Consider the following 143740-nt stretch of genomic DNA (forward strand, 5'->3'; position numbering starts at 1 on the left):
GGGGGGTGAGCTAGCAACCCAAGAGGGGGGGTGAATTGGGTTTCTAAAAATTTTAAGCCCAACAGATAACTTATGAAGAACAAAATAATGGCTTTAAATCAATATTAATTACTAAAGCAGTATTGCAAGGATATAATAAAGAAATAAGATAAAGCGATAAAGCACACCACAAACACAAGGATTTATAGTGGTTCGGTGCTAACCTTGCACCTACATCCACTCCCCAAGATCCCACTGGGAATTTCAATCCACTATCCTTTGTATTCAACCCGTATACAAAACGTCGGAAACTCCGACACTAGCTATCCCAAGCTAGAATACAAGACGTCGGAAACTCCGACACTAGCTATCCCAAGCTAGAACACTTGTTTCCCGGGTACAAGCAAACTCAAAACACTCCGATTTCAGGTTCGGATCAACCTTTCCTTGTTTTGGAAATCCTCCAAAAACAAGAGCAAAAACTCACAAAGAGTAAGAATATTTAGAGCACAGATTAATACAATAACAGCTCCTTAAATGAGCAAATATAACAATAAAAGCTTTACTCAAATGAAGAACCCCTTTTTCAGATTTTCTCAAGATGAATGAACGGTTGAACGCTTGAGAAGAGGTTGATTGTTGATTGAAGATCTCTTGAAAGCTTTGAACGATCTCTAGATCAAGGTTGAAAGATAGGCGTGAAGAATTCCTCCTTGAAAGATCTTGCTTTTCTCTTTCACAATCTCTCTGGTATATTGTGGATCCTTCTCTTTTTCTCTATGGATATTTCGTTGATCTCAGGCTTTTTCTTGCAAATTTCGGATCCTCTCTTCTGTTCTTCTCTTTTTCCTCTTTTTCTTCACATTTGATTTCACGTTTGATCCGCTATTTAATCTACAATTTCTTTCATCATTTAAAGCATTTTGTAGCATTAGAAGCAAGAGAAAACAATTTAGGCAGATAAAGAGCCGTTAGAGGATTTTTAGGAAGCATAAATGGCAATTAAAACGGGCAAAAAAATAGCCGTTGCTGACATTTCCCGTCGCAGGGGTCGACTCATGAGTCGACTCATGCTTCAGGGGTCGACTTATGAGTCGACCTCTGTTGCAAAAACCAGAGAATGCTTTTCTGAAATTTCTTGGCTCAAATTAGCAGGGGTCGACTCATGAGTCGACTCATGCCTTGTGGGTCGACTCATGAGTCGACTCACAGGTCGTGCCAAGCCAGAAAACTAGCGTGCCAAGGAGAATTTTTGCGTGCCAATCAGCTCATAGTGCCATGAGTTGACTCATGAGTCGACTCATGCACTTCAAACCTTCATAACTTCAAAAATATAAGTCCAAACACAATAAAATTTTCACCAATAGATTTCAAATCATTTGTTCTACCAAATGGTACTATCAAATTAGGATTTTAGTGAAATTACGATTTTGCCCTTGAAGAGCATAAGGACTTTTTCATTTTAAAATATTGTATCCCTTCAATCTGCTTTGTAATCATCAAAATCAATCTAGGAGCAACAATCTCCCCCTTTCTGATGATGACAAAACATATGAACAAAAATATTTATGTTAATGCATTAATTTCAAAAGAATCCGTTATAGGTGTATATGCTTGAAAAGAGTATGATTCTTTTGGCATGTAATATAAATGCAAAAATAGTTTGTCCATTTTCTTAAAGATTTGAAAAGGGTATTAGATCATTTTGAGTTCAAGATATATCAGAGCAAGAGAAGATAAATAACTTTTTCTATGTATCAGAGCAAAAATAATTTTTACAATGATATCAGAAAAGATTTTATAATGTATCAGAGCAAGAAAATTTTATAATGTATCAAAGAAAATTTCATACAGTATCAGAGCAAATGTTATAATATATTAGAGAAACCTTCACACTGTATCGGATCAAATGTTATCATGTATCAGATCAAGTTGAAAGAAATTGTAGGATGTATCAGAGTAAAACAAATTTCTTATTGATGTATCAAGGTGAGTAAAATTTCAAAAGCAAGTTTGAATATCAGAGCTTATATATAAAAAAATACTTATTTGCATTGTACTCATGATTTTGCTTTTGATGGATAACTTTTTGTTAAAGTTCTGTCTGATACCAAATTTTGATACCAAAAATTTCTCAAGTTTTGTTTAATCTTTCAATCCTTGTTTTTGTCTAATTTCTCCAATATTTGTTTAATTTCTTCAATATTTGTTTTAATTTCTCCAATATTTGTTTTTGTTTAATTTCTCCCCCTTTTTCTCATAATTTAGGATTTTGCTTTTTGTCTAATTTCAATTTTTGTTTAATTTTAATTTCTCCCCCTTTTTGACATCATCAAACATAGTTAACTCTTCCTTTCTTTTTCTGAAATATTCTTTAATTTCCTCCTCTTTAGAGTTTTTCACAAATGTTTGCTCCCCCTTAATATAGCAATTATCAATAGCAAATAACAATAAGGAGAAGATAATATTTCAACAGATGTATCGGAGATTGAAATATAACCAAAATATAATCATTACAAAGAGGTAGAAATATAGGTAAAAGATGATTCCATTAATATCATAATTGTTTCAATACATAAAATTCAACCAGCTAAATGTCAATACATGGCCCCAAGGTATAGATCCTAGAATAAGATACTAACTCCTAAGATCTAGATAAGTCAATGATCAGAGTCATCAGATATAGGGTGAGGAGATGATGGATCAGAAGTGCGTCCTCTACCCCGTCTGCCTCTGGCACGAGCAGGAGAACGAGATGAACTGGGAGGTTGAGAACGCTGAGATGCTAGGGACTGAACAGAAAGGGTGAGTCTGATAGAATCAAGTACGTTCAGTGCTCTGAAAACAGATTGAAGTAGAGCAGTGACTGGGTGGTAGCATGCTCACTCGATCCTCTGATCTCTTCCTCAGTAGCTCATATCCACCTTCTAATGCTCCTCTGAGCCTTCCAGCCTCTGCAGTGAGGTCTGTGACCTCAATAGTAGACTCCTGTGGCTGGGGATGGGCCAATGCAAGAACTTGCCCCTGCAAGTCAAGAACTCTGCCAGTAAGTCTCCAGACTGTATCCTCAAGCTGCTGTATTCTGACGGACTGATCTAAAATCATCTGAAATACAGTGGAGATGTGGGGAGTAATGGTCTGATCAGAAAAAGTAGCTCCAGGTGCAAAAGAAGTACTACTCCACTGGCTAGACAGCAAAGAAGCCACACGCTGTGAAATATGCTCGATCTGATCGTCAGCCAGTCTGAACTCTGATGGAGGTGCTCTGCTCTCTGGCTGATACACTGGTGTGGGCATCCTAGTAAACTCAGATGGGCCAGCCTCAGTATCAGGAATGAACTGGGTATCTGGTGAAGCTGCCCTAAAGTCATGTACAGGAGAAGATGGACCTTCTTCTTCTACTCTGCCTTCAGTTCTGTCTTCAGCTCTTTCCTCAGCTCTCTCCTCAGCTCTCTCTTCAGAGCCCTTGATCCAACCACCAACAGTCTTTGTAATTCCCATTCGGTGCAGGCTGTGTTGGTTGAAGGTGTCCACATGTGAGAGCTTGGTAGGTGTCTCCCCTCACAGCTAACTCCAAACCTCCTAAATACTCTAGTAAGGGCCATACCATAAGGCAAGTGTGCCTTGGATCTGTTCAAAGTTTCTCTCATGGCCTCTATCATAAGTGCAGGGAGGTTTAGGGGGGTCTGAGTGATGATATGAAACATGACACATACATCTCTGCCAGATAGTAAGTCATGTCTACCACTCCTAGGAAAGAAGAGTTTCGTTACAATCTGATGCAGGACCCTCATCTCAATGGATAATAGCTTTGCTTCCAATTTGTTTAAACTTCCTGAAAAAGTTTCTCCTAAGATAATTCTGATCCCTTCTTCTTTAATTGGGAGTTTCATATATGAGTATCCTTCACTAGGCAACTGAAGTATTTCTCCCAATATCCTAGAATCCAAACAGATGTCAATCCCCTTTACAGTTGAAGTCACAGACCCGTTTCCATAATTTAGGTTCTGGTAGAACTCTCTGACTAGATCAACATAGGTGACTTCCTTAAGAGAGCAATAAAGTTCCCATCCTTGATTTTTGATCTTAGTAGCAAAAGTAAAGCCTTCTTTCTCAAAGAACCGAAAATCTATATTTTTTCCAGTTTCTACTTTTCTATCAGAAAGAGGATTTACACTGGGCTTATTGAGGATTGAGAGGGACCTTGAGCAGGTACTGAAACTGGATTGGGAACAGTAGAAGACTGAGCATGCTTTTTCTTTCGGACAATTTCCTCAGGCTCTCGGATTGATTTTCTTCTTTGGGGAAGTTTCATTTTTGGAGCCATATCCAATAAGGTAGCAGACAAGAAGACTTGAATTGAGAGGAGGAGGGATCTCAAGAGAGTAAAGAGAATTTTAGTGGAGAAAAGAAGTGGATTTTGGAAGTTCGGTGAAGTGCTAGGGCACGTTCCAACGCGCCAAGCAAAGCGAGAAAGCACAGAAAATCCTTTTGAAGGAGGCGATTTTTGGTGGAGAGTAGGAGGGAGAATTGCCTCAGAATTGATCCTTGGATTTGGAGCAAGAAGAGTTGGTAAGAACGGCTTTCGATGAGAAGATGAGTCGTCTCACAAACAGGGTTCCCGTTTAAAAACAATGAGCCCGTGGGAAGTTTGTGGGATTTACAAGTTTGCCATTGAGTCGACTCATGGGGGTCGACTCATGAAGTTCAAAAATTCAGGAAAAATACAAATAAATTCCAGAAAAATTCGAAATTTTGGAAGAAGGAATTTTGCTCAATGATAAGTTTTTAGAGTGATAAATCTGAGCTTTTGGGACCAGGATAGATGTTGAAAATTGAGCTCTAATCAATTCTTTGGAAATTGAGAAATTTTAGGCAAATGGATCTAGAATTCCTAGATTTCTTCTAATTTCACAGAATCTATCCTCACTAAGGGCCTTTGTAAAGATATCAGCTAATTGATTTTCAGTGCTAACATATTCAAGAATTATATTTTTATTTTGAACATGTTCTCTTATAAAATGATGTCTTATTTCAATATGTTTGGATCTTGAGTGTTGTATTGGATTTTTAGATAGATTTATGGCACTTGTATTATCACATTTTATTGGAGTTTCAATAAGTTTGATTCCAAAATCTTCGAGTTGTTGCTTAATCCACAAGATTTGAGCACAACAACTTCCGGCTGCAATGTATTCGGCCTCAGCCGTAGACAGTGCCACCGAATTTTGTTTCTTGCTAAACCATGAGATTAGGTTAACTCCAAGAAATTGGCAAGTTCCACTTGTGCTTTTTCTATCTAATTTACATCCAGCAAAATCAGCATCAGAATATCCTAATAAATTAATTTGTGAGTCCTTAGAGTACCATAACCCTATAGTTTGTGTACCATTTAAGTATCTAAGGATTCTTTTAACAGCATTCAAATGAGATTCCTTAGGATTAGATTGATATCTTGCACATAAGCAAATACTAAACATGATATCAGGCCTACTTGCAGTTAGATATAATAATGAGCCAATCATACCTCTGTAGTATTTTAAGTCTACGCTTTTACCTTCATCATTCTTGTTAAGCTTACTTGAGGGACTCATTGGTGTGCCAATAGGTTTGCAGTTCTCCATTCCAAATCTTTTGAGTAGTTCCTTGGTGTACTTGCTTTGGGTGATGGAGATTCCCTCTTTTGATTGTTTGATTTGGAGTCCGAGAAAGAAAGTGAGTTCTCCCATCATGCTCATCTCGAACTCTCCCTGCATAAGCTTAGCAAAGTCTTGACAAAGGGATTCATTAGTAGATCCAAAAATTATGTCATCAATATAAATTTGTATAATTAGCATATCATTTTGGTTTCTTCTAATAAATAGGGTTGTGTCTACATTGCCTCTTGAGAAACCATTATTTAGTAGAAATTTGCTTAGCCTTTCATACCATGCTCTAGGTGCTTGTTTTAGACCATATAAAGCTTTATTTAATCTAAAGACATGATTGGGAAAAGCATGATTTTCAAATCCAGGGGGTTGTTCTACATATACTTCTTCAGAAATATATCCATTTAAAAATGCACTTTTAACATCCATTTGAAATAGTTTGAATTTCATAAAGCAAGCATAAGCAAGTAGAAGTCTAATGGCTTCTAATCTAGCAACAGGTGCAAAGGTTTCATCAAAATCAATTCCTTCTTCTTGATTATATCCCTTAGCAACCAGTCTTGCTTTATTTCTAATTACATTTCCATTCTCATCTAACTTATTTCTAAAGACCCATTTTGTACCAATTATTGAATAATCTTTAGGTCTTGTTACTAAGGTCCAAACATTATTTCTTTCAAATTGATTAAGTTCTTCTTGCATAGCATTAATCTAGTTATGATCATTTTCAGCTTCTTCAAAAGTTTTAGGTTCAAGTTGAGATACAAATGCACAATGATTAAGTACATCTCTAAGTGAAGAACGTATTTTTACCCCATGCATGGATCACCAATTATTAACTCCTTAGGGTAGTTGTGAACATACCTCCATTCCTTGGGTAAGTCATTTGTACCTTGAGGTTGTTCTTGAATTTCTTCACCTCTTTCATTTTGTTCGTCTTCTTGATCCTTGTCTTTTGGAGTTGCTGATTCTTTCAGAGTGATTTCCTTCATATCTTCTATTAGTAGATCTGCATCATCAACACCCTCATTCTTCCTTGAAGGAAAATCGTTAGATTCATCAAAGACAACATGTATGGACTCCTCAACTACTAAAGTTCTTTTGTTGAAAACTCTAAATGCTTTACTAGTGGAGGAGTAACCTAAAAAGATTGCTTCATCTGATTTTGCATCAAATTTACCAAGTTTTTCTTTGCCATTATTTAATACAAAACATCGACAACCAAAAACATGAAAATAGGCAATATTTGGTTTTCTTCCTTTCCAAAGTTCATAGGTGGTTTTCTTTAAAAATTGTCTAATTAAAGCATGATTTAAAATGTAACATGCTGTGTTAATAGCTTCTGCTCAAAAATATTTTGGAAGATTGCTTTCACAAAGCATGGTACGGGCCATTTCTTCTAAGGTTCTGTTTTTCCTTTCAACTACCCCATTTTGTTGGGGTGTCCTAGGAGCAGAGAAGTTATGGCCAATTCCATTTTCATCACAAAAATTTTCAAATTCATGATTTTCAAATTCTGTTCCATGATCACTTCTAATATTTTGAATTGAAAACCCTTTTTCATTAGTGACTTTTCGATGAAATTTCGTGAAAATTTGAAAAGTTTCATTTTTGTGAACTAAAAAGAAAACCCAAGTAAAACGAGAGTAATCATCAATTATTACAAATCCATATCGTTTTCCTCCTAGACTAGTGGTTCTAGTTGGTCCAAATAAATCCATATGTAAGAGCTCTAAAGGTCTAGAAGTTGAAATAGTGTTTTTGGATTTAAATGATACTCTAGTTTGTTTGCCTAATTGGCATGCATCACAAATTCTATCCTTTTCAAAATTCAATTTTGGCAAACCGAGAACTAAATCCTTTTTAATCAATTTTGAAAGAGAATGCATGCTAATATGTGCAAGTCTACGATGCCACAGCCAACTAGTCTCATTTATTTTAGCACTTAAGGAAACTAGGCATTGCATGTCTAATTTAGTTAAATCATTCAAGTCTACCATATAAACATTGCCATGCCTATGTCCTATAAATTTAATGCCATCGTTAATAGGACTTGTCACAATGCAAACAGATGATTCAAAACTTACTTTATACCCTTTATCACAGAATTGACTAATGCTAAGTAAGTTATGCTTTAAACCTTTAACTAGTAAAACATTCTCAATGTATTTGGAGGGAGTGATACCAATGTTACCTATCCTGATGATCTTTCCTTTGCCATTATCTCCAAAGGTGACCATCCCTCCATCCTTAGCATCAAGCGTGATGAATTATGATTCATCACCAGTCATGTGTCTCGAGCATCCGCTGTCAAGATACCATTTCCTGTTTCCTTCTTGGGATGCTAGACACACCTGCAAGCACAGATCAAGTTTCTGTCTTAGGTACCCAAGCTTTCTTGGGTCCTTTCAGGTTAGTCAGAATGGTTCCTTTTGGAACCCATATTTTCTTTGTGTTTGCATATTTGTTAATAAGACATGTGTATGATTTATGTCCTATTCTTCCACATTTAAAACAAGTAATATTTGTAGACTTTTTGCTTGAATAATTTGCATAAATATCCTTCAGAAATTTTTGTTTCTTCAGGGGTTTATAACCAAGTCCAGCCTTATCATATATAGCTTTCTGATTATCAAGGATCATATTTAGCTTGTTTGAACTTAAGGTGAACTTATCTACTATAGATTTCAGCCTGTTAATTTCATCCTTAAAGTTTTGATTTTCTTGAATCAATGTGAATTTTTCAATTGAAAGAATTTCAGCTTGTTTCACTAAGGACTGATTTTCCAATTTCAGCTCTTTGTTTTTCTTCCCTAGTTTTTTTAATTCATCAATTGAATCATAGAATGCTTCATGTAATTCTTCAAAAGTGAATTCACTAGTGGATTCAGAAGTTACCTCATTTTCGTGTGCCATCAGGCACAGGTTGGCTTGTTCTGTTGAGGTTTCCTCGTCGGAGCTTGAGTCATCACTCGCACTCCAGGTCGCCATCATTGCCTTCTTTTTGAATTTCTTTGGACCTTTCTTCAATTGAGGACAATCGGATCTGAAATGTCCTGGCTTCTTGCACTCGTAGCATATAGGGGTTTGATCTTTCTCCTTTTCTATGCTTTGATCCCCTTTTGTGAATTTCTTTCTCATCCCCTGTTTCTTTTTCTTAGAAACTTCTTGAATTTTCGGGTGATGAGAGCCATCTCCTCATCCTGATCTTCATCTTCAGAGTCATCTGTTTCATAATCAGGTGAAGTTGTAGATTTGAGGGCAATGGTTCTTTTCTTTTTGACTTCATCCTCTTGATGTTGCTTCATGCTAAGTTCATGAGTCATCAAGGATCCAAGAAGCTCTTCTAGAGGTAGAGTGTTCAAGTCCTTTGCTTCTTGGATGGCAGTCACCTTGGCTTCCCAAGTTCTTGGCAGTGACTTGAGAATCTTCCTTACAAGTTCACTGTTAGTATAAGATTTGCCAAGACTCTTTAAACCATTGATTATATCAGTAAAAGAGTAAACATAGCAGTTATGGACTCATCATGCTCTATTTTGAACAATTCATATTTATGTACAAGCATGTTTATTTTAGACTCTTTTACTTGATTTGTTCCCTCATGGGTGACTTCTAACCTATTCCATATTTCTTTAGCAGATGCACAAGTAGAAATGCGATTAAATTCACTAGCATCTAGTGTACAATAAAGAACATTCATGGCTTTGGCATTTAATTGTGCCAATTTCTTATCAACCTCATCCCATTCTTTCTCGGATTTGGTTGACTCCTCACCATCTATAATCTTGGTGGGTGTGTGAGGACCATTCACTATGATACTCCATATATCATAGTCGAGTGCTTGTATGAAAATCTTCATCCGAGTTTTCCAATAGGTATAATTAGACCCATTGAAAAGTAGAGGTCGGTTTGTTGATTGCCCCTCGGCTAGAGAAGTTCCAACATGGGTTGCCATAGATCTTTGGCTCTTTGATTGTTAGATCAAAGAAGGGCTAGAGCACCGGCTCTGATACCACTTGTTGCCCAGCTATGCAACCCAAGAGGGGGGGGTGAATTGGGTTTCTAAAAATTTTAAGCCCAACAGATAACTTATGAAGAACAAAACAATGGCTTTAAATCAATATTAATTACCTAAAGCAGTATTGCAAGGATATAATAAAGAAATAAGATAAAGCGATAAAGCACACCACAAACACAAGGATTTATAGTGGTTCGGTGCTAACCTTGCACCTACATCCACTCCCCAAGATCCCACTTGGGAATTTCAATCCACTATCCTTTGTATTCAACCCGAATACAAAACGTCGGAAACTCCGACACTAGCTATCCCAAGCTAGAATACAAGACATCGGAAACTCCGACACTAGCTATCCCAAGCTAGAACACTTGTTTCCTGGGTACAAGCAAACCCAAAACACTCCGATTTCAGGTTCGGATCAACCTTTCCTTGTTTTGAAAATCCTCCAAAAACAAGAGCAAAAACTCACAAAGAGTAAGAATATTTAGAGCACAGATTAATACAATAACAGCTCCTTAAATGAGCAAATATAACAATAAAGCTTTACTCAAATGAAGAACCCCTTTTTCAGATTTTCTCAAGGTGAATGAACGGTTGAACGCTTGAGAAGAGGTTGATTGTTGATTGAAGATCTCTTGAAAGCTTTGAACGATCTCTAGATCAAGGTTGAAATGATAGGCGTGAAGAATTCTCTCCTTGAAAGATCTTGCTTTTCTCTTTCACAATCTCTCTGGTATATTGTGGATCCTCTCTCTTTTTCTCTATGGATATTTCGTTGATCTCAGGCTTTTTCTTGCAAATTTTGGATCCTCTCTTCTGTTCTTCTCTTTTTCCTCTTTTTTTCTTCACATTTGATTTCACGTTTGATCCGCTATTTAATCTGCAATTTCTTTCATCATTTAAAGCATTTTGTAGCATTAGAAGCAAGAGAAAACAATTTAGGCAGATAAAGAGCCGTTAGAGGATTTTTAGGAAGCATAAATGGCAATTAAAACGGGTAAAAAAATAGTCGTTGCTGACATTTCCCGTCGCAGGGGTCGACTCATGAGTCGACTCATGCTTCAGGGGTCGACTCATGAGTCGACCTCTGTTGCAAAAACCAGAGAATGCTTTTCTGAATTTTTTGGCTCAAATTAGCAGGGGTCGACTCATGAGTCGACTCATGCCTTGTGGGTCGACTCATGAGTCGACTCACAGGTCGTGCCAAGCCAGAAAACTAGCGTGCCAAGGAGAATTTTTGCGTGCCAATCAGCTCACAGTGCCATGAGTTGACTCATGAGTCGACTCATGCACTTCAAACCTTCATAACTTCAAAAATATAAGTCCAAACATAATGAAATTTTCACCAATAGATTTCAAATCATTTGTTCTACCAAATGGTACTATCAAATCAGGATTTTAATAAAATTACAATTTTGCCCTTGAAGAGCATAAGGACTTTTTCATTTTAAAATATTGTATCCCTTCAATCTGCTTTGTAATCATCAAAATCAATCTAGGAGCAATAGGGGGTGCGATAGGCTGATAGCGACGTTTGTAACTGTCTGGCCGTGGGCCGTTCGGGGCTAGAAGGAGCTTGTTATGAAGAGTAGTGGAGTGGAATCGTAGCCATCACCGCAACCTGCCACATGGAGTCTGTTGCGGGGAGTGGAGCGATGTCCATTATCGTGACTTGCCAGAGAGTGGAGGAGCCGCGCGGTATCCGTCGTAGGAAGTGGAGCAGAGTCGTGGCCATTATTGTGGTCTGCTACGGAATGATGGAGCCACGCAGAATCCATCGCAGGAAGTGGAGCAGAGTCGTGGCTGTTACTATGGCCTGTCAGGGAGTGATGGAGCCACACGGAATCTATTGCAGGAAGTGGAGTAGAGTCGTGGCCGTTACTATAGCCTGCCAGGGGGTCCAGGCCTGTCGGTCGAAGTTCGATTGGAGTCTAATCTCCGTAAAAGCCCGGATGGGGATCATTTGTCGAGGAATCTCGGTCGAGGCCTATCTGCAATAGAAATCCGAAAGGAATTCATCCATAATGGAAGCTCAGGTGAAGGCTTACGATGGGAATCCGACACGGACCGCTCGTGGTAGAAATTTGAAGTAGATCATTTGCAGTGAAAACTCAGAGTGGGTCGCTTGCAGTAGAAGCTCGATGTCCGGCCCTCGTAAGAATTCGGGGTGAGGTCTACCTGCAACAGGAGTTCATGATGGAAGTCCGACTCCCGTAGGAGCTCGGACGAAGTCTTCCTGCAGCCGAAGTCGGGGATGAAGTTCGGCTCCCATAGGAGTCCGGACGAAGTCTACCTACAGCCAGAGTCAGGGACGAAGTTCGGCTCCCGTAGGAGTCCGGATGAAGTCTACCTGCAATTGAAGTCGGGGACGAAGTCCGACTCCCGTAGGAGTCCTACCTGCAATTGAAGTCGGGGATGAAGTATGGCTCTCGTAGGAGTCCGGACGAAGTCTTCCTGCAGCCAGAGTCGGGGACGAAGTCCGGCTCCCATAGGAATCTGGATGAAGTCTACCTGTAATTGAAGTCGGGGATGAAGTTCGGCTCCCGTAGGAGTCCGGGCGAAGTCTTCCTGCAGCTGGAGTCAGGGACGAAGTCCAACTCCCGTAGGAGTCCGGATGAAGTCTATCTGCAATTGAAGTCGGGGATGAAGTCCGGCTCCCATAGGAGTCCGGGCGAAGTCTTCCTGCAGCCGGAGTTGGGGACGAAGTCCAGCTCCCGTAGGAGTCCGGATGAAGTCTACCTGCAATTGAAGTCGGGGACGAAGTCCGGCTCCCGTAGGAGTCTGGGCGAAATCTTCCTGCAGCCGGAGTCGAGGACGAAGTCCGACTCCCGTAGGAGTCCGGATGAAGTCTACCTACAATTGAAGTTGGGGATGAAATCCGGCTCCCGTAGGAGTCCGGACAAAGTCTTCTAGGTAGAAACTCGGGTGGGGTCCGTCCATCGTGTAGAACCCGGTCGACGCTGGTGGGGGTTTATCCGTCTACAGAACTTGAGAATGTTGCGGAGGCTCGGCCGCTGGAGAGGTTCGAAAAGATGTCGCCGAGGGTCGAACGTCGGTAGAACCCCTGGAGGGTCACTCCTGACACAAACTTCGATGGGGGGGGATTTTATACCCAACAGATAGTGTATCAGATATCTACTTATGGCACTGTAGGCTAGGTCATATAAACAAGAATAAGATAAATAGGTTGACTCAAGAGAGAATCTTCGAAGTCAGTGATTGTGAATCACTTCCAACCTGTGAGTCCTGTCTTCTTGGTAAAATGACCAAGTCACCTTTTACTGAAAAAGGTGAGAGAGCTACTGAGCTCTTGGGCCTAGTACATACTGATGTATGCAGGTCCATGAGCACAAGTGCTAGAGGTGGATATTTCTACTTCATCACTTTCATGAATGATCTATCCAGATATGGATATGTCTATCTGATGAAACATAAGTCGGATTCATTTGAAATGTTCAAACGATTCTGAAGTGAAGTAGAAAAATAAATTGGGAAGAGTATTAAAACTCTTCGATCTTACCGAGAAGAGAAATACCTTTCTGGTGAGTTTCTCACATATCTAGGAGAGAATGAGATTCTCTCCCAATGGACTCCTCCAAGAACACCACAGCATAATGGTGTGTCTAAAAGGAGAAATCAAACTCTATTAGACATGATCTGATCCATGATGGGTTTTGCCAGCTTGCCGATATCCTTTTGGGGATATGCACTCGAATCGGCCTGTTATCTGTTAAATAGGGTTCCAAGCAAGTATGTAATTAAGACTCCATATAAGATATGGACAGGGCGGAAGCCAGCACTTTTACACCCTAGGGTCTGGGGTTGTCCGACCTATGTCAAACGGTTAGTTACAGATAAACTTGGATCTAGGTCTGACAAATACACATTCATAGGGTACCCCAAAGAGATCAAAGGATATTTTTTCTACCATGCTGATGAACAAAAGGTGTTCGTCAGTCTGAAGGCAACTTTTTTACAAAAGGAGTTCCTTGGTGAAAGAACCATTGCCTCTAAGGTTGAACTTCATGAAGTTCAATAGGTAGAAAGACCGACACCAATAGCTGAACCTGAGTCGGATTTGATTAGATCAGATCTGGAGCTCAATGTACTTGCATCATTAAGGCGATCCGATAGAGTACCGCGTCAGTCAGATAAATACTATGGTTTCTTGATCTGAGACGGTGATCCCATTGAACTCGATGAGAATGATGAGGATCCGATCACCTATATGGATACAATGCAGAAACCTGATTTTGAGAAATTGCTTGAAGCCATGAAATCTGAAATGGAGTCCATGAAGGTCAACGATGTATGGACATTGGTTGACCCACCTGAAGGGGTTAAACTCATTGGGTGTCAATGGGTCTTTAAAAAAAAGAGGGGCACAGACGGACAGGTAAAGATCGATAAAGCCCATCTGGTTATCAAGGGATATCGTCAATATTATGGTATTGACTATAACGAGACGTTCTCCCCTGTGGTAATGCTCAAATTCATTTGGATAATGCTTGCAATAGCTATCCATCTGGATTATGAGATCTAACAGATGGATGTAAAGACAGCTTTCCTGAATGGAGAGCTGACCGAAGAGGTGTATATAATACAACCTGAGGGGTTTACGTCCACAGATGAGTCCAAGGTGTGCAAGCTTCAAAGATCCATTTATGGATTGAAGCAAGCTTCTCAGAGTTGGAACATGTGTTTTGATAAGGTGATCAGAACGTATGGCTTCATTAAGAATGGAGAAGAGCCCTGCATCTATAAATGGACAAATGGTCCAGTTGTGGTATTCCTTGTCTTGTATGTGGATGATATTCTCTTAATCGAGAATGACATCTCCACACTACAGAGAATAAAAGTTTGGTTGTCATCGCAGTTCTCCATGAAGGATTTGGGGGAAGCATCCTACATCCTAGGGATGAAGATCTATAGGGATAGATCTAAAAGAATGCTTGAGGTATCCCAGTCCACGTACATAAATACTGTGCTGAAGAGGTTCAGCATGAAGAATTCCAAATAGAGCTATCTACTGATAGGCCATAGAATTTCTCTCTCTAAGAAGGATTGTCCGGCAACTACTGAAGAGAGAGAATGTACGAGTAGAGTCCCATATGCTTCGACCGTGGGATCTATCATGTACGCATGATATGTACAAGGTCAGATATGGCATACTCACTAGGAGTAGTGAGTAGATAACAATCTGATCCTGGAGAAAACCACTGAAAAGTGGTTAACGCCATCCTTAAATATTTGAAAAATATTAAGGACCAATGGTTGGTTTATGGCGAGTTAGATCTGAAACTTGTGGGACTCACAGACTCCAGCTTTCAATCTGACCATGATGATAGCAGAAGCGTGTTCTGTTATATCTTTACTCTGAATGGTGGAGCCATCTGCTGGAAGAATTTCAAGCAGCATACTGTGACAGACTCTGTTTGTGAAACAGAGTACATCGCAGCATCAGAGGCCACGAAGGAAGCTGTGTGGCTGAGAAAATTCATCATCGAGCTTAGAGTAGCATCCTCCCTCGATGGTCCGATCCTGCTCTAATGCAACAGCACTGGTGCCATTGCTCAGGCAAAGGAACCCAAAGCACACCAGCAGATGAAGCACATTTTGCGCTGCTTCCACCTAATCCGTGAGATCGTGGATCGAGATGGCATCGACCTTCAGAAGATCGATGAAAAGGAGAACCTGACCGACCCCTTCACTAAAGCCCTAGCGATAAAAAAGTTCGACAACCACAAGTCGAAGATGGGTATTAGATACTGTGCCTAGTGGCTTTAGGACAAGTAGGAGTTGTTGGAAAATATGTCCCAAAAGTCAATCGTTAGCCTGTTGACGGTTGAGCAACCTTGTATTGTAATTGATTTGTTAATAAATAAAGTATATTTTTTGATATTTTCATCATAAGTTTTCATCTTCTAATGAACTCCGTTGTTGTGATGAAGTCCTTAGGACTATTTAAGTTCGATAAAGAGAGGATTTATCGATTAGTTCTTAAAACTGTTCACGATCAAATGATAGGCTGTTAATAAGGACGACTGCTTCTATCGAGCATAGGTCACTGTAGGCCATATGGGTTGGTTGTCCTCTTAACCAAGGAGTGTGGAAACACTGGTATGGCATACAGATGAAATGTAAGGGTACATCATCATTGAATGTGACCAACTCCAGAGTATTTTGCTATCAAGAATGTCTCTGATGGGATATAGGTATAAGTGTCTCTTAGACCTGAGATCGTCTCAGTGACTTGCTGTAGGAACCTTATCTAGGGTTTCAGGGTTAGATCTTGAAACTTTTTCAAGATCATACAGCGGAAGACTAAAATAAATCAAAATTTATTTTTTAAAATCAGAAAATCTCTAGATCTAAGATCCTATTACATTATTATTACATAGTATTAAATCAAAAATTAAAATATATAAATATAGCATGAACTACATGTTGATCATATCACATGTTTCTATACTACATCTAATGTATGTATTAAACAATAGATCAGATCTATTACCTTGCAAGTTAGACGGTCTAACCTTGCTGATCCAGGCTTGAGAATGATGTTATAAGCCGCACATGCGTCCGACCTCTAGGAGTCATCCACACGAGCCCACGAATCTCGATCAGAAGTCCTGCTTCAGAAAATCAGCACAGTATGCTAGTACTGTGCTGATCCTTCTTTGATGGTTGATCAGGTGCCTCCTTCTTCTTGATTTGGACTCTTCCAAAGATGGAAAGTAGAAAGAGGAGTTTCAAATCTGAGACGCTCTCAAGAAACTCAAGATGGAGGGAGGAAAGATATGAAAATAAAAATCCTAGAAGAAGACCCTCTTCTTCTTCACGTTTTTATCTCTAGACACCCAAACTTACGTCTTTTATATCTCCATGACCCAAAGGTATTTCTCTCTTATTTTTGGATGGCACAAAGGTCTCTCCAATCTCTGACTTCTCCTAAAATTTTATGAAGAAACTCATCTTATATAGAGAGATATGATAGAGTCCTTGTCTAGGTCAAACACCTAGTCAAGGCTTATCCAAACATGGCAAGTTAAGGGACGCCCAACTCTTGAGCACCTCCTTCATATTTTTGGGCATGGATCACCAAAAAAAGGTGCACAATGTATACCCTAAAAGTCATAAAAATTCCAAAAAAAATTTGGATAAATTCGGTGCAAAATTGAAAGAGTTTTGGATTTCTAAAACTCTATCTCATAGAATTCGAAATCCAAACTTATTCCTTTTAGATTTGATCCAAACCACCTTCCATGTAAGAAAGAAGAGAGGAGACCTTTTGTGAATGTGGGAGAGATCTGGGAGAGGGCTTTTGTCACACAAAATAAGTGGAGATTGGCGTTGAATAAGAGAGAGGGCGTGGAGAAGGCTTATGTGGCGCAAGGTGGAATCCTAGTCTTACTAGGATTCTGTCTTATGACTTGTTCTAATTTGGTTTTCCAAACCAAATCAAATCAAAATTAGATCAACCCAATTAAAATAGGTCTTAACCCAATTAAGAACCTAATTTAATCAGATTAAATTAGATTTAAATCTGATTTAATTTTCTAATCAAATTAGAAATTAGATTGACCCAAGTCCTAGTTGAACTAGGACTAGTTTTTTCTTGCACTTGGCTTATCCAATAAACCAATTGGACTTGATCCAATCAAGCCCAAACTAAATCTAATTAAATTATATTTAATTAGACTTAATCTCAGCCCATTGGCTTAATGAAATTAAGCCAATCAGCAATCGAATTGCTAATAGATCCTCCTGCAACACTTGCACTGGGTTAAATGTCAATCGTATTGATCATTTAACCCTAGAACGATTCTTAATCATTGATCAACCATCTGATCGGATCATGAACTCTAATGTGTGTGACCTTATAGGTTCGAACCTAAGCCGATAGCATAGGAATAAATTCCTATACCAATCGAAGTGACCATCTAGCAATGGTACCCGACGACCGGATAGGTCGAATGTGTAGAACAACATCCTTAGAACCCATGTGGATATAGTTTTCATATAATTCATCCCCTTGACCAAAATGATCATAGGACAACCCAAAGTTTAACTGTCAACTCTGATCAGGTTGTCCACATTGTATTTCAAAATATCAAATCCATCTAATGGATTATCCTGGCCAAGGTTTTGCTAAATTGAAATACAGCGACTCATTCTTCTCCAACTCTTGGAGTGGTCAATCCCATCTCGATCACACTCTGACTTCGCAAGTACTTGACTGTGCCCAGAAGCCTTCCGTCCCTGAATTGAAAATTCAGTTAGTCCAGTACCAAAGCACAGTGAGTTGCTTGCAAGTCACTGAGGCGATCTCAAGTCTAAAGGATACTTATACCTATATCCCATCAGAGACATTCTCGACAGCAGAATGCTCTGGAGTTGGTCACGTTCAATGATGATGTACCCTTACATCTCACCTGTATGCCATACCAGTGTCTCCACACTCTTTGGTTAAGAGGACAACCAACCCATATGGCCTACAGCGACCTATGCTCGATAGAAGCTGTCGTCCTTATTAACAGCTTATCATTTGATCGTGAACAATTTTAAAGACTAATCGATAAATCCTCTCTTTATCGAACTTAAATAGTCCTAAGGACTTCATCATAACAACGGAGTTCATTAGAAGATGAAAGCTTATGATGAAGATGCCAAATATATTTTATTTATTAACAAATCAATTACAATACTTGGTTGCTCAACCGTCAACAGCTTGACGATTAGCTTTTTGGGACACATTTCCCAATAACTCCCACTTGTCCTAAAGCCACTCGGCACAGTATCTAATACCCATCTTCGATTTGTGGTTGTCGAACTCCTTTATTGCCAGGGCTTTAGTGAAGGGGTCGGCCAGGTTCTCCTTTTCGTCGATCTTCTGAAGGTCGACGTCACCTCGATCCATGATCTCTCGGACCAGGTGGAAGCGGTGCAAGATGTGCTTCATCCGCTGATGTGCTTTGGGTTCCTTCACCTGAGCTATGGCACCAGTGCTGTCGCAGTAGAGCAGGATTGGACCATCGAGGGAGGGTGCTACTCCGAGCTCAGTGATGGATTTTCTCAGCCACACAGCTTCATTCGCGGCATCTGATGCTGCGATATACTCCGCTTCACAAACAGAGTCTGCCACAGTATGCTGCTTGGAACTCTTCCAGCAGATGGCTCCACCATTCAGAGTAAAGATATAACCCGACACACTTCTGCTGTCATCATGGTCAGATTGGAAGCTGGAGTCTGTGAACCCCACAAGTTTCAGATCTGACTCGCCATACACCAACCATTGATCCTTAGTATTTCTCAAATACTTAAGGATGGCTTTAACCACTTTCCAGTAGTTTTCTTCAGGATCAGATTGGTATCTACTCACTACTCCTAGTGAGTATGCCACATCTGGTCTTGTACATGTCATGGCGTACATGATAGATCCCACGGCTGAAGCATATGGGACTCTACTCATACGCTCTCTCTCTTCAGGAGTTGTCGGACAATCCTTCTTAGAGAGAGAAATTCCATGGCCTATCGGTAGATAGCCCTTCTTAGAATTCTCCATGCTGAACCTCTTCAGCACAGTGTCTATGTACATGGACTGGGATAACCCAAGCATCTTTTTAGATCTATCCCTATAGATCTTCATCCCTAGGATGTAGGATGCTTCACCCAAGTCCTTCATGGAGAACTATGATGACAACCAAACTTTTATTCCCTGTAGTGCGGGGATGTCATTCCTGATTAAGAGAATGTCATCCACGTACAAGATAAGGAATACCACAACTGGACTATTTGCCCATTTATAGATGCAGGGCTCTTCTCCATTCTTAATGAAGCCATACGTTTTGATCACCTTATCAAAATGCCATCGGGTGTGCCAAAGGCATCCTCCAACACTTGAAGCATGTCCTTTGGCTGAGCTGTCTCGAATCTGTGACTGAACTCGTCGCTCATGGCAGCCAGCATGATACAACGCACCATAGTCTGATCACTGAGCCACTTCTAGTAAGTGTCTCTGACTGTTCCACGTGCATTGACAACTGGCTCCTCAGGTGCAGGATCCATTATCACATATTGGATCCGTTCATGCTCCAGGACTATCTTCAACTTTCGGTACCAGCTACCGAAGTTGGGTCCCACTAACTTATCATTGTCTAACAATGATCGGAGCGATAGGGAAGTGGCCATATTTACACAAAGGAGAACCATAACCTAATTAGTAATTGATTCATTAAATCTAAAGATTTGGACTTTAATCAAAAGGTTTCTTCCACTATTTTATTCGAATTGGTAGCCTCTACCTCCAACTCGAGGAATTACCCTAATTTCTTAGCGGGTACTAGAATCCACTTAGACTGCACACAAGCCCAACTTTGGTTGGTCAACCCATGTACATCTAAGGGTAGGTTCATAACCAATTGTTTCTCTAAACAATTTCTAGTAATTTTAATTTTGCCCCAGAAACCTAATCAGTAGGCTTTGGCCTCCACTGTAAGGATCCAGTTAGGTCCAACCATTAACATGATCATACATGGTGTATCTAACCAACGAATGATTAAGCCCAACTTTAGTTGGCTCACCTAACCACCATTAGAGAGATACTTTCAAGTCGTCATATGATGAGTGATAATTCCATTAGTTAACAAGCACCAGGCCTTTGGGTCTGCAATGATTATTGAGTTAATGGACTCATTATCAAACACCTTAATGGGAGGCTATGATTCAGTTATCTCCATAACTTTATCATTTTAAGGACCTAATAATTTTAGAGGATTTAAATAATATAGAGGATGAAGTCAGATGAACCAGCTTATCATGATCCTCCCACTGGCTTCATCAAGTCAGCTTAAGGGAGACCAGGGCTGGTCTAGGAGCACCTAAATCAGTCACACTGATTTACCTAGCTGACATGGGTCAGCTCGAATAGTCAAGTGATCCGATCAAAACATAATTACACTAAGAGGCCAGGTAAGTTCGATCAGTGGGAGGGTCTGCCAAAGCTTGCCTTAGACACCATCAGAAATGGCCAGGTAAGCGGGCTCCCAATTAAAAACCACCGGTTTGGTTTACCTTAGACACCAACTGGTTTAATTAGTTTTGATTAGATCAACCTAACAGTTCGTACTAGACCGCTTAACCAAGAATCAAGTCCATTTGGTTCTCGTTAAAGATATGGACTTGACCAACTACAACTATTGTAATTGATCTAGAGAATCCTTGACCTAATCTAAGACAACAATTGATTAGATTTAGTCAATTCTCTAATTAAGTCCATCTTTAATCTAACCATAGGTCTAACCCAATTAATGGACCTAATTTCCACTAACCCATTAACCCAATGTGTTATGATTTGTGTCTTAGGTTCTTCAATTCACAATCCTAGAACCTAATCAAACAACTTCTTGATTCTTAATTAAGTTTTGGGCTGAGGGTTGGGTTTGGCTTTTCAAAAAATAATTTTCATATCTGTAAAATAATTTTACAATATGATTTTACCAACCATATTGCATGTTTGATTCATAATCAAGATGCAAGTGAAATAAACATGAAACTACTTTAGATCTAATCTAAACAGGTTCATGTAATTGAAACAATTTCAACTTTAAACAATTTCTTTGCACAAAAATTATTAACAAAGAGATTTTATTTTAGATTTAAATATCTTTTAAATCTAATAAATTATAAATTTAATCTAGATCATATCTAACAAATTTATGATTAAAGATAGATCTACACAAACTAGGACAACCTTTGCACTATAAGGGGTAAACCTTACAGCAGGACAACCTTGCAGTTTGTGATTGATCTAAAATTTTAATTTTAGATTTAATAATCAGATTATAAATTAGATCTAATCTAAAAAATAATCTAAGCATGTATAAATAATCATGTAATAAAGAACCTAGGCTCTGATACCAATTGTAGAAACCTTATCTAGGGTTTCAGGGTTAGATCTTGAAACTTTTTCAAGATCATACAGCGGAAGACTAAAATAAATCAAAATTTATTTTTTAAAATTAGAAAATCCTTAGATCTAAGATCCTATTACATGATTATTCATAGCATTAAATTAGAAATTAAAATATATAAATATAGCATGAACTACATGTTGATCATATCAACATGTTTCTATACTACATCTAATGTATGTATTAAACAATAGATCAGATCTATTACCTTGCAAGTTAGATGTTCTAACCTTACTGATCTGGGCTTGAGAATGATGTTGCAAGCCGCACACACATCCAGCCTCTGGGAGTCGTCCACACGAGCCCACGAATCTCGATCAGAAGTCCTGCTTCAGGAAATCAGCACAGTATGCTAGTACTGCGCTGATCCTTCTTTGATGGTTGATCAGGTGCCTCTTTCTTCTTGATTTGAACTCTTCCAAAGATGAAAGTAGAAGGAGGAGTTTCAGATCTGAAATGCTCTCAGAAAACTCAAGATGGAGGGAGGAAAGATATGAAAACAAAAATCCTAGAAGAAGACCCTCTTCTTCTTCACGTTTTTCTTTCTAGACACCCAAACTTGCATCTTTTATATCTCCATGACCCAAAGGTATTTCTCTCTAATTTTTGGGTGGCATAAATTTTTCTCAAATCTATGACTTCTCCTAAAATTTCACAAAGAAACTCATCTTATATAGAGAGATATGATAGAGTCCTTGTCTAGGTCAAACACCTAGTCAAGGCTTATCCAAACATGGCAAGTTAAGGGATGCCCAACTCTTGAGCACCTCCTTCATATTTTCATGCATGGATCATCAGAAAAGGGTGCACAATATATACCCTAAAAGCCATAAAAATTCCAAAAAAAATTTGGATAAATTCGATGCAAAATTGAAAGAGTTTTGGATTTCTAAAACTCTATCTCATAGAATTCAATATCCAAACTTATTCCTTTTAGATTTGATCCAAACCACCTTCCATGTAAGAAAGAAGAGAGGAGACCTTTTGTGAACGTGGGAGAGATCTGGGAGAGGGCTTTTGTCACACAAAATAAGTGGAGATTGGCGTTGAATAAGAGAGAGGGCGTGGAGAAGGCTTATGTGGCGCAAGGTGGAATCCTAGTCTTACTAGGATTCTGTCTTATGACTTGTTCTAATTTGGTTTCCCAAACCAAATCAAATTAAAATTAGATCAATCCAATTAAAATAGGTCTTAACCCAATTAAGAATCTAATTTAATCAGATTAAATTAGATTTAAATCTGATTTAATTTTTTAATCAAATTAGAAATTAGATTGACCCAAGTCCTAGTTGAACTAGGACTAGTTTTTTCTTGCACTTGGCTTATCCAATAAACTAATTAGACTTGATCCAATCAAGTCCAAACTAAATCTAATTAAATTATATTTAATTAGACTTAATCTCACCCATTGGTTTAATCAAATTAAGCCAATCAGCAATCGAATTGCTAATAGATCCTCCTGCAACACTTGCACTGGGTTAAATGTCAATCGTATTGATCATTTAACCCTAGAACGATTCTTAATCGTTGATCAACCATCTGATCGGATCATAAACTCTAATGTGTGTGACCTCATAGGTCCGAACCTAAGCCGGTAGCATGGAACAAATTCTTATACCAATCGAAGTGACCATCTAGCAATGGTACCTGACGACCGGATAGGTCGAATGTGTAGAACAACATCCTTAGAACCCATGCGGATATAGTTTTCATATAATTCATCCTCTTGACCAAAATGATCATAGGACACCCCAGAGTTTAACTGTCAACTCTGATCAGGTTGTCCACATTGTATTTCAAAATATCAAATCCATCTGATGGATTATCCTGGCCAAGGTTTTGCTAAATTGAAATACAGCGACTCATTCTTCTCCAACTCTTGGAGTGGTCAATCCCATCTCGATCACACTCTGACTTCGCAAGTACTTGACTGTGCCCAGAAGCCTTCCATCCCTGAATTGAAAATTCAGTTAGTCCAGTACCAAAGCACAGTGAGTTGCTTGCAAGTCACTGAGGCGATCTCAAGTCTAAGGGACACTTATACCTATATCCCATCAGAGACATTCTTGACCGCAGAATGCTCTAGAGTTGGTCACGTTCAATGATGATGTACCCTTATATCTCACTTGTATGCCATACCAGTGTCTCCACACTCTTTGGTTAAGAGGACAACCAACCCATATGGCCTACAGCGACCTATGCTCGATAGAAGCTGTCGTCCTTATTAACAGCTTATCATTTGGTCATGAACAATTTTAAAGACTAATCGATAAATCCTCTCTTTATCGAACTTAAATAGTCCCAAGGACTTCATCATAACAACGGAGTTCATTAGAAGATGAAAGCTTATGATGAAGATGCCAAATATATTTTATTTATTAACAAATCAATTACAATACTTGATTGCTCAACCGTCAACAGCTTGACGATTGGCTTTTTGGGACACATTTCCCAACACTTGCAAGTAACTCACTGTGCTTTGATACTGGACTAATTGAATTTTTAATTCAATGATGAAAGGTTTCTAGGTATAGTCAAGTACTTGCAAAGTCAGAGTGTAATCAAGATGGGATTGACCACTCCAAGAGTTGGAGAAGAATGAGTCGCTGTATTTCAATTTAGCAAAACCTTGGCCAGGATAATCCATTAGATGGATTTGATATTTTGAAATACAATGTGGACAACCTGATCAAAGTTGACAGTTGAACTCTGAGATGTTCTATAAGTATTTTGGTCAAGAGGATGAATTATATGGAAAAACTATATCCGCATGGGTTCTAAGGATGTTGTTCTACACATTCGATCTATCTGACCGTCGGGTACTATTGTTAGATGGTCACTTTGATTGGTACAAAAATTTATTCTTATGCTACCGACTTAAGTTCAGACCTATGAGATCACACACATTAGAGTTCACATTCCGATCGGATGGTTGATCAACGATTAAGAATCATTCTAGGGTTAAACGATCAATACGATTGACATTTAACCTAGTGCAAGTGTTGCAGGAGGATCGATTAGCAATTAGATTGCTAATTGGTTTAATTTGATTAAATTAATGGATTGAGATTTAGTATAATTAAATATAATTTAATTAGATTTGGTTTGGACTTGATTGGATTAAGTCCAATTGATTTATTGGATAAGCCAAGTGCAAGGAAAAACTAGTCCTAGTTCAATTAGGACTTAGGTCAACCTAATTTCTAATTCGATTAAAAAATTAAATTAAATTTATATCTAATTTAATCTGATTAAATTAAATTTTTAATTGGGTTAAAATCTATTTTAATTGGATTGATTTGATTTTGATTTGATTTGGTTTGAGAAACCAAATTTGAACAAGTCATAGATTGAACCCTAGTAAGACTAGGATTCCACCTTGCACCACCTTAGCCCCCCACGCCCACTCTCTCTTATTTTGTGCGACAAAATCTTCTCTCCCAAGCCTTCACACACATCCAAATCTTTCCACTCTTTTTCTCTTACATGGAATGTAGTTGTAGACCAAGTCAAAGTAGGAATTAGTTTGGATTTTAAATTCTATGAGATAGAATTTTAGGAAACCAAAACTCTTTCCTTATGGCACTGATTTTATCCAAAACTTTTTTAAGATTTTTATGGGTTTTATGGCACATATTGTGCATCCTTTTCTGGTGGTCTATGGTGGAAAAAGAAGGAGGGGGCACCCAAGAGTTGGGCACCCCTTATCTTGCCCTGTTTGAATTTTTCTTGACTAGGTATTTGACCTAGACAAGGATTCTTCATATCTCTTTATTTAAGATAAATTTCTTCTTGAATTTTTTATGGATTATAAAGCATTGAGAGACCTTTGGGGCATGTGAAAATTAGGGATAAATAGTGTTGGGGTGTGGAGATATAATAGACACAAAATTAAGTGTCTGGGTTAGAGCAAAGAGAAGAAGAAGAGGGTCTTCTTCTAGGGTTGCTGAGTTCATCTCTTTTCTTCCTCCATCTGTGAGTTTTCTTAGAGTATCTCAAATTTAAAACTCTTTCTCCTATTTTTCATCTTTGAAAGAGTCCAAATCAAAAAGAAGGAGGCATTTGATCGACCATCGAAGAAGGATCAACACAGTAGTAGCATACTGTGCTGATTTTCTGGACCAGGACTTCTGATCGTGATTCATGGGCTCGTGTGGATGACTCCTAGAGAACGGACATGTGTGCGGCTTGCAACATCATCCTCAAGTCTGGATCAGCAAAGTTAGAACGTCTAACTTGCAAGATAATAGATCTGATCTATTATATTTTACATACATTAGATGTAGTATAGAAACATGTTGATATGATCAACATGTAGTTCTTGCTCTTTATATTTTAATTTTTGATTTAGTGTCATATAATAATCATATAATAAAATTTTAGATCTAGAGATTTTCTAATTTTATAAGATAAATTTTGATTTATTTTAGTCTTCCGCTGCCTGATCTTGAAAAAATTTCAAGATCTAACCCTGAAACCCTAGATCTGGTTCCTTCTGCTTCATCATTCTATAATGACTGAGAAAGGGTAGGTAGGATTTTGGTAGTAAATTGAGGATAGCATCCTTGCCTAACTATTTATGCAAAGAAAAACTAAGTTTGCTAAGGCGTTTAATCTGCTCAATCATGTATAATATATGATCAGTGACTGAAGCCCCCTCTCGCATACGGGCATTGAACACTGCGCAGAAGATTTTATGTCTCTCTGCATCCTCAGGGGCGTTGAAGAACTCATTCAATATTTGAATCATCTCCTCAAGCTGTGCATCCTCGAACTTATGACTAAGTTCATTGTTCATAGCTGCCCTCATCATGCAACGCACAATCGTACAATCATTGAGCCACTTCATGTAAGTGTCTCTCATAACACGAGGAGCATTGACTGTAGGTTCTTCAGGTGCCTATTTCATAAGGATATACAAAATCTTCTTATGCTCCAACACGATCTTCAACTTTCGATACTAGCTATCAAAGTTGGATCTGGTGAGCTTATCACTGTCAAACAGCGAACGAAGGGATAGTATATTGGCCATAACTAAAAGAAGAAAATATTAGCCTATTAGTATATGAATTATTTTTTAATCCTGAAGATATGGATTTTAGTCTAAAAGTCCTCCTACTATTTTTTGCAAATTGATAGCCTCTACCTCCAACTCAAGGAATTACATTAATTCCTTAGTGGGTACTAGAATCCACACGGACTGCATTCAGACCCAAGTGTGGCTTGGCCAATCCTAATGCATCCATGGGTAGGTTCATAACCAATTATTTCTCCAAACAACTTCTAGCATTGGGTTTTACCCCAGACATCCCTTCAGTAGGCGTGTGGTACCTCCATTGAAAATCCTGGTTATGTCCAACCATTAACATGACATATCAAGTGCATCCAACAAACGGATATCCAGGCTCGAGTATGGCTCGATCAACTTGAGCATTGATCTGAAAGTACATCATAATGGTCATATGATGAATGACAATTTCAATACGTAATAGACACCAGACGTGTGGTGCCTCCAATGCCTATTTGGAATATTAGACTCATTATCACACATCTTAATGGGAGGGAATGATCAAGTTATCTCATAACTTTATTACTTTATGGACCTAATAATTTAGAAGATTCGATTTTATTGATCTGAGAATAAGAGAAGAAGTCGACCTGCAAACTGCAAATCCTTCCATTGACTTTACAAGTCATGTAAAGGATTAAATACAAGCTAGTCTAAAGACACCTAAATCAGTCACACTGATTCACCTTAGTGGTATGGGTCTACACGAATCGACAAGTGACCTAATCAAAATATAATCTACCATGTTGGCCAGATAAATGAGATCAGTAGGAGGGATATGCCCTTAACTCACCGTAAACGCATCTAGGTGAATAGCTCTCAATTAAAAATCACTTGATCAAATCTGTCAAACTTACCTTAGACACTAACTGATTAATTTATTTTGATTTAGCATACTAAAAAATTCAAGCTCAACCACGGAGCCATGATCATGGTCTATTTATTAGGATCAAACACATGGACTTGATCAAACTTCAACTATTGAGATTGATTTAAAGAAATACTGATCTAATCTAATTCAACACTTGATTAGATTTAATTAATTTCTCTATTTGGTCCATATGTGTTCCTAACCCTAAGTCCAACCCATTAAAAGGACCTGATTCATGCTAACCCTTTGCTCATCATATTATGTGGTGTCTTAATAATCTTCAATTCTCAATTCTAAATCATTCAAACTTAATTCAAAATTAAGTGTGTGAAATATGTGTTTCAATTTATAGAACTATTCTACAAGAGTTTCAAGTGAAGCATACCATATGTTTCAACATATAAAAATAAATTATCATAATATGTTTAATAATTAAACATACATAGGTATGATCTAAACTTCATTCATACATCTCATGTATCATGATAACTTTTAGATCAATACCAATTACATCATATGTAATATGTAATTCAGATCTAAAATAACTTTATATCTGAATTTTATCGTATTATAATGAATCATAAATCATTTTAGATCTAATCTAAATATATTTATGATCAAAATAATACATAAAAATCTATTCATTTTTTTTATTCATAAAACTAGATTACAATGATACCCCTACACATCATAAGAGAACCCATCGAATAGGCAAAAGAGAGATTGATCTCTTCAATCTCTTATGATCGGATGGTCTGATGATCTCATCAATCCGAGTACTAGACTACTAAGATCTGAAATCTAATTTTATATATAATTACATGAATATATAATTATTGATAAAATTATTTTATATCATGAACATATTCTTGATCTCATCAATTACGTTCTTCATCTAATCCAATTAGATTTGATGTATCATATACATCATATCAAATCTAAAACTTATCTTATACTGATTATAAAATATTAATTTTAAATTTAATATTAAATAAAAAATAATTAAATATAAATATGAATGTATAAAGAATTAATTTCTGGTAAAATCTGTTTTCGTGCAGTGTTGAATTATGATAGGATTCAAATCTAAATATCTATCGAAATGGATCCAATTTAAATCTAAAATAATTCTTACTTTATAAAAAAATAAAAAAATTAAAATTTTATTAAAATATATTTAAAATAAATTTTTAATTCATATTATTTTTCATTAAAAATTCAGCAATAGCAAAATTCTGTTATAACAGATTTATAACAACCTCAATCAACCATTGATTAGGCACCTCTAATCCAATCTATATCAGATTAAAAATTTTATATAAATAGATTTAAATAAGATTTAATATCATACAAAAAATTTTAATTATATCTCATGTAAATAATTATAAAAAATTCTATTTTGCATACATATATTTCAGGTCTACTCTGATACCAGTTGATGGGAAGGGAACAATTTCCCTCCAGAATGCCCAGGTTGCATCTAAATTTTTTTAAAATATTTTACTTATTTAATAATTAAATTTTTATCTGAATCATAGTAGAATTAGGGATTAAATCTCAAATTATCTAATATAAATTTTTACGGAGGCCTGGATATGCAGACCCTCTACTTCGCATGTACGTCAAATACCGCAGGAAAGTAGGATGAACTTCAATCCAATTGATTTTGTAACTCAATCAATCAAGGAATGAGATGTGATGGTGTGACATCTCACACCAGTAGGTGGAATGCCCAAGAAAATCCACGCCCAAGGAGAGGAGGCGGCAACAATGGGAGAGATATAGAAGATGAAGGACCTCTCTCTTCACATGCTTGTCTCTCTATCTTTTTCTTTTCTCTCAATTTGATTTGTTTGCTATTCTATTCTCTTCTTTTATCCATAGGTAGAAATCCTCTCTATTTATAGATGATTCTCATAATCCAATGAGAGGAGAACTCTTTATTCAAATCTGATTTGAATTGGTCCAATACTCATGAAAGAAGGACTCCTACATGAGATATAATTGCCATCACTTATGACATCCACTTTGCACCCACTCCCACACCCACTTGGGATGCCCTAAATAAGTATCAAACTAATTTTTGAACATACTTCATAAGTGGGTATTTTCAATACAAGTAGGATACTCATATCTCATCCAAAATAGGTCCAATTCAAATCTGATTCGAAGCCGGTTCGAAATAATTTCGAAAGGCTATCAATCCTAAACTCTTTAGCACTTTTGTACCAAATCTAACTTAAATTTTGGATCTATTTAGGTCTAATTAATTCAGATCTAATCTAAAATTAATTAGTACTTAAATTCAATCTTTCATATGTTCCATAGATCATAGATAGAAACTGTTCATCTTCGGGATTGAACCTGAACCTCATGTATAGTACTAGCTCGACATAGTCAACTCTTCAATCTTGTTTGATCCATAACTCAATTCTCAATCAAGTTAACTTATAAGTTCAATCAAATTAAGTACTTCTAAATTGGACATATAAACATAGGTCAATTCCTTCCTATTTTGTCTGACTTGTGTGCGTAACTTCGTAGGTCCAAACACTAAGCCGATAGCACAGGAACCAATTCCTGTACTAATCAAGATACCATCTAGCATTGATTCTCGATGTTCAGATAGGTTGAATTATCGCAAAAGAATATTTTAGAATTCATACGCATTGTTACTGTATAATTCATCCTTTTGACCCTGGATGCTCTAGGATGGTCTCAGGTTAACTGTCAATCGAGATTGCTTCATCCACATTTTATTTCAATCTTTCAAATCCATCTCATGGATTATCCTGACCAAGGTTTTACTAAATTAAAATACAGTGATACATCAACTCCAATAATTCGAAGGGGTCAATCTCATCTTGATCTACACACAGACTTCGCAAGTACTTGACTGTACCCAGTAGCCTTCCGTCACTGCATTAAAAATCCAAGTAGTTCGGCACCAAAGCACAGTGAGTTGCTTGCAAGTCACTATGGTGATCTCAGATCTGAAAAATATTTATACCCATATATTTTGTGAGCAGTTTTTGACAGCAGAATGCTCAGCAGGTGAGTGACTGTTCAATGATGATGTACCCTTACATCTCACCTGTATGTCATACCAGTATTACCACACTCCTTGATTTAGAGGATAACCAATCCATATAGCATTCAATGACCTTCACTCGATAAACGTCATCGTCCCATAATGACATATCATTTGGTCACGAACTTGTTTAAGAACTATACGATAAATCCTCTCTTTATCGTACACTAGCATAGTTCTAGGGACTTCATTACAGTACAAGAGTTCAAGAAAGATATCACTTTGTGATGAAAAATATCAAAATAACTATTATTCAATAATCAATAATTCATAAACAAGGATGAACTCAATCGTCACACGATTGATTTTAGGACACAATTCCCAACACATCCCATACGCCCCACCCTTTGGGACATCCCAAGCCCTTCCACGCCCAAGGCTTTGGGTGTTTTCTTTCTTGCTGATTTCCAGCATTTGGTAGCAGCACATAGTAAGGGAGAAATGCTAGAGAAGAGGAGAAAAAAAAGATCAGAAAAAGAAATCAAGTATTGATCGCAATCTAGGCTTCGTTCGGATTCAGCAGGCTAAAATTTTTTAGAGAAAAAAAATTTAATTTCTAGAGGGCTGTTTCAAGCTGATCTTGAGTAGATACCCATAGAGGTCAGATATTTGTGCAGCTAAAAGAGAATCTCTACTCTTTCAGATCTAGATTCGAAGAAAAGAATTATGAAACAGATATGTGAATTGATCATAATCTGAATTTCAGTATATGTCAATTTCAGCACATGAACTAGATCCTTATGATTTTATATTTTTATACATGCATGATTTAGATTAAAAGTATTTTAATCTTATATTCTACTGTGGTGTTTAGAAAATAAACTTTTAAAATATACATGCATGCCTCGAACCTCGAATTCCAACAATGGTATCAGAGCCATGGGTTTCATATTGTTGAAATTATCATACATATTTTGAAAAAGATTTCAAATTTTGATTTTTTCTTAATATATGAGATGTATGGATAAATTTTAAAATCTAAAATTTAATTTTGAATTTGATTTAGAATATATATTTGATATGTGAAAACATACATAGATCTAAATTTTGATCTAGAAAGAGTTCTAGTTCATGTTTATATGATACATAGATGCATGCATGAAATCTGAAATTTTATGTGATTTGAATTTTGATTCATATATGAGATATATGATTACATATTTAGATCATAAATTTATTTTTAATATGATCCATGATTAGTATATGAGATATATGATATCATGTAGTAGATCTAAATTTTATTTAGATCTGAATATTACATGCATATATGTGATATATGTTTGTATGTTGAATCTGAAAATTATTTTTATGATTTAAAATTTATTTTCATGTAAAAAATTTAGATCTGAAATTTGATTTTAGAATCTAAAATTTATATTTGTGCATAAGGATTTTGGTTATGAAAAAATTATTAATTAGGTCATGTAATAGGATTGTATCTAAGATTTTTTATTTAAGTCATATGGGTCTAATTTGATTAAGTAATTGATCGAACCAAGTCAAAAATTAATTAGGATTAGATCAATTAAGTTAAATGATCATACAATTATTGTTGATCAAATCGTTTGAGTCCCATATTTAAAATCGATTAATCTAAGAACCTAATTTGACTCGATGGTTTGAGCTTGATTTGCTAGAGTTAACCTATTTGGACCAATTGACCTATTGGTGTCTCAGGCAAGTTAATGAGACATGGTTATTTAAGTAGTTTCGTTCGCTTACTTGACCAATTTATTGGTGTCTAAGGAAAGCAATGGGGGGACCCCCACTGATCTCCACTTATCTGGTCAATTTGAGAGATTGGATCTTAAATTGGGTTGCTTAGTGGTCTAGTTTAGCCTATGCCAATTAGATCAATTATATGATGACTGATTAGATGAGATCTAAATCTAAACTTCTCCATAAATATTAAGTCCATAAGTCTTCCACCGTTGTAGATGTGCAGGTATATTACCGACGTTGATTGTTCTCGACTGGTCACAGTGGTTTAGTTGCATCGAGAACACACAACCACTCTATTAGCAAAGAGTTGCTCCAAGATAAAGATAGGGTTGGACCCAATAACTATTAGGTGAGGAATTCAATGACGGCTTTGCACCTGCTTGTGAATGGTGGGTCGGGCTTAACTAAGAAATATGGACAATAACTATTAGGTGAGCCCACATAACTTAGAGATCAAGTCGCTGCAATATGCTTAGAGAAGTATCTGGATAAAGAGTTGCCTACGCATCGGTATGCATGTTACCAATAACTGTTAGATGAGGTGCATGTCATCGGTGGGACCACACCACCTACTAGGAATTCTTTGTTGCGTTAGGATTTTTATTTCCTTCTCAGAGAGTGGAGGGATCCAATAAATTAGTGAGAGTCATTGTTTGTATCTTAAAGTCTCTAGAAGCAAATATAACCATTAAGTACAAATGTCTAACTTGAATCTCTACTCTCGCAGTTAAACAATGTCAGCCTCAAACCCTCTAGCCCGCATCCTTGAAACCAATTGTTTGATCGGTACCAATTACAAAGATTGGTTCAAAAATCTCAGGATTATCCTGACCTCAAAAAATTAGGTCATGTACTTGACCAGAAACCCATAGTGCTACCAAACCATCCTACTGCTGAGCAAAGGATTGCTTTTGAGAAGTGGACGAATGAAAACAGTCGGATTAAATGCTATATACTGGCTTCTATGTCAAATGAGTTGCAAAGCTAGCATGAGTATATACCTACTGTCAGGGCTATGATCACTCACCTGCAAGAGTTGTATGGTGAGCAGAGCTGTACAGCGTGCTTCGAGATGTCCAAAAGACTCTTCAATTTGAAGATATGTGAAGGACAGTCAGTCTATAAGCACTGTATGATAGTGATCAAGGATATTGAGGAGCTTGGGATGCTCGGGCTAGAAATACAAAAGGAATTGTAGATGGATCTGATTCTTTAATCTCTTACAAGTTCATATAGTCAATTTATTATAAATTTTTATATGAACAAGCTCGATTGCATTATACCCGAACTGATCAACATGTTGTCACTATGGAGGAAACTTTGAAGAGTTCAAGAGGCACTGTTCTCACTATGGAGTGGACTTCTTCCAAGAGAAAGTCTACTGGGAAGAAGAAGGCAAAATCCTCTAAGAAGCAGAAAAAGGAGAATAGGCTAAAGAAAGAAGTTCCTAGCAAGGTCGAAGCAAAGAAAAAATATTTTCTCTGTCATACTGAAGGCCACTGGAGGAGGAACTATCCAAAATACCTGAAGAGCCTAAAGACCAAAAAGGATGATAAACTTTTTGAAAGTATGCTCGTAATTGAATCTAACCTTATGATTTCTTCTACTTCTAGTTGGATATTAGACTCTGGCTTGAGTGCTTATATATATACCTCAATGCAAGGTCTGATAGAAAGTAGGAGGTTGAAGAAAGGTGACATGATTCTTTAGGTCAGCAATAGAGTAAAGGTTGCTGTAGAGACTGTTGGCACTTATCCTCTTCGATTACCATCTGATGTTAGATTAGATTTAAAGGATTGTTATTATGTTCCTGTAGCTAGTCGAAATTTAATTTTCGTGTCAGTGCTAGCACAGAAAGGTTTTGAAATTAGTCTCAATACAAATTTTTATTCTATTTATTTATGAAATAAATTGATTATATGAGGTCTTTTAATTGACAGTCTTTATCACTTGCGTGTTGATGCGAACGTAAACTTAAACGAGCAAATAGTGAGTGTCATAAGCCAAAAAAGATCCAGAGATAAAATTAATCAGAAGTACTTGTAGCACCATAGACTAGACCATATTGAAAAGCACAAGATAAACAAACTAAAAAAAGATAGGATCCTTGGCTCTCTTAACGTAGAGTCATGTCTAGCTTACAAATCCTGTCTTCGAGAAAAAATGGTCAAGTTACTCCTTGTAGGACATGGAGAGAGTGCCACTGAGTTACTTGTCCTGGTACACTCTGATGTGTGTAGGTCATTTGATGTGTAGGCTAGAGATGGTTATGCCTACTTCATTATCTTTACCGATGATCTGTCTAGGTACAGATATGTGTATCTGATGAAACACAAGTTTGAGATCTTTGAAAGGTTCAAAAAATTCAAACATAAGATAGAAAAACAAACAAGCAAACTCATTAAGATTTTTCGATCTAATTGAGAAGGTGAATATCTTAGTCAAAAATTTTTATGATATCTTAAGGACAACGGCATAGTCTCTCAATGGAAGTCTCCTGAAATATCTCAGCTCAACGAGATGTCTAAAAGGAGAAACAAGATCCTATTAGATATGGTTAGATTCATGATGAGCTTCACTGATCTACCCTTATATCTTTGGGGATATATCTTATTAACTGTAATTCACCTATTGAATAGGATTTCATCAAAGTCCATTCCTACCACACCGTATAAGATATAGTTCAGTAAGAAGTCGAGTCTAGGTTATCTTAAAACTTAGAGATGTCCGGCCTATGTCAAGAGACAGATGATGGATAAATTAGAGAATAGATCCATTATAGCTCACTTTATAGGGTATCTTAAAGAATCGATGGGATATTACTACTTTTCACAAGACCACAATATGATTATGAGTCGAAATATCATATTCCTAAAAAAATAGTTTATCTAGGATGGTGGCAGTGGGAGGTGAGTTAAGCTCGAAGAGAAGGTCTCTGAAGAGCCAAGAGTTATAGATCCTCAGGAACCCGTTATCCATGAGCTAGTAATAGATGTTCCTCAACCACCTCATAGATCTAGTAGGATCTCCCGACCTCTTGAGAGATACATGGGTATGCTTACAGAGAAAGTAAAGAAAATATTTCTTATGGGAGATAAGGGTCATGGTGATGATCCTAATACTTTTGACGAGGTGATGTCTGACATTGATTCTGAGAAATGGTTAGATGCTATGAAGTCAGAAATTGACTCGATACATTCGAACCAAGTTTGGACCTTAGTGGATCCACCAAGAATATTGTACCCATTAGGTGTAAATAGATGTACAAAAGGAAGATAGATGTCGATAATAAGATAGAGACCTATAAAGCTAGGCTTGTGGCTAAAGGTTATAGTCAGCGCGAGGGCATTAACTATCAGAAAATTTTTTCATCCACAGTCATGCTGAAATCCATCCGCACTCTACTTGCTGTTGCAGCTTACTATGATTATAAAATCTAGTAGATGGATATGAAAACTGCTTTTCTGAATGGATATCTTGAGGAAGATATCTATATAGTGCAGCCTATGGGTTTCACGTCTGGTGAGAGTGATCACAGAGTCTGCAAGCTGTAAAGGTCCATATACAGATTAAAGCAAGCTTCTCAAAGTTGGAACTATCATTTTGATGAGGCAATCAAATCGTTTGATTTCATCAAAAATGAAGAGAAACCATGTGTATATAAAAAGATCAGTGAGAGCACGATAATATTCCTCGTATTGTATGTGGATGATATTTTTTTTATTGAAAATAATATTTTCATGCTGACCATGGTCAAAAGATGGTTGTCCAAGAAATTTTCTATGAAAAATCTAGGAGAAGCATCCTATATTTTCAGAATAAAGGTCTGTAGGGATAGATTTAAACGGATGCTAGGCTATCACAAAAGCTATACATAAAGAAGGTGCTGAAGAGGTTCAGCATGAAAAACTCCAAAAGAGGATATTTACTTCTTAGGCATAGTATTAATCTTTTCAAGATGATATATCCGACTACATTTGAGGAAGTGTAGCGCATAAGAAGGATCCCTTATGCCTCAATAATAGGGAGCCTCATATACGCCATGCTATGTACTCGACTTGATATTACCCTTGCTGTGAGTGTCATGAGCAGGTATCAGTCGAATTCAGGTGAGGAGCACTAGATAGCTGTAAAAAAAATTTTTAAGTACTTAAGAAGGACTAAAGATTTGTTCTTGATCTTTGGAGGGGATTTTAAGTTGCGAGTCGAGAGGTACACTGATTCAAACTTCATGTCTGATCCTGATGATGAAAAATCTACATCAGGATTTGTATTCGTTTGCAATAGTGGCATAGTTAGTTGGAAGAGTTTTAAGCAATCCATCATAGTAAATTCGACCACGGAAGCTGAGTATGTCACTGCTTCGGATATTGCAAAGGAAGGCTTCTGGTTCAAGAAGTTTATTGCAGAATTTGAGGTTATGACATCGGATACCATACCGCTGTACTGCGATAACAATGGAGCTATAGTACTTACTAAGGAGCCAAGATCTCATCAGAAATCGAAGCACATCGAGCGACAATATCACATCATATGTGACTACTTTGAAAAGAAATATATCGAGGTGCGAAGAGTAGACTCCACGGATAATGTGGCAAATCCGTTGACTAAGCAGTTGAGCCAACCGAAAATGAAAGTCCATCTTGAAAGATGGGACTTAGATTTGTGGCCAATTGACTTTAGTCTAAGTGAGAGATTGTTAGATGTATGTCCTAGAAGCCAATATGGTTGACACATTGTAATAATCCTAGAACACAATTGTGTACTTAATATATTGATTTGATCAATGAAAGGATAAATTTATTTTTTATTCAAGTATGATATGTCCTTGAATTATCCATGAAATTAGGTTGATACATATTCCTAAGGTGTTGAGAATTAGAGATATGTATTTAATTCTTAAATGCTCCTAGTCATAGGATCATCATAAAAATGGTGATCGATCCGGATAGACTGGCACAAAGATTGCTTCCTTCGAGATAGATGAGTCTCTGGTCTACAGTGTAGGAACATTAGACGATAAGTACGGATAGTTATTAGAGAATAACTAGTACTGAGCATGACCATATAAGAGATCACTTGGATTCTTACTCGATTGTCAGTGATCATCTCAATGTTGTAGTTATGTGAATGGTCTTTTGATCTAAGATTGTACTACTGTTTGTAGTAAGGCTACTGGAGTTTGATTGATACATAAACATAGATCTTAATGAGCCATTATAGTGGATGTTGGTGATAGTTGATCTACTATAGGAGTAGGATGCATATTAAGATGGGATCTATCAATCTTAGTAGAAAGGAGTAGTCCTATGGAATTTGAGAAGCTAAGTTCAAGAATCTATATTCACAGTAGTGTGATTGATAGAAAAGAGTTTCTATAGAAGTCACAACTAAACTTGAGCTAATCGAATATATCATATGACTGATAATGAGGTTTGATGATTTATCCATGACTTGCCATCTAGTTGGGACTCACAATAAAGAGACTGAATCACACGTTAACTACACCTAGAGGTTCATTTCAATTCTACTGAATTGTCACTACATACTGCTAGATATTACTGGTGGATTGTGAGAGCTCACTAGGGTTGTTCTAGATTGACAATCTTTGATGAGTTAGAGTGAAATTATTCCGATCCATTGAAAAGAGTTTCAATGATATTTTGATAGAGATCATTGTATATCTTACTACTAGATAGAATTGAATCTATGGGGTCACACAACAAAGAGATTAGATCTGAAATTAGCAATTGAGCTTATGAAGTGTCAATTGGGTTTAGAGAAACCTGATTGGGTTCAAAGCAACCTTGCTAGCACATGGTTGGATTCAGTTTCTCTTTCCGTTTGGATTTCTTATTTGATAAGATAATTCAAACTTAATTACCTGCTAATAACCTAAATGAATTAGATTCATGAGACTTCAATTATTGAATGTCTAAAGTTTTGGATTATATGAATTAAGGGTGCAAGTCCTTTATTAATTTCCTTGATAGTTTATCTTGGGCACCACCTTGATTTGATCAAGTTGGGTGTGTCCTATGATTAGAGGGCCTTTTGATCTTATATGGGGCATCTTTTGGGTATATTTTGGGATATGAAATAATGGGTGAAAGGGTCCCAATTTTTGGCGCCTAAAGGGTCTCCTAAAGTAAGTTGGATAACTTAAGTTATTAGGAAACCTAATACAAGTAGGACTTGTATTATGAGATTGAATAGGATTCAACCCTCATGCCTATTTAAAGGAACCTCTCCTAAGATCCCTAGAGCATCTAACCAGCACCCTACATGCCACAAAGGAGACTCCCACGCCCTCTCTTCCTCTCCCTTTCTGTTCTCCCCTTGGGCATCCCACATGCCCTATCCTTTGGGATGTCCCAAGCCCTTCCACGCCCAAGGCTTTGGGTGTTTTCTTTCTTGCTGGTTTTCAATATCTGGTAGCAGCATATAGTAAGGGAGAAACGCTAGAGAAGAGAAGAAGAAGAAGATCAAGAAAAGAGATCAAGTATTGATCATGATCTAGGCTTCATTCAGATTCAGCGGGCTGAATTTTCTTAGAGAAGAAAATTCAATTTCTAGATGACTGTTCCAGACTGATCCTGAGTAGATACCCATAGAGGTCGGATACTTATGCAGCTAGAAAAGAATATTTTCTCTTTCAGATCCAGATTTGAAGAAAAAGATTGCGAAATAGGTATGTGAATTGATCACAATCTGAATTTCAGCATATGTCAATTTCAGCACATGAACTAGATCCTTGTAATTTTATATTTTATACATGCATGATTCAGATTAAAAGTATTTTAATCTTGTATTCCACTGTGGTGTTTAAAAAATAAACTTTTGAAACAAACATGCATGCCCCAAACCTTGAATTCCAACAATAACATCGCATCTCAAAGTAATTTCAGCTTTTTGCACCTGATCTAGATGGTCGGGTGAATTCTCCTCCTTTTGATCAGGTAGTGATCTATATAGAGGACCTTCGGACTGGTCTTCACTTTTTGATTCTAGAGTTTGTTCAAAATTTTTTTGATTATTATAGGATTTGTCCTGCCCATCTGGCCCCACTCCATTCGACTCATTATCAGCCTTGTCTTGTTGCATCATATAATTCTGGCCAATCTTCGACTGTCTCTCTTTCGTGCTTTCTTCATCCTTCACCCATATCTTAAGGCTAAGGGGTGGTGGTTCTTTGGCTCGAGATAGGGTCTGTCTTTCATTACCCATATCTTAAGGCTAAGGGGTGGTGCTTTCTTCATCCTTCACCCATATCTTAGGTGCTGTCACTATCTCGAGTGCCGTCTACACCTAAATGGATGGTGGCAGCAGTCGGTCAATCATTCGCCCAAAAATGCGGAAAGGCACCAGTCGAGGATACTCCAGAAGATTTTATGGAGCACTGTGATATTCGGGTACCTAGTGGGGAGTTGGCCCTACAGAACCCAAAGCTGGCTAAGTGGCTTCTAAAGGCTGTACTTGTCCCGATAGATTAGGAGAATAGGAGGAATCGGATCGTGTCTGATATGTTCTCATCATTTTACCCAACAATCCTCAGTGTAAGTCGGTACTCCATTTTTCATTTGTCTTTCTTCTACTTGCTTTTTCTAACTGTTCTCTTCTTCTTTTCTACTGGTGTATGATATGTCAGCATTAGAAAGAAGATATCAGAGGATCACAGATCTCCATCAGACATGGGTCGAGAAAGTTATAGCCACAAACACCGACAGAGCTACTGCCATAGAGCATCTTCAAGCAGCAACTGAGCGAGAAAGAAGTATCAGGAAGAAATTTTCTACATGAAGGCCAAGTTGGAGTCGGCTCGAGCCGAGTTGGAGTCAATTCAATAGTCCATCATATCCCAAGAGGCCCAGATCTAGAAGAAGAAAAGCACAATCAGTCGACTCCAGGGGGAATGCGATGACTATTTTCACGAGTTGGAGGGTGAACGCAAGAGGCATCGAACCATCGAAGCACGGTTGGCACTGACCGATGCTGAGTCGATTACCACAAAAGAAGCGATGAAGACTGCTCAAGAGGCTTTTAGTCGAGCTATTGAGGTGTACAAGCAGTCTAAAGATTTCAAACAAGTTGTCCTCGAGGGCAGTGATGAGGCCTACTGGGTCAGATACGGGGATTACATTTAGACCTGAGCAGCATCATCACCTTATGTGTTCGAACTCAAGGATATATCTAGAAATTGGAAGAGTTGGATGATGAACGAGTGTAGGGGAAGCCTAAGCCTTGCCCGAAAGGCCTCCTCATATAAACCAAGCCGACTAGGGGGAGGGTCGCAAATCCGACCACTTTGTCCAAAAAATTCTAACTTGTATTTGGAAGAAATCCCGAACTAAGCTTGAAGCAAGCTCAAATTGTTCAGGTCCATTACCGACGGGTATTGTTCGGGCATGAAGGGCTTCTTAGCCTCAGGCCTGACATCTGGCTCCTCGGGGTTATTCTCCAATAAAGGATCAGAGGACCAGCCCCCTGCTGTGTTTGCCGATCCACCTATCCTCAGCCTAGAAACTAAATAAAGAATCAATGGAGGAGAGAAAACAAAGGAAAAAGTAAGAGTGGAAGGACCAACAAGCGAAACTGATAGGATGGAAGCAAGAAGCATCAGGGATAGGCTCGAAAGATCAACCTGTTCAACTGGAGATTGGTTTGCTGGGAACCTGGAGGGACAGTCGAGGATCACTAATAAAGCCTTGGTCTTTGTCGAAGAAGCACCGCTATCATAGAAGAGAAGAAAGCAATGAAAAGAGGAAGAATTGAGGAAGAAAGAGGTGCCTCTATTTATAAATGCTTGGGTAAATTACAAAAACCCTCCTAAGATTTTCATTTGTTACACTTGCATCCATTAGTTTGCAAAATCTACACTTACACCCCTCTCTTATAATAGGGTTACTCAAATCATTTCAAAACTATAAAATGACGATATTACCATCCATTAATTTTTAGTGAAAAGAAGCCAGTCAATGTCCACAATGGTTGCAGAGTTGATCTCTCTTCTCCCATGGCTATAGAACTGCCTCTCCTTCCTTTTCTTCTCCTTCACCACTATCTTCTTTCTATTCTCTATGCTATTTCTATTGCTGAGATTCTGGCTGTGGTGCAACTGCCATGTCTGCAAGGCCTTCCTGAGCTCGTTGTGGACCATGGAGTTCATGAACCTCTGCAACTGGTACACCCACCTCCCCCATCGATCATCTATTAGGACCATCCATATCCATGTCCTTGGCAACGTGGTCACTGCCAACCCCGACAACGTAGAGCACATGCTCAAGACCTAGTTTGACAACTTTTCCAAGGGGAAGCCCTTCTCGTCCCTCCTCGGCAACCTCCTCGGCCGTGGCATCTTCAATGTCGACGGCGACTCCTGACAGTTCCAGCATAAAATGGCTGGCTTCAAGCTTGCAAGCATGTTCGTCCGCTCACACACCTTCCACATTGTCATCGCCAAGATCCACCACCTCATCCCCCTCCTCGCCTCCCTCTCCGATGGCATCATCGATCTCCAAGATGTGCTCTGATGCTTTGCCTTTGACAACATATGCAAGATCTCTTGCGGGCTTTACCCGAGCTTTCTGGAGGTGTCGCTGCCCATGTCGGAGTTCATAGCGGCCTTCGACATGCTATCAAGGTTGTTTGCCTAGTGGGGAACAATGGTGGCACCGGTGGTGTGGAAGCTGAGGTGGCTTCTGAATATGGGCTTGGAGAGGGAGCTGAAGTGGGCCATTCGATTAGTAAATGTACTAAATGACATGGCGTGTCATAAACTTCACCAGCAGATTATGAAGCCTGATAACTACTTAGTTTCCTGCCAACATATCACAAAGTATGGACAAGTGATTCTTCTTCACCATGGGGCTTGGCATGAGCCCTTGCCCGAAGAATCAGACTTGCCAAGGGCCCAACAACACCAAGTTCGTCGTGACCATCAACAACATATCCTTCATGATGCCGACCATAGCTCTTCTCCAGGTCCACTTCTTTGGGCAGCCGAAGGGTGTTTACTCCTTGCACTTCCCATCTAGTCTACTAGGACCCCTCCCAACAACATAGTGGTGAGCAATGGAACCAAGTTAATGGTGCTTCCTTTCAATGCCATTATGGAGCTGGTGATGCAGGACACCAGCATTCTAGGGGTGGAGAGCCACCACCTCCATGGCTTCAACTTTTTTGTCATGGGGCAAGGCTCTAGCAAAGGATCCAGCCAAGTTCAACCTGGTGAACCCATTGGAGAGGAACATGGTTGGGGTGCTGGCTAGTGGGTCGGCCGCCATCTGATTTCGTGTTGATAACCTTGGTGAGTAGACAAGTGCATGTAGAAATGCCTGCTAGTGCTAGGCCATGCCATATTCTTACCTCGATCGATGCTTTGCTTTAAGTATGAATATTGAGTTGGGTTTGTGGGCCATACAAGTGTGTGGTTCATAAATTGCCACCTAGAGGTCCACACGAGTTAGGGTTTGAAGATGGCATGGTTGATCTCAGATGGAAGCCTCCACAACCAGAAACTACCTCGTCCACCATCTAATCTTCCCAAATGTTGAAAGGTCGGAAGGGAGCTGGGATCTGCCTCCAGTCGATGGGACCTTCATGAGGAAGGGGGATGGAGGAGAGGAGGCCAAATTTTAGGGAGATGGAGGAGAGGATGTCAGATTTTAGAGGAGGGTTTCCCACTTTCTTTTGTTATTATATATTGTTGAGGCTATTAAGGTTATTTCAAAAAAATTTAATGATGTGGCATTTGAGTCCGAGTTAAGCTTAACGGGCAGTCTAATGGCATGGGTTAAAACTGTAAGCTTAAAATAAATGTGAAGAATGTCGGTATAGATTTTGCAAATTACTGGATGTAACTGTAATTTCGACCTAATCTCGGGGATTTTTTGTAATTTACCCTAAATGCTTCAGATGGCCCTGATCCTGCATCAATTTGTCCAGGATTGTTAGATTGCCACCACATGACATCACAGAATAGGCCAAACTTATATCTCCAGACAGCACTTTATGCGCATGTCTCAAAGGATGCGTGTGATGCTTCAAGTCTGACATGCCCCATTAACAGGCGTCGCCTGATGGCTTTTTGCTTGCTGTGCCGATCCTTGACGTGATGTTTCATCTGGATCAAGAGACCAACATGCTTTGATCACTCGAAGGAATAAAATCTATGACATGTGTCCTCAACAAATATGATCTAATGTAGTTCCTTAGCCCGACCTAATTTTGGCTCAAACCTAGGAGTAGGAGGGCATATGTTATGGATAGAAAATCTTCTCTGCTTGAGTCGCGGGCCTGAGCGGACCTTAACCGATGCCGACTCTTGTTTTGCCTGATGACCCTTGCTTCAGCCAACTACTATTTCCATCAATTTGAGGTTGCTCGATCGGCTTTGATTCGTATATTTAGAAGGATTGACCAAGAGCTCCCACGTGTCTTTTCAAATCATACGATCATTTGGAACAATTAGCCACAAAGTAGATAAAGCAATGGTAATCGTCAAATCCTAAGAGATCAGATCAAAAATCTTAGAGTAGTGTGCTCAAAGTGGTCGGGATAGCCTCAAACGACTCTTCCCTCTCATGGCTCTCATCTCTGCTTATAAATAGAGGTAACAATCTTTTCATGCTCTCATCTCTTATAAATAGAGGTAACCAATACTCTTCCCTCTCATGGCTCTCATCTCTGCTTATAAATAGAGGTAACCAATAGACCCCAAGGTATACTCCCTTTCTCGTATGCTTCTTTTTATCTGTTTTGAAATTTTAATTTGAGCATTGAAAATTTTTGTAGGAGTTGACTCTGATGATTTTTTTTTTTTTTTTTCAGATCTTATCATTATTTTGCAGCCATAGCCTCAAGCCAGAAAATTATAGTAACTCAAGTTCAAGTCAGGTGGGTCTATTTTTTATTCCAAATAGGACCAGATGACATATAGCCCAATCAGGTGACTGAGGTTGAAAGACATCGACCCGATTCATGATTTAAATCTGATCCAATTTACAATTGGTTGCATTCCTTGTTTCGCATGTACCGCAGAAACAGACGGGACAACCTCGGTCATCGACAAAAGCCCCGCAGTCCCGCTGGAGTCTCCCATGGGAGGCAACGTCAATCGAAGAAAGGAACCCCCCATGGCTTCGGTGGCGCCTTCGGAACCCTTGGTGAAGGTAGCCGAGCTCCCCGGCCGTGGGCGGGCTCTCGTCACCGCGCGCCCCATCAAGCCCGGCGACGTCCTCCTCTCCGACTCCTCCCTCCTCCTTTATCCCGCCACCCTCCCTTCCTCCGCCGCCTTCCCCTTCTGCTCCCACTGCTTCCGCTCCCTCCGCTCCACCGCCACCTCCTCCACCGCCTTCGCCGGAGGCGGCCCCCTTCCGTGCCCATCCTGCGCCTCGCTCTCGCTCTTCTGCTCCCCCCGCTGCCTCTCCCTCGCCATGACTTCCTCCCACCCTTCCTGGCTCTGCCACTCCCTCCTCCGCCTCCCCTCCCTCCCCGCCGACCTCCACGCCCCCGCTCTCTTCCTCCTCGCCGCCTACAATCTCGCTGCCTTCTCCCCGTCCGACTTTCTTCGGCTTCTCTCCCTCGAGGGCGCCCTCCCCGCCGCCCCCGAGGCCGCCGCCCTCCATTCCTTCGTCGCCTCCCTCCTTCCCCAGCCCTTCCCCTCAGGCTTCTCGCCGGAGCTCACCGCCGCGCTCCTCACAAAGGATAAAAGGAACGCCTTTGGCCTGATGGAGCCGTTCCGGGAGGAGGACGCCGGCGATAGGAGAGTGAGGGCTTATGGGATCTACCCTAATGCCTCCTTCTTCAACCATGACTGCCTTCCGAATGCTTGCAGATTCGATTATGTCGATGGGGATGGGGATCGGAACACTGACATTGTGGTGAGAGCTATCCATGACATCCCAGAAGGGAGGGAGGTGTGCTTGAGTTATTTCCCTGTTAATTGGAGCTACGCTGAGAGGCAGAGGAGGCTGGTGGAGGACTATGGGTTCCAGTGCGAGTGCGATAGGTGTCAGGTGGAGAAGAATTGGAAGGGTGATGAGGAGGTGGAGAGCATGGAGGAGGAGGAGGAGGAGGAGGAGGAGGGAGGTGAAGGGATGGAGACTTTGGAGGAAGAGAATAATGAGGGAGGAGATGGAGATGGGGATTTTCCTCATGCCTATTTCTTTGTGAGGTATCTGTGTGATAGGGAGAACTGTGGAGGGACATTGGCCCCTCTGCCACCATCACCTCATGGTACACTGTCGAATGTAATGGAGTGCAATGTCTGTGGCCAGTTGAGGGCAGAAGACAGCATTGATGAACATGTTGCTGAAGATGGTGATGGCATTATGAACGATGAATGAACTTGATTGCCAGTTTTTGCAGGTATTACTTCTCTCTTTCCTTCTGTATGTAAGTGCCTTGACCCAGTCTTTGATTATTTCTCACTTTTCCACTTATTAGAATCAATTTTAATATTAATCTCCAAATGCATACTATATATGAGGGGAGTTTTTTTACCCTTTATACTGTTAATTAACTTTTCATGGAATTACTTTAAATGTACCTAGTACAATTTTATGAAACGATTTTGTGACCTTATTCCTATATTTCAAATTATTGTCAATTAGAAAATGATCGTAATAAATTGACAACTACAGATTTCTTTATGAATAAGATGATGAGGTAATGAGAAGTGGTGAAAAAAGGCAAGAAGTAAGAAAAAAATAAAAATAGTGATATAGTTGCAAGTTTGGTCCTGTCACAAAAGAAAAGTGTCACAAGTGTTTTGAGAGATCTGAAAGTCAGAAAAACTCTATATTCTTATGCAAGATTCTTTGGGATGAAAACTGAAGTAAACTTTTTTTGCCCATGAATGCATCATTCATGGCTGCCCCACTTTTATATTTGTTAATCATGGTTACCTTTAGTAGGAGGCCCTCCTAATTCCAGTAGATGATCAACCCTTAAATGCATCCCTATCTAGCATCTGTATCATGCTTCTAGCTTATATTTCAGTCATATAGTTTGTTGGGCTCAAGGGTGTATCAGACAGCTTGGATATGTGTCCTCCACTGATATGGCATTAACCTAGAACATAATTTAACATGAATTGTTGTAGCTGGGATAGACTATAATCTATGGAGATCTTGTTTGAAATCTTGGAAAAATTATTATGTATTATCTGTTGGGTTCCGGTCATGCAGTGGAATATGAATTTCAAAATTTTTTAACATGCATAAGAAAAAGTTTTAACTCTTAAAACTAGCTGACTGGAATATAAATCCTAGAATCACCTTGCAGACCTCAATCAAACCAAAACAACATACAATGGGTTAGAAGATATTCTTCCTGAAGACGGTGGTTAGGTAACAAGATGGTCTCCACAAGATTCCAAAGTAAAAGCCCTCCAACGATGATCCACATAGGACTGATCAGGGTCCTTCCCAACTGAAATAGTACTACAGCCTTTCTTCACAAGAACACTGGCTTTCTTTTTTGAGAACCATTTGCACTACCACCTATACGCGTTCGAAACCTCCACTAGGACCACTTTAAGAACTCTTCTCAAGAAATCTCACCACCCAAATCTGATTTGAAAATCCAACACTTAGAAAAACCAAACCAAGACAAGCAACCATTGCTTTCCTCTTCTCTCTTGCCTTCCTTGCTATTTTTTTCTCTCTATTTTTCTTATCTTTTTCTCTGAATTTTTTGTCTTTTCCCTTATTATTCCATGCCTAATCACCAGAGAATTCATTCTTATCCCATGAGGTGTGTCCCATTTAAATAGGAAAGAAGAGACGCTACCAAGGGACGCCAACACTTGGTGTCTCCTTGGTTTCACTGGTGATTTAATTCATTTAAGGGAGTTGGTTAGGAGTTTAATGGGCAGAACGATTCCTCTTCTGTGCACAAGCCCATAAGTGACATCAGATGCCGCATCCCTTAATGAATTAGCGTGGAATAATGCTTAGGAATCAAGATAAGGCAAGGAGGTTAACTTAACGAAGAAGGACTCTTCCTTCTTCCTTAATGCAAAAACCAAGTGGGGCGGCATTTATTTTGGTGTGGAAACCAGGTGGCGTGGAGGAGTCCTTTCTCACTTGAAACTCTTTCAAGATAAGGTAGAAAACCAATTAAATTCAGACCTAATTCGATTAGGTCAAAGGCAATAGGTTAAGTCTAGCTCAAACACTTTGAACTAACTTAATTGGGAATTTGGATTAACACAATGTACTAGCATATCAAATTAATCCATAAAATTTACAATAAATCTTAATTAAATCAGATCAAGATCAAACCTCCAAGTGTGTGATCCATTGGGTTTCATATCTAGTCAGGCAGTGGACTCAGCTTATGATCTAAACTAAATTGATTGAATTAGGTCAGTCTAATTGCATCAATTAATTAGAACTCTTTCTAATTAATTCTTGAATTAAACTTCTTTAATACTTGCGAGTCCACAAGTCAAGATTGACGTCTAGCAATGTATCATGACTACTCGAAAGAGATGGAATTTGTTAAAATACCAAAATTATCCTTCGGTGGTAAGTACCGTGCAATTCAATCCTGCAATCATATAACACCCCAGATGAGCTATGGGTATGGAATCATGTTAAACTTAAATGCTTATCTATATGTATCTCGATCAGAAAGTGATGATTCAGATGATGATGCATTAGAAATTCCTTTTCAATCATCATCCTGCTTTGGTTAAAGATTTTTCGAATCATCAATCTATGAGATCACATAGGATGTTCGCTCTCCTTATTAGGAGTGATTGATGTTGGAGTTTTCATGTCTGGACATGCATGTATGTTTCAAAATTTTTTTTTTTAAACATAGCAGCGAAATAGAAGATTAAAACTGGCATGCCTACTAACAAATATCTTTTGTTGAGTAGGATGGTAGAAATAGTATCCTATACTTTTCTTAGGATCATCTACAAACCTGCATTCTTCTGATCTAGTATTAAGCTTATGTCCATTAACATTTTTCACATAAGCAGAGCATCCTCAAATCTTAAGATGTTTAAGACTGTGTCTCTTTCTTTTCCATATCTTATATGGAGTGCTAGAAACAGATTTAGTTGATACTTTGTTCAAAATATATACTGCAGCCTCGAGGGCATATCCCCAGAAGGGGATCGGAAGATCCGTGAAGCACATCATGGACCGCACCATATCTAATAAGGTGCGATTCTTCCTTTCCGCAATACCATTTAATTATGGAGTGTAAGGAGATGTCCATTGAGAGAATTTTATTTTTTTTCAAATGATCAAGAAACTCACTAGTTAAGTATTCTCCTCCTCGATCTAATCGAAGAGTTTTAATACTTTTGTCAGTTTATTTTTTAATCATTTTTTGGTACTCCTTAAACTTATCAAAGGCTTCGGATTTGTATTTCATTAAATACACATATCCAATCCTTGATAAATCATCAGTGAATGTGATGAAGTAGGAGTATCCTTCTTTGATCTGAGTCGACATTGGACCACAAACATCAATATGTACTAGGCCTAAAATATCACTCGTCCTATCTTTATGTCCACTAAATGGAGTCTTGATCATCTTACCCATGAGACAAGATTCACAAATTTCATATGATTCAAAATCATAAGGATCAAAGAAATTTTCTTTATATAACTTGTTAATCTTTGACTCATTGATATGATCAAGTCGGCAATGTCAGAGATATGTGATATTCACATCTTCTCTCTTCCTTTTCTTCATTTGATCAACATGAAGAATATTATCATTAAGTGACAAGAATAAAAGATCATTATCTATAAAAGTATTTTCATAACATTCATTAGAAAAATAAACAGTGCAACTATTGCGCTTTTCTCTTATTTCAAAATCTTGTTTCAGTAACGTAGGTGTAAAAATAATATTTCTAACAATATTAGGGACACAGTAACAGTCTTTTAATTCCAAAACTTTATTCGAAGATAACTTCAACAGCTTGGTTCCTACGATTTCGGCCTAGATGGATTTTCCACTAGCACCGAACAGCACGAAATCACCTTTACTCAGACTCTTTATTCTCTGCAGACCCTGCAACGATTTGCAAAGGTATGAACTACAGGCGGTATCTAATATCCAAGAATTTGAAGTTGAAGTACTTAATGATAAGTTTGTTTATATCATATACAAATCTTTAGCAACATTTGCTTTTTTGTGCTTAAAACTAGCAAAGTAGTCCTCATAGTTTCTCTTCTAGTGCTCTTTACCACACTGATAACAAGTACCCTTGATGGAGATCTTTTTCGTCTTTTTCTTCGAGATGCTAGTCTTAGGATTCATCTTTTTCTTAGAACCCTTCTTGTCTTTCTTTTTAGAGATCTTATCTACAAGAAGAACAGGAGCCTTTTCATTCTTGAAATTGTTGTGATCCAGGTGGTGTGCCCAAGGCCCAGGGGACCAAGGCTAAGGCCAAGGTCCATCATTCATGAGGGCTTCATGGAGGCTCTAGGACTAGTTGGGCCCTAGGTTGAAAGGCTGTGGGCCTTTTGGGTTCTTGAGGTCTAGGTTATGTGGGCCTCAAGGGACCAACTCTTTATGGGCCAGGTCTGGGCCCAGGATAGGTGAGATTAGGTCGAGTCATGGGTGTACATGGGCTTGGGTTAACCTAATCTCCCATAGAGTTGGTCAAGGGAGTTTTGGGTTTGGGTCACTTGACCCTGTGTTTATATATACATGCACTGTATAGGTTTGATTAAGCCAAGGAATACGAAAACCCTTTTTCCCAAGTCTCTCTCTCTTTCCCTCTCTCTTTAGCTATTCTCCACGTCCCAGGAGCAAGAAACCCTAGGGTTTATTGTCGCCAGGTCCATAGAAGGCAGGAAAAGAGGAGGCGCTAGGGTTTTGAGCCCCTCCCCCTTTGTGCCGCCAACCATATTGCCTCTCCTTCTCTTGCAGCCGCCCAAACATCAGGTCCAGGACTTGGAATCTCTTGCTACGAGGTTGGTACAAGTTCCTCTCAGATCTGGAGTTGATCTGAGGTTGTTTGAGGTGCGGGTGAGATCTCCATCAACAGATCTACAGGAAAGGCTGCAGCAGGACAGATCTGTAGGGTCTGGCTCTATTTACCTTCTTCCCTATCTAGAACGTCCCGATTCGAGATCTACGAATTGGAAGACCTCGGTCCAGGCCTGATCTGGTTGGGTACCAGATGTTGGATTTTTTAGAGGTGATCTTAGAGGCGTTCTTCATCTGGAACGAAAGGCTGACAAAGAAGATAGCAACCAGACTGATTTCGTCAAGGGCCTTCGATCGAGTCCAGAAGTCTCCAGATTTGTTCGTTGCTGGTTCCGCTGCACCCAAGGTCCGTGGGAGGAGCCGGGATCGTGCTCCAACAGTTGGTATCAGAGTCACGGTGGTGAGGAAGCAGTTCCAAGCGCGAGAAGTTGAAGATCCCAAGTGCTGAAAATTTTTAGCAAGGTACCATCAAGGTATATTTTACACTTCTTGATTTTATATTGCTTGTTTGGCTTGGATCCAGTCATGGATAGCAATATGAAGGTCGATTTCGAGAAGCTTGATGGCAAGAAAAATTTTTTCATGTGAAAAATCCGGGTGGAGGATCTTCTGGTGCAAGCAGATCTGGATCAGACTTTGGATGAGAAGCCTGAGGCAATGACAGATAGACAGTGGGCATTGTTGGAGAAGAAAGCATGCTCGGTGATCAGAGGATGTTTGGCAGATGCGGCGTTGTATTCGGTGCTGAAAGAAAAGACCTCGAAGGGCCTTTGGTCGAAGTTGCACACTATGTATATGGAGAAGAATATGTGAACAAGCTAATACTGAAGAAGAGGTTGTACAGTCTTCGGATGCAGGAGGGATCTGATGTGATTAGCCACATTCAGAGGTTCGACCAGTTGTACACGGAGTTGATGAATATCGGGGTGAAGTTGGATGAGGAGGGCAAGTCCTGTTGCTTTTGTGTTCGCTGCCAGGATCATATGACTCTTTGGTGACTACACTGCTCTACGGCAAGGAGACTCTGGAATATGAGGACATGGTCTCGGTGCTGAGGTCTAATGAGCAAAGGAAAAAGTTGACCAGAGATCGGGCTCCCCAGGAGGGTTTGGCAGTAGGGGAGAGGACAGGTAGAGGTAGAGGCAGAAGCAAGTCCAGGGGGCGGTCCAAGTCCAGGAAGGGAAAGAAAGAGATGAAATGCTTCAAGTGCAACGAGTTCGAGCACTTCAAGCGAGAATGTCCACTATGGAAGAGCAAGAAGGGAGAAAGAAGTGGCTCAGAATCAGTGAGTGCAGTTGCTGGGCAGCAGGTGGAGGATGATCTACTTGTGGTATCAGATGGTCACAGGCATTACACAGAGGAGTGGACACTAGACTCTGCGTGCTCACATCACTACACACCACACACCACACAGGTCTTGGTTTGCGACATACACCAAGACAGATGAGGGATCAGTGACTCTAGGCGACAATCATCCTTGCAAGGTGGCTGGGATAGGGACAGTCAGGGTGAGGATGTTTGATGGGATTGTGAGGACATTGACAAATGTAAAGCACGTCCCGAAGCTGGAAAAGAATCTGGTGTCACTAGGCTATTTGGAGCACAGTGGATACAGCTTCAGCAGTAGGGCTAGAAGCGGAGTATTAAACATATCCAATGGAGCTATGGTGGTGATGAGAGGCAGGAGGTTGGATAATAATCTCTATCGCATGGAGGGATCTGTGGTGACCGGAGAGTCTGATGCAGCAGTTGCAGCACAGGACCAGCAGGGGGCTTACAGGATGTGGCACTATCGCCTAGGCCACATGGGTGACAAGGGGCTGAGGGAGTTGAGCAGGAGAGGACTCATCTCTGATCTGGAGGATGGTGCTACAGGGGAGATCTGTGAGCCTTGCCAGATGGAAAAGTAGAGGAGAGTTCAGTTCAACATCAGTACAACCCGCAGTGCAGCCCCTCTGGAGTTAGTACACAGATGTGTGGGGACCAGCCCCAGTTTCAGCTAGGAACGGGGTCAGATACTTCATGACCCTGATTGATGATTTCTCAAGGAAACTCTGGATTTACTTCATGAGAGAGAAGTCTGAGGTCTTCACCAAGTTCAAAATCTGAAGAGCTGAGGTGGAGAAGGAGCAGGGGAGGAGCGTGAAGTGTCTGAGGTCAGACAATGGTGGGGAGTACACCAGCAGAGAGTTCCAGGACTACTGTGAGGAGTGTGGGATCAGGAGACACTTCTCAGTTAAGGGGACTCCACAGCAGAATGGGATGGCCGAGAGGATGAACAGAACACTTCTGGAAAAGGCACGATGCATGAGGCTGCAGGCAGGGCTTCCAAAGGCGTTCTGCGTTGACACAGTTGACGCAGAGGATTACTTGGTCAATCGGTCACCTCACACCAGGTTGGATGGCAGGCTTCCAAAGGAGGTGTGGTCTGGGAGGACAGTTGGGCTGGGCCATCTACGAGTATTTGGGTGCACGGCCTATGTGCACATTGAAGCTGGTGAGCGGAGCAAGCTAGACACCAAATCACGCAAGATGGTGTTTCTAGGCTATCCGCGAGGAGTTAAGGGATACAGGCTGTGGGATCCCTTGGAAAAGAAGGTCATCATTAGTCGGGATGTGACTTTTGATGAGGAGTCAGTCCTACGGAGGCGAGCAGGCATGGAGGAGCAGCAGGAGCAGAAGGAGGTCCAGCAGGGCGTTGCTGGACAGCTTATCTCTTTGATTTTGCCTCTTGCAGGTACTATTGGAGGATATGACATTTAGGTGGAGCACCTACCTAAGATGTCTCCACAGGTGGAGAGGACTCGGACAGATGATCGAGGCGAAGAGGTCCAGCAGGAGCGAGCTGGACCAAGGACTGATATCGGTGTTGCCCTACACAAGCTCAAGAGGACCATCAGGCAACCGGATCGATATGGCTTCGAGAAGATGCTGTCACATGCCCTGGTGACAGCGAATGGAGATCCATATACATATCAGGAGGCTATTGAGAGCCAGGACAGAGAGCAGTGGGTCCAGGCGATGTCCGAGGAGATGCAGTCTCTCCACCAGAACCAGACGTGGCGACTGGTGCAGTTGCCACAGGGGAAGAGGCCCATTGGCTGCAAATGGGTCTACAGTCGCAAGGAAGGGCCTTCAGAGTAGGGAGGTATCAGATTCAAGGCGAGGTTAGTGGCCAAGGGATACTCCCAGAAGGAAGGCATCAACTTCAGCGAGGTCTTCTCTCCCGTCGTCAGACATACTTTCATCAGAGTGTTGCTGAGCATTGTAGCAGCTCAGGATTTAGAGCTGGAGCAGATGGATGTCAAGACGGCGTTCCTCCATGGGCATTTGGAGGAGAGGATTTACACGGAGCAGCCATCCGATTTCAGGGATCCAGGATCAGAGGGAAAGGTTTGTTTTTTGCAGAAGTCGCTGTATGGGCTGAAGCAGTCGCCGAGGCAATGGTACAAGTAGTTCGACTCCTATGTGCGCAGCATTGGACTTTCCAGGTGCGAGTTTGATCCCTATGTTTATTGTTAGTGCAAAAATCCGCCTGCACTGGAGAAGCTAGAGTCGTGGGGGTCGCGGTCGCCGTCGGGACCTGCAAAAGAAGTCTAAACCGGAGGTGGGGTTGTTCCGGCAAGACCCTCCGACGCTCAAGTCAGTTCTCTGCCTCAACAAGAATGGAGTGCTCGAACGAAAATTTTAGCAGAGTTTCTAGGTAAAAACGAGAGCTTAGAGAATAACGTATCTGGGGTCCGCCTTTTATAGGCGAAGGGGGCAACAGACTGATAGCGATGTCTGTAACCGTCTGGCAGTGGGCTGCCCAGGAGTTTGTTGCGAAGAGTAGTGGAGTGGATCCGTGGCTATCACCGGGGCGTGCCACGTGGAGTCTGCCACGAGGAGCGGAGCGACGTCCGTTGTCGCGACTTGCTAGAGAATGGAAGAATCGCGCGGTATCCATCGCAAGAAGTGGAGTAGGATCGTGGCCATTATTGTGGCCTGCCAGGGAGTGGAGCCGCGTGGAATCCGTCGCAGGAAGCGGAGCAGTGCTGTGGCCGTTACTGTGGCCTGCCAGGGGGTCCAGGCCTATCGGCCGGAGTTCGGCTGGGGTGTCTGGCGGAGAGAGGTGGCTAGCCACCCGTCTGAGAGGAGCTCAGAGACCGGCTCTCGTAGGAGTTCGGATGGAGTCTTCCTTCAGTCAAAGTCGGGGGTGAAGTCCGGCTCTCGTAGAAGTCCGGGCGGAGTCTTCCCGTAGTCGGAGTCGGAGACGAGATCTGGCTCTCGTAGGAGTCTGGGTGAAGTCTACCTGCAATTAAAGTCAGGGGCGAAGTCCGGCCCCTGTAGGAGTCCGGATGAAGTTTACCATCAGTCGAGGTCGGGGATGAAGTCCGGCTCCCGTAGGAGTCCGGACGAAGTCTTCCCGTAGTCGGAGTCGGAGACGAGGTTTGGCTCTCGTAGGAGTCTGGGCGAGATCTACCTGCAATTAAAGTCAGGGATGAAGTCCGGCTCCCTTAGGAGTCCGGATGAAGTTTACCTGTAAGCGAAGTCGTGGGTGGAGCCCGGCTCCCGTAGGAGTCCGGGCGAAGTCCTTGTGCAGCTGAAATTGGGAACGAGACCCGGCTCCCGTAGGAGTCCGGGCGGAGTCTTCCCGCAGCTGGAGCTGGAGACGAGATCTGGCTCTCGTAGGAGCCCGGGCGAAGTCTACCTGCAATCACAGTCAGGGGTGAGGTCCGGCTCCCTTAGGAGTTCGGACGAAGTTTACCAGCAATCGGGGTCGAGGATGGAGTCCGGCTCCCGTAGGAGTCCGGACGAAGCCTTTCCGCAGTCGAGGTCGGGGACGAGATTCGGCTCCCGTAGGAGTCCGGGCTGAGTCTACCTGCAATCAAAGTCAGGGATGAAGTCCGGCTCCCTTAGGAGTCCGGACGAAGTTTACCTGTAAGCGAAGTTGTGGGTGGAGTCCGGCTCCCATAGGAGTCCGGGTGAAGTCCTTGTGCAGTCGGAATTGGGAACGAGATCCGGCTCCCGTAGGAGTCTGGGCGGATTCTTCCCGCAGCTGGAGCTGGAGACATGATCTGGCTCCCGTAGAAGCCCGGGCGAAGTCTACCTGCAATCACAGTCAGGGGTGAAGTCCGGCTCCCTTAGGAGTCCGGACGAAGTTTACCAGCAATCGAGGTCGTGGACGGAGCCCGGCTCCCGTAGGAGTTCGGACGAAGCCTTTCCGCAGTCGAGGTCGGGGACGAGATTCGGCTCCCGTAGGAGTCCGGGCTGAGTCTACCTGCAATCAAAGTCAGGGATGAAGTCCGGCTCCCTTAGGAGTCCGGACGAAGTTTACCTGTAAGCGAAGTCGTGGGTGGAGCCCGGCTCCCGTAGGAGTCCGGGCGAAGTCCTTGTGCAGCCGGAATTGGGAACGAGACCCGGCTCCCGTAGGAGTCCGGGCGGAGTCTTCCCGCAGTTGGAGCTGGAGACGAGATCTGGCTCCCGTAGGAGCCCGGGCGAAGTCTACCTGCAATCACAGTCAGGGGTGAAGTCCAGCTCCCTTAGGAGTCTGGACGAAGTTTACCAGCAATCGAGGTCGAGGACGGAGCCCGGCTCCCGTAGGAGTCCGGGCGAAGCCTTTCCGCAGTCGAGGTCGGGGACGAGATTCGACTCCCGTAGGAGTCCGGGCTGAGTCTCCCTGCAATCAAAGTCAGGGATGAAGTCCGGCTCCCTTAGGAGTCCGGACGAAGTTTACCTGTAAGCGAAGTCGTGGGTGGAGCCCGGCTCCCGTAGGAGTCCGGGCGAAGTCCTTGTGCAGCCGGAATTGGGAATGAGACCCGGCTCCCGTAGGAGTCCGGGCGGAGTCTTCCCGCAGCTGGAGCTGGAGACAAGATCTGGCTTCCGTAGGAGCCCGAGCGAAGTCTACCTGCAATCACAGTCAGGGGTGAAGTTCGGCTCCCTTAGGAGTCCGGACGAAGTTTACCAGCAATCGAGGTCGAGGACGGAGCCCGGCTCCCGTAGGAGTCCGAGCAAAGCCTTTCTGCAGTCGAGGTCGGGGACGAGATTCGGCTCCCGTAGGAGTCCGGGCTGAAATCTGGTAGTTGTAGGAAGCTACCGTTGGGGAAGTTCAGTCGTTGGCGAAGTCCGAGGTAGTTTGGATTGGAGTTGAACCTGGCTGGAAGAAGTTCGGAAGGGATTCGGGGAACAGCTGATAGTCGTAGAAAGTCGGCTGGCGGCGGAGCTTAGTGAGCGCTTAGGGCGGTTTAATAGATAACTTGGGGAACTCATATTGAAGGAGCTCGGGTGGTGTAGTGGGAGTTCGTCCGTCGGGGGAATTCAATCAGCACTGTGGGAATCCGACTGTTGGAGAAGTCCGGAGAGATACCATCTGCGGTCGAAAGCCGGAGGAGTCCTGGGAGGGTCAATCCTGTTAAGAACTTCGGCTGAGGGTATTTTATACCCAACACCAGTCCCCCTACTTCCGAGTTTGAATTTCTGATGAAGGAAGTACAGAAAGATTGTCACAGCCGAAGTTCCTCCCTCGATGTCCGCGCGCGATCGTCCTCAGATATTTTGGCGTTTAATGCGCGCATGCTGGAGCCTTTTTCCGATTAGGGCGACCCGAAGAGTCTTTTCGGACTCCCACCAGGACGTGATCCTAAGCGTCACGCCATGAAAGTCCGCGAACGGTCAATCCTAGGTCGCGGTGAGTGGGACACGCGGTGGGCACTGGTTGGCCTAGGGACACCTGCCTCCATAACTGCGTCAGGCTCCGTTGCCTATTTAAGCCCCCACCTTTCCTCTAGGGGCTTCACTTCGCCTGAGGGCCGACATCTTTCTTTCGCCTGAGAGCTTAGCCACTCAGCCACTCCATCGGTGCCCCTTCCGACTCCGAGCGTCCTTCGCGTCGGTCTTTGCCATCTCCACCGGCTCTCCGTCGTCTCCAGTCCCCCGAGTCTCTCCAAGGGGTTCCCCCGTCGGGGCCTCCGCCCCGGAGGCCAATCTCAAAAGGATGCCACGGACTAGGAAGAGTGCAAGGAGGAGAACAGCAGTCTGCGAGTTCTCCGGTTGTCAAACTGCCGCTGAGGATTCTCGTCGCCTTAAAGGGGGCTCGAGGGAGAATTCCTTCAACAACAGGGGTTTAATAACGGGGACAACCAGTGAAGGCGTTCCGCCTGAGAATTGCGGAGTAGCTGAACGGGGCGACACCGGTCAAGGGGGCAGAGCTTTCGTCACAAGCCGTGGCGGGATCCTTGATGTCGTCGGGGTTAAGGGACCAGAAGCGGTCGGCGCCGACGGTGGGGCAGTAGAACTTGTTGCGGGGACGGTGGAAGTAGCGCATGCCGACCTTACCGGAACACCTAGGACGGTGGTTGTCGTGGAGCACATGGCAGTGGCGCATGTCTCCGGCGCCATCGCTGCCTCCGGGGTAATTCCGGTTCTTCTTGAAACAGGTCGTCGTCGCCGCTGTCGTTGCCTTTGCTGCCCCCTGGATTCTATCCCATCATTTTCCCCCTAGGGTTGGGATTTCGGAGATGGAGCGGAACGAGGCGGGGGGCGAGAGCCGAGAGGCTTGTCATACGTACTGGAAAATGCTGCTGGGAAGGACAGAACTGGGAAGAGAAGTCTACAGCTCGAAGTGGCCTCCGATGTATCCCTTTCGAGTTTTGTAATAATGTTTTCTTTTTCTGGCCCTCCGGGTCTTTTAACGTACATCTTGTTAATCGAAAAATGAGAAGGAGATTTTGTTACTTCGTTCGCACTTTGCGTCGAATCGTTGTCTGTCGAACTTCTTTCCTTTACCATTGTTGTTGTTGTATTCCCTTCTCTCTACTCTTCTTTTCCTCCTTTTCTTCTTCTTTTTCTTTTTTTTTTTTTTTTGACGTCGTTCGTAGGTCGCCGATAGTTGTCACGTTGACTCGCCTTTCAGTTGTCCTTCTCCCTTAACCTCAATGGCTCTATGATGTATATTTGACGAATAATATGAGAAGGGAATTTTCTGCTACCTCTTTTACTCATGTGTTGAATTGTCGCTTGCCGAGCTTCTTTTCGGCCTTTGCGTCGTTCGGAGGTATCCGATTGCCATCGTATCGACTCGTCTTTTTCGTCCGTGGCCGCAGATTCGTTTGGGGCCGCTCGGGTTTGGCGCCCCCCATCAGGGCTCGAGCTCGGAGGTCTGAGCTTCCGTCACCCTGAGGAAGTCATCTCATCTCGGGCTTGCGTTGAAAGCTTCCTTGAAAGCTGGGGTTCTTGATAAGAACCCCAACCCTTGCTGAGACGGGGTTCTCTGCATCTTTGACGCTGTTTGTTTTCCATTCGTCGCTGACGTAGTCCATCGCTTTTCCTTTTAACTCTTCTCCCCTTTTTCCTTTTCGAGTGGGATTTTTTCCTCCGCTCTTGGTGGGGCTGCGGGAGTCCGGCTCCCGTAGGTGAAGTCGGGGCGAGGTCCGGCTCCCGTGGGAGTCCGAACGGAGTCTACCTGCAATTGAAGTCAGAGGCGAAATTTGGCTCTTGTAGGAGTCCGGGCGGAGCTTACCAGCAGTCGAAGTCGGGGACGAAGTTCGGCTCCCGTAGGAGTCCGGACGAAGTTTACCTGTAGTTGAAGTTGGAAACGGAGTCCGGCTCCCGTAGGAGTCCGGACGAAGCTTGTTTGCAGTTGAAGTTGGAGACGGAGTCCGGCTCCCGTAGGAGTCCGGAAGAAGCTTGTCTGCAGTTGAAGTTGGAGACGGAGTCCGGCTCCCGTAGGAGTCCGGAAGAAGCTTGTCTGCAGTTGAAGTTGGAGACGGAGTCTTCCTTCGATCAAAGTCGAGGGTGAAGTCCGGCTCCCGTAGGAGTCCGGACGAAGTTTTATTGCGAAGGGGCCGCTGGGGAAGGTCCTCCTTTTTCTCATCTGGTCTTGAATGATCAGACCTTAATTGATGTCGGGACGAGGTTCTTTCCCTATTTCTGTCGTAATAGGTTTCGGCTCTGGTTAGGACGAGGTTCGCCTCTTGTCTCTAACGCGGCTGTAGGGGCACATATGGGCTTTGCTGGGCCCTCCCCCCATCCGGTCTAAAGAGAACCGGGCCTTCGACTTTGCTCAAGTTAGGGCGAGGTTCTCCTCCTGTCTCTAACAGGGCTGTGGGGGCGCATATGGGCGTTGCAGGGCCTCTCCCCCCATTCGGTCTAGAGAGAACCGGGCCTTCGACTTTGCTCAAATTAGGGCGAGGTTCTCCTCCTGTCCCTAACAGGGCTGTGGGGGCGCATATGGGCGTTGCGAGGCCTCTCCCCCCATCCGGTCTAGAGAGAACCGGGCCTTCGACTTTGCTCAAGTTAGGACGAGGTTCTCCTCCTGTCCCTAACAGGGCTGTGGGGGCGCATATGGGCGTTGCAGGGCCTCTCCCCCCATCCGGTCTAAAAAGAATCGGGCCTTCGACTTTGCTCAAGTTAGGGCGAGGTTCTCCTCCTGTCCCTAACAGGGCTGTGGGGGCGCATATGGGCGTTGCAGGGCCTCTCCCCCCATCCGATCTAAAGAGAACCGGACCTTCGACTTTGTCGAGACGAAGTTCCCCTCCTGCTTCCGACATAGTTTGTTTTGACTGCCCTGTTGATATAAGCTAGTGCCAAGAGGGGAGATATGTAGATATGCAATTTTTATTTAAAATAGAGTTATCGGTAATACATTCGTAAGTTTTTTGAGCTCCATGGTCGTGGGAGGTCTGCTCCTCCGAGCTCCTTGAGGTAATAAGTTTCGGGCCGGACTACTTCTTTGACCTCATACGGGCCTTCCCAGTTTGGGGCGAGCTTCTCTCGATCCTGAGGTTGCGAGACAGCGGCTCGTCGAAGTACTAGATCTCCTGCTCTAAAGGCTTTATTCTTGACCCGGGAATTGTAATAGCGGGCGACCTTCTATCTGTATGCTGCCATCCGAACTTGAGCTACCTCCCGCTTTTCTTCCAGCAAGTCAAGGTTGGCTTTAAGGCCTTGCGAATTTTGATGTTCGTTGAATGCCACGACTCGTGCCGACGGGAGTTTAAGCTCAATTGGGATGACGGCCTCCGTTCCGAAGGCTAAAGCAAAGGCGATCTCTCCCGTGGGCAGTCTTTTGGTAGTTCGATACGCCCACAGCACATGATAAAGTTCGTCTGTCCAAGTTTCCTTCGCCTTTTCAAGCCTCGTCTTGATCCCTTGCAGTAGGGTTCTGTTGGTCACTTCAGCTTCGCCGTTCGTCTGAGGATGGGCTACTAATGTGAAGTTGTGGGAGATATTTAGATCTTCACAGAATTCGGCGAATCTTGCTCCCGCGAACTGCCGCCCGTTATCAGTGATTAGGATTCTCGACAGACCGAACCTGCAAACGATTGACTTCCAGATGAAATCTTGCACTTTAGCTTCTGTGATTTTTGCCAGTGGTTCGGCTTCGACCCACTTGGTGAAGTAGTCAATCGCTACCAGGAGGAACTTCCTCTGCCTCGACGCCACGGGAAAGGGTCCAAGGATGTTCATCCCTCATTGCGCAAAAGGCCATGGGGCACTCAATGGTGTAAGCTCGGTGGCGGGTTGTCTCTGGATGTTGGTATATCTCTGGCATCGGTCACATTTTCTGACGTATTCAATCGAGTCATGGTGCATAGTCGGCCAGTAATATTCTTGGCGGAGCAACTTGTGGGATAAAGATGTAGCCCCCAGATGGCTTCCGCAGATTCCTTCATGCACTTCACACAAGGCGTAGTCAGCTTCCGAAGGCCGGAGACATTTTAAAAGGGACAAAGAGTATGATCTCTTGTACAACTTGCCCTCATAAAGGATGTATCGGGAGGCTTGATTTCGGAGCTTCCGAGCTTCTTTCGCATCCTGGGGGAGAACCCCGTCTCTGAGATATGTTATCAGTGGGTCGATTCAGTTGGGCTCGTGGTCAATTTCCATCACGGGCCGTGATTCTTCCGTACTTGGGCACTTGAGCACTTCAAAGAGAACATCTTTGGGTAATTCGGCCGGAGCCAGCGTTGCCAGCTTGGAGAGAAGGTCGGCCTTGGTATTTTCCAACCTCGGAATCTGCCTGATGTCAAAGCTGCTGAAGGCGGAGACGAGCTCCTTTACCTTTTCAAGATATTTAGTCATGCTGTCCTCCCGCGTTTCGTAGTTTCCGTTGACTTGTCCCACTACTAGTTGAGAGTCGCTGTGGACCTGGAGCCGATCTATTCCCAGCTCTTTGGCGATCCTCAGTCCTGCGATCAGAGCTTCATATTCCACTCCGTTGTTCGTTGCGGGGAACTCGAAGCGTAGAGCGTACTCCGCGACGATTCCCTCCGGACTGATCAAGATCAGGCCCGCACCTGCGCCTGACATGTTGGAAGACCCGTCCACGTAGAGGGCCCAAAAGCAATCAGAGGGATCTGCTTCTTCTTTGGGGGAGTTCGGTCGGGGCTTCAGGCCGTCAATTTCGCCTTGTTCAGGTTCGGCCTCCTCTGGGATAGTACACTCCATTATGAAATCTGCCAATATCTGGGCCTTCACTGCTGGCCTGGGTCGATAGTTGATGTCGAATTCTGTGAGCTCGATCGCCCATTTTGCTATCCTCCCGGAGGCATCCGCCCGGTGTAGAATCGTCTTGATTGGTTGGTCGGTGAACAGCGTTATGGTGTGCCCTTGAAAGTAGGGTCGGAGCCTCCGGGCTGCAATCAACAGGGCGTAAGTCAGTTTTTCTAATTTAGTATACCTGGTCTCGGCGTCTCTCAACGCGCGACTGACGTAGTAGATTGGCCGTTGGACTTTTGCTTCTTCTTTGACAAAGACTGCCGCGAGAGCCATGGGAGAGACCGTCAGGTATAAAAACAGTTCCTCTCCAGGCTCTGGCTTCGCCAACAGCGGAGGTGAGCCGAGGTAGCTCCTTAGTTCTTCGAATGCCTGTTGGCACTCAGGGGTCCAACAGAAGTTCTTCGGCTGCTTGAGGGTTTGGAAGAAGGGTAAGCACTATTCGGCCGACCTCGCGACGAAGCGATTCAGGGCTGCTACCCTCCCTGTAAGGCGCTGAACCTCTTTTATCGACTTCGGGGCGGCCATCTCCTGGATGGCGCGAATTTTTTCTGGATTGGCCTCAATCCCGCGCCCCGACACCATGAAGCCCAGGAACTTTCCCGAGGTCACTCCGAAAGCGCATTTAGTCGGGTTCAGCTTCATTTTATATTTTCGGAGGGCGTCGAAGGTCTCCTCGAGGTCGGCGACGTGGTCCATGGAAGATTTGCTTTTTACGAGCATGTCGTCCACGTAGACCTCCATGTTGCGGCCGATCTGCTCGTTGAAGATTTTGTTCACCAACCGCTGGTAGGTTGCGCCTGCATTTTTGAGGCCGAAAGGCATGACCCTGTAACAGTAAAGGCCACGGTTAGTAATGAAAGCAGTCTTTTCTTCGTCTTCTGGCACCATCCTGATTTGATTATAGCCGGAGAATGCATCCATTAAGGTGAGGAGCTCATGGCCCGAGGTCGCGTCCACCAGTTGATCGATTCTGGGAAGGGGGTAGCTATCCTTTGGGCAGGCTTTATTCAGCTTTTTGAAGTCTATGCACATCCTCCACTTGCCGTTTGCCTTTTTGACTAGGACAACGTTAGAAATCCAATCAGGATAATTGACTTCTCTAATGAATCCGGCTTTCAGGAGTTTGTCCACTTCCTCGGCTATCGCCTTCTGCCTCTCTGGTGCATGACTTCGGATTTTTTCTTTCGTCGGTCGATGCTTTGGATCGACGGCCAGACGGTGCTCCATGACTTCCGTGTCAATCCCCGGCATGTCCGCTGGAACCCAAGCGAAAAGGTCCGCATTCTTTCGTAGAAAATCGATGAGATGCGTTCGCACCTCCTCCCCCAGGTTGGAGCCGATCATCGCCACATGCTCCGCGTTCCCGTCGTTCAGAGGGATCGGTACTAGATCTTCGATTGGGCCACCCCTCTCTTCAGTGAGGTCGTCGCGGGCATCCAGCCCATCAACTGGACAGGGGTCGGACTGGTCGCTTCTTTGCAAGGCTATGTTGTAGCAGTGTTTGGTCAGGGCTTGGTCTCCTCTGACCTCTCCGATCCCCTAGTTGGTAGGGAATTTCAACTTCAAATGGTAGGTTGACACGACGGCTCGGAGAGTATTGAGGCCAGGTCGGTCGAGGATTGCGTTGTAGGCTGACGGCGCCTTCACCACCAGAAAATTCACCAGAGCCCTGGTTTGCCTTGGATATCGACCTGCAGCTACAGTCAAAGTTACCGCTTCCTCCACCGGGACAGCGTCGCCGGTAAACCCTACTAGAGGGGAGCTAATTGGCCCCAAATGGCCGTCAAGGATGGACATTCTTGAGAAGGCGTCGTAGAACAAAATGTCGGCCGAACTTCCATTGTCGACAAGAATGCGGCGGACGTCGTAATTTGCTATATTCAAGGAAACTACAACCGCGTCGTTATGAGGGAATTGAACTCCCTGAGCTTCTTCAGTAAAGGTTATGGGCTCCTCAATCTTTTGTCGCTTGGGGGGTACAGCCAATACGTTGGTCGCTTCCCATCGGGATTCTCCCGAGATGGTGTTGGCGAAATCCGTCGGAGGTCGATTGTCCGACCGCTCCACGCCGGCCACCGTCGCCGGAGGATGCGGGGCCTGGGAAACTAGAGGCGAGGCCGGAGCCTGAGATCTGGCCGTGGAGGCCGTGGGTCGTCGCGTGGACGCCTTGCGGGGAGGCATCGGGCAAAGACCAAATGGAGGGAGGAGGAGAGGATGCCGGAAAAGATGCCCGGAGGCGGTCCCGTTGAGCGCTCCTTCAAGAACAAGGGTACTGCGAAGGTTCAGGCCGCCCTTCCTCTAGCGCCAATCCTGTTGGTGCAAAAATCCGCCTGCGTCGGAGAAGCTGGAGTCGTGGGGGTCGCGGTCGCCGCCGGGACCTGCAAAAGAAGTCTAAACCGAAGGTGGGGTTGCTCCGGCAAGACCCTCCGACGCTCGAGTGAGTTCTCTGCCTCAACAAGAATGGAGTGCTCGAACGAAAATTTTAGCAGAGTTTCTAGGTAAAAACGAGAGCTTAGAGAATAACGTATCTGGGGTCCCCCTTTTATAGGCGAAGGGGGCAACAGACTGATAGCGATATCTGTAACCGTCTGGCAGTGGGCTGCCTAGGAGTTTGTTGCGAAGAGTAGTGGAGTGGACCCGTGGCTATCACCGAGGCGTGCCACGTGGAGTCTGCCACGAGGAGCGGAGCGGCGTCCGTTGTCGCGACTTGCCAAAGAATGGAAGAATCGCGCGGTATCCGTCGCAGGAAGTGGAGCAGGATCGTGGCCATTATTGTGGCCTGCCAGGGAGTAATGGAGCCGCGTGGAATCCGTCGCAGGAAGCGGAGCAGTGCTGTGGCCGTTACTGCAGCCTGCCAGGGGGTCCAGGCCTATCGGCCGGAGTTCGGCTGGGGTGTCTGGCGGAGAGAGGTGGCTAGCCACCCGTCTGAGAGGAGCTTGGAGTCCGGCTCTCGCAGGAGTTCGGATGGAGTCTTCCTTCAGTCAAAGTCGGGGGTGAAGTCCGGCTCCCGTAGGAGTCCGGGCGGAGTCTTCCCGTAGCTGGAGTCGGAGACGAGGTCTGGCTCCCGTAGGAGTCTGGGCGAAGTCTACCTGCAATTAAAGTCAGGGGCGAAGTCTGGCCCCCGTAGGAGTCCGGATGAAGTTTACCATCAGTCGAGGTCGGGGATGAAGTCCGGCTCCCGTAGGAGTCCGGGCGGAGTCTTCCCGTAGCCGGAGTCGGAGACGAGGTCTGGCTCTCGTAGGAGTCTGGGCGAGGTCTACCTGCAATTAAAGTCAGGGATGAAGTCCGGCTCCCTTAGGAGTCCGGACGAAATTTACCTGTAAGCGAAGTCGTGGGTGGAGCCCGGCTCCCGTAGGAGTCCGGGCGAAGTCCTTGTGCAGCCGGAATTGGGAACGAGACCCGGCTCCCGTAGGAGTCCAGGCGGAGTCTTCCCGCAGCTGGAGCTGGAGACGAGATCTGGCTCCCGTAGGAGCCCGGGCGAAGTCTACCTGCAATCACAGTCAGGGGTGAGGTCCGGCTCCCTTAGGAGTCCGGACGAAGTTTACCAGCAATCGGGGTCGAGGACGGAGCCCGGCTCCCGTAGGAGTCCGGGCGAAGCCTTTCCGCAGTCGAGGTCGGGGACGAGATTCGGCTCCTGTAGGAGTCCGGGCTGAGTCTACCTGCAATCAGAGTCAGGGATGAAGTCCGGCTCCCTTAGGAGTCCGGACGAAGTTTACCTGTAAGCGAAGTCGTGGGTGGAGCTCGGCTCCCGTAGGAGTCCGGGCGAAGTCCTTGTGCAGCCGGAATTGGGAACGAGACCCGGCTCCCGTAGGAGTCCGGACGGAGTCTTCCCGTAGCTGGAGCTGGAGACGAGATCTGGCTCCCGTAGGAGCCCGGGCGAAGTCTACCTGCAATCACAGTCAGGGGTGAAGTCCGGCTCCCTTAGGAGTCCGGATGAAGTTTACCAGCAATCGAGGTCGTGGATGGAGCCCGGCTCCCGTAGGAGTTCGGACGAAGCCTTTCCGCAGTCGAGGTCGGGGACGAGATTCGGCTCCCGTAGGAGTCCGGGCTGAGTCTACCTGCAATCAAAGTCAGGGATGAAGTCCGGCTCCCTTAGGAGTCCGGACGAAGTTTACCTGTAAGTGAAGTCGTGGGTGGAGCCCGGCTCCCGTAGGAGTCCGGGCGAAGTCCTTGTGCAGCCGGAATTGGGAACGAGACCCGGCTCCCGTAGGAGTCCGGGCGGAGTCTTCCCGCAGCTGGAGCTGGAGACGAGATCTGGCTCCCGTAGGAGCCCGAGCGAAGTCTACCTGCAATCACAGTCAGGGGTGAAGTCCGGCTCCCTTACGAGTCCGGACGAAGTTTACCAGCAATCGGGGTCGAGGACGGAGCCCGGCTCCCGTAGGAGTCCGGGCGAAGCCTTTTCGCAGTCGAGGTCGGGGACGAGATTCGGCTCCCGTAGGAGTCCGGACTGAGTCTACCTGCAATCAAAGTCAGGGATGAAGTCCGGCTCCTTTAGGAGTCCGGACGAAGTTTACCTGTAAGCGAAGTCGTGGGTGGAGCCCGGCTCCCGTAGGAGTCCGGGCGAAGTCCCTGTGCAGCCGGAATTGGGAACGAGACCCGGCTCCTGTAGGAGTCCGGGCGGAGTCTTCCCGCAGCTGGAGCTGGAGACGAGATCTGGCTCCCGTAGGAGCCCGGGCGAAGTCTACCTGCAATCACAGTCAGGGGTGAAGTCCGGCTCCCTTAGGAGTCCGGACGAAGTTTACCAGCAATCGGGTTCGAGGACGGAGCCCGGCTCCCGTAGGAGTCCGGGCGAAGCCTTTCCGCAGTCGAGGTCGGGGACGAGATTCGGCTCCCGTAGGAGTCCGGGCTGAAATCTGGTAGTTGTAGGAAGCTACCATTGGGGAAGTTCAGCCGTTGGCGAAGTCCGGGGTAGTTCGGATTGGAGTTGAACCTGGCTGGAAGAAGTCCGGAAGGGATTCGGGGAACAGCTGATAGTCGTAGAAAGTCGGCTGGCGGCGGAGCTTAGTGAGCGCTTAGGGCGGTTTAATAGATAACTGGGAGAACTCATGTTGAAGGAGCTCGGGTGGTGTAGTGGGAGTTCGTCCGTCGGAGGAATTCAATCAGCACTGTGGGAATTCGGCTGTTGGAGAAGTCCGGAGAGATATCATCTGCGGTCGAAAGCCGGAGGAGTCCTGGGAGGGTCAATCCTGTTAAGAACTTCGGCTGAGGGTATTTTATATCCAACATTTATGTTCAGTCTCTTGAGGATGGTTCTAGGGTGTTTCTACTCTTGTATGTGGATGACATGCTTATAGCATGCAAGAGTAGGAAGGTTGTGTAGGATCTGAAGGCATCCTTATCTCGGGAGTTTGAGATGAAGGATTTGGGCCCTGCAAGGAAGATCCTAGGCATGGAGATTTTCAGAGACCGAGCCCGGAGGGTGCTGCATCTATCTCAAGGGGGCTACATACAGAAGGTTTTAGAGAGGTTCGGGATGAATGGAGCAAAGCCAGCGGAGCTGCCACTTGTCGGTCACTTCAGACTCTCGAAGATCATGGCGCCACAGACTGAGGTGGAGGCTCAGGAGATGGAGACGGTTCCTTATGCTTCAGGAGTCGGGAGCTTGATGTATGCGATGGTCTGTTGTAGGCCAGACATCGCTCATACAGTGAGTCAGGTTAGCAGGTTCATGGTGCAGCCTAGCAGGGAGCACTGGAGAGCTTTGAAGTGGATATTCAGATATCTGGCCGGTTCAGTTGGAGTTGGCATCTGCTACGAACAGCGAGGAGGTGCAGTGGGATACTCTGACATGTCCAGGGAGGCTCAGGGGCTGATTGGCGGTTATGTAGATGCAGACTTCGGTGGAGATGTGGATATCCGGAGGTCTACGACAGGCTTCATCTTTAGCCTGTATGGAGGTCCTATTTCTTGGAGATCGAGTCTGCAGCCTATCACGGCCCTATCCACTACAGAGGCGGAATATATCGGGCTGACAGAAGCAGCTAAGGAGGTAATTTGGTTGAAGGATTTGTTGACGGAGATGGGCCTTACTCAGGAGGCCATTAGAGTGCACTGTGACAGCCAGAGTGCACTTCTACTAGCACAGAACTCAGTCTATCATGCAAGGATAAAGCACATCGACATTCGGTATCATCGGATCAGGGAGCTTGTGGAGGATGGCGAGGTGGAGCTGGTAAAGGTACACACCAAGGAGAACCCAGTTGATGCACTTACGAAGGTACTTCCACGGGACAGCTTTCAGAGATGTGTTGAGCTGATTCGGCTGATGGACAGAGTGGAGCTGGTTGAGGCCTTGGGACACCAAGGTGGAGATTGTTGTGATCCAGGTGGTGTGCCCAAGGCCCAGGGGACCAAGGCTAAGGCCAAGGTCCATCATTCATGAGGGCTTCATGGAGGCTCTAGGGCTAGTTGGGCCCTAGGTTGAAAGGCTGTGGGCCTTTTGGATTCTTGAGGTCTAGGTTATGTGGGCCTCAAGGGATCAACTCTTTATGGGCCAGGTCTGGGCCCAGGATAGGTGAGATTAGGTTGAGTCATGGGTGTACATGGGCTTGAGTTAACCTAATTTCCCATAGAGTTGGTCAAGGGAGTTTTGGGTTTGGGTCACTTGACCCTGTGTTTATATATACATGCACTGTATAGGTTTGATTAAGCCAAAGAATACGGAAACCCTTTCTCTCAAGTCTCTCTCTCTCTTCTCCCTCTCTCTTCAGCTATTCTCCATGCCCCAGGAGCAAGAAACCCTAGGGTTTTTGCCGCCAGGTCCATAGAAGGCAGGAAAAGCAGGGGAGGCGCTAGGGTTTTGAGCCCCTCTCCCTTTGTGCCGCCAACCATATTGCCTCTCCCTCTCTTGCAGCCGCCCAAACATCAGGTCTAGGACTTGGAATCTCTTGCTACGAGGTTGGTACAAGTTCCTCTCAGATCTGGAGTTGATCTGAGGTCGTTTGAGGTGCGGGTGAGATCTCCATCAACAGATCTACAGGAAAGGCTGCAGCAGGACAGATCTGCAGGGTCTGGTTCTATCTACCTTCTTTCCTATCTACAACGTCTCGATTCGAGATCTACGAATTGGAAGACCTCGGTCCAGGCCTGATCTGGTTGGGTACCAGATCTTGGATTTTTTAAAGGTGATCTTAGAGGCGTTCTTCATCTGGAACGAAAGGCTGACGAAGAAGACAGCAACCAGGCTGATTTCGTCAAGGGCCTTCGATCGAGTCCAGAAGTCTCCAGATTTGTTCGTTGCTGGTTCCGCTGCACCCAAGGTCCGTGGGAGGAGCCGGGATCGTGCTCCAACAGAAATAGCTCTCAGCTTTCTCAACATATTGAGCAGCTCAGGCAGGCTAGTGTTCAGTTTGTTCATATGATAGTTTATGATAAACTGTGAGAAGGAATTAGAGAGTGACTGAAGGATCAAATCCTGACTAAGCTCACCATCCATGACAAAATCCAATTGTTCCGGACGAGTGATGAAATCAATCATCTTCAGGACATGAGTCTATATAGATGTACCTTCACTCATCCTGGCATGGAACAACTACTTAGATATCTCATATCTAGTAGTCCGACTTTGTTCTCCCGACAATTTCTTTAAATTGAGGAGTATGGAAGGAACATCTCTGCCTTCATGTTACCTCTGAAGCTCATTTCTCATAGAGGCAAGCATGATATACTTGACAGTTATACTGTCATCTTGCCACATCTTATATGTGGCCCTTTCCTTGGTAGCATCTTCACCGATTGTATCGGGTACAGGGGTGTTCAGAATATAGGAGATTTTCTTCTGAGTGAGAATAATTCTCAGATTCTTCAACCAGTCCACATAATTGGGTCCGATCAATTTGTTGGTATTAAGTATATCATGCAGTGAAAGTGAGGATGCCATTATGCAGTTTAAATCTACAATAACAAGAACAATATATAAGCGGACAACTCATGATGATATGCACAACTAAATTAGGACTTTTGTCTAATTGTGTCTTTCACTTTTTTAACGAATTTTATTGCCCTCAAGTATGAAAAAGAGAAACATCATCATGTTTTTAAGTAAGGTTGAGATCCATATTCCTCACAAACATCTTATGGATAGCACAATAAGTATTCATGAGTTCAAGGATAACTTTTACCAATTATATCTCATACAATTTCCAACATCTCTCTTGCCTCTAGAACACCCATAGTTTTGTGGATAGCACAACAAACTACAGTATTTCAGTTAAGTTTGACCTTTCATTCCTATATGGTCATATTTAAACAATGCTGCCTTTGTGGATAGCACAACAAAGTAATACTATTCAAATATGCTATAAACATCAATATGTACTAAGTTAACATCATATCAATCTCCAAAGCAAGTTTTGTGGATAGTACAACAAACTCACTACAGATTTTGACATATTCTATTGATTTAGCATGAAAAAAGGTCTTTGTAATGTCTACATTACTAAGCAATCCAAATTCAAAACTCAATAGACCAAATTGGTCAGATAAGTAGGTGGGAGGCTCTCCGATGCTTTTCTTAGATATCAACAACTTGGTCAGATAAGCAAATGGATCTAATTAGAAAATCATTTTTGACACTTGCCTTAGACACAAACTGATCAATAAATTCGACATTTAGTTAGCAAGTGAATTCTGACACTACAACTTAATATAATTTTTTAACTGAGGGTCTTAGACTGGTCTCATGCGCATCCTATCATTAACATCATATGTAATATGCATGTCATAAGAAAGAAAACAATATCATGCTATATTCCATGCTATTCAAGTTGGAATATCATTCATATGCCTATGCCAAAAACATGTAGGGTGCATCTTCTACTTTGGTTCAACACTTGAGCCAAAGTAATTGGACTATGATTTGGATCCAACACTTTGTCCAATTCATATGTCAAAATTCGATTTAAGCCAATATTTTGAATCTTAATCCAACATGGATTATACTTGATTCAAAATCCTAATCAAATTAGGCTCGACCAGGTCAACAATTGATCTCATTGCAATGCACCCTAATAAAATCGATCAAATCATTAATCTACCATGAATCATAAAATTTCAAATAATGATAAATTCTAAATTTAATAACTGAAATTTAATAGTCTAACTATAATCATGGTCAAAATAATTTTTGATTTAAAGATCGATGCAAGTAATCGATTAAAACAACTGGCAACATATGAACCAGATTAAATCTATATTACAACAATAGCACTTGTTTGATTGAATCTCACAAGGGTGGCTCTGGTACCACTGTTGGGTTTCGATCACGCAGCGGAATATGAATTTCAAAATTTTTTAACATGCATAAGAAAAAGTTTGAACTCTTAAAACTAGCCGATCGGAACGCAAACCCTAGAATTATCTTGTTGACCTCAATCAAACCAAAATAAGCATGCAATGGGTTAGAAGATATGCTTCCTGAAGACGGTGGTCAAGTAACAAGATGGTTTCCACAAGACTCCAAAGTAGAAATCCTCCAGCGGTGATCCACATAGGACTGATCAGGGTCTTTTCCAATCGAAGTAATGCTGCAGTCTTTCTTCACAAGAACACTGTCGGTTTTTCTTTTAGAGAATCGTTTGTACCACCACCTGTATGCCTTCGAAACCTCCACTAGGACCACTTCAAGGACCCCTTCTCAAGAGATCTCACCACCCAAATCTAATTTGAAACTCTAATGCTTGAAAAAACCAAACTCTAAGACAAGCAACCTTTGCTTTCCTTTTTCTTCTCTTGCCTTCCTTGCTATTTTTTTCTCTCTATTTTTCTTGTCTTTTCCTCTAAATTTTTTCTGTCTTTTCCCTCACTATTTCACACCTAATCATCAGAGAATTCAGCTTTATCCTATAAGGTGCATCCCATTTAAATAGGAAAGAAGATACGTATCAAGGGATGCCAACACTTGGTGTCTCCTTGGTTTCACTAGTGATTTAATTCATACAAAGGAGTTGGTTAGGAGTTTAATGAGAAGAAGGATTCCTCTTCTACGCACAAGCCCCTAAGCGACATCAGATGCCACGTCCCTTAATGAATTAGCATGGAATAATGCTTAGGAATCAAGATAAGGCAAGGAGGTTAAGTAACTTAATGAAGGACTCTTCCTTCTTCCTTAACGCAAAAACCAAGTGGGGCAGCATTTATTTTGGTGTGCAAACCAGGTGGCATGGAGGAGTCTTTTCTCAATTGAAACTCTTTCAAGATAGGACAGGAAACTAATTAAATTCAGACCTAATCCAATTAGGTCAAAGGCAACAGGTTAAGTCTAGCTCAAACACTTTGAACTAACCTAATTGGGAACTTAGGTTAACATAATGTACTAGCATATCAAATTAATCCATAGAATTTATAATAAATCCCAATTAAATCAGATCATGATCAAATTCCAAAGTGTGTGATCCATTGAGTTCCATATCTAACCAGCAGTGGACTCAGGTTTATGACCTAAACTAAACTGATTGAATTAGGTCAGTCTAATTGCACCAATTAATCAGAACTCTTTCTAATTAATTCTTGAATTAAACTCCTTTAATTTTTGCGAGTCCACAAGTCAAGATTGACGTCTAGCAACGTATCATGACTATCCGAAAGAGATGGAATTTGATGAAAATACCAAAATTATCCTTCAGTGGCAAGTTATCGTGCAATTCAATCCTTCAATCATACAACACTCCAGATGAGTTATGGGCATGGAATCATGTCAAACTCAAATGTTCATCTATATGTATCTCGATCAGAAGGTGATGATTTAGATGATGATGCATTAGAAATCTCTTTCTAATCATCATCTTGCTTTGGCCAAAGACTTCTCGAATCATCAACCTATGAGATCACATAGGATGTTTGCTCTCCTTATTAGGAGTGACCGATTACTTATTGATCACTCACAACCTTCATACACAATGCACTATGTCTAGAACATCTCACACAAGGATTAGAGAATCAAGCTAGAAAATAAACCAAAATATGGATTCATGAACACAAGGTACCATGGTGATCTCAGATCAAAGGATTATTTGCACAACCTCCACTAGAGAACAACCAGCTGATATGCAAATAAGGCTCCATCAAATATTTTCTCATAGGTTAATTTAGTGAATTCATTTTCTAATGAGCACCCACATCCTTGTATTAGTGTCACTATACAAGTGGTTGTGAAATTAACCACCATCTCCATCGAGCATACATAGGATGTGCCAGTCTTACCGGTATCATTGATTCCTGACTCAATGAACTAACGACTGGGAATATTTTAGATTAGGGCTATCAAGGATTTAGGTCTCACTGGCATGATTTCATCGTGGCTCTAAAATCATTGTCTTAATCAATGGGGTTCATTATAATCTTAAACAAGTATAAGATGCAGCATATAATCAATCAAAATACCTAACTTTATTAATAATAAATGTCAAATACATGAGTTTAGAAGATAAAAAATAGAAAAATACTCCATTGCATCACATATGCGATTGGTTTGTAGGGTATTATTTTTTCATTATCTGCATAGTGAAAATTAGTGCATGGAAATGGGTACTTAAAAAGTATCAAGTACTAGTATCAGGTCTCCTACCGGTTTTTCATTGGAATAGTATGTTTCCAGTCCTAACATGATATAGGATTGTATCCAGTACTGACACATTTTGTATCGGTCTAGAAACTTGCCGGAACTATACGGTACCATTTGTACTGTCCCATTCTGGTGGTATTTGCAACCATAGGTAGTTATATAACTATGGTATTGTCCTTAGGGTTAATGTAGGTATCAGTTGGTAGTTGATATGCAGATGTAGTGCTGATAGATTAAAAAGGGTGGCCATCAAGGGGAATGGCTAGATTGTGAACATGAACACATGGAGATCTCCAAACTATAAATATAGCTCATGTGGTTGCATTGGCTTAATGATGCACCAACGCTTGATGAGTCGGTTCAGCAAATACATGTGTTACAAATTTGCTTAGTGGTTATCTAGAAGGAACTGGTTATGTGAGAGTACAATGCTGATGTCCTAAAGTTGTCTAAGTACTGGCATGTAGAGACAGCATGATGGATCCTATCTGGTGATTCAGCCAAAACAAGATATTGTTTACCAAGAAAAGTCAGAGTGAGATTTTGATACTCTTAGTATCAAGTGCCATGTGTCATGGATATTTCACTTGGAGATGGAATACGGGACATATTTAATACTAGGAGCCTACTCATGCTATAAGAACTAAAATAAAACTTTATTTTTTTTATTTGGACAAACTTCTGTGCCTTTCTATGGAAAAATTCACAAAACTTCAGATAGGTGGGAAGAGTGTTGTTAACAATTACTAACTATACATTGAGGTGCCCTCCTTTTTGAGAAAGGTATATGAGTATCCATAGCTGATTTATTGTATGTTTATATGCTTAAGGACGTGTCAAAAGATATTGGATGATGCGCTGTGAGTTTGATGAACTGAAACTAAGCTTGTGGTGTATAAGCCTGATTCTATATAGACACGATTTAAAAATGCATTTGAGCAACTGACTAGAACTTGATGACGTGTCAATGGAAGACAATATGCCATGCAAACTTGAGTATATGTTGACACTTATCTATACACCCTGGTGACTTGTTTTAGTTTCTTGCACATGGTGCTGGGCATAGATTGTAAACAGATATTACCAAACTTTGGCATTGTCATGATCAATATTAAAGAGCTATGGGTCTGCAATGTGCTGCGGGATTTTCTGTAAAGATAAATAAATTTTTTAGGGCATTTAGGTAAAGTAAATTATAAGTCTCTTTGTTTTAATGGTACAAAAGTACAAGTGGGATGAGACAATTTATTTTAAATTTTGGGATGACTAAGTGCAGAAGCAAGTGGCCTCGGAATCATATGTATTGTTGTTTACAAATATTTAGAAATTGTAGATCATATTTAATGATTTAGATTTTTATTTTGAATCCTCATTTTTATTTTTGAAAATGAACACATTGGAAAACTAAGCAACTTTTATATAGTTTAAGGGTAGAAATCATATATATGCATTAAATATTTGTGCATGCGCACATAAATACATACATTAACTTATAACGAACACACACACACACACCCCATTTTTATACAAATGTATGCATAAATATATATGTGTGCATAAATACACAAGTCTACATGAATATATATTTGTATATTTGTCTGTATGTATGTATATGTATACATACATACATACATTCATATACATACATACATACATACATACATATATATATATATATATATACATATATATATATATATATACATATATATATATATACATATATACATGCATACATATATACATACATATATACGTACATATATACTACATACGTATACACACACACACACACACACACACACATATATATATATACACATACACACATATATATATATGCATACACATGTATATACACGCACACATATATATATCTATATATACATACATCTATATCTATATATATATATCTATAAATATATATATAGATATAGATGTATGTATATATATATATATATATATATATATATATATATATAGATATAGATGTATGTATATATAGATATATATATGTGTGCGTGTATATACATGTGTATGCATATATATAGATGTATGTATGTGTACACGCACACACCACGCCACACACGCACGCGCACACACACACACACATAAAGGTGTAAGAAATTACAAGATTTTCGTTGGTATAAGGATGTATTCCTTACCAAAGTTACACACACACACACACGCATATAAAGGCATAAGAAATCACAAGATTTTCGTTGGTATAAGGATGTATTCCTTACCAAAGTTACACACACACACACACATATAAAGGTGTAAGATATTACAAGATTTTTGTTGGTATAAGGATGTATTCCTTACCAAAGTTACACACACACACACACACATATAAAGGTGTAAGAAATTACAAGATTTTCGTTGGTATAAGGATGTATTCCTTACCAAAGTTACACACACACACACACACACATATAAAGGTGTAAGAAATTACAAGATTTTCGTTGGTATAAGGATGTATTCCTTGCCAAAGTTATGACTAGAGATGATTACAATCAGTCATTCTGAAAGCAGATTTATAGTAGGACTTCTTCAATGAAATCTATTTTACCTGGGGGAGGAGATAGATAATTGTTCTTCGTGGATCTTGATATTTTCAGTTCCATCTGACCAAAGCCGTGCTGCCATTTTTAAGGCCATGTGTTAGGGCCGCTTTTTGGCATAAGTCATTGACAGTCTGGGAACTGAGGACACCAAAATTCATGATGAACTTTTTATCTAGATCTTCTTCTGCTAGCTCCTCTTCGAAAGAAGAGGTTATCAATTGTGAAGGATCTATGGTGGAAAACAGTTAGACAACTGGTCAATACCAAAAATATCAAAAAGGTCCATATACAAAACTAGCAACTATAGGATTATCCTAGAACAAAATGGATGAAAAAACTATATCAATTTCAAATGAACATGAAATCATCCCAATAGTAAGTGAGCAAATGGTAAAAACTCATAAGTCCAAGTATGAATTTATCGATATAGGATTAATCCAAGTTGCAGTTAAACCCTTGATTAGAAAAGGGTTAAACACTGCCATTCTTCTGTGTTTAAAGGGTGGCAGGCTAACCGACTTCCAAGACTCCCTCTTAGGTATGGTGGAAACCAATCTTTATGAGGGGCCAATTTACTTCAATTGTAACATAGACCTGACTGTCAAAATTAAGGATAAAAACATTTTAGGAAGCTTACAATTAGAAGTCAAATTTCATGGGGTTAAGATGATTTCGGGATCATATCCTGCAGCAATCATATATAGGATGTATTACAAAACATTAAACACTTTAGACTATATTGGAGTCATTAACAAAAGGACCTTTGGTAAGACTACTTATTTCCAGACAGATCCAACTAAAGGAAATGTTCATATTCCAAAAACTCCAATATGGGATCAAATAGCTTTGCCAGAGGATTGGCTTTTAAAGAAGACAGTCTCTGCAATTAGACAAGAAACTAGTAAGTTAGAAACCATCACTACTCATCCTGATGGGGATATAATAATTAAGTTCCATAGATCAAAACTTAGAAGCCAAAGTTGTAGAATAAGTAGTCCAATCAGTGTACCCACAATTCCTCATGGAAATAGTTGTTCTACTCCATTAACTTGCCTCAGTGGAATAAACTATGACCAAAAAACTCCTCAAACACAGTATGAAGAAAGTACTAATCAATCTCTACCAATATCCCCTACTTATTCACAAATAACTGAAAATAAGGACTCTAAAATATGTGTTATCTCAAAGAATTATGAAATAAATAAGAACGCATTAAAAGAAGAATTTTACTCAGAAAAGAACAAAGGAAAAGGAAAGAATTTTTCAAGATATATTCAAAACAACAAAGAGATAAAATACAAGAAGAATATTATGAGTTTCTAGAAACTACACAATCTCAAACACTCTTTTTTGAATGGTTTCACACTTACAAAAATGGAACCAAAGAAGTCAATATGTTGAAAAACAAAATTATAATATCCTGGCAAGATGGAAAAGGTCAAGTAATAGAAACAATCCATTCATCCTTGCAAGAAATTAAGATCCCAGTAATAGATACTCAAGTGACGGCCTCACCTTTTAAAATTAAATCAGATCCCCAAGACTCTTCCAATGGAAGAGATATCAAAAACATAATAGAACAAAACAATTTTACTAACCAAAACCTAAAAATCATAGGAGACCAAATAATCAGAGTAGAAGAATTAATTACGGGAGAAAAACAAGAAAATATTAATCAAAAAGAAGAAACTCCTATGTTTAAACCTCATGAAATTTCAAAGAAATATGTACCTCAATTAGCAGAATCAGATATGATAAAAGAAATAAATAAGAGACTACATGCAATGGATATACTTCAAGCTGATATACTTCAAACAGTGCTAGACACACTAGAACAGTCATCAAAAAGAAAGATGATAGCTGTGTGAGGACAAAATAGTGAAGACGAGTTAGAGACAGGAAGTGAAAGTGAATCAAGCATAATAGAGTGAGAAATAAATAAAATTTAAAATAAGAAAAATCCAGAGAAATATTACTACCTTAGAACAACCTTACTTGACATGATAATAGAAGAAAGAAATCAATTTAGACAAAATCAATACTTAGCAAATACCATCTGTGAATGGAATATAGATGGTATGACTCAATATCATATACTAAACTTCTTACAAGAAACGACCATGGTTAGTACGGTTTATAGGATCGAACAAAACACTTCAGATTGTGCAATAGTTCAAGCGTTAGTAGCTGGATTCACTGGATAATTAAAAGGATGGTGGGATCATTGCTTAGATCAATTAGATAGAGCCCGCATTCTCAATGCAGTCAAAAAAACCGTTGAGGGTAACATAATCAAACATGAAGATGAAATGGATGTACAAGATGCGGTTCCCACATTGATCTTTGCGATAGCAAAATACTTTCTTGGTGACCCTTCTAAATTTAAGGATAGAATTTTAGATCCTTACAAACTCAAGGTGTAAGAAATTACAAGATTTCCGTTGGTATAAGAATGTATTCCTTGCCAAAGTTATGATTAGAGATGATTGCAAGGAGAAATTTATAGCAGGACTTCCTATAGTCTTTGCAGAAAAGATAAGAATAAAATTAAGAAACCAAAATCAAGGAAAGATACCTTATGATAAATTAACTTATGGTGATCTAATCAACATTATCAATGAAGAAGATTTATTATTGTGCAATGACCTCAAAATGAAGCAACAAATAAAAAAGAACAAATAACAAGTAAAAGGGAATTAAGAACTTTTTGTCAACAATTTGAGATCCAACCTTTAACTAAAATGGCAAAACAGAAAAAATCAAGTAACACAAACAAGCCCCGTAAAACTTGTACAAAAAAGAAATATTTTAAACAAGAACAAACTAAAAGGAATTTCCCATCGAAAAGAATTACTAGGAACCAAAAGAAACCTACCGACTTGCTATAAATGTGGAAGAATAGGACACTTTAGTAACAAATGCTAGTTAAAATCAAAGATTAATGAATTAGAAATAGATGAATTAAATATCAAAGAATCTATCAAACAACAACTACAATAATTATTACTAGAATCTGATCCTGAAGAAAATAGTTCTGATGGCTCACCATCATCAGAACAATATGATGAAGAAACAAGATCTATTGAAGGAGATGTATGTGTAATAACAAAAGAACAAAACCTGTTATTAGAATTTATTGACAAATGTATGTATGTAGGTATGTGTATATGTGTGTGTTAGATTGGATTTGATTAAGGTGATAGGTTATGATCTCACTTCTCGCTGCCTAAAATCTTGAAACCCCTTAATCATTCATGATATGTTAAATCAATGTGTGAAATGCAAAATAAGAATGCAAGTCTAAGTTAATTGAAATTACAATAAAAAGAAAAAAAAGGGAAGGGAGATAGAGAAAAAGAAGCTTGAACCTGGTGAAGAATATCTAAAGTTCTCAAAGGTAGTACTCCATTAATGGATGGAGGAAAAGAGTGGATTCTTGGGAGAAAAGTTGGGTTCATAGTATGTAGTGGATCATGGATGAGTGTCCCGAGGTTAGGTCCTTATTTATGGATGGAGGTGGACAGGTGAAAGTGGAACATGGCAGAAGAAAATTAGAAACATTTTAAAGAATATGAAATATAAGAACTCAAACAAAAGGAAGAAAATGGAAGGTAATGATGGAAGAACAGTCTAGAAAGGAAGGTTTAAGTCATCCTGTTTTGGGGCTGAAAAGGAAAGGTTTCAATCAGATGCATGTACTAATGTGTGTCCACCTAATCGGACGTATGAATTCTATCCCTGAAGCTGTATCATCTTTGATAGGGAAATGTTAAAAATCAATCAAATAAACCACATACGTCTTTTCAGTCAGAAGCATAAATGCAATAACATCTAATAAATAAGAATTTTAAATTTCAAAATTGGACACATGGACACAATGCTTTTTGCCTAAACAGACACATAGAAAATGCATCACTAAAGAACCTTGGATTTGGAAGAAATACAAAAAAAGAGAGCACATTTAGACCAAAATTTGATAGCCTAAATAAGCCTTTATGGTCCTAGAAGGATAGAAAGCATGTTGTACTCTTATGACACCTAGCTAGCCCCTTAGACTGCTCAAAAGTGGGTTGTCTACTAAGCACCTACCCCACAACCCCCAACCAAAAAAACCCACTCCTTGACTGGCTGCTGCGAAATGGAGGGCCAATCATAGAAAGAAGATAACACATACTTGCAAATGGTGTTCATTTGCAAAGGCATTTCTAGTATCCAATTTTGATGAGCTTTTATGGAATTACACAACATAAATAATGTGAGACGATTATTATCGAGAAAAAATAACTTTGGTGGGAGTCAGTTTGCTCTCTTATGTTTGGTTCCCTTGGCCATGGAAGTTCTGCTGTTAAGGGAGCTTGCTTGAATTTAGCTTGGGATCCCAAGTGTCTGCTGAGTGAAGTTATTAAGAAGGGACTGGTAACAGCCAAACAGGGATGGTTCTTACGAAACTTTGAAATCTAGACTTGTCAAAGCTCTTTGAGAATGAATATTTTGAAATTAAACCATGTTTTAAAAGGAATGCCATGTTTGATTCTTGAAACAAAAGCATTAAATGAAGAATTTAACTTGCTCATGACCTCGTATATGCATATGCATGTAGTTTTCAACAATCAGAGCCTAAAGACAGAAAGAAGCTAAATGGAAAAAAGTTTATCAATGCTTACTCCTGAGCAGCGTTTAATCAAGAGTCTAGTGGAGTCTATCACCTAATCAATGCTTTTTTGTGAGCAGTGTCTGGTCAAGAGTCTAGTAGTGTCTATCATCTTGAAACTTCTGTACTCATTGATGAGCATACACTTTGCATTACCTTGGAGTGTTTTGCTCATATGTTATGTTTACATGCATTTGCTACTTCTATGAGACTGTCGAAAGGGCACTAGAAAAGTATATTTCATGTTCTCTTTATTTTCTTGTTCAGTTTGCTTATTTATTTTTTTATTCAGCTTTTGTTTTGTATGAAATGCATCTTTTGTATGTGTAATTAATCCGACATGTCTGTGTCTGGTTTTTGTGTCCAATTTTTCTGATCACTATTCTCTTGGTTTTGCTGACTTTGGCAATTTTCTCATGTAAAAATAATCTCCCTAACCCTCAATACATATAATCCTTCCCCCTTCTTGTTCACGTTTATCCTAAAAAATTCTTGAGATGGCATTGTCATACATGATCTGAAATAGTTTTGATGAGGTACCACTGCCCTTATTGTACCAAGAAGATCATTATGAGAAAAGGACATTATGCCCAGTTACAACGGCTGGAAAGTAATGTATTGCATCTGCCAAGGCAAGGTGCAAGGCATCCAATGGAAAATCATGTTGATTTTAGGAAATTATTTTTCAATCATGTCCTCTCTCCATCTTAGTTTTCACTTTTCTTTCTTGTGACCTAGGCCTCATGTGCGATGCTCATTCTTTGCTTCTCTCTCCATTTTAGGTCATGACTTCTCAATTTTGCAAAGTGGATGAGAGATTTAAAAAAATCTCTAGAGGGATCCCCCCTTCTGGATATTAGTGCCAGTGGTGTCACATTGCCTCTTTCAATCCTGAAGAGATGGCTCTTGAGGGAGTGGGTTGTTTTCTTGAGATCACTCTCGCCCAAGGAAAAGGTTGTGATGTTGCATAGGAAGGTCATATTGTCAGTAATTTATCAATCTGTTGCCTTGACCATGTCTTTGTTAGGACCGCCGTGCGCCTTCATGGATTTGAGGAGACCAGCAATGGAGCCCTCTGCAAGAGTCCATGGCGATCCGGACTCTTTAAGGGTTGTAAACTTCATGCACTAGGTCGCTGTATACCCTGAACCCTGTGCAATGACCTAGTTTGTGTCTCCCCTTGCTTTCAGGGATTTGGGACGTACCTCCAGATCTGATCTTCTACCTCCAACACCCTAAGAACCAGGGCTTGGGGTGTGGTACCTTGGGGTTATCAGATCTGGACCTAAATCATTGATGAGGAGTCTTTGTTGGACTAGAACTCCTTGGTGGTCTTTCTCCTGCGCGGCCTTTATTTTGTACGACTCATCTCCATCTGTCCTGATCTTCTAGATGATCAATCAAGACATTAAGATCTCCAGATCAAGCCCTCCTTACTGTTTTAACCAGCACACGAACCAAGATCTAGGTGGTGAGGGAGTCTCTGTCCAACAGGGACTCCTAATGCATCAAAACAGCAACCCACCCGTGCGATCTCCTTTCTCCATATTGTGACGCGCCTCTTCCTGGTTTCTCTCTGTGAGAAACCCCTCCACATGTTCCTCTTTTTGCTGTGGAGACTTGAGTGTGAAGAATCTCGCTAGGAGAGAGACTCCCGGGCGAATGGGAGTTTCTCTCCCTCCTAGCACATGCAGCCCTTTCCACCCACGCATGAAGAGAGATGAGATATGGGGCGCCCCTCCTTTTCTCTTCCTAGGAGGCACGCCCCCTAGGGCTCCTTGTTGTGTGAAAGACGAGAGAGGGAGAGAGATGTGGGAGAAAAGTTTTCTTTGATTCAGCCTTTAGGGTTTACAATATACAAGTATATATACCTATTACATGGATCAAAGTCCTAGCCCAAAAACTTTTTTGGTTAACCCGATCCCAAGGCATTCATCCAAACCCATGTACACCCATGGTCTGATCATGCATTCAACCTCATGGACCAAAAGTTGGTCCAAATTTAGATTAGCCCCCATGAGATCCACAAATTAGGGCCTCATGACCGTGGAGGCTAAACCTCCATCTTAAGATCGAACCGGTCTTAGCCCTATGATCCAAACCAGTTCTAGAATCCTGGAGCCAAGTCCATGGCTCCTCTCCTAGCCTCTCAAGACTTACAAGCACCACACATGTGCCAACAACCTCTACCTTGGTGCCCTCAAGTCTTGGCAAATCTCTGCACGATCCATCTGCACGATATTGCTGTCGCTGCACGCCCTGACAGCTTTTTGTGCAAACCTCCATCATCGATGCCAAACCTTTCAGCCTTGGAGCCCCCCTGGAGGCCTTTGAGATGACCACCTCCACCTGGGCTAAAGATTCTTGCTTGTATCTGGGCACCCTCTTGTGTCTTGTCGGTGTCTTCCTTTTCTACACTACACCAATTGTCTCTTCAGCTTCTCGTGGAGGGACTGCAGCTCAAATTCTGTCCAGACTCAGATCCGCCTATCTTATCCGAAGCTCGCCTCAGCCTTCTCATAGATATCCGGGTCCTCTCTTGCTGCAAACAAACCATCTGACACGATCTTCCCAGAGCCACTGTTCTTCGGTGCCCGCACATTCCGCATAGAATCATGCTGTGCATCACTGTCGCTGGTGTTGGAATCTGGCTCTATTCCTACATCCCTTGGCTCTAAACCTATGCCAAACCATCCTCCACCTGTGGAGGCATCTCTGGCCGGTGCTCCACCTGAATGACTTCTCTTGATGCTTCTGCAGAAGATAAAATCAGATCCAAGGTCAACTGCCTAGCACTGTCCTGTTGGACCTCCTACTGAACCTCCATCATCGCTGCTCTCGTTTTAGACCTTCCTCATTCCGCGGACACCTATGAAACCATCAGAGGATCTCCTCTGAACCAGCTGCGACATTGTGGACCAGCCATCTCCATCATCCCGAGGCTCTGCAAATCCATGCTTTGGTCGAATCGCTTAATGCACCTCGACTACTTCCCCGCCTTCCTGCATCTGAAGGCTGTATAGTCGCTTCTTCAGCTCCACCTCGACCATTACCCCTTGGGAATCTCTCCTCAAGCGCGCCATATATGCCAAACACTCATCCACCACACAGCCCCTAACACATGAGCATGCCCTCCTAACCAGTGAACTCCATCGTCTGTCGTTATACGTCCCGGTCTTTCCTCCAAGACCGTATCTAACCAAAGTTGGATCAGCAAAACATGCATCCAAACATTCCACCTCGAAAAACTTTACTTTCCATCAAGCCTCTTAAGCTCCACCATCAACCTGCTGCTTTTGGTTGGCCAAACCACAGCAAAAATAAAGGTAGATTTGAGGCATATCGTAGAATAGGCATGTAGATTTTAATTTTTCATCCGTCTAACGTCTCCTTCGCTTCAACGCTCCACTAGGCTTTGATACCAATTGTTAGGACCACCATGCACCTTCATGGACCTGAGGAGACTAACGATGGAGCCCTCTGTAAAAGTCCATGGCAATCTGGACTCTCTAAGGGCTGCAAACGTCATGCACTAGGTCGCTGCATACCCTGAACCTTGCGCAACGACCTAGTTCGTATCCCCCCTCACTTCTAGGGATCAGGGACGCACCTCCAGATATGATCTTCCACCCTCAACACCTTAAGAATCAGATCTTGGGGCGTAGTATCTTGGGGCTATCAAATCTAGACCTGAATCGTTGATGAGTTCTTGTTGGACTAGAACTCCTTGGCAGCCTTTCTCATGCATAGCCTTTACCTTGTGCAACTCATCTCCACCTATCCCGATCTTCTGGGTGATCAATCAAGATATTAAGGTCTCCAGATCAAGCCCTCCTTATTGTTTTAACCAACACACGAACTGAGATCTAGGTGGTGAGAGTCCCTGTTGTTCCCTGTCCAACAGGGACTCCCAGTGCACCAAAACAGCAACCCACCCGCACGATCTCCCTTCTCCACATTATGACGTGCCTCTTCCTAGTTTCTCTCCGTGAGAAACCCCTCCATGTGTTCCTCTTTTTTCCGTGGAGACCTGGGTGTGAAGAATCTTGCTAGGAGAGAGAGTCCTAGGCGGATGGGAGTCTCTTTCCCCTAGCGCATGCAGCCCCTTCCACTTGCGCGTGAAGAGATATGAGATATGGGGCACGCCTCCTTTTCTCTTCCTAGGAGGCGCACCCCCTAGGGCTTCTTGTTGCTTGAAAGACCAGAGAGAGGGAGAGAGATGTGGGAGAAAAGCTTTCTTTGATTCAGCCTTTAGGGTTTACAATATACAAGTATATATACCTATTACATGGATTAAAGTCCTAGCCCAAAAACTTCCTAGGTTAACCCAATTTGAATGCACTCATCCAAACCTATGTACACCCATGATCTGATCATATGCTCAACTCTATGGATCCAAACCTGGTTCAAACTTAGATTAGCCCCTATAAGACCCACAAACTAGGGCCTCATGACCGTGGAGACTAAACCTTCCCCCTAGGACCAAACCATTCTAGCTTTAGAACCCAAACCAGTCCTGGAATCCTAGAGCCAAGCCCATGGCTCCTCTTTTGGCCTCCCAACGCTTGGGAGCACCACACATGCACCAACAGTCTTATGAAGGCTTAGCTAGAGTTGCTGACATGAGGATCTGATTAAGAATAATGAGCTCAACTTGGAGTCTCTAGCACATGTGCTCGAGTTTGGTGAGGATTGATCCAGCAATCTACAATCAACATCTTTTTATATGGAAAATGAAATATTATACATACATGCATACTTTCATGCATATATAGTATAAAATGTATGTAATATATGTACATATGTATGTATCTATATTTATGCTTGTACGTGTGTGTACTCCAAGCAATGGTTCTCCAAAATAAATGATTTTTGGTTCATAGGTAGTTTAGATGTCATTGGCTTATATCTTCTTTTTGGAACCCTCCAAATTTTACCTATGCAAATCTAGCTTCAAAACTTATTGACCTTATAATAGTCCCTCTCTCTCTCAGACATACATACATACCCATATACATATATGTATGTATGTGAATATATGTGTGTCTGTATATATGAACCGGAAAAATTCACCTACATTACTTTTTGGTGTTTCGTTGGAGGAATACGTGGAGGAATAGGTGTAGGTAATAAGTGGAGAGAATAAGGTGCATTTATAGTACATTGGATTTTGAGATGTTGCGGATTTTATTACAAAGATGAAATTGCCGTTCTACTTGCTTTATGTATTTATAGAGTAGATAAATGCAAAATGGTAATTAGAAGGTACAGGGGCAAGCCTATCCCACTGTATAAGTTTATACTATCAAAATGGTGGAATAGAGTATACCATGTGGGCCCACTTATACCCCTACAGGAGAGAATAAGGTGCATTTATAGTACATTGGATTTTGAGATGTTGCGGATTTTATTAGAAAGATGAAATTGCCGTTCTACTTGCTTTATGTATTTATAGAGTAGATAAATGCAAAATGGTAATTAGAGGGTATAGGGGCAAGCCTATCCCACTGTATAAGTTTATACTATCAAAATGGTGGAATAGAGTATACCATGTGGGCCCACTTATACCCCTACATGATATAAGCCCTTATTTTGTAGCTTTTTTGCTGTTTGGCACGAATATCCTTTCTTGTACTTATTTTGCATCCAAACAGTCCCAAAGAGCATTGTTGACGTAGATTTTTGTCTTGAGATCGGTTCAATTGAAGTTAGACGGCAATGGCAGGTCGACTACGGTCGAATGGCGGCGATAGGACTTGCAAGAAAAGTTTGTAATCGGAGGTGGCTCTGGCAGGGACCCTCCGACACTCAAGTCAGAAATCCGACAACAGAAGGAAAGGAGCGAGCATGTTGGAAGAGAAGCCCTCTTATACCTAGAGGATCTCTTTTATTTATAGATGGAGGTTGAAAAGTCGTGAGAGGAAAGAGAATCGACAGTTAGCCTTGACTTATCTGGAGAGATATGGCTGTTATCCTTCCCTTATCTGGAGAGATTTTATTTGTTATTCTTTCTTATCTGCTCTGTTGCCAATGGTCATTGGAATTTTGAAAGAGGCGCAAGATTTGAGGATCTATGAAGGTCAATCATTATAGGCTTCACGTCTTCAGTCAGGACAATTATCCTCAACAATAGCCCTCCTACTCTCGAGTTCGAATCAGAATTGGATCAGACGAAGGGAGTACTTCAGCGTTGTCAAAGACGTGCTATGTCTATAGCTTTTGATGAGGTGAGGGGTCACATCACCTCAATGTTTGTAATTTTTTAGTCATCGAGATCTTCATTGGCTTTGCTCGTCGAAGAGCGAGGGATATTTGAGGGTCCTTGTAGGTTACCTCTTGTTTATTGACGGAGTTCGCAGGCTGAGGGTCCTTATTTACTAGGCCGGTCAGAGGTCGTCTTTTGTTTCCCAAGACTGAGCCAACCAAAGACCGTCTTTTTGTCTGCTGTGGCCTCAGGGGTCTCAAGCGTCTTTTGAAGGGCATTAGGGATCTGGAGGTCTCCACAGGATCTGGTCCGTTGTGGCCTCGAAGATCTCAAGTGTCTCTCGAAGGGCATCAAGGATCCGGAGGTCTTCATTGGCTCTGCTCGCCGAAAATCAAAGGGCCATCGGAGGTGCTGTTCACCAAAAGGTGAAGGGCCATTGGAGATCCTTGCAGGTTAGTGCCCGCATCCTAGTCATCAAGGTTTTTTGCGCACGTCAACTAGGTCGGTGAGCATTGGGGGTCCTCATAGGTTAGTCTCCACTTCCTGCATGACTAAGATCTTCATGAGCATTGACTCGCTGATAGACGAGTATGGCCTTCGGGGGTCTTTGTAGGTTAGCCTTCGCTTGAGTTATGGATCTACACAAAAAATGAGAGAACTCGTCGGATTGACTTCGGCAAGGACTTTCGATTTTAAGTCAAGTCAAGCTCTGGAGTAAAGAAAATAATGGATGATTAGAGTAGTGTTATCCTATTTTAGCTAGTTTGCTTTACTTCAGCTTCCAGGAGTTCGACTTTAGGAGGTTGACTCTAGGAGCTTAGCTTTGGGAGGTTGACTTTGGGAGGTCGGCGACCTCAGTATGGTCTTCACTTTCAGTTGAGTCTTAACCTTTATCTCGGCTCCACTTTTGGTTTCACCTTGGCCTATCCTTTAGTTTCACTTCGGCTTGAGTGTTCAGAGACTTGTGGTCTTGTAAAAAGGAAGGAGAATAGAATAATAGATGGGAGCTTGAATGCCTCTTACCATGAGATCCTTTTGATTCTGCTCAGCCCTTTTCAGTTCTTTGCTTTGGCTCGGTGTACCCTCTTCTTAGTTCGACCTTGAATTTCAACTTGGCACCATTCTGTTATTTGTCTTAGTTTGAACTAGAGCTTTGCCTCAGTTTGGGCTTATTTTTGCATCGGATTAGCCTAATTTTGAGCTCTGTTTGGTCTGGATCTGGGCTCTGGTCAGCTTGGATCTAAGCTCTGGTCAGCCTTGATTTTTTTCTCTGCTCAGATTTGATTTCTCCTTGGCTCGATCTTGATTTTGGTCTCAGCTCAGACTTGATTTTTTTCGGCTCGGTTTTGATTTTGGCCTCATTGGTATGATCTCACCTTGGATTGGTCTTAATTTCTGGGATTGGCCTTGAGCTTAACCTTGGATTGGTCTTGAGAATCTCGGATTGGCTATGAGCTTGACCTTGAATTGATATGATGATCTCACCTCGGATTGGTATGATCTCACCTTGGATTGGCCTTGAGCTTGACCTCGGATTGGTTTGGGATTTGTATGATCTTCACCTTAGATTTGTATGATCTCACCTTGGATCTGTATGGTCTCACCTCGGATCTACTTTAAGCTTGATCTTAGATGGGTCAAGCTTGAACTCGGATTGACCTTGGATTGGCCTCGGATTTGTATGATCTCCACTTCGGATTTGTATGATCTCACCTTGGATCTGCTTTGAGCTTGACGTTGGATGGGTCTTGAGTTTGATCTCGAATTGGTATGATCTCACCTCAGATCTGCATGATCTCATCTCGGATATGCTTTTAGCTTGACCTTGGATGGGTCTTGAGTCTGACCTCAGATTTGTATGATCTCCACCTCGAATTTTTATGATCTCACGTTGGATCTGCTTTGAGCTTGACCTTAGATGGGTCTTGAGTCTGACCTCGGATTTGTATGATCTTCACCTCGGATTTGCATGATCTCATCTCGGATCTACTTTGAGCTTGACCTTGGATGGGTCTTGAGTTCGACCTCGGATTTGTATGATCTCCACCTCGGATTTTTATGATCTCACCTCAGATCTGCTTTGAGCTTGACCTCGGATGGGTCTTGAGTCTGACCTCGAATTTGTATGATCTCCATCTCGGATTTGCATGATCTCATCTCGGATCTGCTCTGAGCTTGACCTTGGATGGGTCTTGAGTCTGACCTCGGATTTGTATGATCTCCACCTCGGATTTTTATGATCTCACCTCGGATCTGCTCTAAGCTTGACCTCGGATGGGTCTTGAGTCTGACCTCGGATTTGTATGATCTCCATCTCTGATTTTTATAATCTCACCTCGGATCTGCTCTGAGCTTGACCTTGGATGGGTCTTAAGTCTGACCTCGGATTTGTATGATCTCCACCTTGGATCTACTTTGAGCTTGACCTTGGATGGATCTTGATTTTCACCTCGGATTGGTATGATCTCACCTTGGTTTGGCTTTGAGAGGTGGGTTTATAGAGGCCGACTTCGATGCCAACTGTGGTCCATGGATCGCAGGGCTCGTATGGAGATACGGAGGAGGCATCGTCCAATGGAGATTGGGCATGCGTAGAGCAGCTTTGATGCTAAGAGGCCTCTGCACATGGGATGATGTGGATGAAAAGCTTCCGCTAGGTGTCAGACTTGCTCCTGTTCATGAGGTTCTCCAACTGGATCTTGTCTAACACATCGGAGATGTTGAGCTTGCAAAGGAAGAACTCTCCCCTAATTTTGATTCTGCCAAAAATTCAATAGTACAAATGGTAAAACAGGAATCCATTATGACTAAGAGATTTTCATAATTTCATTCCTTATCTAGATCCTGCGACGTCCTTTCTTATTTGGATCATCCTTTTCGGATGTTATGATCTCCTTCCTCATCTGGTCTTCCTTTCCGATTGAGATTTCTTCCTTATTTGATGGTGCCTTGGGTAGTGGTGCCTTGGGCGGCGTTCTGCCGCGGCCGATATGGTCTTCCTTGTTGGAGCTGACGAGGCCCTTCGCACTGGGGTACAAAAGGGCCATCCGGCCTCCCCCCTTGATCTTGATTTTTTTTGGAATTCAAATTTAAATTTTGGACGTGAACAAAGATAAAAAAGTGATCCAAAAAATCAAGAGATTCCAGTAATTTTTTTTTTCTAGAAGTCGTAGTCTCTTTCATTGAGAGCCCCCCGATTTTGAGGCCGGCGAGGATGATCCCAGGAGGGGGGCGTTAGCCGCTTTATAGATGGTTGGACCATCAGGCTGATTTGGAGGTAGATGATCGGATCTCGCCGGCGTCAAAGTAGTACGATGAAACTCCTCCCATCGATTGCTCCTTCCCATAAACGGGCCTAAGCCCTTCCTCTAGCGTCATTTTGTTGATGCAGATTTTCGTCTCGAGATCGGATTAGTTGGAGTTGGGCGACGATGGCAGGTCGACTATGACAGAACCTGTAAGAAAAAATTTCTAACTGGAGGTGGCTTCGGTGGGGATTCTCCGATGCTCAAGTCAGAAACCCGACAACAGAAAGAGAGTGAGCGTGTTGGGAGAGAGACCCTCTTATACTTGGAAGGTTCCTATTTATTTATAGATGGAGGTGAAGAGTCGTGAGAGGAAAGAGAATCAGGTGGTTAGTCTTGACTTATCCGGAGAGATATGGCCGTTATCCTTCCCTTATCTGGAGAGATTTTATTTGTTATTCTTCCTTATCTGCTCTGTTGCCAGTGGTCGTTTAAATTTTAAAAGAGGCACGAGATTCGAGCATCCATGAAGGTCAATCCTTCTTTGTAGGCTTCACATCTTCGGCTAGGACAAAATTACCCCCAACAAGTGTCTTTTTAGTACTTATTCCTCGTTAGCTCAGTGAAAACTACATGGAGGAGATAACTTTATCTGATTTAGGGCCTATTTGGATGTCTAGGATTTATAAATTTAGGATAAAATTCATGATAAAATGTGGGATTTGATCTTATAGGATTATACATAAAATCCTATTGGAAGAAAAATCCTATGTAAACTAATAATCATATCCTATGAAAATTAGGATTTCATACCCCACCCTTCTTTTTCTTCTCCTCTCCCCTCTCCTTTTTTTACTAAAAGAATAAACTTATTATTATCAAAATATCATATTAATTATTATAGTTATAAAATAATTTATATCAAAAAAAAGCTAGCATATCTTTGTGTATCTTTAGAATTTAAAATTAAAACTCGTTCAGATTTGGGACGGATTGGAAATTTATCCCTTAGGTATCCGCTATTCGAATCCAATTATATATATTAATTTTTATAAAAATTTTGATCATGAACCTAATCTGACTTGACCCTATCCGATCCAACCCAACCCGACCTAACCCCTCTTATCCAGTTGACCTGAGTTGAGGCGGATACTTTGCGGATACAGATATGAAATTTTTAGTTGCAAGATGGATATGGATATTGGCCAACTTGATCCATACTTTGTCCTTTGCCATCCTAACTCGTTTAGGAGTAATCTATAAGATCTGGAAAGAGTTTGGGATTTAAAATTAAAATCCTTTCAGGCTTGAGATTTACCCCTTGTGTATTGCTTTCTAAACCTAATTATATATATATATATATATGATAAATGTTTATAAACATGTATAAATAATAAGAGGATATGAGGAATTGAACCGAAATTTTTAGATCTCCTAACCACTACCTTAACCAATAAGCCACGATTTGCATCTATTTTTAAATTGTTTGATAATATATTTATACCTTTTTTTTGGTACAAATATATTTATACTATCTGAACTCTTATACATAAACACCCAACACAAAACCCTAGCCTTTGGCCAAGCTTTCCTGTTGGGTTGCTCCAAGCTGCCCACCCGATTGAAATTCCTGAGGACATAAAAAATAGAGGAAAAACTAAGGGAAAACATAGGAAAAATCAACGAGAACAAAGGAAAGATGGATAAATTGAAAGGTAAGACCTTTTCCCGCATACATTGATTATTTTCTTTTCTTTTTGCTTCTTTTTCTTTTCATTTCATTCTCTTTTTTGGAGATCTGTGGCGAAGGAGAGCGCTTGAGGGAGATCGGGGGTTTCTTAGGTTGGGCGGTGAGGAGGTGGAGGTCGTCGGCCAAGGGGAGGGAGAGGAGGCAGAGAATGTGGAGGAGGGGCAGTTGGAGAGGGGAGGAGGTTGAGGGGGAGGAGATGGCATGGGCGAGAGGGATGGGAGATGTGGGGGTGGGAAAGTAGAGCCTGACAATCGTAGGAAAAAAAATGACTTCAGAAGGTCATTTTTTTTTCCTATAAGATTAGCCACTTTCTTTTATTTATTTTTTATTCCATAATTCAATCCCCCAAACAATAGCTGAGAAAGGAAATGGGATTTTTGTCCGTAGGATCCCCAAATCTTATAGGATTTGGGTCAATCCTATCCTTTCCAAACATGCCCTAAATGAGAACAACTCTCTGAATACATATGTTTATTATTAACATATTTCACTGAATGTTATGCAAGAATGAAAGAAGACTTTACAATTCTCACATTTTCTTCTTTATGCATTGTCTTTTTGCTCTAAAATTAAAAAACCACCATGATCTGGACCTCAGCACTGACCTACCTTTTGGTGCTTCTTTCCTTATCGAAATGACATAGTAAGACTCTATTTGATATCATTGTAGCTTTTGTATTTCAGCTTTTAAAAGTAAAACACGAAAATTGAGATAAAATATTTGTTTGGTGTAGTTTTTGTTTTTGTTATTTTAAAAAATTTAGTATCACTTAGAAAAAAGTGAAAGCCTGAAAGCTATTGTAAGTGTCTTTTTTTTTTTTAAAGAAAAGAGAAACATGTTTTAGTTTACCCCTACTACTATTACCGCAACCATTATCTCTATCACTATTATCGCTACCACCACCACCGTTGCTGTGTTGCCATAGCCATTATTGCTACCACCTTCACCACCCCCATCATTGCCCCAACCATGCCATCTTTGCTGCCACCACTGCCACTGCCACCAGCACCACTACTATTGTCATATTGCTAACATTGTTGCCACCACCATCATCGTTGCTAGTGCCACCATTTAAAGTATATGTTTTTAATAGGGGTGGCAACTCTATCTTGTGGGGTATCTGACCTGATCTGACATGAATAGGGTGTTACCCGACCCACGATGGGTACAAATAAAAATAGAAGTTATCTTGAACCCAATCTAGACATAATTCTTCACAATCCCCCCCCGGGTGCTCTCCAAGCACCATTCTGAGGTATGGGGTGGATAAGGGTAATAGATTACCTGGCCTATATCCCATCTGTTGCCATCCTTAGTTTTTGAAAATAATCAGCTACACTAGCATGTATTTCCCATTAATAGGGTTTGCAATCTTGGTACTGGACCTCATACCAGTACCATCTTGGTATAGTATCAATGTGCTAGTACGGGGGTCGGTTTGATGTATTATGGTACTCTATGGCGGGATGCACCCATACGTACCAATACAACATACCATATTCCATAGTGATGTTACTCTCGTCTCTTGCATATACTTAAAAAAAAAAAAAAAAACAATTGACTATACAAATTGTGTTTATGTTTTTAAAAAATTTAGGGAAAAATAAAAATAAAGTTTCAATTTTTAGGGTAAAAACAAAAATATAAAAGTGGCAGTCATTGCCAAATGCAACATAAATATTTTGTTTTAAGCTTATATTGCCCTTTCACCGCCACTTAGGTTTGAACCTGAGACATCTCACTCAGAGGGAGAGAGATGTCAACCAATTGAGTTCAGGCAACCTAAATGTTTTGTTGGTGAATATGTGGCAATAAGGGTTTGTGTTACCACCGAGAAATATCTATTATCTATGTCATGCACTTTGGCCCCATCATAGGGTCCTTCTAGCAAATTGCAGTTTTGCGGGCGAGAGAAGAGGAATACACCAGATGGTTTTTGTTTTAACCTTTTAGAACTTCAACTTTGGTTGCTAGATAATCTATCTTCTTTTAGTGGTATAATATCATCAGTAATAGTTTGTCTCTTCATCCCATTTGTGGGCCTATGCTGAAATGTTATAATAATTTCTACTTCATTAATTTCCATGTACATGGCTTTTCATGGTTCCAACTCAATAATTACTCAAAAAACAATTTTAAAGTATGAACTAGAGCAATTTGGTTGAAATCTTTTAAGCTTTTCTCCTCATTATCTCAAATAGTTAATATTTCGATAGCCTGGATAGTTTCAGTTTGTTTATGATCATATACCCCTTTTCTCCCAAAAAAAATGTATGTTCATTTTCAGTTGCATCGGCGGTTTAGCCTCCCTTTTTTGTTGATTGGTTACTAAATCACTGTAGGTCAATGTTGCTGATTTTGAATCTCTAACTTACCTCAGTACTCACTATTCTAGTGATCGTGCTAATTTTAGCCGCAGGATTTGTGCTACTCTTTTTTATAGCTGACAATTTCTTGAATGTTTGTTCTTTTGGCTCAGGGCAAGCTTCAAAAAGCTGCAGGAGGTAGAATAGCTGTTCTTTTAGATCTACCATTTGAGATTCGAGTAGGAGCACTGTTAGTAGGGGTTGGGGAGACTCGGGGCAGAGTTCAAATTCCAGTCGTGTGACAGCAAGCATTTAGGATTTTGGAAGACTCAGATGCAAAGCTTCTTCTGGTTTGGTGCATATATTGCTGTACTAAAGGCACTGTGCTTGTTCACAATTGAGATGAGGTTGCCATGGCACCTTCTTTGGAAGTTTCTCACAACGTTTTGGGAGAAACATGTGTTCTTCTCTTCCTGATATGCTAAGCTAATTGGTTTTGGTAGGTCCCCAGCAGCACTGTTCTCTCTCTCACACATTTGCATGTCTCTTTATTTTTTTTGATGCTATAGAAAAGCACCCTGAGGCTGCGTTTGGTTCGGCAATAAGAAAAATGGGAATAGTAAAAGTTAATGCTTATAGGATTAATTATCTTACGAGTAATGTCAATTTTGTCTGGTTACACTTTTGATTAGCAAAAAATATATTTTCTGAAATTACTTTTAATTGAAGATTGTTATTATCTGTAAAAAAAGTAAAAGACAGGTATAAAATTGTCTCGTGTCAAGGAATGTTTTATCATGGCTCCCCCTTAGAATAATTATCCGTGTCACAAGCATTATACTGCAGTCATATAATACGTTAAGTCAAAAGCCGCTACCGCTGTTAGACTTCGTTGTGTGTGATATTTCTGGTTCCGACTTCGTTAAGAATGTAATCGGTTGATGGCTATTCAGCTTTTAGTCATCTTCAGGATTCCTCAGGCCACCCCGGTAGGCCATGTTTCACCATCTACATGAAGAAATTACACCCTATACCAGGTGCATGACAGAAACAATGCAAAACAGGGTAAGAGGGGCGGCAATCTGGGATAAGCCGCATAATGAATAGGGCCTATAAGAATAATGCATCTCATTGGTATGGTGCACGTGGTGTAGGGTGTGATTTCTCATCTATATGGGAGCAATCACAATTTAATGACACAAGGCCATGCCATCATTTACCATCATGATTTCAGAATAAAATAATTCGCTACACTGATTGTCGTAGGTCCACTTATGATTGTCACCCAACTATTACGTGCAAAGCTGTAGACCTAACCTCGTTTGCAGAAATCGGACTTTCAAATTGAACATGGTAGAGATTTGTGTGAAACCTCCACCTCTTTCTGGAACGACTGCTGAATCAGGAACCTCTAGGCCACTTTCTCCCAAGCCTTTGTGATCACTCTCCACCCTGTTGACTCGGTGGCTAGCCTACTAGATTACGGTTACTGATACTCTTAAATTCTCTCCAACTCTGCGCAAAGCAACATTACTAAGCTCACCAGACTTTCTGCAACACTGCACAACATAAGGTTAACTCAGTCGGATGACAATGTGCCGTGTAGGTCCAAAGTGCGACTCCACTATGAATAGTGCTTGCAAGTTCCTGTTAGCTGGTGGATGCCGATCAAGTTCGTTTGAGATGCTATGGAAGCTCGTTAAGATTTTCGTTTGGCTTGGTTTTGCATAACAAAATTCTCACCACTGAAAACCTCAAAAAGAGAAGTTCGAATGCTCCCACTCGTTCTCCTCTTTTTGGTGAGGCAGAGGACCTTTCGGCCATCTGTTTCTAGGTTGTTGCTATTCTAGACGGGCGTGGAGTTTCTTCGTTCAAAAGCTAATCAACCCATCCCTGACATAGAGAATAACGAGGTTTTCCATTTTGAAGCTATCGCTGAAGGATACGGTGGTCCATCCATCAAGGTGTAGCAGTGAATTTTAGGAATTTGTTCATGACAAATCTACACTTAAAACATGTTCAAAGGGTTCAGATATAATTTTATCAAGCTATATTACGGTGATCTTGGAGTTGAATATCTTGTCACAGGAGGACACAAAGATCATGAACGTAGACGATCCTTTGGGCCTTAGTGCCCATACTTGCGCAGGTCTATGTGCACAATTCTAGGAACCAGTATCCACCGAACCCATCCATATTGGGTGCTGTATTGGTCACTGACCAGTATAGTACAGTACCAATTTGATATCTGTGCTGGCACATTGTACAACATGGTGGTCAACCATATATAATTTTTTTTAATTTTTAATCTTTATTATTTTTAATTTTATTTTAATTATTATATTTATTTAATATAGGATTTTGATGTTATTTTGATGTCTTTTTTGTCATCAAATGACAATTCAAACACATATAATATAACAAATAAACTTAAAGTACAAAATAGGTACCAATATCTAAGATTTTATGCAGTATCTATATTGTAAGGTTTGTCTCACTATCTAAGGATGGGCATACTAGAAAACGTGCTTGACAAGTCTCATAGTAAAAGGTAGATTGATACATGGCATATTTACTAGCATTCGAGTAGCCATAAAAAAAGAAAACCGATAAGAAGATAATTTGAATGGTATGAATTCTAGTGCCTTGATCTTCAAAGTTTTTCACTATTGTCACACCATCCATTTGAAGATATATGGATAGAGCAGGAAGAAATTTAGTCAGGGCTATGATGGAAGAAATCTTCCTAACTACTACTACTACTAAGGTACAATGCTACTAATAATTTAAGAGCAAGATAGAGTAAAGCTAATGTAGAGATAATTATAGGACTGATTGATGTATCCAAGGTCCCTCCTTTGTACAGTTCATTTATTTATACTTGGAGACTATAACATGTAACTGCCAACTCTCAATAACAATGAATGTCTAGCCTTCGTCTCTAATGGTCCTAGTATTGATGCCAACTCTTCTCTTACTATTCATGTTCATCAAAATGACCAAACTCTCTATTTATCAGACCAATAATTGAACATGATTGGTCTTGAGCTGTTATTAACCTTCATTTGGCCTATCCCTTAATAGCTTGCTTCGACTGTCTCCTTCTAGTCGATCTATAGCACAGTCTATCACACTTAGGAGTATTCTTTAATTGATTTGGTCAGCTTCTCTTATATGGCACTTATTCAGTTCATTCCATTGAATATTCTTTTTACTAGTCATTTGGATGACTACACAAGCTTTAGGTCTTGGCCTATGACTTAAGAGCCCCATCTGATCCTACTTTAGAGTCGCCACGTATGCAGTGAAACTCAAATAATAGGATATGATGTAGACAATACTTCCCACGTCTTGTTAGATATTGATCAAGAGGATAATAGGAGGTACAAGACACATCACTACAGTAAGCACATCACTCGAAAGTTTGGAATCCTTATGCCTTTCAAAGTTTCCACACATTTAGGACAATTCTATGATCATAACTTGTAGAAATATGTATTCCCTCCTTTTGATGATTATCCACATGTCTTGATGAAATAACTCACCCCTTTGATTAGATTGCTTCTTGAAAGACCAAATTCAAATAGGATCCTTTTAGGATATGATGTTGTATGAAACAAAAATATTTTTTAAGTAGCATAGTGGTTCGTCTCTCACCATCACTCCTAGTCCTAGTAGTTCTTACTCCCTTCATTTTCTTTCATCCTTTATACAAAGATGAGGCAAGATGCTACTTCCCTCCATATTTTTTTCATGAGAAACAAGGAGAGCTAGAGTGCTTTAGGGCTCTGCAATCAATAAGTCCTTTCATACTAATTCAAAATGTCCTTGCCAAATATTATTGACAAGGACAAAACTCCTTGCTAGTTCCTAGCCTATGTGGTCGTTGTCTATTCCTTTAGATGAATGTTGGGTTCCGATGGCGCAGTGGAATGGCTAGGTGTTTAAAATTTTTATTCAAAATACCTGACGCACCGAAATTCTAATGCTCAGAAATCCTTGACTATAACAATCAAAGTACAATTAAATTAAACTTGAATAAGAAAAATACCTATAGTACTCATCCTAATTTTCATGAGGCATCCAAGTATCTGCCCTCCAATGGTGATTCACACAAAAATCAGACCAAAGACATCACTCCTTCTTCACCTTGCTTCAAGAGTTCTAGCCCCTAGAACTCGACTAGCCATCAGTTGATTAGATCTTCCTCCAGACTCGAGTCTTGACCTCTCAAAAACTCTCACTAGATCTGAACACCTTCTTCTAGACCTCTTAAACCCTTAGAGCTATTAGGATTAGACTTATCTTAAAAGAACAAGCTTTTATCCTAAACCCTAAAGTTGTGAGAGAGGGAGAGAGGAATTAAATAGGATGTGTAAGAGTTGAATGATCAACCCTATCTGCCGCTCCCTATTTATAGAACCAGAGGATGTGCCAGTAGAGAAGACATGACTTATGTGGAAAGTCATATCAGGTCCTTGTGTCACTTATCTGAGAGTCTTCAAATAGAAGGACTCATCAGGGTGTGATACGTCGAATCCTTTCCTCTCACACGCGCACGCCCAGAAAGAATTGTTCCTCACATCCATTCCATTTTAGAATAGCATGAAAACTTGCCACGTATTTTCTAATTCAAATGAAAAGGTAATCAGCAAGGGATGCCCCATCTAGATAGGAATTTAAATAATAGAAGGACTCTCAACGGGGAGAGATATGTGAGTCCTTCCTCTGTCGCACGCACGCATGCCCAGTAAAAGGGTGTCAAAGCATCAATTAATTCATATGATAAATTTTTAGAATTATCTCATTGAATCAATATTTAAATCTGATCCTTATCAAGAAAAGATATCAAATAAATATGGTATCTAAGATTCCTTAAAGTAGAAGGAGTCTTCGCATCTCTTCGCGCATCCAAAAACTTCTCGCGCATGCGACTTGGTTCCAAGATAGTTTCTATGCCTATTAAAAAGATTTTTTCATACTTTAAATGGTGTGCAAGAGAGTTTAAGATCTGATCCCATTACCATATGAATCAAAGACCCAAAGCAGAAGGATTCTTGGTCCTTCTACATGTCAAATAGAATGAGCATGTGCGCTCTACAATTTTGCACCAAGAGTCCTTCACAACTTGGACTCTTGGTTTTTGGTGTTAAGAGGACTTTAGATGTCCCACTTTGGGCTACCTCCAGATGGCATGACCCAATTGGGTTGGCTAATTTACAAGGTTTGAGACCAAATTGATCTCCTAAGGGGCTAGGATTTTCACATGTGCTAGCTGTTGCATTTCGAGGTTTGAAGCATGCATATGTATTTCAAAACTTAATTTTCTAAACATCGTAGTGGAGAATAAGATTAAAATAATTTTAATCTAAATTTTACATGCATAAAAATATAAAACTATATAGATCTATTTCATATGCTGAAATTGATATATACTAAAATTTAGATTGTGATCAAATCACATGTTTCACAATCTCTTTCTTCAAAATTAGATCTAGAAGAGATGAGGCTCTCTATTAGTTGCACAAGTATCCGGTCTCTATGAGTATCCACTCAGAATCAGCCTGAAATAGTTCTCTATAATCAAAATTTTGATTCTCCAAAATTCAGCCTGCTGAATCTGAACGAAGTCTGGATCGTAATCAACGCTTGATCTTTTTTCTTGATCTTCTTCTTTTCCTTTTCTCTAGAGTTTCTCTTTGCTATGTACTGCTATCAAATGTTAGAAACCAACAAGAAAGAGGCACCCAAACTCCTTTGGGCATGAAACACTTTGGGACGTGCATCCCAAGGGAAGGGTGTGTAGAACCCCCAAGAGAAGAGAAAAGGGGAGGAAGAGAGGGCGTGGGGAGAGCCTTTGGGTGTGAGGGGCTGCTAGTTTGGATGCTCTAGGGACCTTAGGGGAGGTCTCTTTAAATAGGCATGAGAATTAAATCCTATTCAATCTCATAATATAAGTCCTACTTGTATTAGGATTCCTATTAACTTAAGTTATCCAACTTACATTAGGAAGCCCATTAGGCACAACTATTGGAGCCCTTGCACCCATAATTAGACACTCTCTTTTGTACCCAAGAGACACTTCATATGAGAACTAAAGGTCCTCTAATCAATGGATACGTCCAAATTGAATAATTCAAAGTGGCACCCCATAATAACTATCAAAGAGATTCATAAGAGACTTGCACCCTTAATTTATGTGATCGATAACCTTAGACACCCAACAATTGAAGTCTCATGAATCTTATTCATGTAGGTAATCAGAAGATAATTAAGTTAGAATTAACTTATCAAATAAGAATTAACTTATCAAATAAGTAATCCTAACTAAAAGAGGAATTGGGTCCAACCATGTGCTAGCAAGGTTACCATGAACCCAATAGATTTCTTTAAACCTAATTGACACTTTATAAGCTCAATTACTAATTTTAGATATGATACCTTTGTTGTGTAACCTCATAGATTCAATTCTATCTGATAGTGAGACATACAATGATTTCTATCATTGTATCATTGAAACTCTTTTCAATGGGTTGAAACAATTCCACTCTAACTCAATCAAAGATTGTTGATCCAAAAAAACTTCAGTGAGCTCTCACAATCCATCAGTGATACCTAGCAGTATATAGTGGCAACCCAATAGAACTGAAATGAACCTCTAGGTATAGTTAATGTGTGATTCAGTTCCTCTATCGTGAGTCCCGACTAGATGGTAGGTCATGGATAAATTGTCAAACCTCAACATCAATTATATGATAGATTCGATTAGCTTAAGTCTAGATATGATGTCTATAAAAATTTCTTTCCATCAATCACTCTTCTGTAGCCATAGATTCTTGGACTTAATCTTTCAAATTTCATAGGACTACTCTCTATCAAGGTTGATAAATCTTATCTTGATGCGCATCCTACTTCTACAGTGGACCAACTGTCGTTAATATCTACTACAAGGGTTTATTGAGACCCATGTTTATATGTTAATCAAACTCCAGCAGCCTCACTATGAGCAATAGTACCATTTCAAGTCAAAAGATCAGTCACACAACTACAGCATCAAGACAATCACTGACGATTGAATAGAAATCCAAGTGATCTCTTGTATGGTCACACTCAGTGCTAATTATTCTCTAATAACCATTTGCATTTGTCATCCTGTGTCTCTACACAGTAGATTAAAGACCTATCTATCTCGAAGAAAGTGATTTGTATGTCAGTCTATCCAGATCTATCATCATCCTCATAATGATTCGATGATCGAGAGCCTTTAAGAATTAAATACATATCTCTAATTTTTAATACATTAAGAATATGTATCAAAACTAATTTCATGGATGATTCAAGGATACATTACACTTGAATGAAAAAGAACTTGCCCCTTTTATTGATCATATCAATATATTAAGTACAAAATTGTGTCCTAGATTAATTATAATGTGTCAGTCATATTGGCTTATAGGACATACATCTAACAATCTTCCACTTGGACTAGAGCCAATTGGTCATAAATCTAAGTCCCATCTTTTCAAGGTGAACTTTCATTTTTGGTTGGCTCAGTTACTTAGTCAGTGGATCTGCCATATTATCCACAGAGTCTACTCTTTGTACTTCGATATGAGGTGGTCGCATACACTGCTGCTCTATGTGTTTGAACTTCTGGTGAGATCTTGGGCTCTTTAGCTAGAGCTGTGGTGCCATTATCTTTGCAGTACTGTGTCAGGATATGACATCCAGTTCTACAACTAACATTAAAATCAAAATTTATCCTACGTATCTATAGCACACTCAGCCTCTATTGATCGATTACTCAGAGTCCTTCTAGTAAATCGAACAAGAATACACCCTCGAATCGCAACTCAGAATCTCCTTCAAAGATGAAGAATAGATCCTTAGTCCTTCTTAAGTACTTAAGGATGTTCTTCATAGCTATCCAGTGCTCATCGTCTGAATTCGACTGATACCTGCTCGTGACACTCACAACAAGGATAATATCAGATCGAGTACATAACATGACGTACATGAAGCTCCCTATCATCGAGGTATAAGAAATCCTACTTGTACGCTGAATCTCCTCAGATGTGGTCGGACACATCATCTTAGAGAGACAATACCATACCTAAGAGGGTAAGAGACCTCTCTTGAAGTTTTTCATGTTGAACCTCTTCAGCACCTTCTCTATGCACGGCTTTTGTGAATGGCCAAGCATCCGTTTAGGTCTATTCCTATATACCTTTATTTCAAGAATATAGGATGCTTTCTCTAGATCTTTCATGGAGAATTCCTTGGACAACCATCTTTTGATCGTGGTTAGCATGGGAATATCATTCCCAATGAGGAGAATATCATCCACGTATAATATGAGAAAGGTGATCGCACTCCCATTGACCCTCTTATATACATAAGATTTTTCTTCATTTTTGATGAAATCAAATGATTTGATGGCCTTATCAAAATGATGATTCCAACTCCAAGAGGCTTGCTTCAATCCGTATATGGACCTTTGTAGCTCGTAAACTCTATGATCACCATCACCAGACATAAAATCTATAGGCTACTCCATATAGATATCTCCTTCAAGATATCCATTCAGGAAGGTAGTTTTCACATCCATGTGCCAAATTTCATAATCGTAATAAGCTAAACGGCAAGCAGAGTATGGATGGATTTCAGTATGACTATGGACGAGAAAATTTTTTGATAGTGAATGCCTTCATGCTGACTATAACTTTTAGCCACAAGCCTAGCTTTATAGATCTCTACCTTACCATCGGTACCTATCTTCTTTTTGTAGATCCATTTATACTCAATAGGTACAATATCCTTAGATAGATCCACTAAAGTCTAGACTTGGTTCAAGTGCATCGAGTCAATTTTTGACTTCATTACATCTAACCACTTCTCAAAATCGATGTCAGATATCACCTCGTCAAAGATATTAGGATCATCAATATGACCCCTATCTCCCATAAAGAATATTTTCTTCACTTTCTCCATAAGCATACCCATGTACCTTTCAAGAGGTCGGAGATCTTGCTAGATCTATGAGATGGTAGAGGAACATCAACTACTTGCTCATAGACTATAGGTTTCTGAGGATTTATAGCTCTAAGCTCTTCAGAGACTTTCTCTTCGAGTTCTATTAATCTCCCACTACTGTCATCTGTCTCTTGACATAGGCGGGACATCCTCAAATCTTGAGATAACTCAGACTTGACTTTTTACTGAACCATATCTCATACAGTGTGGTAGGAACGAACTTTGATGGAACTCTATTTAGTAAGTGAATGGCGGTTAATAGGGCATGTCCCCAAAGAAACAAGGATAGATCAGTGAAGCTCATCATGGATCAGACCATATCCAATAGAGTTCTATCCTCTTTTCGGATACCCCATTGAGCTGAGGTGTTCCAGGAGGGGTCCACTGAGAGACTATGCCGTTGTCCTTAAGATATCTCAAAAATTTTTGATTAAGGTATTCACCTCCTCGATCAGATCGAAGAACCTTAATAGGCTTATTTCATGCCTGAATTCTTTGAACTTTTCAAAGGCCTCAGGCTTGTATTTCATTAGATACACATATCCGTGCCTAGATAATTCATTGATAAAGGTAATGAAATAGGTATAACCACCCCTAGCCTGCACATCAAATGGCCCACACAAGTCGGTGTGCACTAGGGCAAGTATCTCTGTGGCTATTTCCCCATGTCCTACAAAAAGTAACTTAGCCATCTTTCTTCGAAGGCAAGATTCACAAGCTGGATATGAATCTGGGCAAAGAGAGTCAAGCATCCCATCTTTTTTCAGTTTGTTTATCCTGTCCTCTTCAATATGGCCTAGTCTATGGTGCCACAAGTACTTCTAGTTAATTTCATCTCTGGATCTCTTTTGACCTACGGTACTCACTATTTGCTTGTTTAGATTCATATTCGTATCAACATGCAAGTGATAAAGACTGTCAATTAAAAGATCTCGTGCAACCAATTGATTTCGCAAATAAATGAAATAAAAATCTTTATTGAAACTAATTTCAAAACCTTCCTGTGCTAGCACAGATACAAAAATTAAATTCTGACTAGCTACAGGAACATAATAACAGTCTTTCAAATCTAATCTAACACCAGATAGTAATCGAAGAGGGTAAGTACCAACGGCCTCTACAGTAACCTTTGCTTCATTACCGATCCGAAGGATCATGTCACCTTCTCTTAATCTCCTACTTTCTATCAGATCCTATATTGAGGTTCATATATGAGCACTCGAGTTAGAGTCTAATACCCAACTAGAAGTAGAAGAAATCATAAAGTTAGATTCAATTATGAGCATACCTTTAGAAGGTTTATCATCCTTTTTGATCTTTAGGCTCTCCAGGTATTTTGGATAGTTTTTCCTCTAGTGACCTTCAGCATGATAGTGAAAATATTTTTTCTTTGCCTCAGCCACCTTTGGACTATCTTTTGTTGGCTTGCTCTCTTTCTTCTGCTTCTTTACAGATTTAGTCTTCTTCCTTCTAACAGACTATTTCTTGAAAGAAGAAGTCCGCTTCACAGCAAGAACAGAGCCTCTTGAACTCTTCAAGGTACCATCCGTAGTGACCAACATATTGACAAGTTCGAAAATAGTACAGTCAAGTTTGTTTATATAAAAATTCACAATGAATTGACTATAAGAACTGGTAAGGGATTGACAGATCAGATCCATCAATAATTCCTTTTGTATTTCTAGCCTGAGCTTTCCAAGCTCCTCAATATCCTGGATCACTATCATACAATGCTCATGGACAGACTGCCCATCGTGCATCTTTAGGTTAAAGAGTTTTTTGGATACTTCGAAGTGCGTAGTACAGCTCTACTCACCATATAATTCTTGCAGGTGAGTGATCATAGCCCGAGCAGTGGGCATATGCTCGTGTTGGCTTTGCAACTTGTTTGACATGGATGCTAGCACATAACACTTGACTCGATTGTCTTCATCTGTCCACTTCTCAAATGTAGCTCTCTGCTCACCAATAGGACGGTTTGGTAACACAATGGGATCCTGATCGAGAACATGACTTAATTTTTTTGAGGTCAGGATAATCCTGAGGTTTTTGAGTCAGTCTTTGTAATTATTACCGATCAAATGATTGGTTTCAAGGATGCTAGCTAGAGGGTTTGAGGCTAACATGATGGTTTAACTGTAAGAGTAGAGATTCAAGTTAGATTTTTATACTTAATTTTTAATTTACTTCTAGAAACTTTAATATACAAATAATGACTTTCACTAATTTATCGGATCCCTCCACTCCCCAAGAAGAAAATGAAAACCCCAACATGATGAAGGATTCCTTATGGGTACTGCAATCCCACCAATGACATGTACCTCACCTAACAGTTATTGGTAACATGCACATCGATGCTAGGCAACTCCTTGCCCAGATGCTTTACTAAGCATGTTGTAGCAACTTGGTCTCTAAGTCATGTGGGCTCACCTAACAGTTATTGCCCACACTTCTTAGTTAAGCCCGACCCACCATTCACAAGTAGGTGCAAGGCCATCATTGGGTCCCTCACCTAACAGTTATTGGGTCCAACCCCATCCTTATCCTAGAGCAACTCTTTGCTAATAGGGTAGTTGTGTATTTTCGATATAACTAAACCACTGTGATCAGCCAAGAACAATCAATGCCGGTAGCACGCCCATACATCTACAATGGTGGAAGATCTATGGACTTAATATTTATGGAGAGGTTTAGATTTAGGTCTCATCTAATCAGTCATCATATGACTGATCTAACTGGTATGGGCTAAACCAAAATACTAAGCAACCTAATTCAAGATTCAATCTTCCAAATTAGCCAGGTAAGTGAAGAATGGTGGGGCTCCCTTCGTTGCCTTCCTAAGACACCAATAAATTGGACAGGTCGGCTAACGAAACTAATTAAATAACTACATCTCATTAGCTTACCTTAGACACTAATAGGTCGATTGTTCAGAATTGGTTGGCTTAAGTGAATCAGGCTCAAACTAATGAGCCAAATTAGATCCTTAGGCTAATCGATTCTACATATGGGACTCTATTGATTTGATCAACAACAATTGTAACTTAATTGATCTAACTCATTTCAACACTTGACTCGGTTTGATCAATTACTTAATCGAATTAGACCCATATGACTCAAATAAAATTTTTGATGTAATCTTATTACATGACCTAATTTTTAATTTCTCATGACCAAAATCCTCATGCACAAACATAAATTTTAGATTCTAAAATTATATTTGAGATCTAAATTCTTTACATAAAAGTAAATTTTAAAATATAAAAATAATTTTTAAGTTTTAACATATAAACATATATCATATATATGCATGTATAATTAGTCCTAAATAAAATTTCAGATTTAAGCATGATATCATATATCTCATATACTAATCATGGATCAAATTAAAAATAAATTTATGATCTAAATATGCAATCATATATCATATATATGAATTAAAATTCAGATCAAAAAAAAAAATTTTAGGTTTCATGCATGCATCTATATTTTACATGAACATTAACTAGAACTCTTTCTAGATCAAAATTTAGATCTATGCATGCAACAATATATCAACTATATATTTTAAAATTAAATCTAAAATTAAATTTTAGATTTGAAGATCTATCCATACATCTTATGTATCAAAAAAAAATTAATTTTAAAATTTTTTCAAAAATATGTATATCAAAATTCAGCATATGAAAACCCGTAGCTCTGATACCACTATTGGATTTCGGGGTTTGAAGCATACATATGTGTTTCAAAACTTAATTTTCTAAGTACCATAGTAGAGAATAAGATTAAAATAATTTTAATCTAAATTTTATATGTATAAAAATATAAAATCACATGGATCTATTTCATATGCTGAAATTGATATATGCTAAAATTTAGATTGTGATCAAATCATATACTTATTTCGCAATCTCTTTCTTCAAAATTGGATCTGAAAGAGATAAGGTTCTCTGTTATCCGCACAAGAATCCTCTATAAGTATCCACTCAAGATCTACCTAGAATAGCCCTCTATAATCTGAATTTTGATTCTCCAAAATTCAGCCTGCTGAATTTGAACGAAGCCTGGATCGTAATCAATACTTGATCTTTTTCCTTGATCTTCTTCTTCTCCTCTTCTCTAGAGTTTTTTCTTGCTATGTGCTGCTACCAGATGCTAGAAATCAGCAAGAAAGAGGCATCCAAACTCTTTTGGGCATGGAACACCTTGGGACGCGCGTCCCAAGAGAAGGGCATGTAGAATGCCCAAGAGAAGGGCATTTAGAATGCCCAAGAGAAGAGAAAAAGGGAGGAAGAGAGGGCATGGGGAGAGCCTTTGGGTGTGAGGGACTGCTGATTTTTAGGAACCTTAGGAGAGGTTTCTTTAAATAAGTATGAGGATTGAATCCTATTTAATCTCATAATACAAGTCCTACTTGCATTAAGATTCTTATTAACTTAAGTTATTCAACTTACATTACAAAGCTTATTAGGTGTCAACTATTGGAGCCCTTGCACCCATAATTAGACACTCTCTTTTGCACTCAAGAGATATCCCATATGAGAACTAAAGGTCCTCTAATCAATAGACACATCCAAATTGAACAATTCAAAGTGACACCCCATAATAACTATCAAGGAGATTCATAAGGGACTTGCACCCTTAATTTATGTGATCCATAACCTTAGACACCCAACAATTAGAGTCTCATAAATCTTATTCATGGAGGTAATCAGTAGATAATTAAGTTAGAATTAACTTATCAAATAAGTAATCCTAACTGAAAGAGAAATTGAGTCCAACCATGTGCTAGCAAGGTTACCATGAATCCAATGGATTTTTCTAAATCCAATTGACACTTTTTAAGCTCAATTACTAATTCCAGGCATGATCCCTTTGTTGTGTGACCTCATAGATTCAATTTTATCTGATAGTGAGATATACAATGATCTTTATCATTATATCATTGAAACTCTTTTCAATGGATCGAAATAATTTCACTCTAACTCAATCAAAGATTGCCGATCCAAAACAATTCTAGTGAGCTCTCACAATCCACCAGTGACACCTTGCAGTATATAGTGGCAATCCAGTAAAACTGAAATAAACTTCTAAGTATAGTTAACGAATGATTCAGTCCCTCTATCGTGAGTCCCGACTAGATGGCAGGTCATGGATAAATCATCAAACCTCAATATCAGTCATATGATAGATTCGATTAGCTCAAGTCCAGATATGATATCCATGAAAACTTCTTTTCATCAATCACTCTACTGTGGTCACAGATTCTTGGATTTAGCCTCTCAAATCCCATAGGACTACTCTTCTCTATCAAGATTGATAGATCCTATCTTGATGCGCATCCTACTCCTACGGTGGATCAACTGTCGTCAATATCCACTACAAGAGCTCATTGAGACCCATGTTAATATGTCGATCAAATCTCAATAGCCTCATTGTGAGCAGTAGTACCATCTCAAGTTAAAGAATTAGTCACACAACTACAGCATCAAGACCATCACTGATGATTGAATAGAAATCCAAGTGATCTCTCGTATGGTCATGCTTAGTGCTAGTTATTCTCTAACAACCACTTGTACTTGTCATCCTGTCTCTCTCTACACAGTAGATTAGAGATCCATCTATCCTAAAAAAGGTAATTTGTGCACCAATCTATCCAGATCTATCATTGTCCTCATGATGATCCTATGATCGGGAGCTTTTAAGAATTAAATATATGTCTCTAATTCTCAACACCTTGAGAATATGTATCGAAACTAATTTCATGGATGATTCAAGGATACATTACACTTGAATAAAAAAGAACTTACCCCTTTTATTGATCATATCAATATATTAAGTATAAAATTATATCCTAGATTAATTATAATGTGTCAGCTATATTGACTTCTACGACATACATCTAATACCAGCATACTTACCGGAGATCCTGATTGGATCCAAAATCTCAATCAATCTTATCAAAAAGATCCTTAGCCAATTTTCTTATGTGTGTGATCCATTGGGTTCTATATTTAGCCAGCAGTAGGTTCAGATGTAAGTTGATCTAATTTGATTATACTTCTTCTAATCGATTAAGATCCAAAATGAGCTAATTCGAGTTCAGCAATTAGAACCCTTTGTAATTGATGATCAAATTAAACTCTTTAATTCGATCAAATCTATAAATCAAGATTGATATCTAGTAACGTATCATGACTATCCAGAAGATATAAAATTTGATAGAAATATTAAATATATCCTTCAGTGGTAAGTTATCATGTAATTCAATCCTTCGATCATCCTTACATCCCGAATATGTTCATAAGTATAGAATCATGTCAAACTCAAATGCATATTTATATTGATTCTCTAACAATCAATGATGACTCCAATAAGGAAGTATTAGAAACTCTTTCTAATCTCTATGCTGTTTTTGGTCATAAGATTTTTTTTGAGTCATCTAAAGATGAGAATTCACAGGATGCGATTTCTCCTTACTAGGAGTGATCGATTCCATATTGACCGACTCATAACCTTCGTACACACTCCACCATATCTAGAACATCCCATATATGTCTTGATGGTATGTCTGGATATGAACTAAAATATGGATTCATATGCATAAGATTCCATGATGATCTCAAATCTATGGATTACTTCTACAACTCTCATTTAGAGAACCATCTTTTAACATGCAAGTAAAACTTTTATAAGATGTTCTCTATCGATAAGTCAATTCAGTGGACTCATATCTAAATGAGCACTCACATCCTTGTATTTGTTAGAAAATCGGGTAGGATGCTTGCATAGATTTTAAAAATCTTTTCAAGAGCAGCGGAAAAACAATCGGGTTAAATCTTTTAACCCCACATGTATTAGATCTCATCTAATCCTACCCAAGCTCTGGAGTAAAGATATGCATATAATCTAAAAATTAAAATAAGGATGAGATTAAATCTCAATATCTTTGCATAGGTAGAAATCTACCACTATCGATGATCTCAGATTCGAAAATCCTCGAGCTACACACATGTCTGACCTCTACAGGTATCTACTGAGATCAATCTTGAATCCTTCTTCTCATGTTAGATCTTTCTTCTTTAAGAAAGTCTATACATCTTTGAACCTTAATCTGTAAATGATCTAGACTGCAACTTCAACCTTTGAACTGCAGCCTCCTCCTCATTTCTTGTTGTAGAAGAGGATCCTTCTTCTTCTTGACATATGGAATAAGAAAACCCAACCTTGGGCATGGGAAAGAGAAGAGGGAGAGAGGGTGTGGCATGGAGAAGGAGAGAGGAGAGTTTTGATTTGTCAAAATTCTATTCTTCCCAAACCCTAAGAGACTATTTTTTTAAATAGATCCTTGATTCAAATCAAGAACCAATTAACTTAAAAAGGCTAGTTCTTATCTCATAAAGATTTTTATCCTTTTAATTTGATTATTTTTTATTAAAATCAGACTTAATTAGTAGGATATCAACCTCTTTTGCCAAGTATATGGGGCACCCTAGTCAGATAAGGCAGACTGAGTGGGCGCCCCTTGCAATATAGGGCAGGTAGATGGGGCACCAACAATTGATGCCCCTTTAGGGTTTTCATGCATAAGAGAGGGGGCATAGCCCCTCTCTCTCTCCTTCCACACCAATGCAAGAGAGTGGGTGGGGCCCTCTCTCTTCTTGGCGCTCCTTTAGGGTTTTCATGCATAAGAGAGGGAGCATAGCCCCTCTCTCTCTTTCCTTCCACACCAATGCAAGAGAGCGGGTGGGGCTCTCTCTCTTCCTCATGCCAATCCAAGAGATGGCATATAGCCCCTCTCTCTTTTTCCTTCCACACCAATGCAAGAGAGCTGGTGGGGCTCTCTCTCTTCCTCATGCCAATCCAAGAGATGGCATGCTATTGTAATTTTCAAAAGAGATGCATGGCGCCATCTCTTCTTTCCCTTAATTTCACACATAATATCATAAAATAAATAAGGAGATAATGAGAAGATAATGAGGAGATAATGTAGCCAACTCATTGATTTAATCCAATCCTTTTAGGCTCACAATTTGGCACCCAGCTAAACTCTAATGGATTTAGGTTAGGTTCAATGCAATGGACTTGATCCAATCGAAGTTTCGAGAAGAATTAGGTTTAACTATGTGATAGCATGGTTCTCTTAAATCCAATTAAATTTCAATAAATTCTAACTCAATTAGAACTTCATAAGCCTAATTGATAAATTCAAGATTAAATCTCTTAATGTGTGATCCCATAGATTCTATTCTATCTAGTAGTGAGATGTATTGTGATCTCCATCATAATATCATCGAAACTCTTTTCGATGGGTTGAAATATTTTCAATTCTATCCTTCGAGGGTCATCGATATTCATCAAGATGATGTCCGATAAGTCCCATAATCCATCAGTGACACCTAGCAGTATGTAGTGGCAATCCAGTAGAATGAAAGTATGAATCTCTAGGTGCAATTATCGTATGATTCAGTCCTTCTATCGTGAGTCTTGATTTGACGAAGGTCATGAAGAACTCGTCAGACCTCATTGTCAGTCATATACTAGATTGGTTCGATTTGAGTTTATTTGTAAATCTCATGAAAACTCTTTTCTAATATTCACACTTGCTTTGGATAAAGACTTTCTCAACTCAGTTTCACAAATCACATAGGACTTTTTTTTTTCTATCAAGATCGATAGATTCTATCTAGATGCATCCTACATCTAACAGCGAATCTGAACCTACTGTAGCCAATATACACAGCAAAAATATGAATGGTTAGGGATCAAGAGAATATGCAGTCAAGCTCAGTAGCCTCACTATGAATAGCCAATGACACCACAGGTCAAAGAACCACTTACACCACTACAGCATTGAAAAGACCACTGTCGAGTGAGTAGACATCCAAGTGGTTTCTCGTATTGATCACACACAGTGCAAGTTGTTCTCTAACAACTATTAGCACCCTCACCCTAATGTCCCTATATTGCTGACCTGAGACTCATTTGCCCACAAGGGAGGTGAATCATGCACCAATCTTGAATGGATTGATCACTATCCTTCATAACGATCCTTATATCAGATGCATTTAGAAATTAATCACTAATTAATGTATGTCTTAAATTCTCAATACTTTGAAAATATATAAAAATCATCTTTGTTAATTTTTAGGATAAATTATGAATACATAAATATGATTGAAATAAATTTTTTTTTATCGATAATAAAAATATTATTAGTATAATATTAAGTCCTAAAATTATAAAATATATCAGCTAATAATTAGCTTCTAGGGCACAAATCTAACAAACTCCCACTTGACCTAAAGTCAATTGGCCATATACCTTTGGCTCATCTTCTCAAGGTGAGCTTCGATCTTCTGCTGGCTGAGAGGCTTGGTCAGTGGATCCACCACATTTAGCATGGAGTTGACTCTTTGCACCTCGACGAACTTCTTCTCGAGGTATTCATGTATAATGTGAAGCCACCGCTCTATATGCTTGGACTTCTGGTAAGATCTGGACTCCTTAGCAAGGGCTATGGCACCGTTGTTGTCACAGTGCAGTGCAATGGTATTTGATGGCATCACACCTAGCTCTGCAACAAACTTCTTGAACCAAAAGACTTCTTAGCAGCTTCAAAGGCGACGATGTACTCGACTTTCACGATCAAATCTGCAATGATTGATTGTTTGAAACTCTTCCAGCTAACCACACTACTATTACACAAGAAGATACACCTTGATGTAGACTTTCTATCATCGACATCAGTCATGAAGTCTGAATTAGTGTATCCCTCAACTTTCAGTTTCGATCCTCCACCAAAGATCAACAATAAATTCTTAATCCTTCTCAAATACTTAAGAATATTTTTAACAGCAATCTAGTGTTCTTCACCTGGATTCGTCTGATATCTGCTCGTGACAATCACGACAAGGGCTATATCAGGTCGTGTACATAACATGGTGTACATGAGGCTCCCTATTGCCCCAAGCATAAGGGATCTTGGTCATGCACTGGATCTCCTTAGGTGTGTCAGGACACATCTTCTTGGAGAGATGAATGCCATGTCTAAGGGTCAAAAGATCCTTCTTGGACTTTTTCATGCTGAACCTCTTTAGCACCTCTTCTATGTTATTCTTTTCGATCTATTTCTATAGATTTTTATATCAAATATGTAGGAAACTTCTCCTAGGTCTTTCATGGTAAACTCTTTTGACAACCATACTTTGATCGATGTCAGCATGAAAATATCATTCTAAATCAGGAGGATGTCATCCACGTACAATACGAAGAATGTGACAGTGCTCCTATTGACTTTTTTATACATACACTGTTCTTCCTCATTTTTGATGAAATCAAATATTTTGATCACATCATTAAGTGTTTCAACTTCGAGATGCTTGTTTAAGTCTATATATGGACCTTTGCAGCTTGCTGACCTTGTGATCACTATCATTGGATGTGAAACCCAAAGATTGCTTCATATAGATATCTTCCTCAAGATATCTATTTAGGAAGGCAGTTTTCACATCCATCTATCAAATTTTATCATCATAAAAGGCTGCTATCGTAAGCAGAGTACGGATGGATTTCAGCATGGCTACGAACAAAAAGATTTCATGATAGTCAATGCCTTCATGTTGACTATAACCTTTCACAATTAGCCTTGTCTTATAGGTCTTTACCTTACCATCCAATCTATTTTTTTTTATAAATCCATTTACAACCAATAGGTACAATACCTTCAGGTGGATCTACTGAGGAACAAATCTGGTTGGAATGCATGGAGTCAATTTCTGACTTCATCACTTCCATTCATTTCTCAAAGTCTATATCTACATTACCTCATCATAGGTTTTGAGATTATTCCTAATGTTCTTATCTCCCACAGGGATGCTTTCTCTAAATCTTTTGTAAGAATATCTAAGTATCTTTCAAGAGGATAGGAGATTCTACTTGATCTATGAGGTGGAGGAGATATCATATCTACTAGCTTACAACTAGATTCAAATTCTTGGACTCGATGCTCTTCAGAGACTTTCTCTACGAGCTTAATCTTCCTCCCACTGTCTCCATCTTAGATAAACTCTTTTTCTAAGAAGATAGCATGACCTTTCACAATCACATTGTGATTTTTAGGAAGATAGAAGTAGTTTTCTATGATTTTTTTAGGATACCCTATGAAGCAAGTCCTAACGGACTTAGCCTCTAACTTGTCCACCTACTATTGTTTGACATGAGCCAGACATCTTCAAATCTTGAGGTACCTAAGAGTTAGCTTCTTATCATGTCATAACTCATATGGTATGGTAGGAATAGATTTAGAGGGAATCTAATTCAAAAGATAAATTGTAGAAAGCAATGCATGTCTCCGAAGAATGACAGAAAGGTTGTGAAGCTCATCATGGATCAGACCATATCTAATAGGATCTGATTTCTCCTTTTAGATATCCTATTGAGCTGAGGTATCCCTGGAGGTGTTCACTATGAGACTATGCCATTGTTGGGTTCAGATAGCGCATCGAAATAGTGGACTTTAAAAATTTATGATCATAAAATCCATAACACCTGAAACCCTAGATCCAAGATTTCTTAACTAATTGTAATTAATGAACAACTAATAAAGTAATTAAGAAGTAGTTTAGATAAATACCTCTTATGCTAAATTCTCAAATCTCCACAGACACACAAGCGTATGCCCTCCACAGGTGATCCACATGGAAATTGCTCTTGGAACAGGACTCCTTGCACCAAAATCTCATTGATGAGTTTTAATCAATAGAACTCGATTTGACCCAATTTGATCAAACCCGCACCTTGACTTGGATTTGGTCACTCCTTGACTTGGACTTGGACTCCTAAACCCTCTATTCCTTCCTTTATTTTTCTCCTAATTTTTTGTAGGCTCTTATCTTAAAGTGAGGCAGACTTGTCTTAATTTCAAGATAATGTCTTAACAAGACAAAGAAGAGAACTATCGGAAAGAGTTGAAAATGCCTTGAACTACTATGCCGCCACCTATTTATAGTAACGGAAGGGGCATAGAAGGGATCCAAATATGCTCTTTCATGGAGTTATTTAATCAGTATATAAAAAAAATAAGAGTCTTATTTGAGAAGGACTCTTAATTATAAGATACGGTGATTCAGTCTTTTCTCGCATCTCTTGTGCGTATCATTAATTAGGAGATGCCATATGCACCTCAAACCATCTCAAAAAATTTTAATATTTTGCCATGTGGTAGCCACTTGAATCAAGATTCTAATAGCATAAAAATCAAACATGAAAATTCCCCAATCATGAGAAAAAAATATGTGAAGTCATGATTATTTGCGTTTCCAACTGCCACATGCACAGATCTTTGGGGCATCTCACACCCCATCTGGCCATGGCACATTTTAAGCTTTGTGCCATGCAGATAGAGGGTTAAGAGTGCTTTGTCATAGATGTAGAAATTAGATAAGAAGAAGATTTAAAATCTCTTCACCGATCAAAATAATTTCAGCCTTATCATTTTGTGCGCCAGACTTAATGGAGTCCTAACTAACTTGGACTCTATATATGGCAGCCCAAATGGCTAAAAATATCTAATAAAATCCAGATAAATCTGGTCCAAGTCAAAACATAATCCAATTTAATTAATAGTCCAATTGGGTTAGCCAATTCAACAAGATTTTGGCCAAATCAGCTCGATTAATGAGCTAGGGTTTGTGCCACATGTGCTAGTATGTTTCCTAGCAACCCTAGTTGGTTTATTTGGTCCAACCAACCAACCAAAACCTATTCTTGATTAATTTTTTAATGTGTATGATCCTATAGGCTCCACATCTAGCCAGCAGTAAGTCCAGATATATGTTGACTTGATTAGATTAGACTCTATCTAATCAATTTAGGTCAAACCCATGTCAACTCGAGTTATCAAATTAGAACTCTTTCTAATTGACTCATGAATTAATCACTTCAATTCATGAAAACTCATAAGACATGATTGACATTTAGCAATGTGTCATACCCACCTGAAGGATGTAGAATTTAGTAAAAATTATCAAAATATCCTTCAGTGGTAAGTTACTATACAATTTAATCCTTCGATCATCCTGTATCTCGAATATGTTCATGAGTATGAAATTATGTCAAACACAAATACATATTCCTATTGACTTATCATCAATCAATCATGATAACTCTAATGAAGGATTAGAAATCTTTTCTAATCTTCATACTTCTTTGGTCAAAGACTTCTTGAGTTATCTAGAGATGAGAATACATGGGATGTCATCTCCTCTTACTTGGAGTAATCGATTTCTTGTTGATCTACTCATAACTTTCATACATAATCCACCATATCTAGAACACTCCGTTCATGACTTTAGTCATGATTGAGTATGAACCAAAATATAGATTCATGTGCACAAGATTCTATGGTGATCTCAAGTCTATGGATCACTCGCATGTTCTTTTGGTGGATTAAATCAGTGTACTCATATCCAAATGAGCACCCATATCCTTGTATTAGTATTCCTACATAAGTGGTTGTGAGATCACCCACCCTCTTCATCGAGCATACATAGGATATGCTAGTCTTTTCAGATTCATTGATCTCCTGACTCAATGATCTAATGACTAGGATTATTTTAGATTAGGATTCTAGGATTTTAGGTCTCACTGATATGAACCCTTCATACCCATAAAATTATTGTCCTAATCTATGGGATTCATCATAATCTTAAAAACTGTTAAGACATAGTGAATGATGAATCATAAAAATATCTCTTTATTATTGATTAATAATAAATATCATACATGAGTTGGAAGTAATTACAAAAAAGATCCTATCACATATCAAATGCGATTGGCTTGTAGGGCATAATTTTTTCAATCTTTCACTTGCACTAAAGCCAATCATCCTTGTATTTAACACCCATACAATTAAGGTGGCAATCAAGTTATTATTCAGGAAGTGCTTTAGTGAATGGGTCTGTTATGTTGTTCTTTGTATCTACTCGTTCGATGACTACGTCTTGTCTTTCAACAATCTCACAAATGAGATGGAAGTACCTTAGGATGTGTTTGAACTTTTGGTGAGACCTCAGTTTCTTAGCCTATGCCACAGCTCTAGTGTTATCACAAAATAGTGGCACTAAATGTTGAATCTCAAGAACTACAGCCAATTTGATGATGAATTTCTTCATCTAGATAGCTTCCTAAGCTGCTTTACTAACAGCAATATATTCTGCCTCAGTGACAGAGTTAGCTACAGTATATTGTTTGGTATTTTTTCAACTCACGCACCATCATTCAGAGTAAATACATATCCTGATATGGATTTACAATTATTTGGATCTGATTGAAAATTAGAGTCAGTAAAGCCTTCTAGTTTCAACTCCGATCCTCCATAAACTAGAAAAATATCTTTAGTTCTTCTAAGATACTTAAGAATATTTTTCACAGCTTTTCAATGATCATCTCTCGGATCAGTCTGAAACCTACTGACTATGCCTATGGCATAAGTAATATCAGGCATGGTATATAACATGACATACATGATTGATCTTACAGCCAAAGCATAAAGAATTTTACTTATCTTTTCTCTCTCTTTAGGTGTCTTAGGAGATATCTTCTTAGAGAGATGTATGCCTTGACTCATAGATAAGTAACCACTTTTACTTACCTCCATGTTGAATCTTTTCAACATTAAGTTAATATACCTAGATTGGGATAAGCCAAGCATCCTCTTAGATCTATCTCTATAGATTTTTATACCTAGTATATGAAGGAACTAGATCTAAGATTTCAGGGTTAGATCTTGAAATTTTTTCAAGATCAGGCAGTGGAAGACTAAAATAAATCAAAATTTATCTTATAAAATCAGAGAATCTCTAGATCTAAGATTCTATTATATGATTATTACATGATATTAAATTAAAAATTAAAATATAAAGAGCAAGAACTACATGTTGATCATATCAACATGTTTCTATACTACATCTAATTTATGTAAAATATAATAGATCAGATCTATTACCTTGCAAGTTAGATGTTCTAACTTTGCTGATCCAGACTTGAGGATGATGTTGTGAGCCGCACATGCATCCGACCTCTAGGAGTCATCCACATGAGCCCACGAATCACGATCAGAAGTCCTGGTCCAGGAAATCAGCACAGTATGCTGGTACTGTGCTGATCCTTCTTCGATGGTCGATCAGATACCTCCTTCTTCTTGATTTGGACTCTTCCAAAGATAAGAAGTAGGAGGAGTTTTAGATATGAGACACTCTTAGAAAACTCACAGATGGAGGAAGGAAAGAGGTGATCTCAGAAATCCTAGAAGAAGACCCTCTTCTTCTTCTCTTTGCTCTAACCCAGACACTTAGTTTTGTGTCTATTATATCTCCATGCCCCAACATACTTTCTCCCTGATTTTCATATGCCCCAAAGGTCTCTCAATGTTCTATAATCCACAAAAGAATCAAGAAAAAATTTATTTTAAATAATGAGATATGAAGAATCCTTGTCTAGGTCAAATACCTAGTCAAGAAAAATTCAAACAGGGCAAGACAAGTGGCGCCCAACTCTTGGGTGCCTCCTCCTTTTTCTATCATGGACCACCAGCAAAGGGTGCACGATATGTGCCATAAAAGTCACAAAAATCTCAAAAAAAATCTGAGTAAAATCAGTGCCATAAGAAAAAAATTTTGATTTCCTAAAATTCTATCTCATAGAATTTAAAATCCAAACTAATTCCTACATTGACTTGGTCCACAACCACATTCCATGTAAGAGAGAAAGAAAGGAAAGCTTTGGGCATGCATGAAGGCCTGAGAGAGAAGATTTTATCATACAAAATAAGAGAGAGTGGGCGTGGGGGGCTAAGGTGGCGCAAGATGGAATCCTACTCTTACTAGGATTCAATCTATGACTTGTTCAAATTTGATTTCTCAAACCAAATCAAACCAAAATCAAATCAATTCAATTAAAATAGATCTTAACCTAATTAAAAATCTAATTTAATCATATTAAATTAGATTTAAATTTAATTTAATTTTTTAATCAAATTAGAAATTAGGTTGATCCAAGTCTTAATTGGACTAGGACTAGTTTTTCTTTGCACTTGGCTTATCCAATAAACCAATTGGACTTGATCCAATCAAGCCCAAACTAAATCTAATTAAATCATATTCAATTAGACTTAATCTTAGTCCATTGGCTTAATCAAATTAAGCCAATTAGTAATTGAATTGCTAGTCAATCCTCCTGCAACACTTGCACTAGGTTAAATGTCAATCGTATTGATCGTTTAACTCTAGAATGATTCTCAATCGTTGATCAACTATCTGATCGGATCGTGAACTCTAATGTGTGTGACCTCATAGGTTCGAACCTAAGTGGTAGTATAGAAATAAATTTTTATACTAATCAAAATGACCATCTAGCAATGGTACTCAATGGCCGGATAGGTCTAATGTGTAGAACCACATCCTTAGAACCCATGTGGATATAGTTTCCATATTATTCATCCCCTTGACCAAAATGCTCATAGGACACCTCAGAGTTCAATTGTCAACTCTGATCAGGTTGTCCATATTATATTTTAAAATATCAAATCCATCTGATAGATTATCCTAGCCAAGATTTTGCTAAATTGAAATACAACGACTCATTCTTCTCCAACTCTTGGAGTGGTCAATCCCATCTTGATCACACTCTGACTTTGTAAGTACTTGACTGTGCCCAGAAGCCTTTCATCACTGAATTAAAAATTCAGTTAGTCCAGTACCAAAGTACAGTGAGTTGCTTGTGCGTCACTGAGGTGATCTCAGGTCTAAGGGACACTTATACCAATATCCCATCAGAGACATTCTCGACAGTAGAATGCTCTGGAGTTGATCACGTTCAATGATGATGTACCTTTATATCTCACCTGTATGCCATACCACTATCTCCATACTCCTTGATTAAGAGGACAACCAACCCATATGGCCTACAGTGACCTATGCTCGATAGAAGCTGTCGTCCTTATTAACAGCCTATTATTTGGTCGTGAACAGTTTTAAGGACTAATCGATAAATATTCTCTTTATCGAATCTAAATAGTCCTAAGAACTTCATCACAACAACGGAGTTCATTAGAAGATGAAAACTTATGATAAAAATACCAAAAAATATATTTTAGTTATTAACAAATCAATTACAATATAAGGTTGCTCAACCATCAACAGATTGACGATTGTCTTTTGGGATATATTTTCCAACAACTTCTACTTGTCCTAAAGCCACTCAGCACAGTATCTAATACCCATCTTCGACTTGTGATTGTCGAACTCCTTTATCGTCAGGGCTTTAGTGAAGGGGTCGGCCAGATTCTTCTTTCTGTCAATCTTCTGAAGGTCGATGTCACCTCGATCCACGTTCTTCCAGACCAGGTGGAAGCAGCGCAAAATGTGCTTCGTCTGTTGTGTGCTTTGGATTTTTTCGCCTGAGCAATGGCACCAGTGCTGTCGCAGTAGAGCAGGACCGGACCATCGATGAAGGGTGCTACTCTGAGCTCGGTGATGAATTTCCTCAGCCACACAGCTTTCTTCGCGGTATCTGATGCTGCGATATACTCTGTCTCACAAACAGAGTCTGCCACAGTATGCTGCTTGAAACTCTTCCAGCAGATAGCTCCACCATTCAGAGTAAAGATATAATCCGACACGCTTCTGCTGTTATCATGGTCAGATTGAAAGTTAGAGTCTGTGAATCTCATAAGTTTCAGATCGACTCGCCATAAACCAACCATTGGTCCTTAGTATTTCTCAAATACTTAAGGATGGCTTTAACCACTTTTCAGTGGTTTTCTCCAGGATCAGATTGGTATCTACTCACTTCTCCTAGTTAGTATGCCCCATCTGACCTTATACATATCATGACGTACATGATAGATCCCACGATCGAAGCATATGGGACTCTACTCATACGCTCTCTCTCTTCAGGAGTTGTCAGACAATCCTTCTTAGAGAGAGAAATTTCATGGCCTATTAGTAGATAGCCCTTCTTGAAATTCTTTATGCTGAACCTCTTCAGTACAGTATCTATGTACGTGGACTGGGATAACCCAAGCATCCTTTTAGATTTATCCCTATAGATCTTCATCTCTAGGATGTAGGATACTTCACCCAAGTCCTTCATAGAGAACTGTGATGACAACCAAATTTTTATTTCCTGTAGTGTGGGGATGTCATTCCTGATTAAGAAAATATCATCCACGTACAAGACAAGGTATACCATAACTGGACCATTTGCCCATTTATAGATGCAGGGCTCTTCTTCGTTCTTAATGAAGCCATACATTTTGATCACCTTATCAAAATGCATGTTCTAACTCCGAGAAGCTTGCTTCAATCCATAAATGAATCTTTGAAGTTTGTACACCTTGGACTCATCTGTGGATGTAAACCCCTTAGGTTGTATCATATACACCTCTTCGGTTAGCTCTCCATTCAGGAAAGCTGTTTTTACATCCATCTGTCAGATCTCATAATCCAGATGGGCAGCTATTGCAAGCATTATCTGAATGAAATTGAGCATTGCCACAAGAGAGAACGTCTTGTTATAGTCAATATCATAATGTTGACGATTTTCCTTGGCAACCAGATGGGCTTTATAGGTCTCCACCTTTCCGTCTACGCCCCACTTTCTTTTGAAGACCCATTTACACCCAATGGGTTTAATCCCTTCAGGTGGGTCAACCAATGTCCGTACATCATTGACCTTCATAGACTCCATTTCAGATTTTATGGCTTCAAGCTATTTTTTGGAATCAGATCTCTGCATTGCATCCATATAGGTGATCGGTTCCTCATCATTCTCATCGAGTTTGATGGGATCATCATTTCGGACCAAGAAATCATAGTATCTGTCCGGCTGACGCGATACTCTATCGGATTGCCTTAATGGTGCAGGTACATAGGGCTCCAGATCTGATCTAATCAAATCTGACTTCGATTTAGCTATTGGTGTCGGTCCTTCTACCTATTGAACTTCATTAAGTTCAACCTTAGAGGCAACGGTTCTTTCACCAAGAAACTCCTTTTCTAAAAAGGTTACCTTAAGGCTGACAAACACCTTTTGTTCATCAGCATGGTAGAAAAAATATCTTTTGGTCTCCTTGGGGTACCCTATGAATATGAATTTGTCAGACCTAGGTCCAAGTTTATCTGTAACTAACCATTTGACATAGACTGGGCACCCCCAGATCCTAAGGTGTGAAAGTGCAGGCTTACGCCCTGTCCATATCTCATATGGAGTCTTAATTACATACTTACTTGGAACCCTATTTAACAGATAATAGGCCGATTTGAGTGCATATCCCCAGAAAGATATCGACAAGCTGGCAAAATCCATCATGGATCGGACCATGTCTAACAGAGTCTGATTTTTCCTTTCAGACACACCATTATACGGTGGTGTTCTTGGAGGAGTCCATTGGAAGAGAATCCTATTCTCTTCTAGATATGTGAGAAACTCATCAGAAAGATATTTCCCTCCTCGATCAGACCGAAGAGTTTTAATACTCTTCCCAGTTTGTTTTTCTACTTCACTTCAGAATCGTTTGAACATTTCAAATGAATCTGATTTATGTTTCATTAGATAGACATATCCATATCTGGATAGATCATCCGTGAAAGTGATGAAGTAGAAATATCCACCTCTAAAACTTGTGCTCATGGGCCCGCATACATCAGTATGTACTAGGCCCAAGAGCTCAGTAGCTCTCTCACCTTTTTCAGTAAAAAGTGACTTGATCATTTTGTCAAGAAGACAGGACTCATAGGTTGGAAGTGATTCACAATCACTGACTTCGAAGATTCCCTCTTGAGTCAACCTGTTTATTCTGTCTTATTTATATGACCTAGCCTATAGTGCCATAAGTAGATATCTTATACACTATCTAATCTAGGGTGCTTACCAGTAGAATAGACTATGTTAATAGGTTGTGATAACATATACACACCATTGTTCAAATATCCACAAAAAATAGTAACACCATTCATAATGATATTACCAACTTGTTTCTTTATTAAAATTTCATAATCATTTTTGGCCAGAAGGCCTACAGAAATAACATTTAAAAAGAAATTGAGACAAAAATGACAATCATTAAGAACAATGGAATGGGACTCAAATACAAGTTTCAAGATTTCTAATGCTAGAACTGGAACTGATCTTCCATCTCCAACATTTAGGAACCTCTCGCCTTGCTCGAATCTCCTATTGACCTGCAACCCCTGCAACGAATTACAAATATGGTAAGGGCTACCGGTATCTAATACCCAGTCAGTTATATCACAAATAGAGTAATTGCAAGGAGTTATCATATAAATACCTTGCCCAGCAACAGCTTGCTTCTTTTTCTGCCTGTTCGGGTCTAGGGAGGCAATGTACTGAGGATAGTTTCTCTTTCAGTACCCTCGTTTCTTGCAAAAGAAGCATTCAGCTTGACTCTTATCGGGCTTGATCTTTTTGGTCTAGCCCTGCACTGATGTCCCAGTCTGAACTTGCACCTTCTTCACTTTCTTCTTCTTGTTCTTCTTCCCTTTCTCAAAGGATCGAGAACCAGAAGATGAACCTTCCACTAAGTTTACCAACTCCTTGTGGAGTTGGTGATCCTTCTCAAAGTTCTGAAGCAACCCCAGTAATCCATGGTAGTTTACTTCAGGCTTTGTCATTCTATAATGAGTGAGAAATGGGAGATAAGAATTGGGCAGCGAGTTCAGTATTGCATCTTTCGCAAGCTGCTCATGCAAGGAAAAGCCGAGCATGCTCAAACACTCCATTAGCTCGATCATGTACAATACATGATCAGTGATAGAGGCACCATCCCGTATTTTAGCATTGAAGATGGCACAACTAGTTTTGTGTCTCTCCATGTCATCGGGTGTGCCAAAGGCATCCTCAAACATTTGAAGCAAGTCTTTTGGCTGAGCCATCTCAAATCTACGATTGAACTCATCGCTCATGGCAGCCAGCATGATGCAGCGCACTGTGATCCGGTCACTGAGCCACTTCTGATAAGTATCTTTGATTGTTCCATGTGCATTGGCAGCTGGCTCCTCAGGTGCAGGATCCGTTATCACATATAGGATCTGTTTATGCTCCAGGACTATTTTCAACTTTTGGTACCAGCTACCGAAGTTGGATCCCACCAACTTATCATTGTCCAATAATGATCGAAGCGATAGGGAAGTGGCCATATCTGCACAAAGAAAAATCATAGCCTAATTAGTAATTGATTCATTAAACCTAAAGATTTATACTTTAATCAAAAATTTCTTCCACTATTTTATTCAAATTTATAGCCTCTACTTTCAATTCAAAAAATTATCCTAATTTCTTAGTGGGTACTAGAATCTACTTAGACTGCACACAAGCCCAACTTTGGTTGGCCAACCCATGTTCATCTAAAGGTAGGTTTATAACTAATTATTTTTTTAAATAATTTTTAATAATTTTAATTTTGCCCCAGTCCCTAATCAGTAGGCTTTGGCCTCCACTGAAAAGGTCTGGTTAGATCCAACCATTAACATGACCATACTTGGTCCATCTAGCCAATGAATGATTAGGTCCAACTTTGGTTGGCTAACCTAACCACTGTTTGAAAGATGCTGTCAAGAAATCATGTTATGAATGACAATTCCATCAGTCGATAAGCACCAGGCCTTTGGGCCTCCAATGATTATCCAACTGATGGACCCATTATCATCCACTTAATGGGAGGCTATGATCTAGTTATCACCATAACTATTTTATTTTAAGGACCTAATAATTTTAAAAGATTTAATTGATTTAGAGGAGAAGGTCAGATGAACTAGCTTATCATGATCCTCCTACCGGCTTCACCAAGTCTGCTTAAGAGAGATCATTAAAAGGGCTGGTCTACGAGTACCTAAATCAGTCACACTGATTTACCTAGCTGACATGGGTCAGCTCAAATAGTCAAGTGATCCGATCAAAATATAATTTCACCAAGAGGCCAGGTAAGTTCGATCAGTAGGAAGGTCTGCCAAAGCTTGCCTTAGACACCATCAGAAATGGCCAGGTAAGCGGGCTCCCAATTAAAAACCACCAGTCTGGTTACCTTAGACACCAACTGGTTTAATTAGTTTCGATTAGATCAATCTAACAGTTCGTGCTAGACCGCTTAGCCAAGAATCAAGTCTATTTGGTTCTCGTTAAAGACATGGACTTGACCAACTACAACTATTGTAATTGATCTAGAGAATCCTTGACCTAATCTAAGACAACAATTGATTAGATTTAGTCAATTCTCTAATTAAGTCCATCTTTAATCTAACCATAGGTCTAACTCAATTAATGGACCTAATTCCCACTAACCCATTAACCCAATGTGTTATGATTTGTGTCTTAGGTTCTTCAATTCACAATCCTAGAACCTAATCAAACAACTTCTTAATTCTTAATTAAGTTTTGGGCTGAGGGTTGGGTTCGGCTTTTCAAAAATAATTTTTATGTTTGTAAAATATTTTTATAACGTGGTTCTACCAACCAAGTTGTATGTTTGATTCATAATCAAAATACAAGTGAAATAAGCATGAAACTACTTTAGATCTAATCTAAATAGGTTCATGTAATTGAAATAATTTCAACTTTAAACTGTGTAAATTTTTTAGATAAATATATGATGGTTCTTTGCGCAAAAATTATTAACAAAGAGATTTTATTTTAGATTTAACTTTTTTTAAATTCAATAAATTATAAATTTAATCTAGATCACATCTAACAAATTTATAATTAAAGATAGATCTACACGAACTAGGACAACCTTTGCACTGTAAGGGGTAAACCTTACAGCTGGACAACCTACAGTTCGTGATTGATCTAAAAATTTTAATTTCAGATTTAGCAATCAGATTATAAATTAGATCTAATCTAAAAAATAATCTAAGCATGTATAAATAATCATGTAATAAATAATCTAGGCTCTTATACCAATTGAAGGAACCAGATCTATGGTTTCAGGGTTAGATCTTGAAACTTTTTTAAGATCAGGCAGCGGAAGACTAAAATAAATCAAAATTTATCTTATAAAATTAGAAAATTTTTAGATCTAAGATCCTATTACATGATTATTACATGGTATTAAATCAAAAATTAAAATATAAAGAGCAAGAACTACATGTTGATCATATCAATATGTTTCTATACTACATCTAATGTATTAAAATATAATAGATCAGATCTATTACCTTGCAAGTTAGATGTTATAACTTTGCTGATCCGAGCTTGAGGATGATGTTGTAAGCCGCACATGCATCCGACCTCTAGGAGTCATCCACACGAGCCCACGAATCACGATCAAAAGTTCTGGTCTAAAAAATCAGCACAGTATGCTAGTACTGTGCTGATCCTTCTTCGATGGTCGATCAGATGCCTCCTTCTTCTTAATTTGGACTCTTTCAAAGATGAGAAGTAGGAGAAGAGTTTTTAGATATGAGACACTCTCAGAAAACTCATAGATGGAGGAAGGAAAGAGGTGATCTCAGCAACCCTAGAAGAAGACCCTCTTCTTCTTCTCTTTGCTCTAACCCAAACACTTAGTTTTGTGTCTCTTATATCTCCATGCGCCAACACTCTTTCTCATTGATTTTCACACATAAAAAAGGTCTCTCAATACTCTATAATTCACAAAATTCTCAAAAAAAATTTATTTTAAATAATGAGATATGAAGAATCCTTGTCTAGGTCAAATACCTAGTCAAGAAAAATCCAAACAGGGCAAGACAAATGGCGCCCAACTCTTGGGTGCCTCCTCCTTCTTTTTCTGCCATGGTCACCAGAAAAGGGTGCATGATATGTGCCATAAAAGCCATAAAAATGTTAGAAAATATCTGGATAAAATCAGTGCCACAAAGAAAGAGTTTTGGTTTCTTAAAATTTTATCTCATAGAATTTGAAATCCAAACTAATTCCTACTTTGACTTGGTCCACAACCACATTCCATGTAAGAGAGAAAGAGAGAAAAGCTTTGGGCATGCATGAAGGCCTGGGAGAGAAGATTTTATCGCACAAAATAAGAAAGAGTGGGCATAGGGGGCTAAGGTGGTGCAAGGTGGAATCCTAGTCTTACTAGGATTCAATCTATGACTTGTTCAAATTTGGTTTCTCAAACCAAATCAAACCAAAACCAAATAAACCAAATTAAAATAGATCTTAACCCAATTAAAAATCTAATTTAATTTAATTTAATTTAATTTAAATTTAATTTAATTTTTTAATCAAATTAAAAATTAGGTTGATCCAAGTCCTAAATGGATTAGGACTAGTTTTTTCTTGCACTTGGCTTATCCAATAAACCAATTGAACTTGATCCAATCAAGCCCAAACTAAATCTAATTAAATTATATTCAATTAGACTTAATCTCAGACCATTGGCTTAATCAAATTAAGCCAATTAGCAATCAAATTGCTAATCGATCCTCCTACAACACTTGTACTAGGTTAAATGTCAATCGTATTGATCGTTTAACCCTAGAACGATTCTCAATCATTGATCAACTATCTGATCGAATCATGAACTCTAATGTGTATGACCTCATAGGTCTGAATCTAAGTTGATAGTATAGAAATAAATTTTTGTACCAATCGAAGTGACCATCTAGCAATGGTACCCGAGGGCCGGATAGGTCGAATGTGTAGAACAACATCCTTAGAACCCATGCGGATATAGTTTCTATATAATTCATCCTCTTGACCAAAATGCTCATAGGATACCTCAGAGTTCAACTGTCAACTCTGATCAGGTTGTCCATATTGTATTTCAAAATATCAAATCCATCTGATGGATTATCCTGGCCAAGATTTTGCTAAATTGAAATACAGCGACTCATTCTTCTCCAACTCTTAGAGTGGTCAATCCCATCTTGATCACACTCTGATTTTACAAGTACTTGATTATGCCCAGAAGCCTTCCATCACTGAATTAAAAATTTGGTTAGTCCAGTACCAAAGCACAGTGAGTTGCTTGCAAGTCACTGAGGTGATCTCAGATCTAAGGGACACTTATACCTATATCCCATCAGAGACATTCTCGATAACAGAATGCTCTGAAGTTGGTCATGTTCAATGATGATGTATCTTTATATCTTATCTGTATGTCATATCAGTGTCTCCACACTCCTTGGTTAAGAGGATAACCAACCCATATGGCCTACAACGACCTATGCTCGATAGAAGCTGTCATCTTTATTAACAGCCTATCATTTGGTCGTGAACAGTTTTAAGGACTAATCGATAAATCCTCTCTTTATTGAACCTAAATAGTCCTAAGGACTTCATCATAACAATGGAGTTCATTAGAAGATGAAAACTTATGATGAAAATGCTAAAAAATATATTTTATTTATTAACAAATCAATTACAATACAAGGTTGCTCAACCGTCAACAGATTGACGATTGGCTTTTGGGACATATTTTTCAATAGTATATAGGATGCTTCTCCTAAATATTTCATGAAAAACTTTTTAGATAGCCAAGCTTTGACCGATTGTGACATTGGGATATCATTTCCAATGATAAGTATATCATCAACATACAAGACTAAGAAGACTATGGCATTGCCACTTATCTTCTTATACACAAATGGCTCATTAATATTTTTGATAAAATCAAACTCCTTTACAGTTTCATCAAAGTAGATATTCCAACTCCTCGAGGCTTGCTTTAATTCATAAATGGATCTTATTGGCTTGCATACTTGATTTGATCTCTCACTTGAGACAAATCTCTCTGACTGTGATATATAAACTTCTTCCTTAAGATTTTCATTAAGAAAAATAATTTTTACATCTATTTGTTAGATTTTATAATCATAATATGCAGCTATAGCAAGCATAATTTGAATGAACTTGAGCATTACTACTGATGAAAAGATTTCATTTTAATCAATTTCTTGTCTTTGCTTAAAACTTTTTGCCACTAGCCTAGCCTTGTAGGTTTTTACTTGGCCATCTGCTCCAATCTTCTTCTTAAAGATCTATTTACACCCTATTGGAATTATACCCTCAAGTGGATCAATCAAAGTCCATACTTTGTTGGAGTACAGGAAATCCATCTCAGATTTTATAGCTTTACGCCATTTATCAGAGTTTCTACTCTGAATAGCTTATGTATAGGTCATAGGATCATCATCCTGAATGATATAGATTTCATTGTAATTCTCAATGATAAAATCATATCTTAGAGATACATTCCGTACTCTTTCTGACCTTTGGATAGGAGGCATGTGTTGTGGATGTTCCTAATCAACAGGTTCAATTGGTTTTGGAATTTCATATTGAGGATAAGATGAGGTAGATTGTAGGTTTTGAACTTCACTTAGTTCAATCATCCTTCCACATCTCTTTTCTTGGATAATTTTTTTTTTAAAAAAATAGTATGCCTACTGACAAAAATCTTTTGTTCAATAGGATGATAAAAGAGATATCCAATACCTTCTTGAGGATAATCTATAAATTTATATTTGTCAGCTCTAGCACTTAACTTATATCCAAAAGTATTTTTGACATAAGTAGGACATCCTCAAATCTTAAAATATTTATGATTTGGCTTTTTTACTTTCCATAACTCATATGGAGTGCTGGTTACTGACTTAGATGGTACCCTATTCAAGATGTAAGCAGCTATTTCTAGGGCATATCCCCAGAAAGATATGAAAAGATTTGTGACACACATCATAGACCACATCATATCTAATAGAGTGTGATTTCTTCTTTTTTCTACACCATTTAACTATGGCATATAAAGAGGTATCCATTTAGAGAGAATTTCATATCCTTTAAGATGATCAAGAATTCATTGGACAAGAATTCATGATCTCGATCAAATCGAAGCACTTTAATATTTTTTTCAGTTTGATTTTCGATCATCTTTTGATATTTCTTAAACTTATCAAAGGCATCGAATTTGTGTTTCATGAGATACATATATCCATATCTTGATAAGTCATCTGTAAAAGTTATAAAATAGGAATATCCATCTTTGGCATGAGTTGTCATAGATCCACAAATATCTAAATGTATAAGACCTAACAATTCATTTGCCCTTTCTCCATGTCCTATGAATGGAGACTTGGTCATCTTACCCATGAGACAGGATTCATAAGTTTTAAATGATTCAAAATTATTAGAATCAAAATTTTTTTTTTGTACAACTTGTGTAATCTTGACTTACTAATATGATCAAGTCAGCAATGCTAGAGATATGAGTTATTCTCATCATCTCTCTTTCTTTTTCTATTGTTATCAATAAGAAAAATATTATCGTTGAGCAAAAGAGTAAAAAGACTATTATCCACATATGTATTACCCAAAAATTCATTGGAATAAAAAATAGAGCAACAATTGCTCTTAGCCTTTATTTCATATCCATGTTCCAATAATAAGGGTATAGAAATAATATTTCTAATGACATTGGGCATATAATAATAGTCTTGTGACTCCAATGTCTTGCCAGATGGCAATGACAATATACAGGCTTTAGATTTATGCCCTAGAAGCTAATTATTGGCAGACACATTTTATAATTTCAGGACTTAACCTTGTACTTATAATATTTTTATTATCAATGAAGGGCTTTTTCATTTCAATCATGTTTATGTGTTTATGATTTGTCTTAAAAATTAATAAAGATAATTTTTGTATATTCTCAAAGTGTTGAGAATTTGAGATATACATTAATTAGTGATTAATTTTTAAATACTCTCGATCAAAGGATCATCACGGAGGATAGTGATCACTCTATTCGAGATTGGTATACAGTCACCTCCCTTATGGGCAGATGAGTCTCGAATCTGTAGTGTAGGGATACTGGGGTGAGGGTGTGGATAGTTGTTAGAGAACAACTTGCACTGAGCGTGACCAACATGAGAAACCACATGGATGTCTCCTCACTCGTTAGTGATCTTTTCGATACTACAGTGGTGTGAGTAGTCCTTTGACCTGTGGTGTCATTGGCTATTCACAGCAAGGCTACTAAGTTTGACTGTACATTCTCTTGATCCCTAGCCATTCAGGTCCTTGCTGTGTACGTTAGTTTTGGTAGGTTCAGGTTCACTATTTGGAGTAGGATGTACCAAGATAAAATCTATCGATCTTGGTAAAAAAGAAGAAGTCCTATGTGATTTATAAGATAGAGTTCAGAAAGTCTTTAGCTAAAGCAAGTGTGAGTACTGAAAAAATTTTTTATGAGATTCATAAATGAACTCGAGTTGAGCTAATCTAACATATGACTGGCAATGGGATCTGACGAGTTCTCCATAACCTCCGTCAAGTTAGAACATATGATAGAAGGACTGAATCATATGATAACTGTACCAAGAGGTTCATACTTTCATTCTATTGGGTTGTCACTACATACTGCTAGGTGTCACAGATGGATTGTGGGACTCATCAGGCATCGTCTTGATGATTGATGATCGTCGAAAGATAGAATTGAAAATGTTCCAACCCATTGAAAAGAGTTTCGATGATATTGTGATGGAGATCACAATATATCTCACTACCAGATAGAATAAAATTTATGGGGTCACATATTAAGAGATTTAATCTTGAATTTGCCAATTGGAGTTATGAAGTTCTAATTGGGTTAGGATTTATTGAAATCTTATTAGGTTTAAGAAAATCATGCTAGCACATAGTTAAATCAATTCTTCTTGAGATTTTGATTGGATCAAGTTCATTGCCTTGAACCTAACCTAAATCCATATAAGTTTAGTTGGGTGCCTAATTGTGAGCTCAAGAGGATTGAATTAAGTCAATGAGTTAGCTAAATTATCTCCTCATTATCTTCTCATTATTTCTTCATAATGTGTGTGGAATTATCGGAAAGAAGGGATGGTGTAATCCTCCATTTTTGGTAGGACCAAGGGGCGCCAACCCCCTGGATAATGTAAGAGGGGCCCGCCCCCTCTTATGGCTAGGCATGGAAGGGGAGAAAGAGAGGAGCTACGCCCCCTCTCTTGTGTATGTAAACCCCAAGGGGGTGCCAAGTGTTGGCGCCTCATCTACCTGCCTTATATTGCATGGGGTGTCCACTCAGATTGCTTTATCTAATTGGACACCCCATATGCTTACCAAAAGAGACTGATATCCTACTAATTAAGTCTGATTTTAATAGAAAAAAATTAGATTAAAAAGATAGAAATTCTTATGAGATAAGAACATGCCTTTTTAAGTTAATTGGTTTCTAATTTGGATCAAGGAAGGATCTATTTACAAAGATAGTCTCTTAGGATTTGGATGAATAGAATTTTATGAAACAAAAATTTCTCTCTCTCCTTCTCCATGCCACACCCTCTCTCTCTTCCCTTTCCATGCCCAAGGGTTGGGCATCCATCCTTCTACACATCAAGAGTTAAGGAGGTTTTCTTCTACAGTGAGGAACGAAGAGAAAAAGACTGCAGTTCAAGAGTTGAGTTCGTAGTCAAGATCAAAGAGTTGATCAAAGTTCTAAAGAACTGAGATTATACTTGAAGAAAAAAGATCTATCACAAGAAGAAAGATTCAAGGTTCATTTCGATGGATACCTGTAGAGGTCGGACACATGTGTAGCTTGAGGACCTTCAAATATGAGATTATCTATTATGGTGAATTACTACCCATGCAAAGGTATTGAGATTTGATCTCATTCTTATTTTATTTTTTAGATTATATGTATTTCTTTACTTTTGAGCTTTGGTAGGATTAGATGAGATTTAATGCATGTGAGGTTAAAGGGTTTAACCCGATTGTTTTTCCACTGTGATTGAAAAATTTTTGAAATCTATACATGCATCCTACCCAATTTTCTAATAGTGGTATTAGAGCCACTGATTTTTAAAGACATATATGATCTAGTTTTTATCTTGAATCTAAAAGTTTTGATGATTTAAAATTAATCTTGTGCTGGTATAAAGTTGTCCTGATATACAGTTTATCCCTTATATTGAAAAGGTTGTCCTAGCACAAGATAGATCGATTTTGAAAATTATTTTCAAAATAATTAAATTAATTTTTTAGATCTAAAAATTAGTATATGTGATATATCTTATTTCATATTTAGATCTGAAATTAGAATGATTAAAAGTTCACATCAAACTGGAATAAGGTTGTCCTGGTATATGGTTTACTCTCTATATTGAAAAAGTTATCATAGTTTGATGTGAATCAATTTTTTAAAAAATATTTTTAAAATATTTTAATCATTATTTTAGATCTAATTATACATATATTTGATATATATATTTTTAGTCTTAGATCTGAAATTTGATGTATATGTGATACATATTTTAGTTTAGATCTAAAACTACATATATGTGATATATGACATTAGGTTTAGATCTGAAACTATTTCAAGATCATAAGCCACTAATGCATGCAATAAAATATAATCTAAAAATTATTTTTAGATCTAAAATTATGTTATTGCATGTGAAGAAAAAGTAAGGCAGTACTATGCATATAATTTTAAAATTTTTAACAGTAGATTTATTAGATTAAATATTTTAATTTATTTTACATGCATAAGATCTAATCTAGACTATCATTTCAAAAATTAAGATATGATTTAATATGAATATAAGATTTAAAAATAAAAATCTACATCGATCTAATCAATGTTGCAGACTCGATCTAACCATTAGATCTATCAAAACTAGTGTAACAAGTTGAAAACTCATTACCAGATTATGGATTGCTAATCTCCACAAATATCTTGTATAGGAGAGGGTCCCTTCAAGTTGCTCGCAACCATATGAAGATGTCTGGCCTCTTTAGATTATCCATACAAAGATCGGTGCAGATCCTCCTTGGAAGTGCTAGCTTGCAAGGATCTTTGAAGGCTGAACTCTTCTTCTTCTTTTGATATCTTGAATGCTCCAAAGGAGAAGAAGAATTAGAGGAGGAAGAGGAGAGAAGAGAGAGCTCTGGAGAAAAATAAAATCAGCAAAGGAACATAACATATGGCTTTCAATAATTGGAACCTCCCTTTATATAGATGGACTTTAGGGTTTGGGTCAAGAGGAGGGGCGCCAATATCTCCACGTCAATCAAATATTGGCATCCCAAAATTTTCAAAATTGAGTGTTTGGTGTGAGGAGGAGATTTGGTGTCCCTGATTTGATCAGGGGTTAGGTTTAGTTAATTTCTGATTTGATTAGAATTTTATTAAACCTAATTAAGCCTAATTATGTTGGGTTTAATTTGGTCTAATTGTGCTCAACCTATTTTAAACTAGGTTGGCTCAATTTGAATCAAACCACCTTGTTTTAAATTCCCTGCGTCACCCAACTTCCTTGCACCCATTTGAATTCACGAGAAGAAACTTCTCATGAAATTTTTCTCATGTAAAACCCTTCCCCACGTCCTCATTTGTGCACCATATGGATGGATAAATTAATTAGTTAGCCATTCAAATTCAAAGCATGTTTGAATTTGAATGGATAACTTATCACTTGCCCTTTCATCCTTATCCATTTTGTGTGCCACATTACTTACACGAGAAAAGGTTTCTCGTGAAATTTTTCACGCACAAAGAGCCACGCCCCTTCTCTTCTCATGCCCAAAAGGATAGGGATAAGTTAGTTTTCGTTTGAATTCAAATTTGATTTGAATTCAAATATGTAACCTCTTGTCTTTATCCTCTCACGCGGATAAGACACGTTCGACGTTGTTTTAAAAAGAGGAGAAAGGTGGGACGTGCGTAGAAAAATTAGGAGAGAAACTTTGGGGCGTGAGGAAGGCTTCTGCGCACGTGAAGGTCCAAAACCTTCTGAGAGAAAAAGAAAGAAAAGAGAGAAAATTGGGCGCAGGGTTTTTGGTGTGTACCCTAGGGTTTCTACCTAGGGTTCGGGAAGTGAGATTGGTGTGCCACGAGTGTCGTGAGTCCACCAAATTTCAGAGAGAGATCCATCAGCCTCTCAAGTAACTGTGCAGATGATCCGGAGTATCGGAGAAGTCGGCACACATCGATCGAAGGAGTTCGATCAACATCTGCCATCAAAAGGGTGAAATCACGAACTAGCATTCGTGAGGAGCTGATCAGATGGGAGCTTCGTGTGGATGATCCGTAGAGGCCAGACAATTGGGTGGCTACGACGTGACGATCAGAGCCCTCCGACGGTGATCAGATTACGGTGATCGACTACCCGCAAAAGGTGATGTGTTCTGAACACAGTACTGTAAAACGTTTACTGATTCAAATTTGAATTTCAAATTTAAATGCATGCTGTTGTATCATATTTAGATCCTAGTGTAGGGTTAATTAGTATTAATTAATAAGATTAATTAATAATTCCACTGTAAAATAGTAATTTTGAAAAAGTTTTAAAATTACCATTTTGCCCCTGCACTAAATTTTCGCTTCAATTGGTATCAGAGCAGGTTCTAGAATATGATATACATATGCATGCGTAGATTAAGGTGTAATCTATAAGTTTAAATTTGAAATTCAAAATTCAAATTCTAAATTCAAAAAGATTTGAAATTTAAAATTTGAAATTTGTTAGAAGTTTCAAATTTGAAATTCAAAATTTGAAATTTGAAATTTGGTTGAAATCTCAAATTTGAAATTTAAATTTGAAATTCGAAATTCGAAATTTGAAATTTGAAATTCAAAATTCGAAATTTGAAATTTGGTTGAAATCTCAAATTTGAAATTTGAAATTTGAAATTTGAAATTTAAAATTTGAAATTCAAAATTCAAAATTTAAAATTCAAAGATTGAAAATTCGAAATTTGAAATTTGGTTGAAATCTCAAATTTGAAATTTAAAAAATTTGAAATTTGAAATTCAAAATTTAAATTTTGAAATTTGTATATTTAGATATACATGATCCAAGTAGCAAGTAATCTAATTGGGTTGGTTGCCATGACCGTTCGGTCATAGGAGAAAAGTAGGGTTTAAAGGCCCTCTCTTCCCATTCGATGGGGTCTCCTATGGCGGTAGGGGTGCCGATGCAATTATATCCCATGCCGATGAAGCAGCGAAAGAACTTAATTAAGAAATTTATCATGAATGTGTTAGATTAGATCTAAAAGAAAATTTATGATTTATTTTGAGTTATTTTCTGTTATGAAATGAGCAATAGAATTGCTGTTTATGAAATGTGCTGACCCGTTTGTGAAATGAGTTAACACATTTGGTGAATAGAAAAATAAAATCTTTCAAATTTGAAAATTATTTTCGAAATGCCAAACCCTGACCCATCAGCCCAAGTACTTAATTAAAAGAATTAAGTGTTGTCTAGTAGGTCTAGAATTGTGAATTAAGACCTAAGACAATTGCATAAACTTTTGAGTCAATGGGTTAGATGAATTAGGTCCATAATTGGGTTAGACCTAAGGTTAGTTTAAAAAAATGGACTAATTGGAGTAATTGGTCAAATCTAATCAAAAGTTGAATTAGATTAGGTCAAGGATACTCTAGACTCAACTTCAATAGTTGTAGTTGAATGGGTCCATGTCTTTAACAAGACCAAGATGGACTTAATTCATGGCTACGCGGTGGAGCTCTATTTACTAAGTTGATCAAAATTAAAACTAATGAACCGGTTGGTGTCTAAGGTAAGTTCGGCAGTTTTGACCAGTGGTTTTTAAGTGGGAGCTACTCGCATTGATTCGATCATTGACGAGTTAATGGCAAATCCCCACCACTGATCTCACTTACCTGGCCAATCTGGTAAGTTAGATTTTGATTAGATCACTTGGTGATTAGAGCTCACCCATGTCATTAGGTAAATCAGTATGACTGATTTAGGTGCTCCTAATGCCAGCTTTAATTAAATCTTTTTTTAATCTGACTTGGTGAAGTCAGTGGGAGGATTAAAATTGGCTGGATGATTTCTTCTCTACTATTCTTTAATAAAATCCTCAAAATTATTAGGTCCCTAAAATGATTAAGTTATAATGATAACTAAGTCATAGCCTCCCATTAAGTGAATGATAATGAGTCCATTAGTTCAATGATCATTGGAGGCCCAAAGGCCTGATGCTCATTGGCTAATGGAATTATTATTCATAATATGATAATTTGATTGAGTCTTTCTGATGGTGGTTAGGTTGGCCGGCCAAAGTCGGGCCTGATCATTTATTGGTTCGATTCACTAAATTAAGTCATGTTAATGGTTGGACCTAACCAGATCTTTTCAGTGGAGGCCAAAGCCTACTGATTAGGTTCTGGGGCAAAATAAATTACTAGAAGTTGTTTAGAGAAACAACTGGTTAAGAACCTACCCATAGATGCACATGGGTTGACCAACCAAAGTTGGGCTCGTGTGTAGTCTGTGTGGATTCTAGTACCCATTAAGGAATTAAAGTAATTTCTCGAATTGGAGGATGAGGCTACCAGTTCGTAAAATATTGGGAAAAACTTTAGACTAAAGTCCAAGTCTTTAGTATTAATTTATGTACTAATAGAGGTCTCATTTTTCTTTAAGCAGCTATGGCCACTACCCTGTCGCTCCGATCATTATTAGATAATGACAAGCTCATGGGACCCAATTTCGATAGCTGGTATCGAAAATTGAAAATCGTCCTTGAGCATGAGCGGATCCTTTATGTAGTAACGGATCCAGCACCTGAGGAGCTAGCTCCGAACGCTAGTAAGGCGATCCGAGACACTTACTTGAAGTGGCTCAATGATCGCACCACCGTTCGATGTATTATGCTGGCAGCAATGAATGACGAGTTTAGCCGAAGGTTTGAGAACGCCCAGCCACAGGAGATGCTTCAAATGTTGAACGACTCTTTTGGCACGCCTGACGACGTTGAAAGGCACAAAACTAGTTGTGCTATTTTCAATGCTCGGATGAGGGATGGGGCCTCAGTCACTGATCATGTACTGTATATGATCGAGATGATTGAGCGCCTAAGCAAATTGGGCTTTCCTCTGCACGAGCAGCTCGGTAAGGATGCGATCCTTAATTCCTTTCCCAAGTCCTTCCTCCCATTCCTTACTCATTTTCGAATGACAAAGCCTGCAGTAAACTACCACGGATTGTTGGGGTTGCTGCAGAACTTTGAGAAGGATCACCAACTCCATAAGGAGTCAGTGAATGTAGTGGGAGGGTCTTCTTCTCGTCGTCAACCCTTTGGGAAGGGGAAGAAGAACAAGAAGAAGAAAAATAAGAAGGTGCAATCTAATGCTGGGACAGTAGCACGGGGTCAGACCAAGAAGCGTAAGCATGACCAGAGCCAGGCGGAGTGCTTCTTTTGCAAGAAGCACAGGCATTGGAAGAGGAACTGTCCTCAATACATTGCCTCCCTGGACCCGAACAGGCCAAAGAAGAAGCAAGGTAATTATATGATAACTCCTTGCAACTTTTCGATTTGTGATACTACTGCCTGGGTATTGGATACCGGAAGCCCTTATCATATTTGTAATTCGATGCAGGGTCTGCAGGTCAGTAGGAGATTTGATGAAGGCGAGAGGTTCCTGAATGTTGGAGATGGAAGCAAAGTTCCAATTCTAGCTTTAGGAATCATGAGTCTTGTAATCAATTCTCGTAATGTAATTCTGAGTGAATGTCACTATTGTCCAAGTTTTTTGTTAAATATTATTTCTGTAGGCCTTTTGGCCATGTACGGTTATGATTTTTTAATAAAAAAAATATTTGCAATATCATTTTGAATGGTGTTACAATATTTGTTGGACAATTAAATAATGGAATTTACTTACTATCACAGCCTGTTAATGTGGTTCAAAAATTCGGTAAACGCTCTAGAATAGATAATGTGTCAGAAGTCTACCTTTGGCACTGTAGGCTAGGTCATATCAATAAGAACAGGATAAACAGGTTGGCTCAAGAAGGAATTCTTGAAGTTAGTGATTGTGAATCACTTCCAACCTGTGAGTCCTGTCTTCTTGGAAAGATGACCAAGTCACCTTTTACTGGAAAAGGTGAGCGAGCCAGTGAACTCTTAGGTCTGGTACATTCTGATATATATGGACCCATGAGCTTAAGTGCAAGAGGTGGATTTTTCTACTTCATAACCTTCACAGACGACCTATCTAGGTATGGGTATGTCTATTTAATGAAGCATAAGTCGGAATCATTTGAAATGTTCAAACTATTCCGAAATGAGGTAGAAAAATAAACTGGGAAGTGTATTAAAACTCTTCGATCTGATCGAGGAGGTGAATACCTTTCCAATGAGTTTCTGACGTATCTAGAGGAGAATGGGATTCTCTCTCAGTGGACTCCTCCTGGAACACCACAGCATAATGGTGTGTCTGAAAGGAGGAATCGGACCCTGTTAGACATGGTTCGATCCATGATGGGGTTTGCTGGTCTACCGATCTCCCTCTGGGGATATGCACTCGAATCAGCTTGTTACCTTCTAAATAGAGTTCCGAGTAAGTCTGTAGCCAAAACGCCATATGAGATATGGATAGGACGTAAGCCAGTACTCTCGCACCTTAGGGTTTGGGGGTGTCCGGCTTATGTTAAACGTTTAATTACAGACAAGCTTGGACCTAGGTCTGACAAGTGTAATTTTATAGGGTACCCAAAAGAGACCAAAGGGTATTATTTCTACCTTGCTGATGAGCAAAAGGTGTTTGTCAGCCTTAAGGCAATCTTTTTAGAAAAAGAGTTCCTTAGTGAAGGAACTGTTGCCTCTAAAGTCGAACTTGACGAAGTTCGACAGGTGGAAAAACCGACACATGTTACTGAACCTGAACCGGATTTGATTAGATCAGATCCGGAGCCCATTGATTATGCACCCTTAAGGCGGTCTGGTAGAGTACCACATCAACTGAACAGATACTATGGTTTCTTGGTCCGGGATGGTGATCCCATCGAACTTGATGAAAACGATGAGGATCCGATCACCTACATGGATGCAATGCAGAGACCTGACTCTGAGAAATGGCTAGAGGCCATGAAATCCGAAATGGAGTCCATGAAGGTCAACGATGTGTGGACATTGGTTGACCCACCCGAAGGAGTAAAACCCATAGGGTGTAAGTGGGTCTTCAAAAGGAAGAGGGGTGCAGACGGAAAGGTGGAGACCTATAAAGCCCGTCTGGTTGCCAAGGGATATCGTCAACGTTATGGTATAGACTATGACGAGATGTTTTCTCCTGTGGCAATGCTCAAATCCATTCGGATTATGCTTGCGATAGCTGCCCATCTGGACTATGAAATCTGGCAGATGGATGTGAAGACAGCTTTCCTAAACGGAGAGCTGGACGAAGAGGTGTATATGATACAACCTGAAGGGTTCACATCCACAGATGAGTCTAAGGTGTGCAAGCTACAGAGGTCCATTTATGGACTTAAGCAGGCATCTCGGAGTTGGAACATACGTTTTGATAGGACGATCAAAACGTATGGCTTCGTTAAGAACGGAGAAGAACCCTGCATTTATAAGTGGGCTAATGGTCCAGCAGTAGTATTTCTTGTATTGTATGTGGATGACATTCTCTTAATCGGAAATGATGTCCCTGCATTACAGGGAATAAAGATTTGGCTATCGTCACAGTTCTCCATGAAGGATCTGGGAGAAGCTTCCTACATCTTAGGGATGAGGATCTATAGGGATAGATCCAAAAAGTTGCTTGACTTATCCCAGTCCACGTACATTGATACTATGCTGAAAAGGTTCAGCATGGAAAATTTCAAGAAAGGCTATCTACTGATAGGCCATGGAATTTCTCTCTCGAAGAGGGATTGTCCGACAACACCTCAAGAGAGAGAGCGTATGGGTAGAATTCCATATGCTTCGGCAGTGGGATCTATCATGTACGCCATGACATGTACACGACCAGATGTGGCATACTCACTAGGGGTAGTGAGTAGATACCAATCTGATCCAGGAGAGAATCACTGGAAGGTTGTTAAAACCATCCTGAAGTATTTGAAAAATACTAAGGACCAGTGGCTTATATATGGTGAATCGGACTTGAGACTTATAGGGTTTACAGACTTTAGTTTCTAGTCTGATCGAGATGATAGCAAGAGTGTGTCAGGATTTATTTTTACCCTTAATGGTGGGGCTGTCTGCTGGAAGAGTTCCAAGCAGTACACTGTGGCTGATTCAGTATGCGAGGCGGAGTATATTGCTGCATCAGATGCTGCCAAAGAAGCGATGTGGCTGAGGAAATTCATCACCGAGCTCGGAGTAGCACCCTCCTTGTTGGTCCAGTTTTGCTCTACTGCGACAGCTCTGGAGCCATTGCTCAGGCGAAGGAACCAAAGGCACACCAGCGGACGAAGCATATTCTGCGCCGCTACCATCTCATCCGGGAGATCGTGGATCGAGGTGACGTCGACCTTCAGAAGATCGACGGGAAGGAGAACCTGGCCGACCCATTCACTAAAGCCATTGCGGTGAAGGAGTTCAACGACTACAAGTCGAAGATGGGTATTAGATACTGCACCGATAGGCTTTAGACCAAGTGGGAGATTGTTGGGAATAGTGTCCCAAAGTCAATCGTCAGCCTATTGACGGTTGTGCTCCTTTTGTATTAGTACATGAATTATAAATAAATAAAAGTTATTTTGATATTTTTTCATCACAAATGTTTCATCTTCTAATGAACTCCTGTGTTGTGGTGAAGTCCTTAGGACTATTTAGACTCGACAAAGGAGGATTTATCGTTTAGTCCTTAAACATGTTCGCGACCAAATGATACGTTGTTACCAAGGACAACAATATTTATCGAGCATAGGTCGTTGTGTGCCATATGGGTTGGTTGTCCTCATAACCAAAGAGTGTGGAGACACTGGTATGGCATACAGGTGAGATGTAATGGTACATCTGCACTGAACGTGACCAACTCCGGAGCTATTTCTGCTGTCAAGATTTGCTCCGATGGGATATGGGTATAAATGTCCCTCCGACCTGAGACCGCCACGGTGACTTGCAAGCAACTCACTGCACTTAGGCACTGGACTACCTGAATTTCTAATTCAGTGACGGAAGGTTGCTGGGTGTAGTCAAGTACTTGACTTGTCGGTGCGTGTGTCAAGATGGGATTGACCACTCCAGTGTAGGAGCTGTGTACAGTCGTGTTTCAATTTAGCAAAACCTTGGCCAGGGTAGTCCTAGTGAGGAGTCACAGGACTAATTGAGTTGAGCACGATTCGGATGATATCATCAGGGTTGACAGTTTAACCCTGAGTCATCCTAAACACAGGGGTCAAAAGGGATGAATTATACGGTAACCATATTCACGTAGGTTCTGAATGTTGTGATTGCGATTATTCGACCTATCCGGTCGTCGGGTACCATTGCTAGATGGTCACTTCGATTAGTACAGAAATTGGTTCCTGTGCTACCGGCTTAGGTTCGAACCTGCGGGGTCACACACATTAGAGGTTCCTTTCTGATCTGATGGCTGATTATGAGTCTTATCTATCTGGAACTCTATGATTGAGATTAGGATTCTCTAATCATGAGTTCCACACATTTTGGGTACCGGGGTCAAAATTTTGAATTTCGAATTTTGAATTTGAAATTTGAACTCTTTGATCAGGGTTTCATATCGATGGTCTCTGATGCCTGATTGCCCATCGAATTTGGACTCAATATTTATGAGAGGTTTAATTATTGATTTAATCACTAATTAACTCAATTTGATTGAGTAATTATTTTTGGATCAAGTCCAATTAAATTGGATTCAGTTTGGATTGACCCGATTAGGTTAAATGTTGACCTAATCGCTAAGGTGGTTTAGTCCCTGATTTGATCAGGGGTTAGGTTTAGTTAATTCCTGATTTGATTAGAATTTTATTAAGCCTAATTGAGCCTAATTATGTTGGGTTTAATTTGATCTAATTGTGCTCAACCTATTTTAAACTAGGTTGGCTCAATTTGAATCAAACCACCTTGTTTTAAATTCCCTGCGTCACCCAACTTCCTTGCACCCATTTGAATTCACGAGAAGAAACTTCTCGTGAAATTTTCTCATGTAAAACCCTTCCCCACATCCTCATTTGTGCACCATATGGATGGATAAATTAATTAGTTAGCCATTCAAATTCAAAGCATGTTTGAATTTGAATGGATAACTTATCACTTGTCCTTTCATCCTTATCCATTTAGTGCGCCACATTACTTACCGAGAAAAGGTTTCTTGTGAAACTTTTTCATGCAAAGAGCCACGCCCCTTCTCTTCTCACGCCCAAAAGGATAGGGATAAGTTAGTTTTGTTTGAATTCAAATTGATTTGAATTCAAATGGTAACCTTTGTCTTTATCCTCTCACGCGGATAAGACACGTTCGACGTTGTTTTAAAAAGAGGAGAAAGGTGGACGTGCGTAGAAAATTAGGAGAGAAACTTTGGGCGTGAGGAAGCTTCTGTGCAAGGTGAAGGTCCAAAACCTTCTGAGAGAAAAGAAAGAAAAGAGAAAAATTGGGCGCAGGGTTTTTTGGTGTGTACCCTAGGTTTCTACTTAGGGTTCGGGAAGTGAGATTGGTGTGCCACGAGTGTCGTGAGTCCACCAAATTTCAGAGAGAGATCCATCAGCCTCTCAATAATTGTGTAGATGATCTGGAGCATCCAGAAGTCGCACACATCGATCGAAGGAGTTCGATCAACATCTGCATCAAAAGGGTGAAATCACGAACTAGCATTCGTGAGGA

General features: G+C 40.1%; 1 protein-coding gene and 1 pseudogene across 1 annotated transcript; both read left to right on the plus strand.

Moving 5' to 3' along the window:
- The first annotated feature begins 41344 nt into the window (after positions 1-41344).
- On the plus strand, positions 41345-42637 carry LOC140859302 (cytochrome P450 94C1-like; annotated as a pseudogene).
- A 1753-nt stretch (positions 42638-44390) lies between these two features.
- On the plus strand, positions 44391-94609 carry LOC105035456 (histone-lysine N-methyltransferase ASHR2). Its single transcript, XM_010911021.4, has 2 exons — positions 44391-45737; positions 94273-94609. The coding sequence occupies exon 1, from the start codon at positions 44468-44470 to the stop codon at positions 45713-45715; it is 1248 nt and encodes a 415-aa protein (XP_010909323.1). The 5' UTR covers positions 44391-44467; the 3' UTR covers positions 45716-45737; positions 94273-94609.
- Positions 94610-143740: the final 49131 nt, after the last annotated feature.

The sequence above is a fragment of the Elaeis guineensis genome, chromosome 7 (assembly GCF_000442705.2).
Source record: "Elaeis guineensis isolate ETL-2024a chromosome 7, EG11, whole genome shotgun sequence".
In the NCBI taxonomy this organism is placed as follows: domain Eukaryota; kingdom Viridiplantae; phylum Streptophyta; class Magnoliopsida; order Arecales; family Arecaceae; genus Elaeis; species Elaeis guineensis.

Bases quoted from the DNA above. Each gene is read 5' to 3' on its own strand.
- LOC105035456 (XM_010911021.4), top strand. From the start codon at position 44,468: ATGGGAGGCAACGTCAATCGAAGAAAGGAACCCCCCATGGCTTCGGTG.